A 144,179-nucleotide genomic window follows, 5' to 3' on the forward strand; every position below is an offset into this window, starting at 1 on the left:
AGACCTTTAACAAGCCCACCGCCCCCGCCCCCACCTGGTGCACGTGACTAGAGTTAACTGAAAACACTAGTTTTGCAGTCCAGGTGCTACTCTAGGCACCCAGGGACCTCCCTCCCTCTGGATGTCCTCCCCCACCCCACAGGGGCTTCCTCTCTGCCCTACCACCCATCCCTCTCCCCGAAGCCCCCAGCAAACTCAGCCTTGTAAACAGGCACCATGCATGCTTGGCGCGTGCCTGACAAGTTGCTTCAGTCGTGTCCGACTCTGTGACCCCATGGACTGTAGCCCGCCAGGCTCCTCTGTCCACGGGATTCTCCAGGCAAGAAGACTGGAGTGGGTTGCCATTTCCTTCTCCAGGGGGTCTTCCCAACCCAGGGATCAAACCTGCATCTCCTGCTTTGCAGGCAGATTCTTTACCAGTGAAACACCTGGGAAGACCAAAGGAGCTATACTCCTTTGGTTAAGTTAAAAAAAAAAAAAAAAAACTGCCAAACTCCTCATTAGGTAATTGCTTTAGTTCTGGAACAGGTGACAAATGCTGAGGAATCTCACACAGTACAGAAATAAGCTTCAGAAAAGCTTATTTCACTGTACCCAGCCCTTCTGTTTGTGTGAAGATGGTTTCTTCCATCTCTCAGACTAGGTTTCTCCTCTAGTTACCAGCAGGCTCCTACTGATTTCCTCCAGGAAGCTCCCCTGGGTTGCAGAGGTTTGGGAAAGAAAACCTACCACTCAGGGTGCCCGCCTCTACCTGCAGACCTGCCAGAGTGACAGGGCTTGAGTCGGCAACACTGATCATAGATGTTGTTTCTATTGGAGTAAAAATAGGTGTATGATTGTAAGAGGGAAAGATGTCAATCAATGGTTATGTAGTCTTCCTGAATAAAATGATTGGGAACACGGGCTCTGAACACACGCCACCTGGGTTCACGTCACTTCCGATTACTGGCTTTGGGGTGTGTTGCTTAACCTCCCTGAACCTCCATCTCCTGGTTTTATGAAATGAGCATGACCCAAGGACCCACCACGCAGCGCTACGGGAGATGGGACACTGGAAGGGTCTAGCATACAGCGCTTTGCACAGACCTACTTGGGTGTTACTTTGCCTTAGTGTTTTTATTAGCACTGCTGCTAATAAAATGAGACTCACTCATTTTTCATCCCTTGAAGGTAGTATTTGAAAACTAGCCTAAAGCGGGGGTGGGGGGCTCTTTGCACCGGCAGATTCAGAGCCAATCCTACAAGCCTCCTTCTTCCATAGCCCCCGGTGCTCTACTCTGCACGTCTGGGAGTTCAACACACTTCTGAACTCAAATCGTCTGATGATTTACTGGCTTAATAAGCAACATTGCATTTCAGAAGTCATTGTGTTTTCAACACAGGTTATATGATGTTTGCATGCCCCAGATATGAGCACAAAACAACTGGGCAATGCAATGTTTTGTCACAGCAGGGCCGGCAAGCTCAGAAGAAGGATTTGCAAATTGGAAATTGCAGAAATACAGTTAAATTGAAGAAACCTTCAAAATAAGCTAGCCAATAAAAACAGGATTTTTTTTTTTTTTTTTAAACTGGGACAGCTGCTTTCTTAGTTCTCCTGAGGGAGAAAAGCACAGACTGGCTATTTTCCAGTCTGCGAAGTTTACAGGCTTTCTAAGAAGATGGTCTATATATTGGATAAGAGATTTCACTGAAAATGATGGATTTGGCAGTTCATTTCAGGATAGCAATCAGCTGCCTCACAGAACTTGAGACCCAAGAATAATAATCTTTGCCTCAACCAACATTGGGCTTCCTGGTGGCTCAGGGGTAAATAATCTGCCTGCAATGCAAGAGATGTAGGAAATAGTCACTGGGTTGGGAAGATCCCATGGAGGAGGAAATGGCAACCCACTCCAGTATTCTTCCCGGGATAATCCCATGGACAGAGGAGCCTGACGGGCTACAGTCCATAGAGACACAAAGAATCGGACTCAACTGAGCACACCCCAGCAAGCAACATCTAATAGAAGTATATTCAGTGGAGTGTGTGTTTGTGCATTAGGATGGACTGTAACCTATGTATTCTCATTTTAGGTTTTGAAACAGTTTGAAAAACAGTTGAGGATATATAAAACCAAGCTTGATTTTTCTGCATGAAATATGAAATAAAAAGGGATAGGACAAAGCTGAAGCCTTCAACACATACTCAGTTTTTCCAAACATGTTTTTATATACTTTTAAAAGCATACAATTCAGGCATTAGTGAGTTATTCTTAATGTTTAATGTCAGTGGTATGTATTTTGGATTGTATAATTTTGTTTGGTAAATATTTAGTATGAAACTATCAAATCTAAACAGTTACTATTAAAAGCTGTGTCAATGGTTACTTAAGAAAAGTAAAATAAGATAACCACCAGCTCTACTCATGTTTATTTCTATGTGAATCTATTTTGATAGAAAAACTCTGGAGCAGGGCTGTCTGAGGGAAGTTTCTGTGATGATGGGAAAGTTGTGTGTGTGCTATTATTCGATACAGGAACTTGCAGCCTTGTGTGGCAACTGGGATTGGAAATGTGGCTAGTGAGACTGAGGAACTGATTTTTTTTTTTTCATTTCATTTCAACTGATTTAAATTTTAAAAGCCATTTATTGCTGCTAGCTACTGCACTGCACAGCAAATATATAGGTATGCACTGCTTTTGTCATGGAGACAACTACAATAAAGACTGGCTCCTGTGGGTCTGTGTGATTAAGGACTCAGGGTAGGAGATGCCCTGGATCCCAGGATGGAAGTGGAGAAGAGTCACCTGGAAAGCTTCCTAGAGCAGTTGGTATTGGGGGCATGGGGTCGGCTTTACTGAGAACCATTTCCTATGGGTCAGTCCCAAGGAGACTGATCGCATCTCACAGAGCCCAGACACACACCCCACACCAGCCCCAGACCACCAAGCCCAGCTTCCTGTCCCGTGTGATCCAGTTGCTGTACACAGCAGCATTGCAGACCCTCCGTGTGGGGCCATCCTCCCACCTCACCCCTTTGCAGGTGTGGATGCTGTGGTCTGGGTCAGAACTGAGCCCCCAGGTTTGCCGGCTGCCACCCTGTCTCAGGCCACAGCCCGGGTCCACCACCCCGCCCCATCCTCAGCTTTCTCTTTAGACCGTGGTGGTGGATGTCAGGACCTTGAGCTAGTTGCTGGAAACACCACCCAGGGCCAGGGGTCCTGTACGAAGGTGGTGGGCTGGTGCCTGCAGTTGGGGACGTGTGACCGTGTCCTGGGGCTCCCACCTTGGGTGAGTCACTTCACTTCTCTAAGCCCAAATGTCCTCTGTGAGAAGCTGTCCATGAGACCATGGGTGTAGAGCCATGTCCCTATGGACTCACAAAGGGAGCTGTCTTTATTATTCTGCATGAAAATTCTGCTGAGCATCCGCATAAGCAAGTACCCTCTAACCTAATAAAAGTCAGATATTATTTCCCAAACAGGTAAACCAAGTCTAGCGAGGGGAGGGGAGGGGTCCATGATCACAGGACATGGAGTGGGCTGGTCCAGTCCTGCTTTATTTTCCTCCATTATTCATGAATGCTTGTCTAAGGCCCCGCTCATATTGCTAACGGTGATGGTTGCCAACACTTACAGACCCAGCATGGTGCTAAGAGCTTCGCCTGCATTCTGTCTGACACCATGATTTTTTAATGTGCTGTTTTGTCACTTCATGTATGGCAAACACATTTCCTCAGGCAGGGCCTGGTCTATGACCATGTACATACTCTTTAATGACTATAGGTTTATATCAGATGAAAATACAGTTGTTATTTAAGCAATCCTCTTTATATTGATTATCTGGCCAATTTCCAATTTTGTTACCGGAAACATGCTGCAAGGATTAGCCCTGAATGCACATTTGCCCACACCTACGATTTTTCTCTAAAATTCCTAGAAGATAAGTGTTCCCTCCTGGCCCAGTGGTTAGGCCTTGGTGCTTTCACTACCATGACCCGGGTTCAATCCCTGGCTGGGAAGCTGAGATCCCACAGCCACATGGCACGGCCAGAAATAAATAAATGAATAAAAATAACCACTGCCTGGACTGGGAGAAACACAAGTTGGAATCAAGATTGCCGGGAGAAATATCAATAACCTCAGATATGCAGATGACACCACCCTTATGACAGAAAGTGAAGAGGAACTCAAAAGCCTCTTGATGAAAGTGAAAGTGGAGAGTGAAAAAGTTGGCTTAAAGCTCAACATTCAGAAAACGAAGATCATGGCATCCGGTCCCACCACTTCATGGGAAATAGATGGGGAAACAGTGGAAACAGTGTCAGACTTTATTTTTCTGGGCTCCCAAATCACTGCAGATGGTGACTGCAGCCATGAAATTAAAAGACGCTTATTCCTTGGAAGGAAAGTTATGACCAACCTAGATAGCATATTCAAAAGCAGAGACATTACTTTGCCAACAAAGATTCGTCTAGTCAAGGCTATGGTTTTTCCTGTGGTCATATATGGATGTGCGAGTTGGACTGTGAAGAAGGCTGAGCACTGAAGAATTGATGCTTTTGAACTGTGGTGTTGGAGAAGACTCTTGAGAGTCCCTTGCACTGCAAGGAGATCCAACCAGTCCATTCTGAAGGAGATCAGCCCTGGGATTTCTTTGGAAGGACTGATGCTAAAGCTGAAACTCCAGTACTTTGGCCACCTCTTGTGAAGAGTTGGCTCATTGGAAAAGACTCTGATGCTGGGAGGGATTGGGGCAGGAGGAGAAGGGGACGACAGAGGATGAGATGGCTGGATGGCATCACTGACTCGATGGACGTGAGTCTGGGTGAACTCCGGGAGTTGGTGATGGACAGGGAGGCCTGGTGTGCTGCAATTCATGGAGTCGCAAAGAGTCGGACACGACTGAGCGACTGATCTGATCTGATCTGAACTTAGTATTGTTTTCCTTTCATTTGTATAAAATATGGTATGATGCTATTTGCATCCTTAAATTAAAAATAAAAACTCTAGAAAAGGAATTACCGCATCAAAGTTCCAAACTGCCCTCCAGGTGAAAGTGTTAGCTGTTTAGTCGTGTCCGACTCTTTGCAACCCCATAGATAGTAGCCCGCCAGGCTCCTCTGTCCTTGGGATCCTCCAGGCAAGAATACTGGAGTGGATAGCCATTCTCTTCTCTGGGGGACCTTCCTGACCCAGGGATCGAATCCAGGTCTCCTTGATTGCAGGCAGATTCTTTACTGTCTGAGCCACCAGGGAAGCCCTCAGTAGTGATTCGCAATCCAGCCAGCATCGCATGCAAACATCCTCAGTAGACGTGGTTCTATCCTAGGTGTGTCTGTGCGGACGAGGGAGGGCAGGATGCCTGGATGATTCTGCCCCGTGAGTGACGGCCTTGCAGGTGTGCCCTGATGGCACGATGGGCTCCATCTCAACTCAGAGGCACAGAGAGGAGAGACGTGAGGGAGCAGGCTCCACGCGGCAGGAGGGCTGGGACCACCTCCTCTCCCTTCTGTGCTGGTTGCACTTCTATTAGTCCGTGCTCCCATCCAGGGGCATCATCTTTGGAAATGGTTACAGATACAGTGAAATAAATTCAGTTTACAATGTGATTAAAGGGTCAGGAAATGGAGTCAATGAGGAAAGAAGAAAAGAACTGGATTCTCTGTCCTGGAGGAAAGGAGGCCAGTTCATGACCTAATTACTACCTTGAGGTTATAAAGAACTTGAAAGAGAGTGTTTTGTTTTGTTTTTTTTTTTTCAGTATGGGTGGAGTATTGAATAAGGAGAATAGATCACATTGGAGTGGGATATTTTCCAGTTGGATACAACAGAAATGCTTTCCATGCATCATCTCACTGAATCTGATGATGACCTTTTGCTGAGGGCAAATCTCTACAGGTATCGTTGGTGCCTCAAGTCTACATTAAGGTGCTTGAAGAAATCACAAAACTTGCTAAAGGCCCACAGGTGCTCTTCCACTCTCCGGTGGATGCCCAAGCCCCTGGCACTATGCCTGGAAAGGGGTTTGTATTTACTGACCGTTGACTTGAGTGCTTGAACGCACTCCTACTGGATTCCTTGTCTGTAACCACTGGGATACAAGGTCCCCGATGCATAGTCAACAGGTGATGCTCTCTAAAGAATCTCTGTAGCGCAGATATCTTGGTCCTGTCATCAGCTCTCTTCTAAGCATTCGCTTTCCCCATCATAAAGAGTGGCATCTCACTGCCAAGTCCCCCTGGGCAGGCCTCTTCTCCAAATCTAAGATCTGTCCTCCCCTGTCCCAACAGAGAGGGCTTCCCTGACTCCTTCCTCCAGAGACGGCCTGCTCTCATCCTCTGTCTTGGCAGCTCTCAGCTCTGCCAGTGTGTCTCTGTCACAGGCAGTAGCTGGCACACAGGCCCGGGAGCCCGGTCTGTATCCCAAATCCTGATGAGCTTAAGGAAACTTCCACCCTCCCGCATGCAGGTCTCAGGCAGGGTAAAGTCTCCCAGCGACTGCTGAGACAATGATGTTTACTCCCAGTCATCTCATTTAATCACAGATACTACTTGGTATGAGGCTTCCCAGGCCTAGTGGTAAAGAACCCACCTGGCAATGCAGGAGACATAATAGACACGGATTCGATCCCTGGGTCAGGAAGATCCCCTGGAGGAGGGCATGGCAACCCACTCCAGCATTCTGGCCTGGAAAATCCCATGGACAGAGGAGCCTGGCAGGCTACAGTCGATGGGGTCACAGAGAGTCTGACACGGCTAACGTGACTTAGCACGCATGCATGCACCTGGTATGAAGGTATAAGAACATTTCCTTCCCATGAGCCCACACCAACCTCCTGGCAAAGCTCCTCTGGCCTCCCACAGTTGCGAGGACCCTAGCTCCACACCCCCACCCAGCACAGCTCTAACCACCAGCCCAGCACTGGCCAGTAGGCGCCCTGGACCTCTAGCCTCTGATGATCTGCCAGTTTGTCCAAGAAGCACACATGGCCTGCCTGGAGCTGGGAGACCCTCCAAGCTCAGGAACCACCTCCTTGGCTAGAAACAGGCCAACGAGCTACAAACAGTTTTGGGAGGAAGCGAAGGACTGGTGGGCAAGCAGCTGTCACATCACAACTTGCCTCTTCATCGGCGAGGACCAGCAGTTCTATGTTCTAAGGCATCTGCTTTGGCTGAAATTCAGGTGCGGGTGCGGGCTAGAACGTGGGCGCACAATAGTGCACGTGGGTGAGTAGTACACAGCATGTCCGCCGCCCTCACATCTCCCGGTGGAGATTTCCCTTGGGAGGACACACACTCGGGGAGCTCCCTGCCACCAAATCACACAGGACATGGTTGCACAGGTCCCCAGAGGCCCTCAGCCCACACTTGTTACTGCTTTTCCTTTCTTTAATTTCTCTGGCAAAACCAAGGTTACCTGGGCTGAAGAGTTATATATTTTCTATGGTTTCTACGAAGCGCCATATGAGATATGTCTTGAGATAACAATGGAATAGGGGTGGCTGATACTTGGGGTAGGACGTACTCTGGAGCCCTGCCACCCACAGGGAGGCTGTGACTCCTTCCGTGTCCATTTCACTCCAGGAAACACACCAGGATGCAAAGGAGGATGATAGCCACCCTGGAGATAACCTTGACTCTGTTTTAAAAGGGTTTGAAAGAGTAAATAATTCCAGCTGTAGCTCTTTCTTGTCAGTAACACTTGGCTGAGGACACACGGTGGGATGTTATGCTGTGACTAAGGATGTCTGAAAGATTCTCGGCTACTCAGAGGGACAGAATCCACACATCAGTGGGAACGAGACCATTTCAGGATGAAACGTGGGTGGGTGGTAGGCTGAGGCCAGAGGGGTGGGCATCTGCGGGTCAGACCCAGAGGCGGAAAAGCGAGCGGAATTTCGGGAAAGGTGTGGGCTCATCGTGGTGGATGTCGACCCCTGTGCTGTCTCAAGCCCCACGTCCAGGAGGATGGGAGATGACGCTTTGCACTGAGGCGCTGTCGGTGAGAATCTGTGTGTGTGAAAGTAAAACTGCTCGGGATGCTGTGACAAGGTTTATCCTCCAGTATCAGTTTTCTCCTTCTCTTAGTATTACACCCAAATTTTGTCTGTGATACAAGCCTGCCCAGAAGAAAAACTATACCTACTTTCCTTGCACCTGGGGTGGCCCCTGGGATAGAAGCAGGATTCGGGTCCACAACTACCTAGAAATGTCCTTAAAAGTAAGAAATACACCTTCCCCACCTTCTCTCTTCTAGCCAGCTGAATGCATATACGATGGCTGGAGCTACAACAGTTATCTTAGCTGAAATAGGAAATCTTTGTGCTGAGGATCAAGGTGGAAGGATCTGGATCTGCAACATGTGACATCCTATTCCAGTCTGTGCCAACTATACCCATTATACAGATTCCCCAGTTTACTGACAAACCACCCTCTGTTGATGGAGGAGGTGTTCAGGGGCAAGAGGATACACAAAGCCAGATATTTGGAGATGACTTCCAAATAGGAGGTCCTCAATATGGTGCTGCGTTATGTGAATTGGAGGAAAAAAGAACACTGCATAGAATGAGCATTTGGGAAACAGCAAATATCCCTGACTCTTGGACAGACGAAAATAAAAGCTCAGGGCTGTGCAGCCAGACCAACTGTAGCCAAGGTAGGCTGGATGGTCTATTTAGGGGAAAATAAAGCAGAGTCAAAAATAGTCTCCTCCATCAGCAGGTCCCTGGCAGCGCAATCAGCCACCCACCCTTCCTTGACAGCCAGCTCCCCATAGCCCCAGGCGAGTGGTCCCTTGTTCAATCGTAATCGCTCACTGTCCCTTGGAGCTGGGACTGCTTTGAGGTTTGTTTTTGCACAACAGGGAGCAGTCGCTGCCCTGCACATGCCCTCTGGGGAAACACTCTGCAATGCCTTCACTCTGCCAGCCAGCCTTGCTTGGGGGCCAATAGCCAGTCCCTGGAGCCTTCTGAAGCACCACGAGGGGCCCTGGCGGGGGCTGTGTGCAGTCAGCACACAGTCTGGAGGCGCGCAGAGCCCTCAGACAGCTGAAGGGACCAAAGCCAGCGGGTGCCTCCCGGGCAGGCCTTCCCAGTAGCTCAGCCGAGGTGGCTGGCCTGGCCGGGTAAACTGAGGCAGAAGCTGGTGTGGGCAGGATGCATGCAGAGGGACCATGCTCCAGAGCCCCCTTTTGACCACTCAGGAGTGAGGATGCTCCTCCAGCCTTCCAGACTCCCAGGACCCTGTCAGACCGCATCCCTCCAGCCAGCTGGATTTGGTACAAAGACTGACGTCTCTAAAGCACTTGGGTCTGGAGTGTAGCCGCAGACCAGCGACCCTCATGGGCAGCACGTCATGGTCTTGGGCTTTAGTAAAGACTGCAAGGCCCATGGCCTGGCTTCAGGACTTGGTCCATTTCACCTGCATTTTCAAATGTGTTGGTGTAATTGCTTATTACCTTTTTGATGATTGGTGGGACTTTTAGAAAAATCCCCTTTGTACATCTTGACGTTGATTTTGTTACTTCCTTTTTCTTTAAACTGGGGTTGTAATTTTTGCCTTCTCAAAGAACCAACCTTTGGCTTTCTTAGTCCTCTTTTGTATGCTTATTTTTCGAAGTCTTTTCCTTGGCCTTTATCCTTATTATAAATGATACTTTCTTTGGCTTTATTTTCCTGTTCGTATTCAAACTTGTTGAGATAGACTCTTGGTGCTTTAATTTTTAGCATTTATTCTTGTCTAATAAATTCATTTGGGCTTCGCAGGTATCTCAGTGGTAAAGAATCTGCCTGCCAACTAGGAGATGGGGGTTTGATCCCTGGGTCAGGAAGATCCCCTGGAGGAGGAAGTGGCAATCCACTCCAGTATTCTTGCCTGGAGAATCTCATGGACAGAGGAGCCTGGCCGGCCACAGTCCATGGGGTCGCAAAGAACTGGACACAGCTGAGGGACTAAACTGCAGCAACAGCAACAGAGTCGTTGAAGGCCATAAATTTTCCTTCAGCCATGGCTTTAGCTGCATCCAAAATATTTTGATATGTAGTGTTTAAGAATAATTTAATTCAAAAATATTTTCTAATTTTTATTATGATTTCTTCTTTGTCCCATGTAGTTCCTTAGAAAAAATACTGCTTAATTACCCATCAAATCCACTTATCTTTTTGTTATTGATTTTTAACCTAGTTGCATTGAAGTGAAAAAATATTCTCATCTTCCTTCTATTTTAGATGTGTCTCTTGTAAACGGCATATCGCTGGGGTGTGTTTATCCCATCTGGCAAACTTTGTATTAATTAGAACATTTATCATGTTTACCATGAATGATGTTGTGTATTATAGATTACTTTTATAATTTCATTCTATTATCTCATTATACAGTTTTTCATATTCTAGTGGTTACCATGGAGATTACAACAACACTCCAGACATGCCAAAGTCCAGCATGAATTGGTCGTCTGCTTCTTTCTGCTGTGTCCTGCTTTCTGTCCCTTCTTCTGCCTTGGATTGTTGAATGCATTTTTAAAATTAATTTTCATTAGAGTACAGTTGCTTTACAATGTTGAGTCAGTTTCTTCTGTACAGCAAAGTGAATCAGCTATACATGTACATATAATGCCTTTTTCATGGATTTCCTTCCCATTTAGGTCACCACAGAGCACTGAGCAGAGTTCCCTGTGCTCTATGTCAGTTCTCAACAGTTAGCTAATTTATACATAGTATCAATAGAGTATATATGTCCCTCCCAACCTCCCAACCCATCCCACCGCCCTTCCCCCTTGGTGTCCATATGTTTGTTCTCTACGTCTGCACCGGTGTCCTGGCTGGGCCAGAGCTCAGGCTCAAAACACAGACTCCACTTGTCCAGAAGATGGAGTCTGTGTTTCCTCAAGACTGTATTTGTTTACAATGACACCCGGACGTCTGCAGGCCCATGTGACATGCGTGGTGGGGGTGGCAAGTGGAGGTCAAGGTTCACTGAGCGATATCAAGCCTCCAGAGAGGAAATACACCCCGGGGAGGAGGAGATGGGGCAGAACACAGAGCCCCACTCCAGGTCAGGCCTCTCTAGGGAGCTGACACTTAGACCCCTGTCCTCTGCAAGACACCGGGCCACATGCCTGGCCCCACCTGGGTGGGTGCGGGCTGAAGAGCTGGACTACTGGACTCTCGGATGGGGGTCCCCTCCCCGAGGTGCCACCAGGGTGGTGGGGTCTCTTCTATTTGGATGTCACTGACTGGGGGGAAATTGTAGGACCTGACATGCAGACAGAAGAGAGTCTGACCCACCGGGTGGAACACTGGAGACCCTGCCAGTGCTCCACGGAAGGGGAGCAGCCCCCCGCCTCCTGTGTGCGGTACCAGAATCACCCAGGGCTGCGGCCCGAGGCCTGGAGTCAGCGTTTGTGTGATCGCTTTCCTACTCCCCAGAAGAGACTCCAGATCCCTGGGCAGTCTGTTAAAAAAAAAAAAAAGATCATCATCTAAACTAAAAGAAAAACCCACGTGGGGAGAGCTTGTCCTCTAAGTTTGCAAGATAAGGGCATGGAAACTGCCAAGTCTAAGCTCCTCCGCTTGATGCCACAGACATGCGGCGAGGTTCCAGCCAGACCTTCTGGGGAATCTGATCACGACCACGCTGAACACCCTTCGGTTATTTTTCTGAAAGTCTCTGCCTCTTGCTCAGCTGCGACGGCTCTCAATGCGCCTGTGCAGCGGTCGCCCTGGTGAAGCTCGTTTCTGGAGAAGATCCCCCTACGCTGCCCCTAGGTCATCTGCTCCCAGACTCCCCCACAGCTGTCCCTGGAATCTCACTGAGGGACCTGGGGACCCAGGATACGTGTCTGCGGCACCTCAGAGACGCCAGCTCCTCCCAGAGGCCACACCAGCCTGGGATGAGGGGACAAAGAAGCCTGTGGGTCTGAGCCTAGGTGCTGGGAGGAGAGACCTTCCCCCTGGGGGAGGGGGTGAACGGACCCCAGATGTGGGGCTCACAGGCTGACCTGGGGCCTCCCCCCAGGCCTCTGTCCAGGGCCGTCTCACCTCTGCTGCCTCTAGGCCTTCAGATCACAGGACCCTCGTCCTGGCCCCCTTCCTGCCCCACTCACCAGCCTCTAGAAGCTCAGGACACTGGTGGGCCTGCCTGCGAAGCCTGCCCACTCTCCCCAGGATGCCGGCTCGTGTGCCTGAAGAACCTTCCCCACTCCCTTGGCCTGTGGGCCCATCGCAGACACCGGAGCTGGGCTTCAGACAAGAAACGTCCAGCAGCTCGTGATTGTTACCTAAATGAAACACAACTGCAACGGGCGCGGAGCTGGGGGGCGCAGGGAGGCCCTCATGGAGTGTGCGTCCCCTGCTCCACGGAGTGAAGAGTTTGCAGCCAGGCCACCCCGTGCTCTGCAGGGTGTCCATCCTTATCTCTGAGGAGGTCTGACGGGAAGGCCTGCCCTTGGCACTCCCCGGCTCTGCTGGGCACCAGGGGCTCCAGGACGGAGAGAAGACCCCCAGGACCCTCCAAGGAAGCTGCCAGTGTGCAGGCTTCTCCACTGAATCTGACCCCGGCTTTAGGGAACAGCACAGTGGAACCCCAGCTCTGGTCCCGCATGCCTGGCAACTCGGGGCCGGTGGGACCCTAAGGACCTGGAATCCTCCTCCTGCATCTCAGCAGCGACGAGAGCGAGGCTTCCACAGGCTTCTGAACACGACTACGGTAGGAAACGTGACACGCCCCCACCCTCCACATGCTAGTTATTCCATTTCTTTTTGCCAGTGCTGTTTATGACCCAGAAAATTGATTTCATGTCTTCGAATTGATTTCCAACGCACATTTTGAAAAGACTAGATTAAGGAACCCATACATCAGGAACCTGTTCATTCTTTCAGTGAATAATTTTGAGTCCCTCCCCGGTGGCGTGTGGGCTGGACACCTAATACATAGTGCTAAGCTAAGGAGATAATGCCTGGCCCGGGGAAGTACACATGTTACAAGACTATGGGTGCTCGGTGCACAAGTACATTTATAACTGTGAATCGTATCAAGGGCTGTAAAAGGAAAGAGCAGGAGGACGGAATGACTTGGATGAAGTGGGCGGTGGGCGTGCTCTCCGGGCAGAGGGAGCTCTGTGCACAAAGACCCTAAGAGAGAACTCCAGGAGCTCAAGGCTGAAAACCAAATGCCAGTGGGCCCGAGGGCAGGGAGCCTGGCGGACACTGCAGGTGACCAGTGACCATGGGCAGCAGGGGCACCCCGTCCCCTGAGGGAGCCACAGTCACGGGTGCCCTCAAGTGCTGGAACGTGTACTGAGATGTGTCCCACATGGAAAATATACTAGGATTTCTAAGACTTAGGGGGAAATAACCATGTCAACTAACTCAGCAACTTTTTAATTTCATTTTGAAATGATATTATGTTGAATATTCTGTATTGGGTTAACTAAAGTATATTATTCCTGGAGAAGGGAAACGCTACCTACTCCAGTATTCTTGCCTGGAAAATCCCCATGGACAGAGGAGTTTGGCAGACTTTGGTCTATGGGGTCACAAACAGTCGGACACCACTGAGCAACTAGGCTCGAAATATATTATTAAAATTAATTTCAGTTTTTCAAAATTTGCAGTATGGCTATGAGAAACAGAAAGTTATACCTGTGGTTCACATCTGTGGTTTGCATTAGAATCTGCTGGAAGGTGCTGCAAATCACAGAGGTTTAATCAGGGCAGTTAGGAAGTTACTTGGTTGCTCTGCGAGAGGCAGATACAGGGCACAGGTGACAAGGAGAGTTGGTGGGAAGCGGTTGTCTCACCTGAGAAAGAAGGAGGGAGAGCATTGACCTGGATAAGGGGGGCGGTCCTGAGGGTGGGCAGATGGAGATGATGTCAGATGTGTTCGCAGGGCCCCCCACCAACCCACATACTCCTGAGCATCGAGAAAGGAGCCTTGGCCCTTTCCTTCATCTTATGTGAAAATAGAGTGAAAGAGTTAGTCCCTCAGGGGTACCCGACTCTTTGTGACCCCATGGACTGAAGCCTGCCAGGCTCCCCTGTCCATGGGATTCTCCAGGCAAGGATACTGGAATGGGTTGCCATGCCCTCCCCCAGGGGATCTTCCCAACCCAGGGATGGAACCCAGGTCTCCTGCATTGCAGGCGGATTCTTTACCATCCGAGCCACCACGTGTGTTGCACATAAATATTTGCCTACGCCCCTTAGTGGCATTATTAGCAGCTTCATTGTGTGTGTGTTTAGTTGCTTAGTTACGTCCGATTCTTTGCAAACCCATGAACTCTGACCCCCCAGGCTCCTCTGTCCAGGGGATTCTCCAGGCAAGAATACTGGAGTGGATTACCACTTCCTCCTCCAGGGGATCTGTCTGACCCAGGGATTGAACCTAAATTCAAGCCACCTGTATTGCAGGCAGATTTTTTACCCCACTGAGCCATAGGGGAAGCCCAGCATTATTAGTAGTATTATTTGTGTGTGTGTGATTAAAAGGCTACTTTATTTTCTTTCCCATCACCTCTTTGTGACTTATTTGGTGAACACAAACTTCCTGCCCTTGATAAAAACATTGAAGGCCCATGACTTTTTTGCAAGTACATGGCTGAAATCAAAAGCTGCCACCAATATTATGAGAGGAATACTGTACCAATTTCATTATTTTTTAAAAAAGATTTAAAAATCCAGTAAAACATTTTAAAGGGGTCCTTAAGGGCTTCCCTGTGGCTCAGCTGGTAAAGAATCTGCCTGTAATGTGGGAGACCTGGGTTCAGTCTCTGGGTTGGGAAGATCCCCTGGAGAAGGGAAAGGCTACCCACTCCAGTATTCTGGCCTGGAAAATTCCATGGGGTCGCCAAGAGTCAGACATGACTGAGCGACTTTCACTAACTGTCCACAAGTTGGTATCATATTAGCAATATGAAGTGGTTTAACACTAGGACATCAAAAGATGTAATTCACCGCACTGATAGAATATGGAGAAAAATGAATGATCAGCCGAACACATGCAGAAAAAGCACTTTTAAGAATTCAGTATTCATTCTTGATAAAACATTTAGGAAACAGGACTACAAGGGATCGTCCTAATCTCACAGGATTTCTTAGCAGCACTCTTAGAGGCATCATTACCATGTCCCTTTTGGCCCCCGTGCCAACTAGAGCCAGTGCCTGTAAGATGTGGACAAATCCCTCATTCTAGCGTTTTTATCAATAATGGGAACATTTATATTTTGAGCCCGAGGGCCAGGGAATCTAATATCCGATATCTTGATCATTCCTTCCAGAGTTGAGTTCATTGCACATGATCAATATCTAACAAAACTTCGTCGGTTATTAAAGCTCTGCTTCTTTAAAAGCAACAATTGACCCTCTCCTGCAATGGATTCATGACGCCGGGGCCCTGGGAGCCCTGGGATGCTGGTCATTCTCTGACGATGATGGATTCCCTTCCCCTGCAGGTATATTCTTCTCTCTATAAAATTGCGATTCTTCTCTTTATAAAATGTGATTGGGACAAACACACGGATAATGTTTTGAAAAATGACCAAAGTTCAGCTTTCACAAGAGAATAGATCTCAGTTTAGCCAGTCTTTGTAAAGAAGAGACACAGACAGTGGTGTGGCTCAAAAGAACACCAGGGGTTAGGGCCAAGGAGGGGCCAGGCTCCCCGAAGACGAGTCTTGTTCCGCTGACAGTGCTGTTGAGGGGGCCACCTTTTCACATGGCCCCAGGAGTCACAACGCTGAGCTTCTCATCCACCTCCCACCCTGTGACACAGGCAGGTGAACTCAGGCCTCAAAACAACGTCCTCTGCCCCGTGCTACAGATGGGAAAACCAAGTCCCCAAGAAGTGGACTCACGCAGAGAACTTAGAAGACGGTTCCATATGCAGAGTCCAGTATAAACGGTAGTTATTCGAAAACTGGCAGCTGTCTAAGGGTGACACTTGAAATTAATTGGGCTGACTTCCGAAACTGTCAGCAACGGTAGCAGGATACAAGGTTAACAGACAAAGTCAACCACCTTCCTATTTACCAGCACAATCTGGACACTGGGACTTTCAAAATCGCCTCCAGATGGCTCTTACATGCAGCCAGTGTTGGGAAGCCCGGCCCCAGGCCACTGAGGCACCCCCGAGCCACCGACCGAGGCCTGATGAGCAGGCGGCTTTAAATGATCATAGTATCAACTTTGCATGATGCTAAGAACAGTCAGCTCCCTTGCCACGCTGCCATCCTAATCATCATAAAATTGTAGTGCATTGGCATAATTTGGAATCTTAATGAGAACCGCTTTCTTCATCTTAATTGGATTCCAAGTTACATTAATTCTTCATAAAAATCTCTCAATATATTATGCTTACTAAGTCAGAAATATTTTGTTAGCGCTGCATTTTAAGCATGAGAGAAAGAGAGGGGGGAAAAAAAAAAGAACAGAGCAGATAGCTCATTTTAAAATACTCTAAAAGGCGAAAGCAGTCCTGGCACACACCAGCACTGCAGACGTGAATTCAGCCCCAGCTCGTGTTGTAGAACAGAAACAAGACTTCCACCTGCAGGACACAGCACAGCCACCCAGGAAGCAGCGTGAGTCGGACCACGACCTGCCCCATCAGGAGACTCGCTCCTGCCCCGGCCACCTGAGCCCTTTGAGCCTGTGTCCTTGGATTTGAAAGAGAAGAAACCATTCTCACTACCTGTGTGTGGCAAGGAACTGGGTCAGGCGCCTGTGCTTGCAACTTGATGAGATAAATGATGAGACTTTCTTAACTCAGGCAAAACAGAGACCCAAGCACACGCATTGTCCAAAATTACACAACCAGGAGAGGCAGAGACAGGATTCAAAACACTGGGTACCTCTGTGTCCAAAGTCTTCTTTTTTTTTTTTTTTAATGTATAGAAACACACAATATTTGGGCTTCCCAGGTGATGCTTAGTAAGCAGTGGTAAAGAACCTATCTGTCAATGCAGAAGACAGGTTCGATCCCTGGGTTGGGAAGATCCCCTGGAGGAGGGCACAGCAACCCATTTCAGTATTCTTGCCTGGAGAATCCCATGGACAGAGGAGACTGGCGGGTTACAGTCCATGGGGTAGTAAAGAGTCGGACACGACTGAGCGACTGAGCACGCACACACAAGCTAATGTAAGCAAAAAAAAAAAAAAAATTGCATTCTCTAACACTGTAAAACTATCTCGGAATGAAAGAAATGTAGAAACAGACTACATTTGCTTTATATAATTATCATAAAGATGAGATAAATAACAGTAAAATTTTTAAGTGTATAATACACTATTGACTCTAGGCACAAAGTCTTTCTGTCTACGCCACTCTGGTCTAATAATTCTGACTGAGATAAAAAGCCAGTTTAGACTCGAAGGCATCATGCCAGTTGAAATAGACCTGCCCATAGATTCCACTGATGTGAGGCTCAGGAAGATTATGGTGAATGAAGAGGCTTCTTAGACCTAAATCCATAACACGTGAGGGTGGGAACCAATTTCTTATTTTACTCGAACTGCCTTGGGTCACTCAACAGTAGGAGTCTAGGAGAGCCCAGGGGTGCCCTGCTTAGAGTGCCCTCTCTTCCACAGTGTAACCTATCCCCCTGTGCCCCTTCCAGCTCTTCCTCCCACCCTCTCCGGCTCCCAGGAGGGCCTTCAGGGTCTCAGAGCACAAATGCAGTGAAGTGATTTCCATCTCTTGCACCCAGCCTCCAACCCAGCCTGGTCCATGAGCCAAGGCAGCCTGAGCAGGCTGATCCAGCCTCCTCTGGCCTTGGTTTCTCTGTTACAACCGCCTGGCAGCTCCAAACATGGAACTTAGTGTACTTTTTGCAACTTCTTTTTCTGAGTCAGTGGCTCTCCCCCAGCTCCCTGGAGCAGAGAGGGTGCTGAGGAGAAAGCTTCCAGGCCAGAGAGGTGCTCCCCCCAACCCCTGCCCCAGCTGTCTGGTTTGATGTGACAGCCACCTCCACTTACCATGAAGCTAGGTCCAAACCCCACTCCCCACCAGGTCTCCTGAAGGATCCTTCACGCCCATCAGAGAGCAGACAGGGCCACCTCTTGACTCAGCATCCCGCCTCTGGGGTCCCGCCCACGTCCAGGACTGACAGGAGGGGGCAACTCAACCCCGGCTTCTTCCAGGAGGAGTGAGGACCTGGACAGGACGCCCGCACCACCCTCCTCTCCCCGGCTCCATCCAGGGCACTTCCCACGTGGAAGGAAAAACCCCTTTCCAGGCAGAAATAGCCTGGGGAAAGCAACCGTTTTAGGCCGGGTCACCCTGACTACCTGCTCTTAGAAGCTGGGCTGAGGGGCTGGGAAGCCCTGAGCTCTGGGTCCGGGGGTAAGGGGGACCAGCTCTGCAGCAGTGCCCTCCTGGACTGGGCAGCGGATCACCTGAGGGCAAGGGGTGACTAGGCAGGTGGGAGGACTCCCCAGTGCCGAGGGACCCTGCGCCCGGTGACGCCTCATCCTGGTCCCGGAGCCGAGGCAGCACTGCCCCCCTGTGGACGTTCCCTGCACTGCAGCCACCTGGCTGCCCAAGGCCCGCGGGGCAGCCGCCTTGGACCCGGCCGCACGGTCGCTGGATTCAGGTCCACCGATGCCCCCACTCAGGGCCAGGCACCATTCTCACCACGTTCCGGGCGAGGAATCCAACACTCAGAAGCCACCCGCGACCTAGCCGTGCAGCCCGTGACGGGCCGACAGGGGCCTGGGAGCCCTGTGCCCTGTGGGCTTGCTCCTCCCCGGCCCCACACAGGACTGACCGCTGCAGCTCAAGCAGGATCCTTCAACCTCTGACTCTGCTCCCTCCTTCATCAGTGTGCGGGCGGCTGTCTCTCGCCTCTCAGATCGCCTCTCGGGCCACTGGCCCATCCACACCCTCCCCCAGACCAGCCCCACCTGTGTCCCAGACTCGGACAGGCCAGGCCCCCAGCCGCTTCCTCCCGGAGCAGTGGTCGCTGTGTAGGCCAGCGCCAGCGCACACTTTGGCGAGGTTTGGTTTTGGTTTTCTTCTGTTTTGGTTTAGTCCGCGGGGGCGGACCTCGGGGAGGGGTCCCTGTCCTAGACCTGCGCTCCTTCACTGCCCTCTCTCGCCCACCAAGAAGCAGAGGCTGTTTTTTCATACCTCCTCCCTCTTCATTCCCCGGGGTCCTCTGAACCTATGCTAGGAGTAATTATTTTTATCAAAATGCCCTTGTTCAGGGGAAAGTGAAATTGAAGTGGTTCAGTCGTGTCCGACTTTTTGCGACCCCATGTACTGTAGCCTACCATGCTCCTCCGTCCATGGGATTTTCCAGGCAAGAGTACTGGAGTGGGTTGCCATTTCCTTCTCCAGAGGATCTTCCTGATCCAGGGATCGAACCCAGGTCTCCCTCACTGTAGGCAGACGCTTTACTGTCTGAGCCACCAGGGAGGTCACCTGTTCAGGGGAAGGCGGGGTCAATTGAGAAGGCGGGGTCAATTGAGAAGGCGGGGTCAACTGAGAGAGTAGCACTGACGTATATACGCTACGATGTGTGAGAACGCTAGCTTTGGGGAAGCCGCTGTGTAACACGGGGAGCCCGGGCGGGCTCTCTGATGACCTAGAGGGGTGGGGTGTGGGAGGAAGGGAGGGAGGCTCAAGAGGGAGGCCATATATGTATAATTATTTGTTATAATTACTGATTAGTGTTGTTGTATGCCAGAAACCAATTTAGTAAAATATGTAAACAGAGTACAATGCAACCAATACAAAAAGTTAAAAAAAAAAATCGTTAGTCGCTCAGTCATGTCTGACTCTTTGCAACCCCAAGGACTGTAGCCTGCCAGGCTCCTCTGTCCATGGGATTCTGCAGGCAAGAATCCTGGAGTGGGTTGCCATTTCCTCCTCCAGGGGATCTTCTGGAACCAGGGATCAAACCCAGGTCTCCTGCTTTGCAGGCAGATTCTTTGCTGCCTAAGCCACCAAATATCCCTGTTCAAATAACCAGTGTAGTTACTGTTTCCAGTTGAACCCTGATAGCCTGCTGGCAGAGCTCAAGACTCAAGACTGGAGGCAGATCTCTGGCAGAGCTCCCCCCATCCCAGGCCACAAAGGGGAGTGGGAGGAGAGGGGTGCAGTTTGGGGATGCTTGTGAAGATAAGAGTCAATCACTCAACAACTAAACCAAGGGTGAAATAAAGATAATTTCAGATGAAAATAATGAGTTTTTCCATCAGCAAACCCTCACTGAAGAACATTTTTAAGTAATGTACTTCAGGAAAGAATGAAGTGATCCTAAAGGGAAGGTCTGAAATACAGGAAGAAAGGAGGAGCAAAAATAATGATGACTTTTGGGGTAGATCTAAAAAGACATGAAACAATGCTATCTTATGAGGTTGAAAAAAGAATCCATAAGTCAGATGGGGATGCTATGGACTGAATTGTGTCCCCAAAATTCACACGGAGAAGCCCTAATCCCACTGTGATGGTGTTCAGATGTGATTAAGTTATAAGAGGAGACCTTCGGGATGGGATGGGTGCTCTTATAAGAAGAGACCCTGGAGAGTTCTCCTCCACCCTGCCCCGTGAGGGCACAGGAGGAAGGCGGCCATCTGCAAGCCGGGAGGAGGTGCCCCTCGCCCCCCGGCCAGAATCTAGACATACTGGTACCCTGATGTTGGACTTCGAGCCTTTAGAACCGTGAGAAAATACATTTCTGCTGTCTAAACCACCCAGGCTGCAGTACTTCGTTATGGCAGCTGAGCTACACCAGGGAAGTTGTTTTACACTGGAGGTGCAGCAAAGCCCTCATCTTGTCCTGAAGGAGTGAGCAGACAGGGCTGGCCGCCAGGCAGCTTGAACTTGCACATCTTCCTGAGTGGACTGGCCACTAGGGTTCTGATTGGCCTGTGTGTGTCATAAAACAAATAAGTTCATTACCTCTGGGAAATTATTGACCATTTTTAGACTTTGATAAATTAAGCTTTCATATTACAATGCTGAGAGTAATGACCCATTAAAAATTTTCCAATTAAAACACAAAAATTGTCAGAAGGAGGGAAAAAAATTCCAAATATTTGCTAACAAGAAGCATATCTAAAACATAAGAATACACAAGATTGAAAGTCAAAGGACAGAAAAAGATACACCAAGAAGATGTTCATTTTAAAAAATGCTACTGGAGCATTATAAATATTAGAACAGATTTAAAGTAAAGACAATCATCAGAAAGAAGCTCGTGTCATAATGACAAAGCTCACTCACTAGAACGATGTATGATCTGGTTAAAAGAACAGATTCCAGGGACAGTCTGTTCAAATCCCAGCATGGCTACTTACGATATGTGGAGTCTACAGCAAATTACTTAGTCTCTGTATTTTTCAGTTTCCATACGTAAGTGGGCTACTAATAGTAACTACCTCATAGGACTGTTGGGCTTCTCTGGTGGCTCAGTGCTATAAAGAATCTGCCTAATAATGTAGGAGACTCAGGTTCTATCCCTGGGTCAGGAAGATCCTTGGAGAAGGAAATGGCACCCCATTCAGTATTCCTGCCTGGGAAATTCCATGTACAGAGGAGCCTGGCAAGCTGCAGTCCATGGGGTCATGGAGTCAGATGCAACTTAGTGGCTAAGCAACACAGAATGGTTAAGAGGATAAACAAGTTAGCATGTATGTAAAGCAATTAGAACAATGCCTGGCATGTATGTATATGGTATGCATTCCATCCATAGGACTTGAAATTACAAACCCTAACAACACGAATCAACATATGTGAAGATAAGTTTACTAGAACTACAAAATGTAAGAGACACCAGTCCAGATTCTCAGTGGGCTACTCCAGACACATCCTCTCAGTGATTTAAAAAATTCAGTAACAATATGGAAAAGTTGACAGTACAAAAACCTTAAATCAATGAACACATATAAAACACTGCATCCAATAACCTCCTATAAGTTATTTTCCAAAATTTGACATATACTGTGTCATAAAGTAAATGTTAGCAAGTTTCATACAAAGCCTGCATGAAATCATGAAAAACATATTCTAGAACTAGACGCAACAAAGCTAGAAATAAAAAACCAAAAAACCCTAGAAAGTCTTTATGTTTGGAAATTAACATTTCTAAATATTGGATTAGCCAAAAGCTATTTGAGTAACTTGCCCAAGGTCACGGGGCAGAGGCAGGATTGGAGTTCCAGAAGCCCAATTCTAGGGCCCCATTCTTTGCTGTTTGCCGTACTTGTAGAAAAATAAGGTGAATTTTATTAGTAACAGGAGTCTTTCATCTCGATATCACATGTGCGGCATATCGAAAGGACTTTATATATTTAAAAAATAATTGGTCAATGTTTTTAGGCTGGTGAACATTTGTTGTTGTTCAGTTGGCAAGTTGTGTCCAGCTCTTTTGCCACGCCACGGACTGTGTAGCCCACCAGCCTCCTCTGTCCATGGGATTTCCCAGGCAAGAATACTGGAGTGGGTTGCCATTTCCTTCTCCAGGGGATCTTCCTGACCCAGGGATCGAATCGTTTCACATTAATGATTTATCTTGAAAATCATATTAATTCATTTAAAACACCCTCATATTTTGTACAGTGGCAGAGTATTCCACTGTGTATACATTAAATTCTACAATTTAATTTGTATTCTGTCGATAGAACAGGAGGCTGTCTCCAATGTTCTGTTATTTCAAACCATGCTGTGGGGAAAGATGTCATTTTGCAGTGTGCAAATAAGCTGGAAACACCTCTCTGTGCCAGCGACTGGAGTATGTTTCAGTTCCTAAAGGTGTGTAACAAATTACCCCAAATCTGAGTAACCTAAGGGGACATTTATTTTTGCTCACAAATCTGCAGTTTCAGCTGGCAGAACTCAGTGGGAACGGATGTCATTGCCCCAGCAATGGTGGGCCGTGGGGAGGACCCCAGTCCTCACCAGGGGTCTCTCCCACTCCAGGGCCTGCAGGCGGTGCTGGGTGCCAGCTGGGACCAGACCTTAATGTGGCCCCTCTAGTGGGCTTCCTCACAACATGGAGGCTGACCCCAGAGGTGGGTTCTGAGCCAGGCTTCCTTGTCTTTGTGACCTCGGCTGGGAAGTCTGGCCTGCAGAGAAGCAGCCTCCAAAACCCCACCCGGCTCCGAGGGGAGGGAAATAGAATCCGCTCCTGACACTGGAAGGGAACGTGGGCCCAGAAATACTACTTCTGGAAAAGTCCTGCACAGAGACGGACTTGCTGGATCACAGGCATGTGCAGTCTTGATAGATGTTTGCTAATCGCCCTTGGGGGAATATGTCCCAGTTTCCTCCCAACGGTGGTGAGTGAGAAACACACCAGTTTGATGGAGGAATGAGAGATGGAAGCAAAGAAGGGGTGCGGGGAGGGGCCGCAGGAGCGCAGCTGTCCCACCACACAGCCGCTAGGGGGCGGCGCTTCCCCGGAGAAGCGCAGGGCGGTGCCCTCCGAGGCCCGGAGGCCCCTGGTGACCGCAACGCGCTCTAAGAGCGAGGCCAGACGCTCTCTGCATCCTGTCCGCCCTGCGGGCTCACACCGCGTGGGTGCCTCGGTGGACGGAAGAGGGGAGGTGGGTCAGAGCCGTCCGTCTCCCGAGCTCGTTCAGTACAGCGCTGTCTGGTCTCCCTGGAGACCCCATCCAGGGACTCCAGCCCGACCATCCTCCACAGGACTCTGGGGTGATGCAGTTCCATTCAAGGCAGGTTTCCAGATGGCCTCAGGGTTAAGTGCCAGCGCCCGGCTCACTCAGTCCCCAGAGGAACAGGAGATGCTGCTGCGGTCAGAGGTCGTGCTGATGCTGAGCCCCAAGCAGTGCTCCTGCCCAGATGACTCCAGGGGTGATTGTCTCTGATTCCACCTTGCTGAACCCTCAGTCACTTCCAGGGACCCCAAGACCACAGCCCCTGGGACTGAGGCTCCTCCATGGCGCTGTGAGGCCCCGGGTATGGCATGGGCGGGGGGTGCTGGTGGCAGCACCCGCTCAGCAGCTCTCTGTGCACGAGGTCTGAGATGCAGGTCCGCCTTGGGGTCATCATTCACACAGACCCACTCCCACCTCCAGCTCCCATGGGTCTGCCCCGAAAATGCCCACCTTCCCATCTTCCTGCCTGGCCTAGAGCACCAAGGGGGCCTGTCCACTGGCTGTGAGCATCTCTCACCAGCCGAAGGCCACCCGTGGGAGGGAGGGGTCAGTCCAGGCACCCGCACCAATCCCCAGGGAGGTCCAGGCCAGCTCCCTGCCTACACACCGCTCCTCAGACATCAGCGGGGCCCAAAGCAGGATGTCTTGACCATGAACCTTTGATGCCAGGATGGTTCCATTGTGCATAAACCTTCCAAACACCAGTGAAATGGGTGCGTGGACCCCCTACTCATCACCCTCCCCTCCACATACCATGTCCCTCTCCACCAGGGCTCTGGGGCTGGTGGAGTCGATTTGCTTGCAGTCCAAGCAGGCGACCAGCAGGTGGACCAGCAGGGCTTCCCAGGTGGTGCTAGTAAAAATCTGCCTGCAAATGCAGGAGACGCAAGAGACGCGGGTTCAATCCCTGGGTCAGGAAGATCCCCTGGAGAAGGGCATGGCAACCCACTCCAGCACCATCGCCTGGACAATCCCATGGACAGAGGAGCCTGGTGGGCCACAGTCCACGGGGTCACAAAGAGTTGGACACAACTGAGCGACTAAGCAACAAGGGGACCAGCTGGCCTGCCACCCACCATGACGAGGCCGTGTTGTCATTTTGCCTGGGTGGACTCATCTACCTCTGGGGTGCATTGGGGCCCCGACTTTCACTTTCCACCTTGAAGTCCTGCCTCAGCTTTCTGGCAGAGCAGCGGCAGCAGTGGGGTCTACCAGCTGCCCACCGAGTCCTCTTGCAAATTCCTGCTAGCTCTCCTGGCCAAGAGAGCAGAGTCCCACTGGGACGCCTGGTTTGAACCGCCGTCCTGGGACCCCTGGGGAAAACAGGTGGCCTCACTTTTCTCACCTGTGAAATGGTCACACCCCACTGCAGAGAATCGCCGTGTTCAACCTGACAGCTCACGCAGCTGTCCTAGTGTGGGGCCGGGCACGGGGAAGCTGGGGGTGGGGGTGGAGCCTGTTCCCATCACCCTGATTCTGTCCTGCTCTTACAGCTCCGGGCCCAGCACCTTCATCCCAGTGGGAGAGGCAGGTGTTCTGGCCACAGTCAGAGCAGAAAGGGGTCAGGCAGAGACTCAGGCCACGTGGACCGGGGGTCACAGGTGTCCCTTTAGCCACCCCCTCCACATGCTTTCTCCATCTGAAGTGGACAGGCCCTCGGGGACACTCGATTGCTTCCCCTGTATCACCCTGCAGTGGGGGAGAGGAGCAGTCTGCTTGCCAGGCCCTGAGTGCCCCCCCCCCCCAGGGCCCTGCCCCGCTGACTCTCTGCTGGACTACAGGGGACGCTTGACCTCATCCCAACTCCCGTGCCAGTGGCCCCAGGCCATGGTGTGGGGTGGGGGCGTCCTCCTTATCACACCCTAGCAGGCCTCTCACTGCCCTCTGTTAGCATCCACTAAGGAGCCAGAATACAGGAAGCCCCGCCTCCAGTCTCTCTGCTCCGAGGAGGCCTCTATCCAACCTGCTTTTAGGATGGCTTCCTAGCCGTGGCCTTAGGATAGATGGTGTTGCTCCCTCCTTCCGGGCGAGGCTGGAGTGAGTTCCACGGCAGGGCCCTGCAGGGGTGGGCAGGCTCCAGCTGGCTCAGCCCCTGGCTCCCTGGGCCCCCAGGCTGAACACAGTATTCCTGATGAGCTGAGAGCCCACCAGTATGTAGATGAGTCTCTTTGGCCACTCATCTTAGCAGAGGGCAGATAACCATGTTATCAGGTGTGGGATCCAGCCGAGAATCTTTATTGTTCCCCATCTAAAGTGTTAGTTGCTCACTCGTCTGACTCTTTGCAATCCCATGGACTGTGTACTCCACCAGGCTCCGCTTGTCTATGAGCTTCTCCAGGCAAGAATACTGGAGCGGGTAACCATTCCCTTCTCCAGGGGAACTTCCCGACCCAAGGATTGAACCTGGGTCTCCTGCATCACAGGCAGATTCTTTACCATTGCAGCCACCAGGGAAGCTCTTTCCCATTTAAAGTCAGTTACCAAATGGGAAGGGACACCCTAGGGCACCCCCCACCCTGGGACCAGCTAGGGGACCCACCTGCTTGGGTCAGTCCTGCACCTGCAGACCGACTGGACTTAGGGAGACGAAGCTGCTTACCCCACTTCCCACCCCACATGACAGACCTCCACCAGCCCCGACAGAAGCATCTTTTGTAAAACATGTGACTCTAGAAAACCAAGGCAATGCTTGGCTTCCATTCCTGTTGCCGTCCCCCCAGGGCTGGGGGTTAGGGCCCCGTGCCTCTCATCATAAACTTGCCTCACATACCAGTTCTAAGGGCCGTGAAAGGGGGTGGGGCAACTTTTTAAAAATATATATATATTTTTAATACACCTTTATTTTTTGTCTCCACCATGCAGGGTTTTAGTTCCCTGACGATTTGAACCCATGACCCCTGTGGTGGAAGTGTGGCGTTCTAACCACTGGACCACCAGGGAAGTCAAAAGGGGACTTTTAAGAGCAGGGTGCTCACACCTCCAGGAGAGAAGTCCTGGGAGCTTGGGGCCAATTCACACCCCTAAGCGTATCACACCAGCCCTGTCCCCACCCCAAGGACCCTACAGTGGTAGAACTGGAGCAGAGAATCAGACTCATCTCCCAGTCTAGCCAGGGCAGGACGAAGCTCTGTCCAATGAGTGGTGTCAACGGGGACAGCCCCTGGACAAGAGTCAGGTCCTGGGATTTTGTCCTCCAAGGTATTAAAGCCAAGAGTTCAGAGGGGCTCCTAAATTACCTGCTCTGCCCAGAACCATAAACTCTCCCAGGTGCTGTGTGCAGCCAAGACCCATCAGTACAAACAAACAAGGAGCTTGGGGGTGGGGGGGCGGTGATCAGCAGGCAGGTTTGGAGATTAGGGGACAGCCATCCTGCAGGAACATGTGAAGTTAGGATGGCCACTCTGCACCCCAGCCCTGGGGGTCCAAGATGAAGTTGCTTGGTGGGGGACTCTGCTTCTCCATGCACACCAGGGCTGCACACTTCCCTCCATCGGGCACTAGTGGCAGACAGCCCTGGACTGTGGGAGGGTCTGAGCTCCACGTTGAATCCACTTGGTGCCTCAGTGGGCTGGCCTGGGTCACTGTCAGAATGGTTGGGTTCTGATCAGTCCTGTAAGGGCAGGTGCTGAGCTCGTGTTTCTTGAACTCTGGTGTCCCCAAGCATCACTCACCTGGTGGGGTGAACTGCGATTCCAGGGTCGCCTGCACGAGGTTTGGGATGGAGCCCAGAAACCTGCATTTTTAACAAGCATCCCCAGGTAACTGTGGTGCAGGTGGAGTGGGAACAACGCTGGGAGAAAACTCAGACTCTTGGCTGGTAAGACCCTGAAGGGGACATGAAGGGCTCCTCCGGCAGCATCCAGGGACATCCTGGCTCAGACGCACTGGCTCCTTTATTAACTGCCTTGGGCCTCAGCGCCCCCAGTATTGCCTCAAGACCCGGTGGTGTGGCAGGGTCTGGACACAGAGGGGAGCAGAGCAGGGAGCTGCAAGCCAGCCACTGGAGGTTGGGGCAGTGCTCTGGAGGAATCCAGGGGCTCAGTAGTGACTCATTGCTCAGCTCGGCCTCAATGTAGCTGCCATTGAAAGTCTCTAACTTGCAAGTCAAACGAATGCCTAGGTTCCTGAAATGTTCAAAGACGTTTCAAAGCAGCTGAGAGGTAGCACCCTAACTTAAATCAAGATCGCAGTCTTGATTCCAAGAGGGTCCATTTCAAGCCACGATCACCTGCGCCCACAAAAGGCAACGCATGATCCACATAAATGCTGAGTTACAACTCCCATCTGCAGGACGGGAAGGCTGCATCCTCTCAAATTGCCTGACTTCGATTTAAACCGGTTTGGAGCCAGAACTGCCAGATCGCAGCCTAGAATGCTAAATGCTTTGAAATGTCATTTCATGGAAAGTACCACCGCTTGGTAGTTTTAAATTACTCTCAGGGGGCCTATTTTCTTCACGGTGAATCATCCACCAGTTCACCACCTCTAATCACGGTGCTGTGTTTGAAGCTAATTACTCAAATCACAAGCACGCAGATGAATATAGTGGGGACTTAGAAAGATGACATATGCAAATATTCACCACAGAGCTGCTGTGTTTTGCACATACACGTCCAGCAGGTGTCAGCTCTGTGAAGAAAGTGTACTTTGAGAGCAAATCTTTCTCATCTAAGTCCTTGTCAAGACACCACTACAAGTTACTCGCACCTGCAAATACGTTAGTCTGCTCAGGCTTTGACGAATCGGTGTTGGCACTGCCTTTGCTGAATATACAATGAGAGCACAGGGCAAAGCGGAGTAACAGTGTGAAACCTTCTTGGTCTAAAGGTAAGAAAATCAGAGAGTGATGATGTCACGCAGTGGTTCTCCAGCTTCTGAGTAGTAAAACCAGTGTTTCAAATGAACCCCTAATAACAGAATTTACATTTCTAACAGTGAAAACATTAAAGTGCTTTGGGGAACATAAAAATTTGAGACTGGGGTTAGGGCTGTGCAATTTATTAAAGTAATCTCAATTTCCACATTATTTATGTGCTGTGTTTTGCTTACAGCTTAGAGACTATCCTGATTCATAGACAGAAGGAGATGCGAACAGCGAGTGTTTCAGAGCACGTTGTTCCTTAGTCACAGCCACGTCTGACTCTCTGTGACCCCATGGACTGTAGTAGCCCGCCAGGCTTCTCTGTCCATGGGATTCTCCAGGCAAGAACACTGGAGTGGGTTGCCATTTTCATCTCCAGGGGATCTTCCTTACCCAGGGATCAAACTTGCGTCTTCTGCATTGGCAGGTGGATTCTTTACCGCTGAGCCACCAGGGAAGCACAGCATGCATGCAATTCCTCTACACCGTGTACATATAAAGAGACCACACGCCTCACCACAGGGTCCTTGCAAAAACAAGTTTGCTTGGTAGAAAAATTGAACCACTGATCTTCTGTTATATTTTGGTATTTTAAAATGGTCTGCATTTTTTTAAATTACACTTAAAAATATTTTTTAAATAAACATTGCATCAGATATTTACAGAATGAGGCTCCTGGGAATGGAGGATGAACCCATGCCAGGCCAGTTCTTTACAGAAAACAATTATAAGCTGGACAAACTACACCACACAACTATTCCAGGCACTGGAGAGCAGTCAGAAAGACACTAGAGAAAGCTGGTGCTTGAAAGGAGAGAAGTTTGGTGCATTTCCTGTTTTTTAACTGCCTTTTTTTTTTTTTTTTGGCATGAGGACAGACTTCATCCTATCAGGCAGGGCAACTAAATTTGAATAGAAACCCTGCAGGGACTTTCCTAGCGGTTCAATGGCTAAGATTCCAAGATGCTCTCAATGCAGGGGGCCTGGTTTGATCCCTAGTCAGGGAACTATATCCTACATGCATCAACTAAGATCTGATAAAACCAAACTTAAAAAAAGAAAAGGAACCCTGCAGCCTTGCTGGCTCACTCCAAAGTCTATTGGCTTAAAGAATAAGAGAACCAAATTCAGAGTGACCAGAGTAGACAGAAAGTGAGGGGGGATCCAAGAAAGAAGAACTGGAGAGGGGGCCCAAACGTTGTGTGTAAAACTGCACATCTGTGGTTGAGCCTGCAACCAGGCATGCACCAGGAAAGCTCCAGGCAGCCTGGCTAAGCTGAAAGAACCGAAAAGATTTCTGCTGCTACCCATTGTAAGGCCATTGAGGAAGCATTGGCAGTTTAATTCTAGCCACATAAACTCTCTTTTTAAAAAATTAGCACTTTTCAGAGGGACATAACAGAATCCAGAGTCTCTAAAATGTGTTATTCACCAAGTTTACGATATAATCCAATGCTGAGTAGTTTACGATCCAAAACTACTAGGCATCATGCACTCATCAGTATCAATAGAGACTGATCCTGGGAATAGCCCGATGTTGGGGATTAGCAGGCAAGGGTTTTTTAAGAGGTAGTGTACATACAAAGATATGAAGGAAAATGAGCTTTTAGTACATGAGCAAGTAGGAAATCTCAGGAAAGAAACTATTTTTTAAAAAAGAACAGCAAATTCTAGAATGGAAAAAAATGAATAAAAGATTAGATGAGCTTAAGAGCAAATTATCGGAGAAGGCGATGGCACTCCACTCCAGTACTCTTGCCTGGAAAATCCCATGGACGGAGGAGCCTGGAAGGCTGCAGTCCATGGGGTCACAAAGAGTCGGACATGACTGAGCGACTTCACTTTCACTTTTCACTTTCATGCGTTGAAGAAGGAAATGGCAACCCACTCCAGTGTTCTTGCCTGGAGAATCCCAGGGACGGGGGAGCCTGTTGGGCTGCCGTCTATGGGGTCACAGAGAGTCGGACACGACTGAGGTGACTTAGCAGCAGTAGCAGCAGCAGCAAGAGCAAATTATAGATGACCGATAAAGACTCAGTGAAACTGAAGATGGATACATAAAAATTATCCAACCTGCAAAACAGAGAGAAAGAAACTTTTAAAATTGAAACAGTCCCAGGCAACTGTGGGCCAGCACTAAAAGGTCTAACATATGTAGACAGGCAGACCTCAGAGACACTGCAGGTTTGGCCTCACATCCCTTGTAAGACAGTAAATCATATGAATTTTCCCAGTGTGTTCCCAGTGTTTATGAAAGTCATGTTTACACATGCTGTAGTCTATTAAAGTGTGCAATAGAATTATGTCCACAAAAACAATGTACTTACCTTAATTTAAAAATATTTTATTGCTAAAAAAAGCCAGAACAATTACAACAGTAACAACAAAGATCACTGATCACACACCACTGTAACGCACCATGAAAAAGTCTAAAATATTGAGAGAATTACCCAAGAGTGACACAGAACATGAAGTGACCAAACGCTGCTGGAAAAATGGCATCAGCAGGCACGCTTGAGGCAGGGGTGCCGCAGAGCCTCAACTTGAAACAAAACGCATCATCTGTAAAGAGCGATAAAGCAAAGCATAAAACAAGGTCTGCCTGTAACAGAGGGGTAAGAAGGTAAGTGTGGAAAGGGGCAGAAAATGTATTTAAAAAATTATGCCCAAATAGTCCCCAAATTTCATGAAAGACATACCTTTACAGATTCAAGATCGGTGAACCCCAAGCAGGATAAATACAAAGAAAATCCCAGCTAAGGATGTGACAGCATTTACCGTCGTCTCTTTAGATGAGACGCTCCCTGAGGGCAGAGACTGCCCTGTTTCTGTCTCTAGCAAGTAAGTGGCCTGCAGATGCCGATGGCTAACAGTCCCCTCTGTCAGCTAGGCGTCTGGCACAGTTCTGTGTTTCACACGGGTTATTGCATTTACCTTCTTCTTAAGCCTTCAAATATGTGTTGATGAAGACTCCCTTTCTGACGAAGCTCTGTAAATAAATTAGTCAATAAATATGTACAGACCCCTATGAAGCGCCAGGCGCTGTTGCTTGACAAACAGGCTGTAACAGTAAACATGATGCCCCTGCCTGCCCTGCTGAGGCCCAGCTGCTGGAGGACGCAACGTAGAGTGGGAGCCAGGCATCTAGGGACAAGTGCTGGAAATACGGAGTACCTGGCAAAATGCTTCATATTTAAAAAATTGCACACAGCTAACTTTTGGTAACAAAGTAACTCGGAAATCCACCATCTATCCAATCACTCCACGAGGAGCTGTGGAGGAGTCAGGGCCGACCTGGGGCTCAGACACACAAATGACCAGAGTCCTCGAAGAACACAGCACGTGGATAGCCAGCTTGGAGCAGCGGCCGCAGGAGCCTGGATGCCAGCCTGCTCCCCCTGAGGTGGCTGCTCTTGCCCCCTGACCTCAGCTGCCACAATCCCCTGCAGTGCTGACCCCATGTGCGGTGCAGGTCCATCAGAAACCTTCCCCGGCCAGCAGCTGAGCTTCACTCTGTTCTCTCCCACAGGAAACAGGGAGAACGCCCCCTTTCAAAGGATCATTTTAAGGAGTAGACGGAAGCATCTCAGAAGCTATCAATGCTCCAGAATATCAGTCACTACAATTGAGACTAGATGTGGTTAAGATGCCAGAGCATGCCAACCATGCCTGGGCAGGTTGCTTCCTGCTCCGGGAATGGCGCTTTCAAACTATACCAGTCCTTTCTCAAGTTACTCACAGAACCAACCTCAACTCTTATCTACACAAAAATTGTGTAGAAATTTAAATGGCATCCGAGCAGTATCTTTTATTATCTAATAATGGAAAGTGAAAGTGAAGTTGCTCAGTTGTGTCCAACTCTTTGTGACCCCATGGACTGTACCAGGCTCCTCCATCCATGGAATTTTCCAGGCACGAGTACTAGAGTGGGTTGCCATTTCCTTCTCCAGGGGATCTTCCGGACCCAGAGATAGAACCTAGGTCTCCCGCATCACAGTCAGACACTTTACCATCTGAGCCACCAGGGAATAATGGAAAGGCTAATTAAAAACCACACCAAGCCCCAATTTCTATCCCCACCCCAAAAGGTTAACCATACAACACTGCAATAAGCAAAACTGTTTAGGGTTAAAAGTGTAATTTTATTTAGATGTTACTTGTACATAATCTATAGTAAGATATACAAACAGATAAAAATTGTTTACCAGGAGTTTTTTTTTTTTTTAATACCACTTTAAATTCAGTGTACAACAGCATTGGTAATACTGCAAGGTGACAGACTCTTGTTTAGAAAACAAAAATTACTTGCTACTCTGGCTGATACATTCCCATGAGTCTTCAATGGATGAAAATGTATCGTGAATTTCAGCTGCAAATTATTACAAAACTTTCACAATCTAGCCACGTGGTGCTCAGAAAAGATTTCGACATTCTAAAATTTTACTGAAAAGAAAATGCTAATTCTCCAACAGTATACTTTTACTGAAGAAAAACATAAGTGACCAAATCTTATGGTTTTAGGGCTAAACAACAGAAAACTGACTACATCATATGCGTGCAGTTAATGGGTGGTTCTGAGTCGTCTTCTCATCCCTCTACCTGATCCATAACATGAGAAAAAGCTTGTAAGAAATTAGACTAAACAAAAAAATAACCTTACAACATAGAGCTTACTTTAAAATGTAAAATCCATAGATAGGAAGTATGCATTTAAATGTTTTTCTCCATTTCTCTCGTAAATATTTCTTGAAAATGAAAATGGACAGTTCAAAATAGTCACTTTTTCCTTTTCGTGTGCTATCGTATTAGAAAAAGTCTGGATTTCATTTTTAGAATAAATCAGTGCTGAGAAAAATACTGCGAAAAATAATCTAAAATGGATTTTAGTCCTTTTCCATTCTCTTAGAGGCTACATAACACATCAGAGCAAAAGCGTTTTCACTGGTCAGAACATCAAGTTGAAAATAACTTGTTGATTAAACTACAGGAAGACAACCAATACTTAACAGGCTCATGAATATGTATAAAGTGCCACTAATTTTACTGTGATAAGATATAAATAGAAGAAATCCTGACACGGATAGTAGCTTTATGCATTCTCTCCATCCTGAGGACAGAAGGGACATTACAAAAAAAGAGACAAAGAAGATTTATCAAACATAGGTTCTAGAAGGACACAGGTGCTTCTGTATCCAAAAGTAACACTAAAGACAAAATACTGTAAAGAAAGACAAAATATGACCACAACTGGTAAAAGTCCCAAGAAAATGCCAACATAGCTGGCCTCTGCACTGGAGAAAAAGAGAAATTAAAAGAGAGGAACTGAGGCGTTCATTATAACTACTCAGAGGCAACACAACGTGGTGAGGAGCACCAACAAGCATGCGCCTGAACAGCTGGTTCTAGCTGAAAAGACTCAGACAACCTGGCCTGGGCGCTTGGAAACAAGGGTCATACAGATCTGAGGCTCTTCTCGAGTTCCAGCCCAGGGGACTCAAGGCCCATCAGGCAGCCCTTACAGGATGACCGGGACCTTCCACAGCCCGTGTGTGTGGAGCAGCAGCTTCCTGGGGAGAACTCAGCAACCACACCCCCCACCCCCAGCAGTCAGGGTCCTGCTGACACCCTACATCCACCCAAACATCTCTGTTTTAGCCACAGATTCCTTGGTCACAACTGAGCATCACTAGGACCCGAGTTGCACACAGCAGAGAAGTCAGAACTGCTCGGGGGTAAAGCGTCTTTGTACATCTGTGAAGTTACACCTGAGATTAAAGCCTGGGGTGTTTTTTTCTTTCAAACAAACAGTTCACCTCCACCCAGCATTACAGAATCTAAGTTCTCATTCACAAGTTTCCTAGCAGTTTGTCTGGAACAGGAAGGCCCGCTCGGGGCTCACCTGTCACCACGTGGGAAGGGACAAGGAAGGGTCGACCCTCCCCTGGGGTACTTGGTCAAGGGTGGTGTGCCGACCACCAAGTGGAAGAGGAACCCGTGTGCTTCGAGGGCTGGGTCCCTAACTGGCCACAGCACCAGGGAAGGCGAAAAAGATGCGACAGTCTCCTCTCACCTAAATGAAGCTCTCAGAACTCAAGATCAGTTGGGGCCAGGTGCCACCTGGAGCCTTCTCTGTGGCTCCAAGGCCTCCACGTGGGCCCACCTGGGACGTGGTTCTGGGAGAGAGGTTGTACGGGCTCTGCTCCCAGGTCCGTGTGGGCTGGTTCCCCAGCTCCAGAGGCCGCCAAGGGTGCTGAGTGCAACCCCCGTCCCGACGACACCAAAGGAAAAAGGGCCGTTCTCCACTTTCCTTCCTACTGTGCTGCTGAAACCTCCTACAGAAACCACCAGCAAGCACTGACTCCATGAACGCCCGTGAGGGATCCTGCCTGAGAAGGGCCAAGTTCACATTTCACAAGGTCAGCAGAGAAAATGAGGTTCTTCAGCAGAGCCTCCAGAGAGACAGAGGCCACCAGCCATGACAGTGCAAGCTCAGACAGCTGAGTCTCCTACTTGTCAAATCTTTCTCTTGAGAACCAACTTCTTCTGAACACATTAAAAAAAAAAAAAAAGTGGAAAACAGTATCGCTTACTGATCGGAAGACACTGGTCTGTCGCACAGTCCTGAATCTTGCAGAGACCTGACAACAGGCAGCTTCACAAACACACAGCAAGTCTGCAGGATTTTCAAGATTAAGGAGCGTAAACCCAAACAGCACTAAACGCGTTTGTGGCCGAGAGAAAGAAGCAAGAGGCTGTTTTCAGGACGATGCAATAGTTACAGCATTATTTCCTCGTGTGCAGCATGGTTTGCTATGTTTAGTGGCACTTAAGTATTACACAGTAAATACTGAAAAAACCCAGAAGTTTTGGATGTGCAAAAGCAATCTCACATTATTGATACAAAAGTGGCTAAGCTACGGGATTATAATACCACTATCTGGGTGCTGGGACCACTGACATTGTCGACACGCTCCCCCCGGCCCGGCCCGGCCTGCTGGGCGCCCGTCTCAGTCGGACCAGTCGTTCTCATCGAACTCCGAGTCGTCGTCCGAGTCGCTGTACTCGACGGCGATGCGCCGGGACAGGATGGTGGCCACGTCGTTGCCCACCGGCTCGCGCTTGGCCTCCTGCTCCCGCTGTTCTTGCACCTTCTTCAGCTGAATCCCTAGAGACACGAGACGCGGCTCAGAATGCAATCCCTCCGCTCGCTCCGATTTAAACAGAGATGGATCAACAAGCCTATTAGACTTTTTTTGGCCTACTGACGCTAGCATAAAACGTTTTAGAAACTGGATGGGAAATGCTTGGGAAATAGATGTTACAGGACCAAGAAAAAAAAAAAAGTGTATAGGAGTCGTGACATTCCTTAAGTGATGTGTTGAAATGTAAGATAGTTACGATTCCAGCACACATCAGCACCGAGAAAGAACATTCTAGAGCAGCACAGCCCAACCAGGGAGCCACCGGCCACCAGAGGCTGTTTCAAGGTTTCCAGTGGCCCCCTGTACTGGGACAATTGTGCCAACACGAGTGTTTCCGTCATGAAGACCATACTCCTGGTCGGCCTGCAGCTCACTGGCACATCAAACTAAAAATACGAAAAGGCTAAGACGTATCCTAGATATGAAAAACTAGTCTGAAAAACTAGATCACTGACAGGAGCTCATTTTCTTTAATTTATACTTTTGACCTTAGAGTAAGATGCAGTGAAAAAAAGAAGATCCAATTAATTGATGATCGTTTTTATAATCTATTCCTAGTCAAGTAAAGCTTTCCTGAATTCTCAGTGCTTTATCACCGTGTTTACTTGGTGCTGAAAAAACACATCAGCTGTTTTTAAAAAAAAAAAAACCGAGGCTCCTGTCACCCTCTCCTAAACGCCATCTGGTGGAGGTTGGAGCTGCTGGAAACCGAGGAGGCCATGGCTGGTGGGCCGCTGTCCTGGGACGGGCACTCACCCATCCGGATGGCGGCGAGGAGGTCGCTGCGGGCGTCGCTGACGGGCGGCTGCACAGCCTCCTGCCTCTTGGCTTCAGCCCCCGGAGGGGCGTGCATTGGGGAGGAGGAGAGCGAGGAGCCGGCACCTGGAGGGCCGGGCGGGGGCGGTGGGGGGCCTGGGGGCGGCGGGGCTGTGACCACAAGCCCACCGGAGGGAGGGTGGGGAGGGCCAGCGTAGGCGGATCCGGCGGAGGCCGGGAAGGGGGGCTGCAGGGGCACCTGGAGGGGGCAGACGAAAGCAGTTTGTGCGGAGGGGATCACGGGTGGGGGCGGGGGCGGTGGGGGTCCTGAGGGGCTGTAATACTCCGTGATCTGAGCCGGCAGCATCCTGTCAGAGACAGGAAGCAAAGAATCACTAGAGAGCAATGGCTGGTCCCATCCTCAGAGGGTATCCCCCACCTCGGAGACAGCAGCCCCACCCCCCAAGACACTGCCCACGCTGTCATGTGAAACACTGCAGGACGCAAACAACCATGCTTTGGACCACAGGTCATCACAAGTCACTGTGATGGGATTCAAGATGGTCTGCTGACGTGCACCAAATGATAACCACTGGAAAAGGTGACGTCTGCAGAGCGCTGGACAGCTGACTGCAGCACAAAGAAGGCAGGACAAGGCATTGTTACACGGGGGCATCTCAGAAAAGGTGCTTGGAAATCTGTCTTATAAGGGTTCTGAGGCCAATCAGATTGGCAAATTCTGTATTTTACATCCCGTCCCCATAGAAATTCCCCAAAGCCCACAAAGCCCATCAGAACATCCAAAGCTTCGAAAACCCCTCCAGCCAAGAACCTGCAGAGTTCTATTTAGCTGAGGGTTTTCCAAACCAACTGGACCACAAACTCTCTCTGCCTGACACTCAGAGCCTCAGAACACTCTGTGGGAACCCTGAGTTACAGATAACCAAATTGCAGGGACCGTCTAAGACCCTGCGGTCGGAGAGAAAACCTCTGGGGGCTGAGGGATGTACGTTTAGAGCGCCACCCTCGCTGCTCCAGAGTGGAGAAAACCCTGTCCGTGGAAACACGTGTTCAATCCCCTGGGTGCCAACTGGGAGGGACTAAACTCTTGAAAGACTGAGCTTAAGCCAAAAAGACTGCTTACCAAAATACAGGCAGTGCTTAACTTAATAAGCCCTTAACATGAGGATCTTTTTTTAGGAGATGTTTGAACCTTTCCCAAAAGACACAGAACAACAGGACCTGGAGGCAGAATGACATTTGGGTGCCCAGAGGCCAGGGCTACGTGCATCCACGTCTAAGAAGTCCTGTGTTGCTTATTATCGTTGTCTCCTTTGAGATTCGGATTCTCTGGAGCATTTGGGACCCGCTCACAAAACTGGCACGTTGTCCTTTGCCAAGGCCCTGGCTTGGTCATTCAAACACAAAGATAATGTGTGTTCACGAACATAGACACAAACCTGAGGCTTATGTGTAATAAAAGGGGAGCGGCGTGACCCTGCCTTTCCTAACAGAGTTTCTCATAACGGATGGTATCTGCACCCGCTCATTCCTGGCTGCATCCTAGCCTCCAGAGTTTGGCTCAGTGTTCAGTGTTAGTCCCTCAGTCATGTCCGACTCTTTGTGACCCCATGGACTGTAGCCCACCAGGCTCCTCTGTCTATAGACTTCCCCAGGCAAGAATACTGGAGGGGGCTGCCATTTCCTTCTCCAGGTTATTCAGTGACAATTCCTCATCACCCACCCGCAAGACCCCCATGCAATGGTGAGCCCCAGAGTGAGCCCAAGATGGGGTATTTACCCGTAGTCGGCTGGGGCCATGGGTGCGGGGGCCTGGGGGCCCTCCGTGGCCTGCGGTGGGGGTGGTGGGGGCTGCTGGGGCCTGTTCAGGGCCAGGTGCCGGGCCGAGGCCGACGGGGGCCGGAACTCGTGCTCGGGGGCCTGGGCTGCCGGCCCGTGAGACGGGCCGTCACCTGCTCCGTAGGAAGGGGTCCCAGGCTGCGGGTGCAGAGAGTGATTGGGGGTGGCCGGGTACGAGTAATCCGTGACATCCGATGCATGGGACCTGCGGGCCAGAGCCAGGGGTGGGAGAAAGTGGCGTCAGTTAAGAAGACTTCCCCCACCCCGGCCACCAGGCATCAGCGTACATTTAAATCAGAACACGGCAAGGCACAGAAATCACACGCTTATTCCCTGTACTATCGACAAGGTCGAGGCCCACAAGAGCTTCCAAGCACAATGCAATCATGACTTTAGCGGCAAAGCTCCAGGGTTACGAGGTTTCAGAGCCACAGCTGTGAAGTGCGTGGTCAGACAGACGGACAAGCGACAGACAGCACAGCCCCCTTCACAGCATCGCAGCGGACACGTTTGTAAGACAGGAGCCTCCAAGACAGGGCGCTGAACTTGAAAACGGCATCCAAGGTGGAAGATTTCAGCGGCGATTAAACTGAGAGCATATAACTAGACCTTAACAAATGGCAGATGAATCGGGGGGAAAAAAATGAACGGTAAGAACAGAGAAAGAAGTCAAGAATGAGGTGAGTGGTAGTTTTCTTGAACAGGAGAGATGTATTTATGGCCAAAAGAGAGAGAAGGAACACAGTGCCGCAGGCAGAAGCCCTCTTGCTGCCTCCAAGGCTTGCGGGAGAGAGAAACTCTGAAAGGGTGCACGCGTCTCCGTGTTAGTTGGCAGAGTTCAGAAGAATGCTGGGACCCTGGGGGTACCGCTGGGGGCGGGAAGGGCTGGGCAGCGCCGCAGGGCGTTAGTCACCCGGGTTATGGGACGTGTGGTCAGTACAGGGCAGAGCATCCTCTCGTGACGCCGAAGCAGGGGGCCGTGAGGGCGGGGACCGGAGCAAGCGGAAGCACAAACCCGGCGGGCGTCCTGTGCTCTGCCGCGCCCCCCGCCTGCTGCAGCTTCCTCGCGTCACTCATGAACTCAATGCCCATCTTCCTTCTCTCCCACTCTTCTCTTCTGGTCCTGACTTTTCTCACACTTATTTGCTGGCTTCTGTTGGGATTCAGCTTGTGTCTCTCTCTCTGAAGGGAAGAGGCAAACACACGTCGGGTCTTTGGAATTCAGACAGCAGCTTCCCCAGGACATCACTGCATAGAAAAGTTCTCTAAATGGCAGAAGACTACTGTTTTTGGTTTTTCTTTCCTTTTTTCTTCCCTAATTTCAATATAAACATAATTTGTAACTCACTTCCTTTTTCCCTCATGTACAGTATGAACTGTACATTATGGTGTGCATATGACTGTCTTTTGAACTATGCCAACTGTTGGCAAGGGAGTTAAAAATATTTTCAGTGGGGGAAGAATCTGACCTGTTCTTAGTTTTAGCGTATTTTAAAAATGTAGATACCTGAAACTCTGGATTCCCTGATGATGGGAGCGTGGCCCCGTGTGGGTAACTGTGTCATAGCCGGGGTACAACTTTCAAATGGAAACAAACTTATCTACAGGCTACAGAGTGCTTCTGATGGGGTGAGGAGCCGGGGCTGGAAATATCATGGCACGATTCAGAGCTCTGTTCTGTAAGGTTCGGGGTGATGGAGGGCCGAATGGAGGCAATGGAGGACAAAACTGGATGGAGGACAGATGCGAGCAGGGCATGCCCAATGTCGGGAATTACAGCAGGAGAGCCTGGGGGGCAGGGCTCTGTGACGGTGGTGGGGTGGAGTGGAGAGGGGGCTGACTGGTCACTCGAGGTGTCACTGCCCCTGTTCAGGGGACACTGGTAGGCTGGACAAGAGATGAGGAGGAGGGTGACTGCTGAGCGAAAAGGACCCCCCAACAGGAAGGCAGAATCAGCCCCAGGGGACATGGCACTCGTGTGAGCCCGGGCGGGTGGTCCTGAAGCTGCAGGGGCACCAGGAGTTATCTGTTAGGGGAAAGAGAATGTGGAAGAGTGAAGAAAAGATGGGACAGGAGGAAGTGTCAGCAGTGGAGACTCAGTGGGAGAAGCAAATGAAGCCCTCGGGGTTCTGCGGGAGGGCAGGGTCGAGTGGCTGCGACCCAGGGTCAGGCAGCTGCAACACCCAGAACAGGGCGAGGAAGGGGGAAGCACAGGGGCCGGGGGGCACCCTGCTTCCCGACTGATGTGGGGAGCCAGGGACAAGCATTTGATCAAGGCCCATCCTAAACGTATGCTTAGAATCAAACCATTCCTGATGATCTACAGAGTGAAAACTTATCATTAGTTTGTGTGATGAGCTGAAAATGTATTACTTACAAGAATAAATTATATACATACCATCAAACTTAATGCTCAAATTTCCCTCAGTTACCCTGAGTACATCCATTAAAAACCACGTTTCTAAATAACACTTAAAACAGGAACGTGCGAAAGTCGCTCAGTTGCGTTTGAGTGTTTGCAATCCTATGGACTGTAGCCCACCAGGCTCCTCTGTCCAAGGGATTCTCCAGCAAGAATACTGGAGTGGGTAGCCATTCCCTTCTCCAGGGGCTCTTCCCAACCCAGGGATTGGCCCAGGTCTCCCACACTGCAGGCGATTCTTTGTTCTCTGAGCTACCAGAGAAGCCCAGGAATATGAGACATTATAAAATCAAAAGGTAAATAACACAGGGCAGACTTCAATTTCATTAAGTAAAAAATATACACACGTACAGAAAAAAGACCAAAAAGAGAAATACACTAAAATACAAAAACAGTGGTTTCTCTGGTAATAAGATTATGAATAATTTTTTCCAAATATAAAAATTTAATCTTATTTTATAATAAGAAAACTGTTATACTTTCATAAAATAAAAAGTATCCAAAATAATTTAAGGGCTATAATCCATCAATTTTATACCCAGCATGGCACGTCTAATCTCAGATTCCAGAATGAATATCGATTAATTCAACTGAAAGATTTTTAAAAACTCATTTTTCCATCTGTACCTATGGAAAGACTTATGTATGGATTATTACAAAGTGTACGTTTTGCACGAATAAACAGTCAGAGCTTAGCTGGAGAAAACCGAGCAGCAGATATGACATCCTGGGAGCTGTCAAGTTCACGTACTTCTCACCCAAAGAACTATGAGCGGAAGTGTATCTTCAGTCTTACTTTCTACAGAGATAAACTGACACAAAGACTAAAACTTGAGGCTACAGCTCAGTTAAAGCTCCAGGAATTGTCAGATCATTACCTGATAACAGCTTGTACAGAAAAATCTAGACCCTGCGTCAGTCAGTGACCGGCAGCCCTTGTGGGGAAGTGTATTTATGGGAACTGTACCCACCGAGCACTAAGCATCTTCTGTACATTAGTCTGAGCTAAACACGGAGGTTAATACGCATTTTTTAAAACACAGATTTACTGCAAGGTCCAGGTTACTGCTGATGTAAGAATCCTCTATTCACGTTTTTAAATGCTGATGGAAGAGCCCACCTTTACAGAAGCAGAAATACGAAATTAACTGTAAATTACAATTACTGGTCAGTTCTTCCTGTCCAGTGAAGCCCTTTTGGGATAGATGCTGCTTAGTGACCATGTCTTTCACATCTGCAAGAAAACAGTTTTACTGAATTGCTAACAATTCTTAAATTCCTAAGAGAATTCTCCTCCTGCAATTAGAATACGTAAGATTAGCAAACTGAAAGGGACGGGGGGAAACTTTGTTCATCCCTTTTGGAAAGGTTATCAAGAAGAACAATGAAGTTATTCCTTGATCACATCAATCGCTACCAATCATTTCAGATACCAAGTGGCAAAGGAAAAGCAAAATTCTAAGCAAAAGAGGCAGAGAAAGAATGAAATGATTATCAAAATGAAAATGCCAGTTATGGGCAGGTACTAAGCCCAAATTCAGAATCAAGGTTAAAATAGTACATCTTGATTAGTAGAATGATTAAGTGAAGTCACAGATGGAAAATGATGCAAAGTAACCCAACACCAAACAAAACTAAAGTATTATTTCAAACTCAAAACATATGCAACACTCATCTTTAGGGAAAGTTTGGAAACACACTGTGGTCCATATAAACACAAAGCCGTGCTACGCTTCCACTTACAGGGAAGCCAAGCCCCGCTCACCCTCACAACGCATGCATGCACACGCGCGCGCGCACACACACACACACACACACACATACACACACCTAGTGTCTGGGGACAAGGATCCTTCAGAAGACGCTCCGTGGTGTGCGCTCTGTGATAACCTGGTGTCAGGTCTAAGCTCTTTGTCATACGCCATCATATTCCATTCTTGGCGCCTGTTTCTGGCTTTTCTAACCTTTTTCACCTCCCGGGTTGTGCCATCTATACGCTTTTGCTCCTGACGTCCAAGGAGGAAGGCAAGCGTGCCGAGACAGAGGGAAGGAAAAGAGCAGGTTAGTGCGGTTGCCACGGCAGCAGTGAGCCTGGGGTGCAGACAGGGCGGGCCCCTTTCCATCACTCCCGGGTCGAGAACCTAACGCCCTCACCCAACTCAGACCCAACCAAGAGAACAGACACTGATTTAACACCAACAAGTAAAAGTTACTGTGCTGCAGTTTCAAGAGTTGCTTACCATCATTTTTGGTCAAGAATTCTCACCTCACTAAGATTTAGCTTCTTTTCAGTGTACGATACTTCTAGATCTATTTTATACACATGAAATACCTGCCTGCTCCAGAGACATCGTTTCCCACCCTTATACTGCTCTGACTTGTTAATGTGTAATTATCTGTCACAAAATAATTTTAAGTGTTCAGTTTCAAAAGGATTATTTCAGAATATTTGAGTGAACCCTGCAACTAGCTTAACACAAACTAAAAACAAGGTTAAGAACTTACCTTCCCTCTCACTCCTGCTCCAGATCTACTTTGCCAGTAAAAATGTCTTCAATAAATAACTTGGGTTCTATGCAGGTGCTTTTTTAAAGGTGAGGACCCTACTTCCATATGTGTTTATATGTCCTTCCTGCTCCCCTCGTGAAATCTGATGATCTTCGGGAAACCGATCTATGAGCCTTTAAGTCCTACGCCCCCCTTACAGCCCCTCCACACGTGGCTCTGCAATGAACAAATCCAGGTAACAAGATGTTCACTATGGCTGGGGCACCTGCCAAGCCCGGAAGGTATGAATGGAAACCAAGAGAGGACAGGTGTCTGCCCTCATGGGGATTGCGATCTCACCCAAGCTGAACTCCCAACTGTCAATGGAAAGGAACCATTAAAAACTACATTTTAAAATTTTAAATAAATGAAGATAATGCCTAATAACAATAGCGATAATCTTCACAACTGGAGGAGTCCTGTTAGGGGCATAAACTGGTCCAGTCCTGAGAGGGTCAAGAGCAAGAGGGTGGCACCTTTCAAAATTTTAAGTCCACACTGCACTGCTGGGAACTGACCCTGAAGAAATACCTGTACCTGAGTACAGGTACCCCTCCAGTGCTGTATCAGGGACAGTTTGGAAGCAACCTAAATACTCATTAATTCATTAACTGGTAAATAGCTCATGAAGTATCCAAACTTTGGAATATAATACAACTATTAAGAAGAACAAAGTACATCTTTATTATATCATGATATGGATATGTCTGTATCTATTGTACACCTGTATTATGAATGCACAGCTGTTACCAGAGGGCAGTTATGCCTGGGAAAGGGAGACACTCACCTCCAAATTTTCTAAACACATGTGTTTACTTCAGGATGGGTTGGGCATTTTACAACTGGTGTGTACTGTCTGAATGCTTTTAAAATCAAGAGAAAGAAAAGGAGGGAGATTTCTCCGGATTCCAACATACCTCCTGCTTGAGAGTCACTGTCTTCGACTAATTAATAGCTATCACCCTTACTTTTAAGAGATGAATGCTGAGCAGGTAGGGACAAGTGTGGTGGTATCTGCCACTCTCTTTACAATGGCTCAGCCTCCAATCTACCCATCAATGCACGGCCGACACACACACACACACAAGCTGACTATGATGTAACACTGACCCTGACACATCTGCACCTGGCTACGCCACCTACATGAAGACCCCAAGGCTGTCCCCAGCTCCTTTTTACACCTGGATGATCTCAGCTGCTGCTATTTAGAACGCTGCTCCATCCTGAAGCCCCACCACCTCCACGCACACACTCCGCTCAGCCAGCCTCTTCTATCTGCATCTCAGGGACAGACCTCCTCCCCTCTCCACATCCTCCCCCACGGTCACCTCGCCTCCTGCTGCCCACCCCCAACAAAGCCACCCGATCCCTCACTTTCCAGCTCTGCAACTTCAGCCTGACACCAACGTCGTTATTTGCATGACTTAAAAAAATGTTTTTACACCAGCAAACGAAGGAAATTTCATGTTCAGAAACAACGGATGTCTTCTCCCCAAATTTTCTAAACTAATTCTTCCTTCCCATGGGCTTGTCTGTTCCAAATAAGAGTGTGACTCCTGGGGTTTCTAGAATCCGGGGAAATGAAGGCTACCTTGCCTCGTTTTCTGTTCCTATAGAAAGCAGATTTTGTATTAAAAATGTCAAATTTCTTTCCCTCCTTATGAGTTCCAGAGGATGGCATGACTTTTTTTAATGTTTGTTTCCCCCACTCAACTCTCATCTCCATGAGGGTGACAGTCCTTTCTTTTACATCACAGCCTTTAGAAGGCATTCAAAAAAGAACCACTATACAAATGAATGAAGGAGAAATTCTCATCAGAATTTTATGTGTTTGAGGCACACAGGATGAGACAAAACCACCAAGGAAATGACAAATAATTCTGTACAGAGGGTAATCACACACAGTCGACAAGACTGCTTTCCCCTGAAGAACAGTGGTGGAAAAGTTAAATATTTTTGCCAAAATGAACACTGCTGCTTCGAGGGAATTCTGGGAGGCCATCTGAAAGGAGGCATGCTTTAAAGGAGAGAACTTGTAAAGTCTTGGGATTCTGCCCTGGTGCCATGAAGAGGTTTGGGGATTCAGAGCCATGGGCCTTCAAATCTCCGTTCTTCTTTGGAGAGATCAGCATCTTCCCATTCTGCACTTCAGTCCTTAGCAGTGTCTTTGCTTGAATATTGCTCCACTTGAACACCCAGCAACCCTTCCAAGATTCCCCATTAAATCGCTCCAACGGGATTCTCCAGGCAAGAATACCGGAGCAGGTTGCCATGCTGTTCTCCAGGGGATCTTCCCGACCTAGGGATCGAACCTGGGTCTCCTGCATTGCAGGCGGATTCTTTACCATCTGAGCCCCCTGGGAAGCCCCGAGAAGACCACACAGATGACAATCTGAGATATTCCCTCCCAGGATTTGAGGTACGTTTCACACCTGCAGTCTGCGACTGCCGCGCTCCCTTTCTGAAATCCTGTCTTCCAGTCTCCAGTCCTCTTCCATCCTGAACTGTCACTCCTGCGGCGCCAGCACCTCCTAGTTGTCTCAAGCCTCCAGGGAGCCGGCCCACAAAATGCTAATGAGCTCTTAACTCACACACTAAATGGTCATTTTTTAAAACATCATTCATATATAAAAGGCTTGGCAACTAATTGCCTTTGGAGAATTAACTGATTTTCAGTCATTTAAGTCTAATTTCTGGGCCCCAAAGAGACAATTTTCAAAATAGAAGTTCCTGAACCCGAGGGTGGGTTTGTCCCTCTAAGAGTGTTTGCAAGGCAGGCACCTCAGTTCTCCTGCCTACGACCACCCCACCAAAGGGAAGCAGCTCATTTTCAGGAAATACTATCCTCTCAGTGTGCTGACCACACATGCTTTTCCATCCGATACGAACCTCTCTCACCAAGGTCTTAATTACAGTTAGGTGGCAGCCCAACAATTAATAATGTTAAAAATGCCAAAAGCAGATAATTCTAACTGATATGGAAGGTTGACTGCTTTATGAAATTTGAAAGTGCAAGAGAAAAGTTATAAAATGCAGTGACAAAACTGAAATTTTTGCCACTACTTTTATGAAAGCAAAGCAAGTTTTAGAGAATAAATCAATAGAATTTATTGCCAGTAGTACTGTATTACTGTGTTAGATTGAATGGTATCTTCATGTGAAGAATGCAACCTCTAGAAAAACTTCAGCACAAAACCCAGCATCTCAACTGTTTAAAAAAATGTACGGATCTTTAAATCTCTAATTTCTAAGTCAGCATCTCAATTACACATTTATATGAACATTTCCCATACTTGAATTCTTTACCTTTTGACGTCTTTTCTCTTTCCTTTTGTCTTCCGTGTCCTGTAGCATTTTTTCTTTCCAGAGGTCAAAGAAATAGGAAGGATCAGTATAGAACTTCAGCCCATCCTTCTTATCATCTCTGTAAATCAATGTGTTACAAGTCAGGTGGGAAAAAAAGGTTGTATATTTTCATATCAGAGAAGGCAGTGGCACCCCACTCTAGTACTCTTGCCTGGAAAATCCCATGGACGGAGGAGCCTGGAAGGCTGCAGTCCATGGGGTCGCTGAGGGTCGGATGAGACTGAGCGACTTTACTTTCACTTTTCACTTTCATGTGTTGGAAAAGGAAATGGCAACCCACTCCAGTGTTCTTGCCTGGAGAATCCCAGGGATGGGGGAGCCTGGTGGGCTGCCGTCTATGGGGTCGCACATATGGGGTGATTATTAATGTTCATTTAAACTCACAAGATAACATCTGCATGAGGAATCTGAACTATCCTATACTCTCTGAAGTCTCCCAATTTTTCTTATTTGAAAAAAATGTGTGAACATGCAGTAACAGCAGTTTTTTCTAGAATAATTAAGTAAAAACTACTCTTGCATATTTAGATTTAGAAAACTGCTACCCCAAAATCACAATATGGCTCATAAACAGCAATATTTAATACCACAATTATTTCAAGGTATGTTCTGTTTATTCTAATGGGGGCTACATATAGAGATGGATGGATCTCTTAGCACATATATGTTCACTTCTATTCTGGAGCAACAAGGCTATTTGGATAAAAATTAGCAAGCACTCTGCCTTTTTTTAAAAATCAGGTTTGCCCAACATCTATAATTCAATTAGGAAAGGAGCAGAATATTCATGGTGCATACACGTAACTCGGATAGAAAGTGATGACCTAAATACTTTCCAAATGGAAAGTCTTAGTCACTCAGTCATGTCATGTTGTGACCCCTGGGGCTGTAACCCACCAGGCTCCTCTGTCCATGGAACTCTGCAGGCAAGAATACCGGAGTGGGTTGCCATTCCCTTCTCCAGGGTTCTAAATGGAAGTAACTCACAAAGAAAATTCACTTGCAGCTATTTAGTTTTCAAGAACTGCTATAATTACTATATATTAAAAAATATTTCAAGTCTTTATATGCTACTCATTCATCACAAAGTCAATAAAATGCAGCCAACATGGACGTGGACCCAAAGTTGTAATATACATCAATAGACAGCAAAGCTCAAAATAATCATGTTAAGAAGTGAACACTCTATCTGCTAATGCTTTAAAAACAGTATGTGACCTATATATTACCTTCAAGAGGAAGCAAAACATTTTCACTTAAAGACAGCATTTCAATTAGTCATTTGAGGCATACAGAGAAAGAAAAAAAAAATCAGAGAAATAAGTAAAGAGTTTGTGGCCCAGTAGTCAAACAAAGTGACATGAATTACTCGAGGGAAACTAGTCTTGAAGTCCCTGCTATGCCGGGTTCTCTAAGCTTCTCAGCATCAAATGATAAGCCAGGCTCTCAGGAGGGTGATCTGGCAATTCTCTGCCTGGAAGTCGCTAACAAACCAGCACAATCCACTCTGTACTTCAATTCTTTAGTTATTTAAAATCCTCTCTCTTCCCAATTTCCTAGTGACAAGCAACCTGCATTATTGGGATTTTACTGAAAACACTGTTGTGAAAAATATAAACTATTGCCCTAAGATACTACTAGGTTGTCAATATATTTGAGGACATAGAAAAACTGAGCAGCAACTTGCTGCAATTTTAAAATGTATAAAATGCATCTTCTTTTTTCAAAAGTGGAGCTAATACTTTGATGAGGAGTTACTACTTAATGGAACAAATATGTATAATAACTTAAGCAAACGTTAACCTTGACACCAGGATACAAGCAGAAATATTCTATGTTTATTGCAACTAAACACTTGACTTTTCAGTCACACTGTACTTATTTAAAACTGTGTTGTCACTGTCATATGTAAATCCAACTGCAAAAGTTTGTGTTTTTTCCTACCAAAATATTTCTGCATTAATAAAAAGTAGATTTGAGTTGGCATGACTATTTTTAAACACACTATTAAAAGATATTTTTCTTTTCTATAAAACTGAATATACACAATATATATGAGCATCAATTTATTTTATGCAATTAAAAATTTTAACCACCACAAATATTTAATCATGATCTTGATTAGTCAAATATGAGTGGTTCATTGAGTTTTCTGGGTTTCTTTTTTCCTTTATAACAAAATATTTAGTGAGGTTTCTTAGGAAAATTTTAGTAAGTTCTCTGGCTCTGGAATAAATAAAGCTGAAATTGCCCCCAGAAAAATGTCTGCTGAACAAAAGCAAATTCACAAGTTAAAGCATTAGGCTTCCCATCCCATCTCACCTCTAGCTTGTCACAGAGCCACGGTTTGAGTTCCCGGAGTCACATGACAAATTCCCACTGGCTATCTATTTTACATACAGCAGAGCGGGAGGCAGGACGGAGGTACAAGAGGGAGGGGAAATGTGTACACCTATGACAGATTCATGTTGATGTACGGCAGAAACCAACACAGTATTATAAAGCAATTATCCTTCAATTAAAAATAAATTTTAAAAAGGTAAAAAAAAAATTAGGTTTACAATACTACTATTAATCTTTAAGTTGAGTATCTAAAGACTCCAGAAACATACATTTGTTTCATAGAAAAATGTGGTATCCTGATCCTCTCCCATCACAGCTTCCATGGAATCCCTATTTCATTTCCTGGAGCATCTTTCTGTCCATGCTGAAGAAAGGGATGCAGTCTGAACGACTACTTTCCCAGTAGAGCTGCAATAAAGGATGGATCCAAACATCTCCTTTTGGACCCCGAGAAAGGACAGGAATTCAGACCAAGAGAACCCCTGGGCACTGCCTGAGAAGGGCTACCAGACCCAGGAGAGCAGTAACGGACGTGGAGGACTCAGTGAATTCAGGAAGGTGGGGGCACCACCCAGTGGAGCTAATCCTGGGGGGCTGCGAGGATCACCCCCACCAGTCTAAGCTCATCAGAGGCTGAGGAGCGAGCTCTACAGGGGGTGAGAGATGGGGACGAACAGAGAATTACTGGGTAGGCCAAAAAGTTCGTTTGGGTTTTCCTGTAGCTGTTCCAAAAAACCCAAATGAACCTGTTAGCCAACCCAATACATGGAAACAGGAAAGAACTCAGTGACGCGGCAGCAGGTCGGAGAGGAGTTCTAAAGAGCGTTTTTAGTGTCTTCATAATAATTTTTGTACAGTTTATTTTTCGTTCTTTTTCTAGGAAGTTTGGTCCTGATAGAGTGTCCTACCAATTCAAATGAAAGGATACCTTCTTGATTCTATATTCACTCTTAGAAAACCCAACACTGCAGAACACACGTTTCTGAATTAAATAACACATGTCTGCGGGGCTGAAATGCTGAGACAGGTACTTGGCTGCATTAGAGATGAATTATGCAACTCCTTTAAACTTGACTTTGAACGTGAGGATCAACACAATCACACACCATTACTATGTAATGTGCCATCTTCTACTCACGATATCTGCATCTGAAAGCTAACATCAGAGCTCACACTTCCCTTGGTAAGCTTATCTGTATTTTGAAATACTCAAACTTTAGAAATTCTGTAAATCACTAATGTCATCGTGGTTGTTTTTGTTGTTGAGCTGCTAAGAGTCGACTCTTTTGTGACCCCAAGGACTGTAGCCTGCCAGGCTCCTCTGTCCATGTAATTCTCCAGGCAAGAACCCACTGGAGTGGGTTGTCTTTTCCTATTCCAGGGCATCTTCCTGACCCAGGGATCGAACCTGTGTCTCCTGCCTCTCCTGCATTGGCAGGAGGGTTCTTTACCATCTGTGCCACCTGGGAAGCCCAATTTCATCCTGGATAACACTGCAGTAATTATTCTCAAAGTCTGAAAAGATCTTTTCACCACACTGCCCACCTCTCTCAACTTACTTACCTGAGAGGCTCTGGGGACGCACCTGCACACAGAAGACCTACCTGTACGGTGTAAGGATGTTCAGAGGAGGCGGTTTATCGCTCTGGTTGTAAATGTCAGCAACAGGATTAGGAATGCTGTTCTTTGAAACCACCTGCTGGTCTTGGACTGTGGAACTTTTGAAAGCCTTTTTCATGTTGATATCCTGTAGTGACACTGTTTAGAGAAAAGTCCCCCAAGTCGGGTTATGTGGAAATATTTTGAACCGTTTAGAAACAAGTATAATTTGATTCACAATCATAAACATCTCCTAGAATAGCCGAATACATAACATCTATTCTAGCAGAATAATAGTACCTACTATTGTTCATTTAAAATCATGTTTACTAGTATGCACAACCCCTCCCTCTGATAAACAACAGTAATCTCTATAAATCATGTCTTTCCTTCTTTTGTGGCAATATAATGATTTCATTGAGCCTAATTATGAGTGCATCATTCTTTACTTAAATAGCATTTCTCAGAAACCACACAGGGATAAAGTTATGAGTGTAATAGGTATCGGGTATCCAGGGGGAGGGGAACCATTCAAACAGTTAATACGTCTGCAAAAAATACACCAATGTAGAAAGTGTATTAAGTTTTTCTGACAGTAATATTAAGGAGAAATGGTAAAGCTTTTCAGCACACCTAGAGTTCTGAAAATTAAGCAGCATGATACAAATCTGCACTAAGGAGTCTGAGAGAAGCAGGCTATTTACACTCATTTCTTGAGTCTGAACGGCATACTGCATCTCAGGTATCAACTCATCTGACCTTGACATGACTTTCTGAGGTGGGTGTACAGGCACATTCACCCATTGGACCAATGAGGCTGACGGTCAGGGGTGTTAAATGACCTTTCCAAGACTGCCCAACGGAGTGGCAGGATCACATAGAGCACAGATTTCCTGACTTGGTCAAGGATTCTTCTATAGGAATATCCACCAAGGAAAGTCTTAAGGGAGAATACTGATTGGGAAGGGAATGTAAGGCTATATAAAATGTGCTGTAGAATCTCACGATGCTAACCTTTTCCAGGGTCAAGTTTATCACAAGCATCACAACTGCAAGAGTCAACAAAAAGCTGAATAAAGACAAATATTTTTAAAATCATTTTTTATACCATTTGAAAAGTATATGATTGATTTAAAATATTAAAACTCCTTGTCTGAATAGACCCAGTAGCTATTCAAACTTTTCCTTTTAAATAAAAGACACATTTTAAAATTAAATTAAAAAGAGCACATCTCTAACTTCCTACTTTCTGTTGGAAAAGTAAGAATGTTCATAACAAATATTAAAGTCTCAATGTTCTACACTTGTTAAATTTTTAGTTCACTAATCTAATTTTGACCTTTGAAACAGATCTGAAGATAAGAAAACATGTTTTTTTGAGTGATGAGGGATGAATTTCATAAATAACTACATTAAAAAAAACTTTCAGTTTTTATTAATACTGCTATTGAAGGCCTAGTAGAAAAATAAGATGCTAGGATCATTTTAATGCCAGGAGGGAAACTGTAACTGCCTATATAAAGGGAAAAATAATTTTTAATTTGAGTGTTTTCTTCAAAGTAAATATAAAATGGCACATCTTGATTTGGGGGGATAGTTTTTTTCCCCCCAAAATAGTCTTTTATTTGAAAGAGACAAAAAGCGAAAAATTTTTTAAGGGATTGTTGAATTTTAATTTTTTTTGAAACTATCCCAATTTCAGGGAACGTCATCAAAATGACCATCAGTTAACTTCACAGCACCTGTGGATATTAACTTTGTTTCAGAGGCCTGAAGCCCTTCATTTCTGGGCAATTAAGTCAGCAGGATCGGCTCAATTACTTATAATCGGTCCTAAGCGGGGCAGAGGGTACAGGGCTCTCTTAGCTGGACAGTATCTTTGGAGTGAGTCTGTGATTTTTCCGGTAAGAAAGTATCTTTCCAATAACTACCAGTAACCTCCATTAGGACTTCTAACACTGAATGCATTCAGAGAGTCCTTTAAAACAAATACTGCGTGTGTCGTTTATTTACAAATTGAGTGTGGTTCACAAGGTAGACCAGATGTGACTCTTAATTACTAAGTAACCCTGCGCTGTGGGTTTTTCCCCTTGCTTTTCTTCTAGGAAAAGACGAGATGAAGGATGAGCGCACGACCTCAAGGAAGCAGCAGGGTGACTCCCTGCCCTCCTTCAGCATCACTCTCCAGGGATGACCTACCCTCTTCCACCGTGGAATCCAGCTGGGTGACCTTGACAGCGAGGCGATCAATCCTGTCCTGCAGAGAGTTTGCGCGGATGTAGAAGTTGTTGGCCTCGTTGAACAGCTCTCCGAATATGTCCTCAGCATGTTTGCCTGCAGAAGGCACCAACAGAAGGCCGCCTGTCAGAGGCCACACTCTCACCCAAGCCCAGCGCCAACCTCCGCACATGTGGTTTTGTGCAAATCATCACAAAATGCATCACTATCAAAGGCCTGTAGGATTTTTCAAAATTTATTAGGAATACTCACATGTATCTGAAAGTGACCCCAAGTTGTAGGATTTTTAAATGACCCAGATAATACAGAATTTTTACTATGAGCTTTCCGACCCCACCAAGTTGCTTCCCACTAAATTAAGCTTCTTTGGGAAAAAACTAGCTCTCATTTTGCATGCTTTACGCATATACAGTTCAGGACCTGAACTTTCCTTTTACTTCCCAAGTAAACAAATTTGATTCAACAAATCATGTTGGCTTCTAAATTCAGGGTTTTAACCTCATTCACAATCAGCAACGTCAGATATCTTATACAGTGCCTCACACTTCCAATGGCATTAAATTCTTCTAATTCATATTTCAAAATCTAGGTATACAATGCTAACTCTGGCCCTCCCTAAAAATCAGTATGTTGAATTCTGAGTTAAACTTTTCTGTACAGATCTCTTCTTTCCCATGAGTGCGAGACATACCTCCCATCTTCCTTAAAGTGTAATTAATAACATTTCTGAAAATTTCACAAGATCGGAATCAGTATCTGCTTTCACTCAATTTCCAAATCCTAACACCATTCCTTTACTCACTCAACAAACATTTAATAACTGCCTACTAAGCATGCAAGGTGCATTGGAGAAGGAAATGGCAACCCACTCCAGTGTTCTTGCCTGGAGAATCCCAGGGACGGGGGAGCCTGGTGGGCTGCCGTCTCTGGGGTCGCATAGAGTTGGAAACAACTGAAGCGACTTAGCAGCAGCAGCAGCAAGCATGCAAGGAGCATGAGTGCTAGATGCTACGGCATGAGTACGTTTAGTTCTTTAAGAAACGGCTAAACCGTCCTCCAGAGTGGCTGGACCATCCTGCGTTCCCACCAGCAATGAACGAGAGCTCCTGTTGCTCTCCACCCTCGTCCGCGCCTGGTGCTGTCAGTGTTTTATGTTTCGGCCGTTCTGATAGGTGTGTTTTATCTTGTTTTAAGCTGCGTTCCCCTGAAGACTGTGATGTGGAGCATCTTTTCATGGGCTTGTTTGCCATCTGCGCATCTTCTCCAGTGAGAGGTCTGTTCGGATCTTTCGCCCATTTTTCAAACAAGTTGTTTATGTTTTTTATTGCTGAGTTTTAAGAGTTCTTTGGATATATTTTGGATAATGGTCCTTTATCAGATTACGTCTTTTGGAAACATCTTCTCCCAGTTGTTGGCCTTCTCCACAATATCTTTTATAGAACATAAGTTTTTAATTTGGATAAAGTCCAGCTTATCAATTATTTCTTTCACTGTCATGCCTTTTTAGTACCGTATCTAAAAAGTCACAGTCATATCCGAGGTCATCTAGATTTTCTCCTTTGCTATCTTTGAGGAATTTCATTGTTTTACATCTAGGTCTACGATCCATTTTGACTTAATTTTTGTGACGGGTATAAGATGCATTGGTTTTATCTGCATATTCTATCAACTTATTACTCAAAAGAGAAGAGAGCCTGAACCTTCCCCGAAGAAGAGTCACCTGGAGCGAGAATAACTGTAACGCTTTCACCGCGCTTTACAGTTTACACGGTGCTCTCACACTCACTCTCCTTAGTCTTTGCTGTGAACCCCGAGACTATCACCTCCACGGGAGTTAAGAACCACCTGTGCCCACTGGGCGTCCCCAGCTGTCCCCACCTGGGACAGAGCCTTCTGGCACCACCTGTATGATGACTGAGAACTCATGAGCCAAACACGGAGCCACTGCTCCCGCCTTCTAGGTGACTAAGCTGAGCACCAGGTGGTCCGTCCAGACACCGTGCCGAGAAAGTGGGAGGAACAGATGAAACGACAACGTGGGTCTCCTATCTTCTGATTCCCTGCCTTAGCACGTACTTCCCTCAGCTTTCTTGGCTAGAGATCAGCCACTTCCCATGAATTATCTCAGGTCATGAGACACTTGGAAATGTCCTGCTTACTTAATAAAATGGACTGAAATATTCTGCTGCTTCAGTGGTTACTCCTAGATACTGGATAAGCATCTCTTAAGAATTGAAAATCTGTATAATTTCATGAATTCTAACAGTGTAACTGTCTTAATAACAGGAATGCTGTCTGAGGAAGTAAGATTAAGAAAGGAATCAATGAACACCACTAAAAATGGGAGTGGGGACTTTGACTTCTTATCTCAGTTAAGCAGTAGCTCGTTTCTCCTGAAGCTGAAAACCTGCGATGCAGCTCTCTGGAGTCACCTGAAATACTGCCGACAGTCCCCACTCACGCGATATACAAAATGGTTCCAAAAGGCAAACCAATTTAAAAAAAAAAAGAGTCTTCAGATGAATTATGCATGCTTTTAAACACTGTAACTAGATGCGGCGTCCAATGGTAATGGATGTTTGCTGCCTTTATTATGAACTTCCCGAGCAAGCCTTGTGTGTCTAATTACCTAATAGACATCTCCATGCTGGTGTCCTGTAAGAATCGCAATCCCTGGACAAGTTCTCATAGGAGCTCATGTTCCCATTAACTCAAACCCACACCTCTACATGCAAAGGCATGGTCCACCCGAGATGAAGCCGCAGAAAGAACAGAGTCACCGTGACTGCTCCCTCCCTCCACTGGCAGACACCAAACCTCTCCTGCGCCCCACCCGCTGAGCTTCGGCCCTTCCTGTTTCTCTCCTGAATTACATCAACAGCTTTGTTTTCCTGGGTCCAGATTCACCTTCCATCCTTAAATCTGCACATCAGGATGCTGCTATTCCAACCCTTCACTGCTCCCGTCATCTCAAGACCAAACCCAAGGCTCTGAGCAGGCATGGGGACCCCGTGCACTTTCGCTCTGTCCTTTTTCTGGGCTCCAGCAGAACACACTGCCTAAACCCTCCCCACTTGCTCATAGATGCTGTTAGTCCTCTGCGTGTTCAAACCCCTTCATGCTGTCACCTCACTCAGAAGAAGAGATGAAGGCGGGCAGTGACTCAGAAGGTTCTGCGGGTCCAGTTCAGTGAACTTCCGGGCCCATCCCCTGCTGCCATCTCCCTCGCACGTTCCTGCCAACCAAACAGCCCTGCGGATGCTCAGACACGCCCGCTCCTGCCCAGGCTTTCACATCTCCTGTACCTCCCGCCTGGACCACTTCTGTCACCCAGGTCTAGACCTAAATGTCATCTTCCAAGGGAGATGTTCTCTAGCTAAATGGCAATCACCTCTCTGTATACACACTCACAGATGTAAACAAACCCCCACACACCCCCCACCCCATCCCCTCCCTGCTATGTTGTTCTCTGAGCACTCACCGCCACATAAGTTATACACTTGTATTTAGTGATCCTGTTTCCAGCCTGCCTCCTTCCACAAGAACACACGATCCAGGACAGGGGGACTCTATGCATTGCTACATCAATCGCCAAGGTCTAGGGCGTGTCTGGCTTATTGTAGGTGCTCAAAAAGAGATTTGAAGAAACGAACAAAAATGCACACACTTAAAACTCATCCTTCGGGAAGCAGACTGGGGTCTGTGAGATCAGAGGCCCCTCCCTGTGTCCTCAGATACCCAGAGGACATCTTAGTCACAGGACATATCCTACACCCCTCCTCTTGGCTCTTTTATACAAGTCCTGTAAGGGCGTGGGCCACGCCTGTGGTCTCTGCACTGATTGTGCTAGCCAGTGCTCAGCATCTCTTGAATAAAAACACATAACCTGTACCAGTGTTTTCTCATCCACAAGGACACAGCCAACAAAGGCTCCCAGCTCAGGTACATTTGGAAAATGCTGGACTAGAAAGATGAAACATGTATACGCCTCAGGCGTCTCAAAATCTTTAACATGCCCGCGTGTGTTGGGGTTCCGCAGGGCAAGCACTGTGGACATCACATTTTCAAACTGACTGGTTTTGAAACACCAGTAACGCCTTTCAGACCGTTTTCTGAAGCCCGTGTGGGAAGACGCCTGCCCATTCAGCTGCACGACCTGGAGACAAAGCGCCGTGTTCCAAATGGTTTGGATTCAAGTCTAGCAGCTGTTTTTTTGGAATGTCAGATGTAATCAAAATGGAACCAACTAATTTTTTTCTACTTGACCATTCATGGTTTAAAAAAAAAATTCCAGTGCAACTCCAAGAAAACCCCTTTCCCTTCAGCGCTGCAGAAATCTAATTAATAGCAACAGTGTGTACCACTGACAACTCAGGCATGGACAGCACAGCCTCTTCCTGAAGCGACTTGAATGTTCTCAAAACACACTCTGCAGATGCTAAACAGGCCAAAAAGGATCAATATCACGGACCCTCCACCTTCACTGCTTAATCCTATTTGAAAAAACACAACAGACACTCTACTCCCTTTGGAAGTTCTCGATTTATAAAAACAAACAGAAATTAAAGACTTGCAAACTTAATCTTCTACTAGCTGCTGGAAGCTGACAAGTGACTAAAGAGAAGAAAATAGGAGGAACTATATTTTCTGATGAACGAGAATAAAGCGTTGCAACCACAGCACTCAGTTCTACGAACAGTAACTCGTTCGAAGAGCTTAATTTGACTCACTCTTCCAATGGCAAGTCCGATAATAGCTGAACCGAACTAATTCTGAATTAAAGACCACGAAGAGGTAAGTGCCACTGATTCATTCTTAACTGACAAAGAACCAATTAGGGATTTATCTGTACCACACGAGTTTGAGTCCAAGCTCAAAAAATCTTGTTGGGAAGGAAGGGAGCAAGGAACGGGGCAACGGGCAGAGGGTGATCTCTCAATAAATGAGTATTTGGTAGGAAGGATGCAGACAGGTGTCAGGGGTGTGTGAAGCAGGCAAGAAGCGGGTAAACCCAGTCCTGGAATCACCACCGTAGGCAGATGGGGCAGGACGTGCCAGTGCAGAGGCAAAGCAGAGGGCTGAGATGGCAGAAGGGGGATGTCTGGTTCTCCCGGAATAGCTTTTATTTTCCCAGTGAAATAAGCAAATCATTCGCTCACAATCTGGGATGGGGGGCTGCAGGGAGAAAAGATGTGAAACAGGCAGGAAACTAATTAGTGTAGGAATTACAGCGTGACTGCCGAGCAGCCCTGAACGCCCACCTGAGGAAGGCTGCTGATTTCATGTCCCTCTCCTTTTCTGACACAAGCACTTAAAGATACAAACTTCCCTCTGAGCACCTCTTTACATAAATCCCACAAATACACTGGTGATTCTGTGTGTTCGTTACCGGTGCAGTGAGAGTTTGCAATTTCCTTTTTGGGTTCTTCTTTGACCCAAGGATTAATTTAGAAGCTGCCGTTTGATTTTCCAATATGTGAGAACTATCTAGAAAGATTATTAGAATTATTTTCTCATTAACATCATGGTCTTGGTGGTATAAGTCTCTTCAAATTATTATTTTATGGCCAAGCGCATGCCCCATCTTAGAGAGGGAGCGTTAAAAGAACGTATATTCTGCAGGTGGGAGTTTTGTGTTCTACAAACATGGATGAAGTCAGCCTAGCTGGCAGTGTCGTTCAAACCTCCCATATCCTGGTAAGTTGTGATCCTTGGAATCTGTCTTTCCCAGTTCTGGGGCAGTGGTTTGTCCTGTGACCTCAGTTCTCTGATGATCTAAGAGAAGCTGCTGAGATCTTTTCTTGTGCAGGTGGGTGGGAGTTCCACGTCTGGAATGCCAGGCTGGGGTCATCTGTGGTTCCTGCTTCTTTCTGTAACTTCTCTTTTTCTTAATCGAGTGTCACGCTTTTCTCCCTTCCCATGAGTCTCCTATTTTTGGCTGGATCACGTGTGTAAAAGGCTGGTAGAGGATGAAGCAGACATAGTAGACCTACCCTTATGAAAGGCCCTGTGTCAAGGAGGAACACAGCTGAGACTGCTGATTATCACAGTCATGGACTGATAGAAGAGTGGTGTCATGGTTTGGACAATCTTAGAAAAAAACATTAAAAACCTTGAAAATCTTCCCTCAGTGTTTTTAGGTGATAATAACAGTGCAGATCACAATGATCAGAGAGACACCTGTAAGTCACTTATGATACATTACCATAGGCCTATGAACTCATGAGATGGGAAGAACACAGCTGATAAAGGCAGAGAGGTTTGATGGCTGGCTCTCCACGTGAGCTAGGAAGAATTAGTCTGCATTTAAATCTTGCCACACTGCAGTCGGCCCGGGGCAGGGAGAGGTGAGAAACAACCCTGGTGTCATTACTTCTGTTGAGGAAACACTTCTGATGCTCTAGGTGAGTGATGGGTTAGGGAAAACACTTCAGTTTCCAACAGCCCTGTCTTTGTGAGGAGGGGATTCTTCTACTTGCCTCCAATTCTGTGGCCAACAGAGCCTTACTTTACATATACAGGTACACAGGAATGCTTACCTCCTTCACTGGCTTTCTATTTTTATCCACAAGAAATGCAAACATGTATCTCAGTTTGAGGCAGTAAATTTTAAAAAATTCATGCTGTTTCTTCTAGTCAACTCTGTCTAGTACATAAACACCTCTTCTCTTAAAGCACCCTTAACCTAGCCTGAACCTGCCTGGTGATGAACTTGTGATCTATCTCTTGAATATATTATGTTTAATCTTCCCTTTTTCCCCTCAAATATTCCATTTGGCTAAAGACATCCAAGAAATCTATTCAGTGCATGCCTTCAAAACACTTAAAATCTCTCTTCTGACTAGAACTGCACTTGGTATAATCAATTAACACAACCCTGAACTTCAGATCCAATTACATAAAGCAAATGTGTTATGCTGCAAGCCATCAAGGGAGTATTTTCATTCAATTTAGCATTTGCTTTGATATGAGACATAATACATAAAGAGTATTAATAAAAATACTAATCACTAATTTAAAAACTGAGAAGAAAACAGACTTCCCTTCTCATTTATACAAGTACTCAATGTAGAAATTAAATGGAAAATAGGTTTTGTAATAGTTTTTTTTTAAGAGACTCATGTTTAAAACTGATACAGTCTCAAAATTTTTATACCATTGGTAAGGATGATCTTATCTCTGTGGGAGGAAGCTTGATGACATATAAGATGAAAGAAATCTTTTTAAAAAAAGAGAGAGATGCCAAAAAAGATTTGAGATGTCAGTACTAGTTTTATACAAGAATTATGACAGTGTCTCCCCAAACAAACAAACATATGTATGCCCAACAGCAAGATAATGGTTATTCATGGTATATCAATATAATACAGTAATCTCTAGCTATTAAAAATGTATCTTAGATGCTGAATATATACTGAGTATAGGCTACAAAACCAGATGTATGAGAAATCACTTTTAGAATGATATATATGAACCATTATCAATGACTTCCTGTGATTAATAAAAAAATTATAATTTTTTCCTTTCATGTTATCCTGTGCTAAGTTCTCTATACTATCTTATTAGTACCATCAAATATAACCAAAAACTCTGGGCAGGGGGTACCTAAGGTCTAATTCCTTTCCTTGTGCCATCTTGGAGGCCTTCGTAAGAAAGGAAAAGAAAGCTATTACTGCAAGAACGTAGAGAGAGAAGTGGAAACTGGCTTGGGAGGCACAGAAATGGATTTGACACAAATGCTCTGTCTCCTTTTTAAAGCAAATTCTATTAGAATTACATTATAATGTCAGAAGGAATTTGATTGCAAGACACTAATTTTAATTGAGCAACTAGGTGATAAGAACAAGAGCACTCAGATCATTAATCAAGGAAAATGATGAAAAAGCACTCTCGATTCAATGTTAATTGCTACACTAAACTGCCATTATTTGAAGGGAAAAAAATCAATACTCCATTGCTGGAAAACCAAGTAACACACTAATTTTTTTCCCCCCTCACTGAAGTAAAGTTGATTTACATATTATTTTCATTTCAGTTATATTACACAGTGATTCAATATTTTTACAGGCTATATACTGCATTAAAAGCTGTTACAAGATAATGGCTATAATTCCCTGTGCTGTATTAGAAGATTCTTGTTGCTTATCTGCTTTATACACAGTAGTTTGTATCTCTTAATGCCACGCCTCTATCTTGCCCCTCCCTCTGCCCACTGGTAACCACTAGCTTGTTTTCTGTGTCTGTGAGTCTGTTTCTGGTTTGCAATATACATTCATTTATTTTCTAGATTCCACATATAAGGGATGCACAGTATGTCCTTCTCTGACACTTATTTCACCAAGTATAATACTCTCTCGGTCCATCCACATCGCTGCAAATGGCAGACTTCCATTCTTTTTGTGGCAGAGCAACATTCTACTGTGTGTATGTGTGCGTCTGTAGCCCACTGTCTCTATCCATCGGTCGTCAATGGACAGTCAGGCTGCTTCCATGCTCAGTGCTTGTAAACAGTGCTGCTATGAACACTGGGGTTGTTGAAAAACGTTTTCAAGTTAGTATTTACATTTTCTTCTGGATATAAATCCAGGAGTGGAATCGCTGGGTCACACGGTAGTTCTGTTTGCATTCTGAGGGACTATTTGGTATCTATTATCCCCTCATGACACTGAACTGTCCCCCCACAGATGTGAAGAGAACCAGAGAGACACCAGAGGTGCACCAGACCCGAAAAGACCAAAGAGACGCCTTCTGGCCCTGGCTCTGTTCTTTCTCCCCTAGACCCACGAGACCAGTGCTTCCTAGCCTTTTTGACACCAGGGGACCGATTTTGTGGCAGGCAGTTTTTCCACGGATCAGGGGCAGGGGGCTGGTTTCCGGATGATCCGACACACTACAGTTTCTCTGCTCTTTATCTCTAATTTAACATCACCACTGACCTGACGGGAGGTAGTGGTCTGCGGCCCAGGGGTTGGGGACCGTTGCACTAGAGAACTAGTGACTCCAGATTAGAGGACACCCTGGTTTCACCCTGGTTTTCACTGGGCCCACCTGGATAGCCCAGGGTAACCTGCTTCTTGTGAGGTGAGTTGACAAGCAGCCTCAACCCTCTGCCTGCCAAGTGACACAGCACACCCGTGGGTCCCAAGGGTGAAGATTCGGATACCCTCGGAGGGGCTGCCCTCAGTCTGCCCAAAGGGGACTCCACGGAACAGACAAGACCGTGTGGGCAGCTCCACTTACAAACAGGCCCCACAGACGCGACTGACACAACACTGTACACGGAACACGGCACGATGATTAAAAACCGTAATGGTTTATGTTGGTTTTCCTCACTTAGACCCCATGCCCACAGACGTTTCAGGCATACAAACAAGAGACTGAAAAGCATTCTTACAGAAACACATGAAGGCACACAGAAACACGTTCACCCTTCAATAATCTACGTGGTATCCTCCTGTAACATGAATCTACACATTTTATCAACTGCTGCTAAGTCGCTTCAGTTGTGTCCGACTCTGTGCGACCCCATAGACGGCAGCCCACCAGGCTCTGCCGTCCCTGGGATTCTCCAGGCAAGAACACTGGAGTGGGTTGTCATTTCCTTCTCCAATGCATGAAAGTGAAAAGTAAAAGTGAAGTCGCTCAGTCGTGTCTGACTCTTCGAGACCCCATGGACTGCAGTCTACCAGGCTCCTCCGACCATGGGATTTTCCAGGCAAGAGTACTGGAGTGGGGTGCCATTGCCTTTTCCAATTTTATCAACAACCCCTACCAAAAATCAATTATAATTAGTTCAAACTCCAGAAGAAATCTATTTTGAAACACATTTTAAGTAATTTCCAGGTTACTCTGGCCTCAGCCAATGATTATAGGCATCATATATCAAAAATATATCCATAACAACACAGTACAATTCTTTTAAAGAAAAAGAAAAATACTCATCTGTTGTGTTTCTTCTTCAAAACAAATAAAAGCACTTGAGTTGTTGTTTTTTTTTTTTTTTAAACCACTCTCCTGTGCTTGAGGCGACCAGGATGTGAAATTTCATGGAGGATTTTCTCATTATTAACAGAGGTTCTGAAAATTTAACTGTGAAAACCTGTCACCCAAAATGCAGTGTGAACCATCTAAACCGAAAAGGAGTGGGATGAAGTGAGAAAATAAGATCACGATGTGAATGTAAAAGTTAGGCAGAAAGACTGCAACTTCAAAAAGCTTTGGAGGAAAAGCATTTTCATGCACATATGAGTCGTAAGAAATGGAGTACTTCTTGTGTATCTCATACTAATGTTCAAAATTGGAAAAAAAGGGAGCCCACTCCTTATGCTTGTGTTTGCTTACATGTCTGTAACCCATGCATGTGACGAGTACATGGCACTGAATATGTGTCACCAGCAGCTCACTGCTGACCTCCATTCGGAATCAGTACCTGCACTTTAACCTTTAGAAGGTTAAAATCAGCAAGTCTCACTGGATCCTCAGGCTGGATCCTCTGATTCATTTGAAATCTTATTCAATCAACAAACACGTATCGAGCCTCCACTCTATGACAGTCACAGCACAGTTCTCAATTCACTACATTAAAAAAAAAACGATTAGTCCTGTGCAAGTGTAATAAATAACTCACTTTAAAAAAACAACTACCAATTATTTTATCCTTATGTATAACAAGCTTTTAAAAATAAACACTACTTTAAACTACACATTTGGTCTTATTTGCTGCTACTGCTAAGTTGCTTCAGTTGTGGCCGACTCTGTGCGACCCCATGGACTGCAGCCTACTGGGTTTCTCCGTCCATGGGATTCTCCAGCAAGAGTACTGGAGTGGGTTGCCATTGTCTTCTTGGTCTTATCTGCTGCTGCTGCTAAGTCGCTTCAGTTGTGTCCGACTCTGTGCGACCCCAGAGACGGCCGCCCATGAGGCTCCCTGGGATTCTCCAGTCAAGGACACTGGAGTAGGTTGCCATTTCCTTCTCCAATGAGTGAAAGTGAAAAATGAAAGTGAAGTCACTCAGTCATGTCCGACCCTTAGCGACCCCATGGACTACAGCCTACTAGGCTCCTCCATCCATGGGATTTTCCAGGCAAGAGTACTGGAGTGGGGTGCCATTGCCTTCTCCGTTGGTCTTATCTAATCATCTGTAAATCAGTCAATTCCAACTTGATCACACCAAGCCAGTGTCAGCAGACCAGAGAGGGCAGATAGCTCATTTCATGCTGGGAAATTTTCAGGAGGGAGGAAGGCTCTTTCCTCCAAAGCCTCTTCTTTGGACAATCCCAGAACTACTGAACCGAAATCACTTGGCTAAAGTCATTAAAATTAATACGTCACTGGTAATCAGAAAGGAGGGAGCCCGAGGCGAGGGGACTCACTCAGACTGCTCAGCTGGCGGATGATGGCAGCCAGGGTGCTGTTGGTCACACACTCGAGCTCGCTGGTGATGCCCTCCGGCAGGGCCCCCCGGCACAGGTGCCGGGGCTCGATGTTCCTCTTCACTAAGGGCATGGCTCACGATCTGAAAATGAAAAAGATGGTTTCAGAAGCTCACAGTCCCAGTGTAACACGCCTGGAACTTCGACTCCCTGGAAAGTCGACTCTTGCCCAGGAATCCGCCTTATCCTATTGCTTCTGTGTGAGCAAACCGGCTAAACATGCAACAGATGTCGAACTACTTACATAAACGTTACAGATTTCAAAGATGTACGGACAGCACATCCTACTTTTATAGAAAAATGATGTATGCACAATTTCTAGTTAAGCATGACAAAAATAAAATCCTTAAAATTATTTCCCATCTAATTTTGCTTACTGTACAATTAATCTAAACCCAAATTTTTCCTGTGATTTTACTCATTATGCAAGAAGATGCCTGCACATTGGCATTTAACTCCAGTAGTACTCTTCATTACAATTCAAGTCAAATGATTAAAGAATTTCAGAATCATATCAATATGCTTTCTACTTTCAGGCAACTTTCCTATCTTCCAATAACTCATCTAATCTCTTTTTAAAATTCCATACAAAAAATAAAATAAAATTCCATACAATGAAGCTCTTCAGTTATCCTATAGCATGATTAACTGGAATACCTTTTTTCTTAAAAAAAAAAAAAAAGAGAAAGAAATTATGGAAGCAACTCCACAGATGTTTAAAACAGTATGAAGTTCTCAGAACATCTCTTTCTGTGACCATCCCTGTCCATGTGAACCATCTGGAAGATGTCTTTTGGGTGAGCAGCCAACTAAGTGAGACAAACACAATTAGTCAGTTTTTCCAGATATCTTACTGCTGGTGGTTTTCAGTTGAATTTTGTTGTGATCAGAGGGCATGCTTTGTCTGATTTTAATTCTTTTAAATCTGTTTTGTTTTATAGCCCAGAAAACGGTGTGTCTTGGTGAATGCCTCACACATGCTTCAAAAGATTGTGTATCAGCTGCAATGACTGACGTGGCTGCTGAGATGTTCTGTATCCTTAGCTGATTTTTAATACACTCGTTTCATGAATTACTGAGAGGGGTGTTGAAGTTGTCAGTGATCACTGTGGATCTGTCAATTTCTCTCTTGAGCTCCATCAGTTTGTGTTTATGTATTTTGAAGGTCTGCTATTGAACATATACACAACATTTAAGATTCCTGTGTCTTCTTTTTTAATTTATTACCTTTGGTTGCCCTGGGTCTACACTGCTGCTCGTGGGCTTTCTCTAGTTGTGGCAAATGGGGGCTCCTCTATAGCTGTGGTGTGTGGGCTTCTCATTGCAGCAGCTTTTCTTGTTGCAGAGCATGGGCTCCAGGTGCACGGGCTTCAGCAGTTGCAGCTCTCAGGCTCAGGAGTTGCAGTGCCTGGGCTCAGTGGCTCTGCGGCATGTGGGGTCTTAGTTCCTCAACCAGGGATTGGACCTGCGTCCCCTGCACTGGCAAGAGATTCTTACCCCCTGGACCATCAGGGAAGTCCCCACTGTATATTCTCAGTGAAATGACCTCATTATCTTTCGGTGATACTCCACTTTTTCTGGGAGATCGCAGTGCTGACTTCCCGTGTTTGGATCTGTGATCACGTTGACAGGTATGTAGGAATTCTGTCCTCAGAATAAACATGATCCCAGCAGAAGTGGCCACACAGAGCCCGTGCTCTGACTCTGCCATACTGTCCACTGTGAAGGGCAAGGTTGTGGCTGGTCCCCGGTTTTACAGCACTCCACTTGCCAGCTGATGTCCCCAGGAGGTCACATGTCCGCAGTCAGAGGGGAAACCTGGGCTTCCCCAAGGCCCAGCCCGTTCCATGACCTTCTACACTGACACCGCCTGGCCTCTTCCTAGTTAAGTTTCAGATGAAAGTCATGATGAAGTGAGGGGCGAAGCAGGGGAAGGACCGTGGATGGTTCATCAGTCATGGTTCATTGGGATCAACGTCCAGGCTTTGCTACTAGAACATGGTCCGTCCACTTCTGCAGGATGAGAGACAGAAAGGCACCAGGGTCCTGCCACTAATACCACATAGTCTTAACCGAGATGGGCCTCAGGTTCCTCTTCTGATTGACAGAGCTACTGTTCTTGCAGGGTCCCAAGCTCTCATAGGCTTTCCTTCCTCCCAGTGAGATACACTTAGCTGGCCTCCAGAAATATCCACATTGGATTCGCCTGCATGCCAAACATCTGCGTTTTGATTATACTTCAGCCAGTGGAAATGCAGAGAATAAACATCAAAAAATAAGACAAAAATCCCTTTCCTCAAGGAATTAAAAGGTTCAGTGAGAGAGACAGGCATATAAATGAAGTTACAATCCAGGGTGACAAGCGCTAGTTTAAGGTATTTCTCATTTCCTGGGAAGTGAAAACACTGGAAAGACTTCACTGGTTGGGGAAGAAGGGGTAGGGGCAGGGTTACACTGCATCGCCAACCCCATGCGTGGCACACGGAGGCCACTCAGTAAACATCAGGGGGGTGGAGGAGTGCAGTTCACAGCCATGGCTTAGAAGCAGATCAGAGGTATAGTGGTGAGCAGAGCTGCCTTCAAGACTTAGAAGCAGCATCACATTATTTATAAAAAATCATCCAGTCTTTCCTCAAAACCCTCTACAACTAAATAATAAGTATCTCTGGGTGGGGAAAGCAGAGTTCTGTCTATGGACTAACACAGTGATACATATGAAATGGTTGTTCACCTTTCCTTGACACGTGGACCCTTCAGGTGGATGCTAACACCCAGTTCTAACTGAAAAGGCAGAGAACGGAGGTCAAGGATGACATCTCTGCCCCTACGCGTTCACCACTGGCTCCTGTCTCATTGCTTGTCTGCTATAAGAAGAAGCCCCAGAGCCATTAGTCATTAATCATGAAGGAGACGCAAGCTGGAACCACTAGGAGGTGGCGGGCACACCTGTTAGAATGGACGAAGGCAAAACCACTGGCCACACCGAAGGTTTGGTAAGGATGTAGGCAGAGCACAGTTCTCTGCTGAAGGGAATGGAAAACGACCCAGTCACTATGGCAGTCTGGCAGGTTCTTAAAAGATTAAACACACACTTCTCAGGATGACCCTAGGATCTACTCCATGCCTGGGAACTCATGCAAAAGTAAAAGCACACGCCCCAAAAAAGACCTGTACACGAACGATCATACACCTTCATCTGTAAAAGCCAAAAACAACCCCAGAATAGAAACAAGCCCAAATTCATCAACAGGCGAGCAGATAAACAAACAGCACTTCTCAGCAACAGCAAGGAATGAATCACTGATCCGGGAAACAACGTGAACGAGTCTGGGATGATCATGCTGAACCAAAGTCAGACCAAAAACAGCACAGCCAGAAGGACTCCATCTATGTAACTATGATACTGTGATTTACAGTAACAAATATATATATTTGGTCTTCCTCTCCATCGATGGCACAGAGCTCCAAAAACTCTCAGAATTCCTAAGTGACAAGAACTATAAAGGTGTCTTTTGCCACAAACAAGCCAACCCTGCTGAACTACACCTGTGGATGTTAGTGAAGTGACTCCGGACCCTCCCTAAGGATGGGGGGCTGGTTACCAGGGGAACCAACCCAGTGAGTAGGAGGCTGGAAGCTTCAGTCCCACCCCCGAATCCCCAAAGAGAGGACAGGGGCTGGAGGCTGAATTCCATCACCCATGGCTGATGTCCTAATGCACCATGTTTGTCCTGAAGCCTCCATACTCCCAAAAGGATGGGGTTCAAGGGCTCCCAGCTTCATGCACCAGATGCATTTACATGCCAGGAGGGTGGTGTGCCCCACGCTCACAGGGACAGAAGCTCCAGGGGCTCAGGACCCGCAAGACTTCGCCCTTTGTTCTCATCATCAAACTGCTCATCATATCCTTGAAGGTCCTCCTAACAACCCTGCCGTGAGTCTGGTGGGAAAACTGGCTTCCTGGGCTCTGGGCACCATGAAGCTCAGATGGGGCTGTGGGAACCTTAAAGTTACAGCTAGTCGGCCAGAGCGCAGGTGACAAAGGAAGCTGGTGGGGCGTGGGCAGGGGGTCGTGGAGGGTGGACCCTTCACCTGTGGGGTGACTGCCCTCCACCAGACACATGTCGGAACTGAGGTCAACTGCATGCCCGGAGGCTGGTGTCACCTCCATTGGAAACTGCCTGCCATTGGAAAGCCCACATGTCTGGTGTCAGACGAGGAAGCGCAGACACACACGAGAGTGCTTCCCTGTACAGTCACGTTCTGGAAAACAAACCCATCTAAAGAGACGGAGGGAAGATCGGAGGCTGCCTGGGGAGGGTTGACCGAGGCCAGAGGAGCCGTCCATGGTGACGGTGTGCGAGCTCACGTCTGGTCTGTGCTGGTGGTTTCGTGGCCATGTGTACGGGTCAGAGTTCGTCAGATGGGACATCTCAAACACGCATCCCTTACTGTTGGTCAGTTACGCCCAATAAAACTGCTTAAAACTGGATCCATGGGGGTGGATGAGAGATGCAGAGCAGAATACAAATTGGGAGATGCCTGGAAATGTATTCCCTATTTAGATTCTGACATGATGGTCAGGTAGAAAGAATTACTGTCAGCCACAGACAAGAGACAAAAGACTACAACAGACCAAAAAAAACCACACACACAGAAAAAAGATAAATTTAGCAACTCATTGGGCATGGCTCCAGAAAAGTAACACAAACGGCCACGGTTAATGGCTCGGTGAATCCGGCAGACAGAAACGCTAGCTCGGTTCCGAGGAAAAGTTTCCTCCTGCAGAGCTCCCTCCTCCTCAGGGGATGCGTTCCCCTCTCACCGGGCCCCAAGTCAGTACTGCAAAGAGGGTGAGCACCGAGCAGAGGCAGCTGCTCTGCCGGGCCCCACCTCCCTCCCGCACTGCAGCCGGACAAGCCGGACCACTGAGCCGAATCCGAGTTCTTCCACTAAACCCCAGTCCTCACCTACAACACAGAAGCAACAACCCCTGCTGCTCACCTGCAAGGGCTGTGATGAGACTGCACACCAGCAAGGCCAGGAATGCCGAAAAGTGGACCCCAAACCCCCAGACACTACTCCTGTGAAGGAATCGAGGCTTACTTGACACACTAAAGAACTAGCCCCATCCCTCCCTCTCCTATTTAATTGGACAGGAATGGGGGGACGGTTTATCAGCACCACGACCGGGCTGTGACTGTGATGAGCAGGCCAGGCTCACGAGCTGCCTTCTGCCGTATTATTACTGCAGTATTCATTAGGATCCACAGTAAGCGTCTGTTACGTGAATGCTCTTTTAAATAAAACTAAAATAGTAAATTTCTGATTCGAAGTACAATAAACATGTGACCTACAGACACTTGACAAACACAAGATTAAGCTGAGTGGCCACTGCATTATTTTCCTAGGAACACATGAAGAAGCTGAAACCATCGAGAAACCTCACACTTTAAGACGTGTGAGGGAGACAGGGCTTTCTGAAAAACATGAATCTCCAAGAATTCCCAGGGACTCAGACTCTACTATATGACCTATGACCTCAAGGTTTAATTCTCAAAAGGCTCTAGTTTTTGTTTCTGTTCACTCACTTGACCATAAATTGAGAGTCTTCCTGGAGATAAGTCAGCATCTCCTCTTCTTGTTAAGAAAGATGCAGCTCTCCTTTTTCTCCACCCTACTCCTTTACAGCAACCATCTGAGAATGACATTCGCCAAAGAAATTAACAAAAGTCCAAAATGCATTAAAAATAAATTTAAGGTCCTGGAGGAAATGAACTATAAGATACAAAAGCAGATCATTTGCCAATCGTGTAAAGAAAACACTATCGGCATAGCCTGAAATATCAACTTGTACCATATAAAATTACCATTTTTGTTGGTCAAAAATAGCCAAATGTTGGTGATTCATATGAATGACATAAAATAAGGTCAAAATAGCAGTAAATCTGTAGAACCTATCAACTGTTCCCCAGCACACATGCTACGAATCTGTAGAGTCTCTGTATTTTTAGAAACCAAAAGCATCCTGATGGCAGTATTTTTGGCAACTAGAAGCTGTGCTCGTGAAAGAAAGTTAAGATAAACTGAATGGCTATTTTAGTTAACTACACTCAGTTGTTTGCACTATGAAAGCAGGAAGAGATGTACTAGTGAAATATCTAAAATTTGCAACACTCGGTCTCAAATAGCACACCTGGCATCTTGTTGGTTCCAACACAGTACGAAAGGTGGATTATGATCATCTCCAAAAGGATCATTCGGGTTTCCAGGTGATGCAGAGTCCTGCCCCAAGGCCACAGAAGCTGAGGCCAGTACTAAGGTCATCTCCAGAACTGACTGGGCCCCTTGTAACTGTTGCCAAATAGCCCCCCTGATCCTTACCAGACAGTTTTCCTGACTCCAAATTAGGCAAAAATGCCCATCCCAGTACTGTCCCTATAGCACCCTAACCAATCACCTAATGCCACCCTTTCAGCAGGAATTTTCTTTGTCTTTAAGCTATACAAATTGGCTCAGTTCAGTCGCTCAGTCGTGTCCGACTCTTTGCAATCCCATGGAATGTAGCACGCCAGACTTCTCTGTCCACCACCAACTCCCAGAGCCTACTCAAACTCATGTCCATTGCATCGGTGATGCCACCCAACCATCTCATCCTCTGTCATCCCCTTCTCCTCCCGCCTTCAATCTTTCCCAGCATCAGGGTCTTTTTCCAATGAGTCATTTTTTTGCATCAGGTGGCTAAAGTATTGGAGTTTCAGCTTCAACATCAGTCCTTATCCTTTAGGATGGACTGGTTGGATCTCCTTGCAGTCCAAGGGACTCTTAAGAGTTCTCCAACACCACAGTTCAAAAGCATTCCATTAACACCCAAAAAGCACTGATTTTCCCTGGTCGGTCAGGAGGTCAGCCCACTGCACTCGTGGTGCCCACATGATCTCTGCTCTTTGTTCTCAATAAACTCACTCCTTTCTGAAATGATCTGTGCCTGGAACTTCTTTTCCAACCCGAGTTCGGACAGGTCATTTTACAAAAAATCAACCAAAGAAACAAAATCATAAAACTGATGATGGTAAACTGGTTACACATGATAAATGGGAACATGTTATCAATACATATATAAGCATTTTATATGTCATTGACACCCACTACAACTTTATAGGCTGGCAGATAAAGATAAACTTAACAGATTAAGAACTCAGGGCTCAAAAAAGTAACTTATCCAGAGTGACATGACTAGTAAGTGCAAGAACTTCAACTCCAAACCAGCTGTGGCAGGTGCCAAAGTCTTAGTATGTTTCTGCAACTAACCTCCTCTGTCAGCATCACCAAGTGAGGGTCCATGGTCTCTGAGGTGCTCTGAGGAAGGTTTTCCAATGTTTTCAGCAGCTTATCAAGATGGTGTGTGTGTGCTAAATTGCTTCAGTTGTGTCCCACTCTTTGCAACCCCATGGATTGTAGCCTGCCAGGCTCCTCTGTCCATGGGATTCTCCAGGCAAGAATACTGGAGTGGGTTGCTGTGCCCTCCTCCAGTGTATCCTATATTATTACACAAAACATGTCGGTATATTCTAACAGGACAGCAAGCATACAAAACAACTGTTAACTCCACCAAAGCTAAGTGACAGTTATAACAGAGTTAACAAATAACACTGTTATAGTCTCACAGAATTTGAGAGGACATCTAAACATTGTTTCAGATAGCCTTTTTCTTTAAAAAGCAAAGGCTATTTAATGAAATTGAAACCAATGCGTAACTTTTAAGTACTATACGCAGCTTTCCAGTTACATTAACAGAAAGAAGAAAAATGCCGAAATAAGACCTCCCAATAGATGATGCTGACTTTTAACTTTAAACTTAAAAGAAAATAGTAATTTAAACCCACAAGTGATATAAATGTGTTGCCTTGCTTTTGTGAGTTTTAGATCACAACCACAGAAACCAAAATGTAGTAGATAGTACGGGCTGGTATTCAACAGCGACTCTCAGCCCCTACCCTCCCTGCTGTATCAGAGGCTAGCAGGCGAACCCACATTTCTGAGGCCCCTGGCGAGGGGAACCCTGAATTTGCTTTCGACTCTTTCCCTATCCATATACCTTATATTTATTTTTCTTGCTTAGTTTCACTGACTAGGACGATTCTGAAATAAATGCAAAATATACAGGGGAGAAAATGAGACTCAGTTTAATGAGTCAGCAACTGCATAGCCACATTTATGGTTCACATAAAAATTAACAGGAAATGAATATATCAAACTTCAGTTTTCCTCTTTCAAATTCTTACTGTTGACTAGGAACAAAAGCTTGATATATTGCCTGGCTGTTAATATTTATATATTAAACTGTATTAATATTTAATATTTAGAAACATTAACATACTTTATCCTATTCTATTTCAAATTAACATTTTGAACTACAATGTTATAGAAATTAAATGGCTTTAATGATGAAATGCACACACTCTTACCGTGTAGCTGTTGACTTATGGGTTGCAGAAATGTCCCCTAGGTAGCATCACCACTGGCTCAGGTATCAGTAGTAACAGCAATCAAAATTAAAGCTAAAAAGGAAAAAATAAAATTAAATACCGGCAAGCAAAATGCATTCGAGTCTTCAAGAAAGTTTAAAATTCAAATTTCACATTTTGATTATTTCATCAAGGGAGCTCTAGTCCCAGAACTAGTTCTTTTTTAATTAGCAGGGAGCTAATAAGGAATGTGCATTCTGGTATGACTCCCACTCCTTTTCTTGGAATAAGCTCTGCAAGTAACTTCAAGGACTTGAGTAAATAACAGCCAAAGGGAAGAAACACAAAAGCCCAGTAAATCACAGGTCTGTTCAGTGGAACTGCTCACACACACTGCAGGCTTGTGACCGCCCTCAATTAATGGAATACCAACCCTTTGCACAAGAACTCTTATTTCAAGTCCATAAAAATCTTGGTGATTACTTCAAAAATATTTCAATAGTACATATGGGGATAAAACAGTGACAAAGACTCCATGTGGGCCGAACTAACCCTAATGTTTCCAGGATGACTGAGAGTAACAGCAAGTCTGCAAAGTCACCTGAAATTAAACACTGTTCACCAAATGCAGTACCAAAAACAGTATAGCTTCCCACCAGAGTTACGGTTCACTGTGAAGAATACAGTTAAGAAAGGTATAGTGAACAAGCATTAATTCATCCAACAAAACTTTTCCAAGTACCTGGCGTAAGTTGGCCCCCCCCTCTTTTCAACACTGCGGACACAAAAATCACTGAGAAGACACCTGCTCAACCCTGTGAGGGCGGCCGATGCTGGCAGATACAACACAGCACAGTAGATGCAGGAAAGGGCAGAGCGGCCCGGAAGTGGGTGGAGTGGAGCAAAAGCTTCCCAGGAGATCAGGGGCGGGTGGGGAGGGGTGAAGCTAGGAAAGGAGGCCCAGGAAAGGACAGGATGCAATGTCCTTAGGGAAGGCGAGCAGCCCGAAGTCTAGAAAGGGCTGTGTTGTGAGCTGTATGTGGGCCGGCAGATAATGCACACCCAGAGTTAGGATCATCACCACCCTTTTGAGAGTGTGGAAAAAAAAAAAAATAGATCGTTTAATGACACTCTGATCCACACATGTCCTCCTAGTTTGCTCACTTAAAATTAACAGCAGCACATGACTTTCTTCCCCTTTCTCAGGAGCAGCTGTACGGCGGATGCTTGATTATGCAAAATTAAAAATGACTTTTCCCTAAGTCATTTGCATAAGTGATCATCCTATTTTCAAAGACAGAGAAGTATCTCTGGGTTTTAGATGATCCGGGCCAAACTTCCCCTGAACCAGATCACCTCCCAGCATGTATGTTTCACTTTGGATAAGGTTATTTCATGTATCTGCTAGCCGTGCATAAGGGCAAGGCCAGTGTCCACACACGTGTGTCTTGGGTGACGCTTTGTATTTACAGCCCTCAGTTACCTTTTCCTTCGGGAAACACAAGTGTGGATTTCCCCATTCGTGTGAAAGGCTATGCAACTAATATTCTGTTATTAGTTATCTAGTGGTAAATGTCTCACTGAAGACTAAGCAGAATGCTAACATGTCACTCACATTTAACTCAACCTTCGCGAGGCAGGACAGAATCATGCTCCGTGCCGTTTCAATAAACAAAGAACGCTACCCACCATCCAACCAGCAGCCACGGCAGCTGCCCTGACAAGTCAGCCCTGAGGGGATTCAGAATGGAGAAAAACAGGAGACCGGCCCTAAGCAGTTAAGACAGAGGATGAAGGACTACGTTCCATGAGCCCAGATCCCTGCATCTTCCCACACACAAAAAAGCACTAAAATCATTATCTTGAGACGTCTGTCTTTTATGATTGCTAGTGACCTTCTGATGTTCAACTACATGTTTGTTCATTTGGAGCAGTTCCTCAGAGAAACTTCGAGGCTATCTCGAAGGTTCTAGTCCTCAGTAGGGCACACCCCCCCACTAAATGAAACATAACTCCCAACTTTCAGGCTACGTGGTTTTCTTTGGTTGACACAGGTAAACACCCTCATTAAAAAAAAGAGGAAACTGGGGATAGGAAGGTGTCTTGTCCAGACGACACGGCTTTGGAGAGGGAGAGTCCGGACAGGCGGTCTGGCCACCACCATCGCTCTTAGTTACCACATCACACAACGTGCATCACAGGACCTCCTCAGGACGTGCACACATGCATTCTTCTTTCCTACTGAGTGGCCAACACTTCTAAGCTAAGTTAGGAGCTGTGAAGGGCTTGAAGAATTAACTCGGCTCTGTGAATGTGCTGCCTCACTTTACAGGGGAATGTGAATCTTTAACTCCTTGGAAGTTACAGGTGAAGACTGTGAAGTGTGAAATGTAGCGCCTCTACAGAGAGATGTCACACTAGCTCAGGGAAACACAGTTATATGCTGCACCATCAACGCGGTAGCTCAAAGGTCTATGTCCCTCGGTGAAGCCCTGGCCATGGTGCTGAACACGCCGCTCTGCAGCTACTCCTGGGAGCACAGTGCCCTTCACCTCCTGCCAACAGGCGTGGGTCTGTGATGGTCCCCACCATGAATGCCTCTTTTCTTCTGGTTTCCGTGCATCCAAATTTGCTCCAGCCTTCACAGTGCAACCTAGAGTGGCCTCCTTCACCCACCCATTCCTCCCTCTGTCTGCTCAATGAACATTTACCTGCTGGGGTGATGTGTCAGGCTTCATGTGTGTGTCCCCACCCTGTCAAGTCAAAGCCCATACTGCACCCACAAGAACCTCTTGGTACCCCAGAAGAAAAGTCCTATTGATGAGGAATCAGCATTCAATGTGACAACGGTATGTGTGTGACATAGAGAGCACGAGGGGGGAGTGACAGCCATGGGGAATGTGGGAGGAATTCACAACCTTGGTAACACCACAGCCTTAATTCAGATGACAGATAACCAAGACCTACAATGAGACAGGGGAGAAGTTTTTAATGGGAGTGAACTTGAGAGGCGTGGGTGCTGGGTGATGGAGCAGATGGGCACTGGGGTGTCCCAGGGGTAGGGGTGGGCCTGGGGCAGAGGCAGCACTGCCTGGCTCAGCTCCTCCATACACACCCCCGCCCCACAGCAATGGACGCGCTCCACAGATGGACACTGGTCCATGCATAGCCTGAGCCACAGACAGCACTTGAGTGATTGCTTGACCTTGACAAGTGTTACAGAGGAGCTGAGTTTTCCATTTTATTTCTTAATTAACATTAAACAGCAATACATGGGGCTTTCCAGGAGGTGCCAGTGATAAAGAATCCGCCTGCCAATGCAGGAGACACAAGAGATGAGGGTTCAATCCCTGGGTCAGGAAGATCCCCTGCAGGAGGGCATGGCAACCCACTGCAGTATTCTTGCCTGGAGAATCCCATGGACAGAGGGGCTATAGTCCATGGGGTCACAAAGAGTCAGACACAACTGAAGTGACTTAGCACGCACACACTCAAGTGCACAGCAATGCGTGGCTAGTGGCCAAGAGATGGAACAGTGCAGCTCTTAACGCTGCAGGCTTGTGATTCTGAGCTGAGGGGTGGTCACCAGATCTGGGAAAGGGAACACCAAGAGAAAGGCACGCAGACATGCAATTTTTTGTTGAAAAGATGGATGAAGAAGTCAAAGGACAGAGGAACAAACTGAGTGAGCTTAAGGACTCCTCCCTGTAAAATCCCACCAAGCTGTGGCTGTCCTTGACCGGTCAGGCCTCCAGCAAAGTTCCTCAACATGGGGGCATCAGAGTGCACTCATGTTGGCACCAGATCACAGCCTAATCCTTAAAACACTGCTATTAACTTAAAATCCCTTATCCTGTGAAGTACAAAAAAAGAAAAGGAGGGGGGAGAAAAAATAAAGAATAAGGAAAAACTATTATTTTGAAACTACAGCAAGTCATAATGTAGATCAAGGATAATCAACGGAGCCAGGGTAAATATCTGTCTAGAAAGATATGTCTTTTTCTAAAAAAAGGAGGCAGAGAAGAGAGAGGAGAGTGGCTTGATCCTCAGTTCAGGCCATTTCAGATACATTACAGGCCACTCAGCTTCTAAGCGGTTCAGCTGAACTTGGTCTACACTCTTCTGTGAAAGACATGATTGAATTTACTTACAAAATAACGCATTTTGTTCTAAACAGCACTTTAAAAGGTCAATGATAATAAAGCTGTCCCTGGGATTTTGCCCTTTCCTCTTAGTTCCTACAACATCCAAAGTCAACACAAAAAAAGGAACTCTGTGATGTGAAAACATCTAACCTGAGAACAGGTTGTGTCTAAATAACTCACTGGTAATCTGCCAATAATTAACCTAATCTGATTGTATCAGGATTTGTTTACTATTTCGGTCCCTGCCATCCCGCCTAAGCTTCTGAATTCCAGTTTTCTGGAAATGGGGAGCTGAGTACATATGACACGCACACGTGGTCCAGGATGGTGGTTTCTGCACTGCATTCCGGGGCCACCTTCCTCCTCAGACTCAGAGTCTAAGTTCCTCTCCCTCTAGGAGATCACAGCATCAACCATCTTCACTCTGCACACAGCAAGCTCTACTTACAAGATGGTGAGCACCCTGGAACATGCAGACTCTATCATCTTCAGAGAAACGTCTCATCAGCATGTCTAACAGGAATGGTTTTAGCTAGAAGTGTGTGTCTAACAATATGATAAAACAGCAACCTCTGTGTTGCTCCGCCTGGCCTCTCAGGTTGGTTATCTGAGCTTCAGCTCCCGTGGCTGGAGTCATTTCACACCTCTCAGGTCAGGGCCGCTAGGGACACACTTAGCTGGCCCCACAGCCCAGCTCAACACGTAGGGAGCTCCTGTGTAGAAGTGCCGAGGGGTACACATGGTCCTGGTGCCCTGTGTGTGTGTGACACAGTCCTCATGCCCTGAAAGCTTCCCCTGAGGAGGAACAGGTGTGTGTGAGAGAGAGAGAGAGAGAGAGAGAGAGAGAGAGAGAGAGAGAGAGAGAGAGACACGGTCCTGGTGCCCTGAGAGCTTCCCCTGGGGAGGAACAGGGTGGGGTGTGTGTGTGTGTGAGAGAGAGAGAGAGAGACACACGGTCCTGGTGCCCTGAGAGCTTCCCCTGGGGAGAAACAGGGTGTGTGTGTGTGTGTGTGTGTGTGTGTGTGTGTGTGTGTGAGAGAGAGAGAGACAGTCCTGGTGCCCTGAGAGCTTCCCCTGGGGAGAAACAGGGGTGTGTGTGTGTGTGTGAGAGAGAGAGAAAGAGAGAGATACAGTCCTGGTGCCCTAAGAGCTTCCCCTGGGGAGGAACAGGTGTGTGTGTGTGTGTGTGTGTGTGAGAAAAAGAGAGAGACACAGTCCTGGTGCCCTGAGAGCTTCCCCTGGGGAGGAACAGGGTGTGTGTGTGTGTGTGTGTGTGTGTGTGTGAGAGAGAGAGAGAGAGAGAGAGAGAGAGAGAGAGAGAGACACGGTCCTGGTGCCCTGAGAGCTTCCCCTGGGGAGAAACAGGGTGTGTGTGTGTGTGTGTGTGTGTGTGTGAGAGAGAGAGAAAGAGAGAGACACAGTCCTGGTGCCCTGAGAGCTTCCCCGGGGGAGAAACAGGGGTGTGTGTGTGTGTACATGTAAGACATGGTCCTGGTGCTCTGAGAGCTTCCCCTCGGGAGGAATGGGGGGTGTGTGTGTGTGTACACATAAAACTAGCAGCATGAGAGGCACTGCTGTATAAAACACAAAAATAATATTGGCTGACATTCAGAGCCCACTCCCAAATAGGCACACTCATTTAACAATTAACAAACCCACATTAATTATATTATGAGGATGCAGATGAAGAAAAATTGTCCCAGTTTTAAGTATTTGTTCATTTAAAAAGTATGTATCACAGATTTATATGCTAGGATCATAAAAACAATAGTTTCTCCCCCTTCATTTCATGATCAATGCTGCTGGTGCTACTGCTAAGTCACTTCAGTCATGTCCGACTCTGTGCGACCCCAGAGACGGCAGCCCACCAGGCTCCCCCATCCCTGGGATTCTCCAGGCAAGAACACTGGAGTGGGTTGCCATTTCCTTCTCCAATGCATGAAAGTGAAAAGTGAAAGTGAAGTCGCTCAGTCGTGTCCGACTCCTAGCGACCCCATGGACTGCAGCCTACCAGGCTCCTCTGTCCATGGGATTTGCCAGGCAAGAGTACATAATCAATAACTACCCAGTATAACAGGAAGACAAAATGATCAATTCTTGATACAACGCGGCTGGCTGTGCAGAGAGCCACGGCTGGCCCATACCTCTGGGCTAACAATCCCCAGCCGGAGACTCAAATAACCCAGATGGAGATCTGGGCCACATCAACGCCTCACAATCCATTCGATCACTGAGCGTCTTCCTACGACATATAAGAAACACAGTCACGAATCAGGTGGAAACGAGGCCTGAAAGCGCTATGTGGCCAGAGCGACCCGCACAGTGTCCTGGGAGGATAGGACCAGCTGCCGCAAACAAGACAAGACTTAGATGTGTGTGCGGAATAAAGTGACACCACAAGACTGATTCCTGTCCTCAGAGGTACAGGGACGATGCCAGGTCAATATAGACAAGTGCTCTGCCACCACCTAAATATGAAGGCATCATGAGAGGGTCAGAAAGTTCCCAGGTCCAGAGCCTGCTCATAAAACAAAGCGTCTGTCCTCTCTGCCGAGGTCTGGGCAGCTACTGGAAATGCAGTGGCTGGAGCAGGAAGGGCCAGAGAGCCACTCACTGCTCAGTGCAGGCTCCCCTCTGGGTCGCCTCACCCCTGGGTGCTTCTCCTGAACACTGCCCAGGCAGGGGACACTGTAACCTCTCGTTGTGAACACCTGTATTCAGTTCAAGCCTGCATCTTTATCACTTCAAACCCGTGCTCTCTGTCTGCCCTTGGAAACCAAAGAATCCACCTCAGCCACCCCTCACCTCTGCAAGCTTCCAAGGATCTGAAGGCAGGGGAGGGCTCCCAGCCCCTCTGGCCTTCCCCAGGTGCTCCAGTTTGCCCTTCACAGATGCACGTGCGTCAGAGGCACTGGGGGCCGCAGTGCACCCTCCCATTAACGAGGCCAGCCTGCCTGCTCCGTTGGCTTTTCCTTGGGGTCCCCGCACGATGAGCACCACACCACACCACCCCACCCCACAGGGTGGCACAGCCAATTCCTGGGCAGGCTCCACAGGTTTCCCCACCTGCCCCTCCTCCCCACCTGCATCTCCCACACCTGCCCTCCCACCTGTACACCCTCGGCCCCCCTCTGACCAGAGTGATCACTTACATTGCTAGCTGCAGGTGGAGCCTGCCCCCTCCTCTGTGCCCACCAAACCAGCTGGGCAATGCAAGATGGCATGGTGTGGTGGGCTCTGGAGCCAGAATCCAGCTCAGACTGGGCTCCCACTTACACCCTCTAGGGCAGGTTATTTAAGCTTAAATTCCCTGGAATACAAAAATGAGACCAAGAATCAAAGGAATGATCCCTGGGACAAGCTGGCCTCCCACAAGGTAACATCGCCCCGAGAGCCTCCATCACTGACCCGGTGCTGGCCCTGCCTGGTCCCTGGGCACTGTGACTACCCCCCGGGCTGCGGGAGGGTCACCTCATCCTTATACCCCCAGGGTTTTACACAGAAAGGAGCTCAGAGACCTCCTGAACCATCCTGGGTCCAGAACAAAACAAACAGTGAACCAGTAAATGAGCACACAAGAGTCTAAAACCATGACGATCGAAGAAGCCCGGATTTAGGTCTGGTCTTACGTCTGCCTGGTTATTCATTACCACAGCACAAGATACCCGAGCTGCTACTGCGAGACCAAAGAACTCAGGCTGAAAAAGTTTGGAAATTCACAGTAAACAATGAGTTTTCAAAGGAAAAGTGGATTTTCTAATTATTTGTTGCTTCTGCCAACTATGACTGTTAAGCATTTATAAATATATATATAATGTTTTTAGGGCTTCCCAGGTGGCACTAGTGGTAAAGAATCTGCCTGCCAATGCAGGAGCCGTAAAAGACACGGGTCTGATCCCTAGGTCGGGCAGATCCCCTGGAGGAGGGCACGGCAACCCACTCGAGTATTGGAGAATCCAATGGACAGAGGAGCCTGGCAGGCTACAGTCCATAGGGTTGCACAGAGTCAGACACGACTGAAGCGACTTAGCACATACATATATAACCTTTTTAACACTCACGGCAGAGAGGTCTGGCTGTGGGCAGCCACCTAAGTCCTAAAACCACTCTTCACTCCCAAAGGTCTTTTAATTCCTGGTACCTGGCTCAATGCTTGGCACACAAGCAATGATCAAAAGGCATTTGTCAAATAAGTGAACTTTCCCAAATGCCTTGGTTAAAAAAAAAAATCATACTGCATCTTCATGACCTACTTCAGCCAGGTGCCTCGTGCCCTGGTGTCAGTCCCGTGGTCACCACCCCAAGGGCTGGGCTCCGCCCAGGGGAGTGGCAGGAGAATCTGGGTCAACAGAACCCCCGATTCAATGCAGCCCAACAGTTAATGAGCTTTTGCAGAAGGGGCATAAAAGACAAAGTAATAATAACTTGCACAGGATAAAATAAGGCTCCCAGCTCGAGCAGAGATTGCTGACTGGGAGCAAGTTTTCAGAGAGCTGTTTAGCAACGTTATGGAACAATCCACAACCATTAGATACAAATGTGGACCGGGACCAACTGGCAGCTGTGCGCCCTGTGCTTTCACAATATTCACAGGCAGCCGGAGAACGGAAAAAACAACCAAGCCGCAGGACCGAGGCAGGAGACAGAGGGACGGGCCTGACCATCGTGGAGGGCCCGAGGACAGGCAAACAGGGGGACGCCCGGGACCCCTGAGCGCTTCTTCCAGAGCCCTGCAGATGACACAGTTACCACAAGCTTACCCATTAAAGACATCCCAAGCATTTTTTTTAAACGTCCCTTCTTAAAAAGGGGACACTGTGTCCTTGGCTGAGGTCCTGGCTCTCTCTTCTTGTTTGTGACCCCCTCGGGGATGACAGACCGACAGTTCTGGGCAGACCCTGAGGATAGCAGTCTGAACCCTGAGACAGAGTCAACTCAAGTAAAAAGATTTTCTTGCCTACACAATGTTATATTTTTCTCTGCTTTAATTACTGAATCCTGTAACTGGGATTCATCACTGATTCAAACAGATGCTAAAAATAGTCTGTTCTAGAATGTGGAATGAGAAGCATCGTGTGATTTTGCTACTAAATGGACTCTGTTTTTTTCACAGCTCAGTAACTTACTCTTCAGATATATTTCCTCTTTTTATTAACCAAAAATGTAAAACCCTCCAGATTCACATTAAACATTAATTTTCAGTACTAATTATGTATTTGTAAGTTTGTAAGATCTCAGACATACACTAACCTTACTAAAAAGCAGTCTCTGACTCCTTCCCTCAATGTCTAATCATGACCTTCATCAAACACCTCTGATTGCAAGAATACAACCTCATTTACATATGATGAATGAATTAAAACAGAGCTGTGATCCAACAGGCTCCTGCTGCAAATGGCAAATTATTAATAACACCTTACATCTGAATCCATGGTGCCATTTACAAAGGGCTCTCACATAAATCGTCCCGTTTAATCTCTACAACGAGCATGATGCCAACAAGCAAGGCAGAAATTAACAAGCTTACCCATGAGGAAATGGGCTACAGGGGTGCACAGCATGGAAAGGTGGGAGGGGGAAGGGCCCTCCCGACATCCTCCTCACTGAAGTCCCACCTAGTATAACATTTCCTAAGCACCCCCAGGCCAGCCCGCTCACCCCCTCCTCCGGCTTCAACAGAACTCAGGACAAGCACCCAGGTAAACACCCAACGCCTCTTCTTCCCACTGAGGTTTCCCTCTGGACGCAGAGGCTCTGTCTTCTCACCTCAATGAGAAGCTCTGGAGGGTAAAAACAGAAGCTTACATTTCATGCTGTCTAGAGTAACACCATGCACACCACAGAGGACACTGGACCAGTGTTACGACATCTCCTATAAAGAAACCGTCGTGGAGACCAAGGTCCGAGTTCACATCCCAACCCTGGTGTGACTCTTGGCTTTGGCCTCGCCTTCCTCACTGCAGCTATGTTAGAAAGTCCATCCCAGGCCATCATTAGTAAATATAAAGGAGGTTTCCTTAGCAATGATTCAAGTTGCTTTCACCCTTATAAATGGTCCCTGGCTTTTGACTGTGTGTTGGTTCTTGAGAACCTGGAAACCTGACCATGGTGTCTATTTCCTTGCTATGACCCACCTGGATTCCCATATGCCCCTGGCTTCTGTCCATTCCTTTAACTTCCAGCCCCACCTGTTCTCTCAACCCTGACTTTCTCTCAACCCTGACCCTCACATGGACCACAGTCGGCCCCTACAGGGACCCACAGAGTTTCTACAATTGCTGGAAAGCGTGGGTACTTCTTCACTTACACCTTGAGTCCTGCAGGTCCAAGCTCCTTCAGGAGAAGGACAGATGTAACTCAGATATGAGGGCAGTCACTCTGGCCTCCTCACAACAATATCCTTCCTCTTCAAACTCGGACTGAACAATATTACAGCCTCCCAAATTACCACACAGTCAGCAATCAGCATACTGCCAGACACCAAACAGGCCATAACCAAATTAGGACTACTGTTTAGTTTCATTCAATATGCTGAATCTTAAATTTGGATCAAAAATATCACATAAATGCACAAAAATACTTAAGAAATCTGCACCTTATCAGATGGAAATAGTGGATATAAATGCACAGCAGAGGGCTGGGTTTTTCCCATCACCATGACAATTTTTATGTATTCCAGAATGAAAATCTATTTCAAAGCTTTCTGTCTACCACTAAACCTGACATAAAGATTTCACGAGCAATTCAACAAGTAACGTCAGTTCTTTTTCTCCCTGGGGACAGAGTATAGTCACAGCCGCTATAAAAAAGGGGTCCATAAACGCCGCCCCCCTCTCCCAAAGGGGACCTGTTCATGCAAACAAGACAGATACACGCAGCTATCACAGTTTACGATGCGTCCACATGCAAGTCTCCCGAGCCCCTGGTCACACCCTGCAGTAGCCACATCTGAAACACACTGAGGAGGAAAAACACAGCCCATGGGAGGAGACAGAAATAGGGGGGAATGATAACCACCCAGAAAGACAGGTGAAATTTCAGTCACCTGGAAAGTAGCTCATCACTAAAGAGGAAATGGGAAAGAACTAAGAGTGGCTCCCACACCCCCAACCTTCACTTGTCTCCACAGGGAACAGGGCAGGAGGAGCAGGTCGTGATGGAAAGGGAACACTTACCAGCCTGGAGGAGGAGACCCCCAGAGCCCCAGTGAACAGAGCTGAGCCCAGAGTAAGAATGTCAGGGTCTGAAAGCACAGCCGTAACTGGGTGGGCGGAACAGAGACCTTGCAGGTGGGAGGCCAAGGGGATGAACTTGGATGAGAAGAGACAGCCTCTGAGAGCAAGCGCCAGCAGAAAGGGGCTCCCCCAAAATGCCACTGGGGGTAGAAACTGTTATACTTCTGTTGTCAGTATATGTTAAGAGCCTTAAATTATTTAAATGATTTCAACTAGCAATTCTTTATATATATGGAAGTGAAAGTGAAAGTCGCTCAGCCGTGTCCGACTCTTTGTGACCCCATGGACTGTACAGCCCACCAGGCTCCTCTGTCCATGAGATTCTCCAGGGAAGAATACTGGAGTGGGTTGCCATGCCCTCCTCCAGGGGATCTTCCCGACTCAGGGAACGAAACCAGGTCTCCTGCAGTGGAGGCGGATTCTTTCCCATCTGAGTTACAACGTGTCACTATATATATGCTGCTGCTGCTGCTAAGTCACTTCAGTCGTGTCCGACTCTGTGTGACCCCATAGACGGAAGCCCACCAGGCTCCCCCGTCCCTGGGATTCTCCAGGCAAGAACACTGGAGTGGGTTGCCATTTCCTTCTCCAATGCATGAAAGTGAAAAGGGAAAGTGAAGTCGCTCAGTCGTATCCAACTCCTAGCAACGCCATGAACTGCAGCCCACCAGGCTTCTCTGTCCGTGGGATTTTCCAGGCAAGAGTACTGGAGTGGGGTGCCATCGCCTTCTCTGCACTATATATATAAATATATTCTAAAGGAGTAAACACAAATGTGGGCAAAGATTCGTGTGGGCAAAGATTCGTATACTAAGATGTTCCCCTTAGTGTTATTTAAAATAATAAAAACAGAAGAAATAGGACAAACAATTTAAAGCAAATTATGTAAGATTTGTAAAATAAATTATTAGGCAACCACCTATGTTGCATTTTAGAAGACTTCCAAATTACATGGTCAAAGTTTTATGACACGAGATTACATGGAAAACATACAAAATAGTATCTACAGTATTAACTTATGAAAAAATTATTTGTTGGGTATCTACTATGTACCAGTGCCTAGGTCCTAGGGACCTAGTAAAAAATGCAGTAAAAGATATAATTCCTTGTTTTTGTGGAGCATGGATTCTACTGGTAAGCATCCCAGAAAGGGTAAATAAATAAATCTGCAAGAGAATCTCATGTGAAATTAATGCTAACGAGGCAAACGTTAAACAGATGATATAAGAGTATCAGCTATAAAAAAAAATCTGAAGTTGACTTAAAATGTAAAGCAAAAGCCAAAATGTAAAATAAAAACCAAGAGCGAATTTCAGGTGACTTAATTTCAGGTCTAGAAAAATAAAGGTGGCATTAAGACAACTGAAAAAGCGTCTGGGTCCTTTATGGTTTACCCTTCAGTATCCCCAGCAGGCGAACTTACAGGCTCTGACCTCTCTCAGCCTCAAACATAAAACTCAGGAAGTGCAGGAAGGCAACCTGCCCACGGAGGCCTGGGCTTTGCCTGTGGCTCCCAACAGCCTGCTCTCCACTCAGAAGGTAGAGCAATTCTGTCAGCAGGGGAGCTGGATCTCGGTCTTTCCTGATCGGAAGCTCTCTAAGGGCTGGTCACCTCACCCAGGTAAAAGCCACAAGCCTTACGATGACCTGGGAGAGGCGCCTGGCCCGTGTCCTCTCCCCCCTCCACCACGCTGTCCTCGTCTCTCCCGTCTGACTCTGGCCACCTCCCTGTCCTTCAGGGACTCCTCTTCCCTCAGACCCCCTGCCCCCTTCCAGTGTGCACCTGTGTGTAACTGACTAAGTTTCCTCCTCCACTGCCCGCTTCTCCCATTAGTGTCAGCTCAGCAGGGGTGGGGCAAAGATTGTTTTCACTGTCTGGTTCACTGATGAATCCCCAGTGCCCAGACAGCACACAACACATAACACGGGAGTCAATGGCCAGCCTGCTTTAAGTCTGTGTGGCATTTCATCCCTACTTTTTATACAGAAGAAACTAGAGAATTATGAGACTATCAGATTTTAGATGTATTTATTTGGAACTTTTCCTCAGTGATCTCATCTAGATCTGCCTTGTACTTAGGTCTCAGCCAGATTACTTTCTACAAGTAGATTTTCAGGGGATATTTATGGTTTAAGATCTACATTTAAAGATGAGATCTGTAGGAAGAAAGACATTTTATAAGAATCATCAACTTATGGCTTTTAGTTTCCCCCTCAAATAAGAAAGGTCAAAATTTTTCTAAAAAATGACTGAAGTGAAAGTAAATGTTATGTTACATCTTTTTACAGAGAGTGAGAGATGGCAATCTTACAATTAAAAACAGTAGTCAGAAGATGCACCCTTTTTTTTTCTGAGTCTGATTAAATGAGGAAGAGAGATCTCAGCAGAGGATCACAGATAAGAAAAGAGCAGGGTAGAAACCCAAGCGTTCCAGCCTCCAGCCAAGAACATCCGGACGGTGTCTTGCTGGCGAGGACGGACAAAGCATATTAATGAGAAATCCTGTTGTTAACGCTATTCAGATGTGGGCTCAGCACCAGTTTCCCCAAACGGAATGGGTTTCATTCACAGGGGAGGGAAAGTTACACACACGAGAACAAAGGCGTGTTTACATTCCCCATTCACTGCTGTAACCTGAGCTTATGAGGCCACTTTCACCCGCACTGGCAGAAATCCAGGAAGAGGTGGTGGTGGTCAGTCAAGGAACCAACTTGGGGACAGGACGCTGCCCTGCTCCAGTTCAGTGTGAGAGGCATGACAAGGGTGTTCACCAAGGCTAAAGTCTAAAGAATCATCTAGCCAAGCAGTGCGAGTCTAACCGCGTCCAAGATCACACAGAGCACGAGGTCTAACACTGAGAGGAAGACGGTGCACTCCACCCCAACCTTCCCCAACGAGACTGTTTTTAATATAACTGCAAGAGAAATGCATATACACGTCTGCCCAGCTCCGTGGTGCTTTGGAGAAATAACCAAAGGGGAGATTTAAATACCAGATATATGCAAAATCATTCCCAAAGGATTTTTACTCTCGGCATTCAACCAATGTTGAATCAGCAAGACGCCTCCTACACAGGCATCTGTGGACACCACCACACCAGGTCAACGTCTCTAACTTTCATGGAATTTTGTCACTTGCGACACAGGTAACTGGCCAGACCATACAGTCCCTGCTGCCTGCTGCGTGGTCATGGCTATAGTCCTACTGATCACAATTGACCTGTCGGTCCCGGGGGTTCCCACCAGGCGCGCTCACTTCCTTCTGTGCTCTGCTGGCACCTGCCCGCTCCCTCTGCCCAAGCTGGTCCCGAGATGAACCACTCCTAGTGCTGTATCTGATGCCTGACAGAACAAGCTGAAACTCTTCCCAAACGAATCCTCTCACAAAACAGAAGACTCCCTGCAGCCCAGGGATTCGTCCGAACAAAAACAGGGAACTAAGGGAACTAAGTCACGCTCCATCCAGTGATTAACAGAAGAGCAGGTGTGAAGAGGACTTGCCTGTGGCTCAGACAATAAAGAATCTGCCTGCAATGCAGGAGATCCGGGTTCAATCCCTGGGTCAGGAAGACCCTCTGGAGAAGGGAATGGCAATCCACTCCAGTATTCTTGCCTGGAGAATTCCACGGACAGAGGAACTATGTCCATGGGGCTACAGTCCATAGGGTTGCAAAGAGTCAGACAAGACGAGCAATGAACACTAGGCATGAAGTGCCTAACCTCACGTGACATCCATAACTGCAGAGAAGAGTCGCCGTGCCATACGCTATTTTCACTTCTTATATTAGCAAAGGTTAAGACACAAAAATCTACATGCTGGCCAGGGTGGGGGAACAGACACCCTGACACTTTACTGGCACACATATAAGCTATAAAGGAAGCTTTTTCAGATGGCAAAGGGTGCCCAAGATCATATTAGAATCTAAGGAAAAAATATGTATTTCCCGGGTTTCCCTGGTGGTTCGGTGATTAAGAATCAGCTTTGCAATGCAGGGAACCTGTTCGACCCCTTGTCCGGGAAGATCCCACATGCCCTGGGGCCACTAAGCCCATGTACCACAACTCCTGAGCCAGGGCCGCAACTAAGGCAGCCCACAACTGCTGAAACTCCCACACCTAGAACCCGTGCTCCAAACCAAGAGAAGCCTCCGCAAGGAAAGCCGGCACACCCCAACAATAGTAGCGCCACTCACTGCAACTAGAGAAAGCCTTCATACAACAATGAAGACTGAGCACAGCCAAATATGAATGAATAAACAATTATTTAAAAATTATTTCCCAAAAGGCAATCTGTGATTGACAAAAGACACAGAAGTCAGTTTGGATAGAAACACGGAGAGTTAATTTGACACCCTCACACACACACACACACACACACACACACACACACGCTCCCCGGCCGCAGTGTGACCAGGACGGACATGACCCACAGTGGGCTGGTTGGCTTCCCTCCCAGGACCTGGGATCTGAGACTCTGATTCTGGCTGACCCCCGTCATGTGTGCTCCAATGAAGGAAACACATCAAGGGCTTTACCGACTGAAGTCCCACGTTCCTGGCATTTCCTCTTCCTACTTAGCACACAAACAGCATCTGGATCCAGTCAACTGACTCCCAGTTTGAATTTTCCAAATGTAGGATTGTTGCTGCTGTTTTTCAGTTGCCCTGTCTTGCCTGACTCTTTGCAACCTCATGGACTGTAGCCTGCCAGGCTCCTCTGTCCATGGGATTCTCCAGGCAAGAATCCTGGAGTGGGTTGCCATTTCTTTCTCCAGGGCATTTTCCTGACCCAGGGACTGAACCCTCAGTCTCTGCAATGGCAGGCGGATTCTTTATCACTGAGGCCCCAGGGAAGCCATACTAAGATTATTTTCTTATGTTCTTGTTTTTGGTAAACTCCCTTCTTTAACCTTTCTAATTTCATGGTGGTGATTTAACAAGTTTATCTGATGACTATATTGACCCCTATGATTCCTGTTTCTTAAAGAGACTGTGTCTGCTGTAACTAGATTCAACTCATCCCAAACCTCATCCTCCACTTCAGAATACCATTCTGATAGAATTATAGGCTTTTTTGTGGCTCTTTTTTTTAGGTTTTTTTCTTTAAGTCCCATAACAATTTTAAAATCAATGAAGCCCGAAAGTAATTTTCCAAAGGGGGCAAAAAAAAGAAATTGTCGTCTCCTCACTTTTAAAACTCACTTTAATGGTAACTGCTATTCACCGATAAATGAAGGCCAATCTTCTCCCATCATTTGTTCCATTATTTTCCAATCTGTTACAGAATCCTACAGAGTATAGATGTGATGTGCCCTTCAAAATGTAAACTCTGGCTCATCTGAGAATTAACACAGCCTTGATTGTCTCCTCCCATAATCATTCCATCCAAGGCTTTCTCCGGCCCTAACAACGAACGCTCAGAAAGGGAAGAACACATATACATACTTATTTCAATCATAATAGTCAACTATGACAACATAAAGAATGCAAGCTTTCAAAGCACTTAATTCTGCTGAAGATGCAATTGCGTTACATGCTTCGAAAATAACGCACTCCCCCATCCTGTTTTTAGAGAACTTTGAAAATCTAGACAATATGCTTCCTTTCAAAACACCAACTGCTTACAGAGGAAAAGAAAGAAACAGACAAATGATCTTGCCAAGAACCACTTCTGCAGTTTCTTTTGCTGGAGTAGCCCTTTCAGCGACGACAATGATGTAAATTCAATCCTTGATGGGGTTGATGATATACTACCTCTCGTTTATCTAGAACTGAATTTTAGAACAAAAAAGAGCTTACAGGACTCTAATTCAGTTGTTTCCAACCTTTGCAAGGACGAGCACCCCACTTCGATGCTAAAAAATGTTAAGGGTTCTTACAATAGTTGTGTCTAGTGATTGAGAAAGTTAAAAAAAAAAAGTGAGTACACAGCCAATTCTTTAAAAGCACCTGCAAACAGTTGTAAAATAGTAAAACGTGAATCCGATTTTTTTTAATTACAAAGCCACTTAATGTCAGAACTAGATTTAAAATCAAGTCTCTAGGCTAACAACACAGATGGGGCCCTAAGAATCCAGAGTGTCACTCATCACTGAGGAAGGTTTTCGGTAAGCATGCCCAACAATCCTCTTAGGAACAAGACAAGCCGATTTTAAAGTTCTTACGGGAATACAAGCAGAGATGTGAAATTCTGAAAAAGAAGACTAAAGAGCTGATAGCATCCCCATCAGACACAAAGACACTAAAGCTACAGTGATTAATCGTGTGGTGCTGACTTCTGAGTAAACACACCTATGACAGAGCAGATTAGAAAACGCAGAAAATGACAAATACATACACATCTAGGAACTCAGTCTAAAATGGGTGAGGCATTTCAAACCACTGGAGTAAAGATTATTATTAAATGCTACTGTAACAACCCATTAGGGGGTTAAAAATCCACTGAGTCTGAACCCATCCTTTATAGCAAAAGAAATTTCAAATAAAGCCAACAAAGGACTGAAACAGAAGATTTTTTTTAATATGTATCTTGCAGTGGAGAAGGTCTTTCAAAAAAATGATTGAACAAGAAGCCAAATGTTAAATTACTTGAAAAAATCAAATATTACATCATTACTGAAAATCCTATGCATGCACTGTCAGTCATGTCCAACTCTTTGCTACCCCATGGACTGCAGCCCACCAGGTTCCTCTATCCGAGGGATTCTCCAGGGAAGAATACTGGAGAGGGCTGCTGTTTCCTTCTCCAGGGGATCTTCCTGACCCAGGGTCAAACCCCAGGTCTCCTGCATCTCCTTCGCTGGCAGGCAGATTTTTTACCACTGAGCCACAATCATTTGAAACATGATTGAACAACAGAAGTCAAATGTTAAACTACTTGGAGAAATCAAATATTACTTCATTATTAAAAATTCTATAAACAAAGTCAGAATTATGCACTAGACGAGGCCTCCTTCAGAACACGATTCCAACCAGCGAACACACCCAGGTTCTCTGCCACTGGTGCACAGCACTCCTGTCTGCTATACAAGCCCAGATCACTCAGAAGATAGACAGGCTTAAAACAATAAAAAAAATAAAAAAATAAAAAAAAAACCTAAATTTCACACAATCCATGGGAACAACATCAAAACCTTCTCTCTTGCCTGGGCCTGGGAAGTGAGGTTTCTAGAGCACCGTCCCCAGCTACAACCTCCACTCGCACTGGAAACCATCAGCCACACAGTAAATCTTTCATTTGGCATCTGGGGCCACAGTTGGACTTAACAAAACATACACATGGCAAAGCAACAAGCATTGTTGTTTTTTTCAGAATAAGCCTGCTCTGGGGTGTACAGTCTGACGGTCCACATGCAGACTCAGCAGTGAACACTTCCTGATTTATGATGTCCACAGACTCGACTCGGTACCTGCTGTAAGTTGTGACACCAAACTCTAAGATGGAGAAGAACCAGTCCTCTGCCTTTGAGAAGCTTACCATCTAACTTATTAGCCAAACAAACCATACGCATCAACAGGAGCAACATGTGTCATGTTTCAATCTTCTCACTTCCCCATATGACCAAATAAAGCAAAACAACTGTTATCTAATGTATTAGTTATAAGCAAATCACTTCTAACCATGTGTTTCTTTTAAACCAGTTCATGGCTTACCTAAGTGCCTCGGCCCCAAACTAGAAGGCACCACAGAATAGCCTCTTAGCTGAGTGGGGGCTCCACTGGCATGGTAAACAGCTGGTGTGTGTGTGTGTGTGTGTGTGTGTGTGTGTGTGTGTGTGTCTCAGTTGTGTCTGACTCTTTGTGACATTGGCAGGGTAATGTAAACAGCTGTTTTGTGTGTGTGTGTATGTGTCAGTCACTCAGTCGTGTCCCACTCTTTGTGACCCCATGGACTGTGACCCACCAGGCTCCTCTGTCCACTGGATTCTCCAGGCAAGAATACTGCAGTGGGTTACCATTCCCTTCTCTAGGGGATCTTCCCGACTCAGATTGAACCCAGGTCTCCTGCATTGCAGCTGCTATTAGTATTTAAACTCAACCGTTATTCAGTATCACATAGGTCCTGAAACCATGGAATTTTTACTTCTTGTGAATTCTTTCCCCTTTATCCATATCCTGTTTTCCTCCAAGTTTTCATCCATTCATTCTCTTTGACATGAAAATAGCATTTGCTACAATTATGTATTTGCTCACTTCTGTCGATTTTTGCCAAGTTTTTTTCCTTTTGTGCTTCCCATGCTATCACTTTGGAGGATATTAATGTATTTCATGATGGAAGCTCTGATTCAGAGGGAATTTGCTTCCCCCCACCCCACCATCACTCCCCAGAGAATGGGAGACATTTCTCCTTCGAGACATTTCTCCTTCGTGTCCTTGGCCAAACGCACCAGGCACCAGCGGTTGGAACTATCAAAGGAGAAACTCTTTTCATCTTTTTCGTTTACAAAGTCTTTGAAACAGTTCTGACTTTCTGTAAGGTCATCTGCAGGGCAATTCTGACTTTGCAAGAGATTCCCAAACCTCTTCTCCTATGTGTCCCTTCAGCAATCAGAGTCTAAAAAGATTCCTGAATGACTATTTCATGTGCTTCTTCGCTGCCCATGAACACTCCCCATAAAGCTGAAAAAGATTTTATAAGTTCCTTATTTTAATTTGAGGAAATGACTGAACTCAAGACAAAGCATCCTTTAATCTGGTAGTTATGAAGAGATGAATGAAATTATAAGTCAATTCCATTAAGCTGTCCTTAATAATTTCTGCAATAAATAATTCTTTGGTTAACAACCAGGACTCTCAATATACTGCAGTGAATATATTAAATGTAGATTAGGTTAACAGAGGCCATATAGTCTTAATTTCAGACCCCATGACTAGTTTCATAAAAATTATGTTCACTTTCTAGTACTGGAAATTAAAGTCACACTTCCACTCCAAAAATAAGTGCTCCAGAGAAGCACTCTTAGCAAATATTTCTTGTGAATTATAAGACAACTTCATTTGCCACAGTCAGGGATTTTCATAGTAAATATCTTTAAAATCCTGAGTGTTTCATTTGTATTCCAGCAGAAACCATCCAGCCCTCAAGAAAAAGGACTAAGAGAAGGCTTCCCATGGCAAATAGATGGGGAAACAGTGGAAACAGTGGCTGACTTTATTTTTCTGGGCTCCAAAATCACTGCAGATGGTGACTGCAGCAATGAAATTAAAAGACACTTACTCCTTGGAAGGAAAGTTATGACCAACCTAGACAGCATATTCAAAAGCAGAGACATTACTTTGCCAACAAAGGTCCGTCTAGTCAAGGCTACGGTTTTTCCAGTGGTCATGTATGGATGTGAGAGTTGGACTGTGAAGAAGGCTGAGCGCCAAAGAATTGATGCTTTTGAACTGTGGTGTTGGAGAAGACTCTTGAAAGTTCCTTGGACTGCAAGGAGGTCCAACCAGTCCATCCTAAAGGAGATCAGTCCTGGGTGTTCATTGAAAGGACTGATGTTGAAGCTGAAACTCCAATACTTTGGCCACCTGATGCGAAGAGCTGACTCATTTGAAAAGACCCTGATGCTGGGAAAGATTGAGGGCAAGAGGAGAAGGGGACGACAGAGGATAAGATGGTTGGATGGCATCACTGACTCAATGGACATGGGTTTGGGTGGACTCCGGGAGTTGGTGATGGACAGGGAGGCCTGGCGTGCTGTGGTTCATGAGGTCGCAGAGAGTCGGACACGACTGAGTGACTGAACTGAACTGAACTCCCAGTCTGTTAATGTATGGGTCCCCTGTCATTCAGCCATGATAAAGTGCCTTTGTTATCATGCTCACTGGACCTCCATAATCCTGCAAAACCAAGGGTGTCTTTGCTTTGCTTTTCTGGAAGGGAGGGGAATGATAGGAGAGCACCAGAGGTATCATTTAAAAGTCAGAGATGTAAGGAAACAGGAGGCAAAAATGCATTATCTTACAGGAGGTCAGGGGCTTCCCTGGTGGTTCATCAGTAAAGAATCTGCCTGCCAGTGCAGGAGACAAGGTTCAATCCCTGTGTGGGGAAGATCCCCTGGGGAAGGGAATGGCAACCCACTCCAGTATTCTTGCCTGGAAAATCCCATGAACAGAGAAGCCTGGTGGGCTACAGTCCACGGGATTGCAAAGAGTCAGACATGACTGAGCACATGGACCAGGAGGTCAGAGATTCACTGTGCTGAGCCCAAAATGAACTGCACTGAACTGAGTTCTCAGGACCTTTCTGAGATCTCTTTCTGGTGAGCCGTGGCTTCTGCACACCCAACCTTTCCCAGCCACTGAGGGGACAGCCATCCTCCTGATGCCTGTTACTACCTGTGGAAACTGAAATGGTCCTGACGCAGCCGCCCAACCACAAAGGCAAACTTGAAGCAAGCAAGAGAGACTCCGATAGACGGTCATGGCTCTAAGAAGGGACATCCTACTGATGTGATACAGATGAGGAATGGAGAGGCGGCCCAAAGCCACAGGACAGTGTGTTCTGGGCCATTTCCCCGAAAAACTGCTCAAAGAAACAACAAAAGCAGGAAATAACAAATTCACAATTTAAAAAGCAAATACAAATACTTTTTAATAGAATGGGCTTCTCTGGTGGCTCAGACTATAAAGAATCTGCCTGCAATGCAAGAGATACGGGTTGTATCCTTGGGTCAAGAAGATCCCCTAAGGAAGGGCATGGCAACCCACTCCAGAATTCTTGCCTGGAGAATCCCATGGACAGAGGAGCTTCACATGCTGCTGTCCATGGGGTCGCAGTGTCGGACACAACTTAGCAGCTGAACAACACAACAACAACAGGGAGAGGGTTAAAACAGCCTTGGTGGTGGTGGTGGTTTAGTTGCTAAGTCGTGTCCGACTCTTGCAACCCCATGGACTGCAGCCCGCCAGGTTCCTCTGTCCATGGGATTTTCCAGGCAAGAATACTGGAGTGGATTGCCATTTCCTTCTCCAGGGTATCTTCCCGACCCAGGAATTGAACCCAGGTCTCCTGCATTGCAGGCAGATTCTTTACTGACTGGGCTACAAACTAGCCTTAGGATGTAGCATTTACTGTTTCTGCATGGGGGAGAAGGAAGGACATTAGATCAAAAAGTTTTGGTCAACTCAAACCTCTCTGGGTTTACATGTATTCAACTTTCCTAAAATGTGGCTTAACTCACTACTGTTCATATCCCCAGCACTTCAGAACTTCTGGAAACTTAAATTTAAATGAAACTTGCTGAATCTTATATATTTCAGTACTTGAGATAAATCAAATTTCACTCAATTCAGGAAAATAAATCATATTCCATCCATCTAGATAAGGAAGGGTTTCTCATTTCACCAACAAACCAATGCTTGTAAAACAAACAGAATCTTTAAAAAAAAAAAAAATCTGAAATTACCAGAAATAATTTGAGGCTGACACTAGAATTACGGGGCAGAAAAAAGACGACAAGGTGCCAAAATCCAACACTTCAGAAATAATATTTCAAAGCTAACTAAACCTACAAAAGCATATGAATCTAATGCTTGGCTGCTTTTATACAAAGCCCATTGAAAGGGATTCCATTCACTGAGGTTCTTTGAGATGTTCCTGATAGAAACAGAAACTGCACATATTTTAAAAATACATTATGCTATAGCACTTCTGAGGGGGGAAAAAAACATGAAAGCCAACTTTTGGACACATTCATATTAACAAGAACCTATCCTAATAACTGCTCTAAAAGGATAAACTGAAGAGGTTATTTTCAAGTGCCTTTCATACTGGAAACCCAAAAATACAGATAAGAAGTGACTGGAAATACATGCATCTCTAATTTTCAACAGCTAAGCTTCCGAAAGGCAGTCAATCCAGAAATCATGTGTTTTTCAGGCAAGTTTCAGTTTCATTTTTCTCTGGGCTCATTCATTTGCTTCTGATGACCATGCATAATCAGTGGGCATGCTAACTGTTAGGAACGGCATCTCCTGCTGGAAAGGGTCATCACAAGAATATGTGCTCAGTTGCGTCCAACTCTGTACGACCCCATGGACTGCAGCCCGCCAGGCTCCTCTGTCCATGGGATTTTCCAGGCAAGAATACTGGAGTGGGTTGCTATGCCCTCCTCCAGGGGATTTTCCCCACCCAGGGACTGAACCCAAGTCTCCTGCATTGCAGGCAGATTCTTTACCACTGAGCCACTGGCGAAGCCCCTCACAAGGGTACATACCATCTCTAAAGATCATAGTGAGGGATGGATGCAGGGTGACGAGGATGCAGAGAGAGTCACCTTTTTCTTTTTTTTTTTTCATCCCCCCCCCAAAAGTTCAGAGACAAAAGAAAAATGGTAAAATAGGCAAGGTGATAATATATATGAGATTTTGTTATATCTGGAAAACAAACCAAAATACAAATGTTCCCTCATAAAGAACTATTATTTTCAACCTATTTCCTATCTTTTGTACTTCGATTTAATGTTTGTCTGGAATCCATGAAACATTAAAATACTTGAATTTTATTTGATTATATCAAAAATTATTCAATAAAAAGGAAGCAAAAAATTATAGTTAAATAATTTGCTTATAATGGATCATCACCATCTTCCCCCTTCTCTAGCTTGGGTATTTTATTTACTTTTGTGTTTTAATCTAGTTTCTCTCTTCTTGCTATACAACAGTTTCACAGTAAAAAGACAGTTCCAGACAACTGTCATTCTAAAATTCTATAGTCTAAAACACATTTATAGATCGTTTTTCAACAGTAAGTTAAGTTCTTCCTAGCTGGTAGAAGATTAACAAAACTGACACACCTTAGACTGACCATGAAACAAGGAGAGGAATCACAAATCGGTAGAGTCAGGAATGAAAGAACAGACATTGATCACTACTAAGGATTACAAGGGAATACTCTGAAGAAGGTTACACCGCTAGACAATTTAAGATGAAAAGGGAAATTCCTAGAAACATATAAATTAACAAAAGTGACTTAGAGAAAACCTGAATAAATGGACAGCAAGTTAAGAGACTGAATTAGTAATTAAAAATCTTCCCACAGAGAAAAGCTCAGGTCCAAATGACTTCACAGGTGAATATCTAAAAAGAAATATCAATCTTTCACAAATTCTGCTACAAGAGGAAACACTTCCTAACTCATTCTATGAACCAGTTTTACTTGAAAACTGACACCAAAGCCTGACAAAATACCACAAGGAAACTATACATCAATATCCCTTGTGATTAGATGCAAAAACCCTCAACAAAATATTAACAAATCAAATTAGAAACATACAGAGTTACATATCATGAACAAATTGGATTTATCCCAGGAATGTAAAGTTAGCTTAACCCCGCCAAATCAATTAGCACAGCATGTCATATTAATAAAGGACAAAACTACATGACTGTCTCAAAAGACATAGAAAAAGTCTTTCACAAAATCTAATACCTATTTGTGATTAAAAGCTTCCAAACTAAGAACTGAAAAAATGTCTTCAACCTGATAAAGGGGATCTATGAAAACAACTAACATCTTACTGAATGACAATGCTTTCCCCTTAAAATCAGGAAAAAGGCAAAAATGCCCACTCTTACCACTTCTATTCAATATTGGAATGCAAGTTCCACCAGGTACAGAAAGGCAAAAAAGAAAAAAGAGGAGATCATCCAGATGGGAAGAAGAAAACTGTCAGTCAATTTCATGACTAGAGCATGTCATGATCCCATATGTAGAAAGTCCTAGGGAATCCAAAGTGACATGCTAAAACCGAAAGACAGGTTCTCCAAGGTCACAGGACACAAACCAGCACAAAGCAACTGTGGTGCCATGAAACCAGAAGACGACTGCTTCCTGGCAGGAAAGCAACGACAAACCTAGACAGCGTGTTGAAAAGCAGAGACATTACTCTGCCAACAAAGGTCCATATAGTCAAGGCTGTGGTCTTCCCAGTGGTTGTGAGAGTTGGACCGTATAGAAGGCAGAACGCCAAAGAATTGATGCCTTTGAACTGTGGTGCTGGAGAAGATTCCTGAAAGTCCCTGGGACTGCAAGATCAAACCTGTTAATCTTAAGGGAGATCAACCCTGAATATTCACTGAAAGGACTAACGCTGAAGCTGAAGTTTCAGTATTTTGGTCATCTGAGGCGAACAGACGACTCATTGGAAAAGTCCCTGATGCTGGGAAAGATTGAGGGCAGAAGGAGAAGAGGGTGTCAGAGGATGAGATGGCTGGAAGGCATCACCCATGCAATGAACATGAACTTGGGCAAACTTCAGGAGATGGTGACGGACAGGGAGGCCTGGTGTGCTGCAGTCCATGGGGTTGCAAAGAGTCGGACACAACTGAGTGACTGAACAACAACAACAGGTGAAAACAAAGGTTTTTCTTTGTAATTACATTAAAAACATTTAAAACAGATTCAAATGGCCTCTTCCTTTTCTTTTTCTACTTAAATGTTTAAAACTTTTTTTCTTGGAAATATTTCACATCTACAAAAAGGTCCACAGCCCCCTAACAACTTTTAGAGAATTACCATGAAGTGGACAAACCCAGGTAATTCACAGAGATCATGAAGCAGGGCACTGCCAGCACCCTCAGATGTGCCCCCCATGCCCGCTCAGGTGTTAATCCTTTCTCATTCCCAAAGGAAATCACTTCCCTCACTAACACCTCTTTTTAATTTTATTTAAGGGAAATTTTGCAGTTATGAATTCTGTTGTTTAGCATCTTCTGCCCAACATTAAATGTATGAGATTATCATTGTTATTGCATGGAACATAAAGTTTTCCATTTCTATCTCTGAATAATACATGAATTCACCACAATTTACTCAGTCACTCTACTGCTGATGAACATCTAGGCTGTTTCCAAAGGGCTATTACAGCAATGCTGTTGCGAACACCACCATACCTGCATCCTGGTAGGGTCGTGCATTTCTGCTGGATCTATGTACACACAGAACAGAGACTCTGGCTCACGTGGTACGTGGATAGTCAGCTTTAGTAAATAACGCCTGACAATTCTCCATGTTTGTGACAGTTTGCACACCCATGGGTCAGGGATACAAGTGCCCACTGCCCCACTGCTCTGCATGCTAAATGCCTCTGTCTGGCCTTTTCCACTTTAGCCAATCTGATGACTCTACGGTGGCATCTCAGGATTACTTCTATCTGTGCTTCCTGATTCCTAATGAATTTAAGCTTTTCATGTGTTCACTGGCCATCTGTATGGCAATACCTGTACATTTGTAAAATACTTATTCAAATCTCTTATCCATTTTTCTTTTGGATCACACATCAATTCTCAAAAAGACCATACTTTCCAAACTTTCTGTATGTAATACAATCAAATGTCTACACATTTTTGGTTCTGTTTCAGGGCTTTCTATACAGTTTCATTAATTTGTTTGCCTACACTTGTGCCAATATTGCACTGTCTAGAATATATGACTTTATAAACTCTTGATATCTGATAAGTCCTGCCATCTGTTATTCTTCAAGGGTGTCTTGAAATTCTTTGCTCTCTACATTCATATAAATCCTAGAAACACATAAACATAGCCAATTTCCACACCCCAAATTTTTTCAGGCTATGGACTAGAGTTGAAAGGAATCTATATCAATTTAGGGAGAATGGACATCTCTGTAATATTAGTCTTTCATTCCATGAACATGGTATATTCCTTCTTTACTTACCTGTTCCTTGAATTTTCTAAATAATTTATAGTTTTCTATGTAAAGTTATTGCAAATTACTTGCAAGTTCTACTCCTGTATATTCAGATACTTACTGTTGTTATAAATAGGACCTTTATTAACTTCATTTTCTAATTGTTTATGGCTACAGAGAATCTAGCAAGCAGGCTAAACACACATCTTAAGTCTAATAACTTACACGTAATTTTTTGGATGTTTATACATACAAAATAGTTTTGTCTGCATGTACTAAATTTTCTCCTCTTCCAACTCTTGTATCTTTTATTTCTTTTTCTTATCTTACTTCACTGGCAAGAACCCACAACATAATGCTGAATAAATGTGATAATAACAAGCATCCATATCTCATTTCCAATTTCAGAAGGTCACTTTTTATTATTTCGCCACCAATATGACATCTGCTGCACATTTTCTTACAGATACTCTTCCTAGTTTGCTTGAAAGTTTTTCATCACAAATAGATATTAAATTTAGTGTTTCCTGCATCTAATGGTGATTGTCTAGCTTTTCTTCCTTCATTAACATGGTGATATACACTGGATTTTGAATGCTAAACCAACACTGCATTCTAGAATAAACATAAATAGCACATAATATATTATACTTTTATATTAACAGATCTATTAATTTTTAGGATTTAGCAAGCATGTTCATGAATGAGACTGCCCTTTTATTTTTTTCCTTGTAATATCCTTGACAATATTAGATATTAAAATTATGCTGGCCTGGCAGGACTTCCAGGCTCAGAGGATTTTTGTCTACCTAATTCCAAATCTCCCCATTCTCCCTCCAAACCATCCACAAGAAAAGTGAAAAATCCACCTATGACCATGCCTTCCAGCATTAATAGAGAAGGCAGAACACAACGACCTTCAAATTACTTGTTAAGTAGAGGAATAAACTGAATTCCAACAGCGCTTCCAACACACAGCACCTCAAGCCAAGGTGCTTCTCGTGTTGTCACTGACACCTTGCATTATTCAAATAAGTCCCTCGCATCTAAAACAACGACCTGGGAGGGGAGGCTCAAGTGCCGCTGACAGTACAGGTATTGTTGTTTTAATTCCCAGTCCTCATGGAGTTTTGATTCTCATTATTTATGACAGCTTTATTATTATGAGTATCTCCTATAAGTTAATTCAAACCCTTATGTAATGGGGGAACAAGAGAGATAAGCCCCCACTGTTTCTGTCCAATAAAATCATCAAGTATCCCAATAAATATTTGGAGAGAGTACATATTCCATTTAAACAAAACTGTACTTGGAACTTTCACTTATACACAGTGGATCTAAGTTATTTTGGTGTCCAAAAAAGAAGAAAAAAAATGCTGAGTAAATATTAAAATACAGGGCAATATCATTTGTTTCAAATGAAATTTGACAATCATTAGCAACCAAATAGCTGAAGAAATAAAGCCACAAACTTCCAAACTGTGTAGCAGGAAATAGTAGCCACAGATGTGGCTTAAAAGAAATTATCTTCTAAACCCTTTAATGCCTAATCGCTAATACAATTCTTTCAAATGATGCCCTAAGGTTTTGTCATGTCCATAATTTTTTTTTTTTTTGGAGAAGTAGAATGTCCAGGATGTTCCTGGACATCCTGGAGATGGAAGAAGTTTTTAACTAACCTATGTGATTGCAATGGACAAACAGTGCAGAAGATATGCATTTTTAATTAGGCTCAGGTAGGGACTTCACTAAGGTTGACAAGCCTGTTACCATTCAAAATTACAATGCCAATTTGTATAAAGAAGTAATGTTTTAATAATCTTCCTCCCTGGGATATCTCAAAGAACAATTTCCACTTCAGTCAAGGCTTTGGAAACAAAACTGTTTGCCGTGTGTAACTGAAATCCGAAGACAGGTGACTGGGGAGTTTGGGGGATTCTGTGTATTGCCGTTTTTTAAATCAATAATCAAGGTCGTTAACTCTAAAGGGTGTACAAAAATGAGAGACAAATCCTATGGAAAACCAAGAACGAAGGTATGTTCTAAATCTACAGGGTCGGTTATAAAATAAATTAGTTTTCTACTGTTGAAATAGATGAATGTCTTGTATTAGAAAATTACAATCATGGTACCAAAATTAAGAATATATTTGAATCAGTTCTAATGAGGTGGATGAAACTGGAGCCTATTATACAGAGTGAAGTAAGCCAGAAAGAAAAACACCAATACAGTATACTAACGCATATATATGGAATTTAGAAAGATGGTAACAATAACCCTGTGTACGAGACAGCAAAAGAGACACTGATGTATAGAACAGTCTTATGGACTCTGTGGGAGAGGGAGAGGGTGGGAAGATTTGGGAGAATGGCATTGAAACATGTAAAATATCATGTATGAAACGAGTTGCCAGTCCAGGTTCGATGCACGATACTGGATGCTTGGGGCTAGTGCACTGGGACGACCCAGAGGGATGGTATGGGGAGGGAGGAGGGTTCAGGATGGGGAACACATGTATACCTGTGGCGGATTCATTTTGATATTTGACAAAACTAATACAATTATGTAAAGTTTAAAAATAAAATAAAATTTAAAATTAAAAAAAAAAAGATATTACTTTGCAGAAATGGAAGGTGACTCTGTGGCTCCCTTTTCCAGGCTACGGACAGCCACTCTACAGGATGAGACCAACAGGAGCACACGCTGCTTTGTCTCTCTCCCTGCAACTTTCTGGTTAATGCCACCCCACTTTGGACTGGACGCTTGGCTCTCTGTTTAGGTACTATTCCTTCCAGGCACCACAAGGAGTAATTTAAATCCCTGAGCCTCTCCAGAAGCATTCATTCTAGCCTGAGGAAAGAGTTACAATGTCAGGCCAAAGTGGAAATCTGCCCAGGTAATTCCCTAACCCAGCACTACATAAAGGAACAGGTGAAAACCAAAAAACAAGGTGTCATATACTATTTTGAGACGCTGAAAGAAAATAAGTGTGATGCTAGCAGGACAAAATGACTCCAATTAAGTTTTTAAAATTACACAGTAGGGGTAGTGTTCTGCTTAAGTCATGAATCAAAACTGATGACATTCAGTCAATGAAAATATATTTTTTGAGGCTCTTCTATGTGCAAGGCATACACTATTTCATTCATTTAGTGGACAAAATATGGCCACATGGGCTCTGGTTCACAGTCAATCACATCCATACCTTTACACTGCCAACAGAATTTCACTGAACTGTTGACAAGCACAAAACGGGGACCGGCACTCAGGGAGAGGATGGTAGGAGATGAACTAAAATGGAACTGTTGCCGTAGATAATAAAGTCTTTGGATTGGGACTCCCGTGGTGGTCCAGTGGCAAGGACTCCGTGCTCCCAATGCAGCAGGCCGAGGTTCAAGCCCTGGTCAGGGAACTAGGTCCCACATGCCACAACTAAAGACTCCACCTGCCGCAACAAATATCAAAGACCCTACATGCTGCAACGAAGACCCGGGACAGCCAAAATAATACAAATAAATATTAAAAAAAATAAAAAACTTTGGATTGTACTGGAACACAACTTTTAAGGTCCAACACTGTCAGAAGTACTCAGAGATCAAAGGTCAAGTTGGCTGGTGGAAGACAATGAGTGTTACCCCTTTGAGCTAAGGCTATGCGCTATCGTGGTCTTTGCCTGAGGTCATCTGACAAAGCCAGACACATCTACCAAGACAGGCACCACCTGTCCGGTTCCTGCCCATCAGGAGTTTATAGATGATGAATGAGACAATTAAACCCTCTGCCTCACCTCTCTGGCTTTAGAGAACAGGAGTTTGGCTGTATCAATCCTGTCACCACCAGTAACTATCATGATACATGGTAGGCATCCAAACACGAGGGGACCTTCTGAATAGAACCAGAAAGCAAAAACTAAAAGAAAGAAATTAAAATAAATAAAACATTGAAAAAGTTCAAGAATATGTAAATACAACTGAAAACATCTCTACATCAATTTCAAGACCGTTGTTCCGGAAGGTCAGAGGGCACCCCAACAACAGGCATAAGAGGGAAAAAAATCTCATTTGTAAAGTCTTGAGAAATGATCCCAGATGCTGAGCTCAGAGTCAAGGCTCAGAGGCTCTGCTGCTACTGCTGCTGCTGCTGCTAAGTCACTTCAGTCGTGTCCGACTCTGTGCGACCCCAGAGACGGCAGCCCACCAGGCTCCCCTGTCCCTGGGATTTTCCAGGCAAGAACACTGGAGTGGGTTCCATTTCCTTCTCCAATGCATGAAAGTGAAAGTGATGTCGCTCAGTCGTGTCCGATTCCTAGCGACCCCATGGATTGCAGCCTATCAGGCTCCTCCGTCCATGGGATTTTCCAGGCAAGAGTACTGGAGTGGGGTGCCATTGCCTTCTCCATCAGAGACTCTAACAGACTTGAAAAAGTGAGAAAATACCCTGGGGTGTTTGGGATATTTAAAATTTTTTTAAAAATAAAAAGTCAACAGAGGTGAAGAAGAGCTAACCTCAGAGACAGGAGGCATGGTCCAGGGGAAAAACAGATCAGGGTGATTCCAAAGATCCAGAGTGAAATCTGAGTATGGAGAATATTCTAATTGAAGGATATCTATTAAGTTAAGGGGGAGGGGCTCTGATTGGAAAAAAACAAGACTGGCCTTGAGGTCAGTGGCCAAGAAAGCACCGCCAGGAAGGGGCAGCCAGAGAGTGGACGTCACAGATAATGTGACCCTCCAAGGACACCAGGACCCGGGAAAATGACAAGGCTGTGCACACAAATACCCACCCTTAGAAGAACCACCTGCTGCAGGAAAAGCGTGCCTTAAGAGGAAAACAGCATCTTAAGAAGACTGCTTTTAGCAAGAGAAACTTCTGACAGTATTGGACCTTAAAAGTTGTGCTCCAGTGCAATTCAAAGTTGGTTTTTTTTTAATGTTTATTTTTATTTATTTATTTTGGCTTCGTCGGGTCTTAGCTGCAGCATGTAGGGTCTTTGATCTCTGTTGTGGCAGGCGGAGTCTTTAATTGCGGCATGTGAGTTCTAGTTCCTTGACCAGGGATTGAACCTGAGGCCCTGCACTGGGAGCAGGGAGTCTTAGCCACTGACCAGCACGGAAGTCCCAATCCAAAGATTTGACTACCTACTGCAACAGCTCCATTTTAGTTCATCTCATAACAATCCTCTCACTGAGTGCCGGTCCCCGTTTTGTGCTTGTCACAAAACACAAAACTCACCCTGGACTAAGGTTCCTCTCTAAGCGAAGGCCCTTCTCTCATCTTCAAAATCTAGCCTTCCCTGACTGGCTTCACCCCCTTAGCTCCATCACCCCTCAATCCACAGCAGTAAGGCTCCCTTGAGATGCCTCCTGCCAAAATCAGTAATTACATCCTAGGGCTAAATCCAACAGAAACCTCGAAACCATCTTCCAACGGCATGTCTGTCTAGCACCCTCTGCCCCTTGGTCCTTTAATATGCTCAAACCCCTCCAGTAAAAAAGAAGAAAATGCCCAGCTTCGCCTACCCTCCTCCATCACCCTTCAGCACCACACTTCTGGCCCCCGCTTACAAGGAAGCCCCTCACAAACCGGCTGCCTTGCTCCTATTCCCGTCACCGTGTCACCACTGCCATTGCCTCTGTGATAATGACCTGGCTGCTATCATCCCCCTTGAACGATGTTTCACTGGATCATGGTTTCCCAGACACCACCCATGTCCCCAACTCCCATTCTTTCAGTCTCGACGTGGCAGCCTGCCTTTTAAATACGAGGACCCCGCAGAGTCCATTCTCCTCACTTCTCTTCTCGCTCTACACATGCTTCCTGAATAACCCAATCTACTCCACAGCCTCCGCTGTTAACAAAGGCAGAGGTTCCAGAACTTTCTCTGCTCACTGCACCCTCTTGACTGCAACCAGAAAATACCCAGCGAATAATGAAACCCTTAGCTACATGCAAGTAACAAGTATCTACTAGCACTTCCATTTGAAAACAGTGCACTTCTATTGAGAGAAAACGGGTATTTTACTTCACTGTTAAATAAACCATGAACAGCCCACATGCCTGTGTGGAACAGCTCACAATTTCTCACACCTGCAGTCGGATTGGATACCTCTCCCCCAACCCCTTTCCTAGCAAGCAGGGAAGTCCCAGCTTTGCAAAGACAACATCATCAGAAGGAATTTGGTAGAAACTCTGGTGGAAGCAGTCCTTGGGTGCTAAGGGCGGACAGATGTTTGCACCGCTGAGGGTCCTTCAACAATTTAATCCCCACAGTCTCCCTGCGAGTTCACTGTGGCAAGTAGTTTGGGAGCCAGTGCTGAGAACTCTCAAGTGCGTGTCTCCTAGTCCAGACACCTCTCAATATCAGGATCCCAGTGCAGCCACTGACCGATGCGCCCTGCAGGCACCTTGAACTTGACAAGGTCAGCATCTTCCCCAAGGGAATGGTTGCTACTTCCTGATCTGGTATCTAGGGACAGCAGAGCCATCCACCAACCAACACCCTGCATGGCCCTGTCCCTCCCTCTCCTGACACACACACAACCCTGTCCTACTCCTCAACCTCCCCTCCCTCCAGCCTTGCCCCACTGCCCGTTCTCCAAGGACACACCTGACCATGGAGAAACAGGACAGGACTAGGGCGCCAGTAAGAGGAGGAGAGGAGACTGCAGGCTTTCTACTCCACTGATCTCTAGAGTGATGTTAAATTTATTATACAATATGCATTATTTATGCAGTGCTGGTCTAGGATATTCCAGTATTACCTACCTAAAATGAGTTGGGGATAAAGAACCAGCCCTGAAGAGGAATGCAAAGGTCCAAATGCCAAGAGCATTTGGAAAAACCATGTGCTGAGAAACAAGGATGGAAAAGAGAAGTTGAGCATTTGCAGTCTGTCCAGCCATGTGGAGGCGCTCCCAAGAAAATATAAGGAATGACAGTCACCTATGCCTGGAAAACACAATCTCGAATAGCTATCCTTCAGAGAAAGTTCTGGGCACTCTGAAGGACCATCAGCAATGGCCCAGGAGCTCAGATAACTCTGAACACTTGAAACAGGCAACTGTTTCAATCAAAATGTTCCAATAACCAAAACGTTTCTTGCCACATGCAGATCTCCACAGGAAGAAGGGTAAAGCCCACCTACAAGGACACACTGGGAAGAGGAGGGATGCGCTAATGCTGGCAGGACTACTCAGCAAAGTGTGTTTTTCCACCTTTATTTTCAGAATTTCGGAGAAGGCAACAGCAACCCACTCCATTACTCTTGCCTGGAAAATCCCATGGACAGAGGAGCCTGGTAGGCTGCAGTCCATGGGATCACTAAGAGTGAGACACGACTGAGCGACTTCACTTTCACTTTTCACTTTCATGCATTGGAGAAGGAAATGGCAACCCACTCCAGTGTTCTTGCCTGGAGAATCCCAGAGACAGCAGAGCCTGGTGGGCTGCCGTCTCTGGGGTTGCACAGAGTCGGACACGACTGAAGCGACTTAGCAGCAGCAGCATCGTTCAGAATTTGTAAAAATGGTGTAGAACATCAATGACTATTCGGTCAATAAATCTGAGACAGACAGAGAAAACGATGCTATAATGCAACTTCAGGTCAGCAACCAGAAGGGCAGGAACAATTTTTTATAAGTAGATAGTTCTAGAACAAGCTTTTCACTGTGGTAAGAAAACAGAGACTACAGGTCAGATGGTAACTACATAAAGCCAACCAAACTTTCCAACCTAGTGAGCTCGAAACGTCTGAAAAGACACAACTCTCATGAATATAAATTAAGAAGGTCTTTAAAAATGAAGAAAAATGAGTCTGACTGCGGCTGTTCTTAGAAAGGAGCCCAGACACACAATGAGAACTGCCTATGGGAAAGACCAGGCCAGCTTCCTTTTGTTTAACCTCTCAAGCAGATAAAAAGAACTAGCTTTCAAGAATCTCCGCATTGTTTCACGGCTAGAAAAGGAAAGTTGGGTGAAGCAGATACAAAAAGAAGCAACCAACCTTCAACGGAATTTGCCCTAGAGGCAAAAGAAATGTAAGTCAATTATAACACTTTGAACCTAATTTTGATAGAGAAGCAGACATTTTAAACTTTTGGCAAACCTCATTTTTTTAAAGATGCAAAACATTTCTAATGGCTGGCTCCTCCCCTTAAAAAAATGTGGATTCCAGTTCTTAAGTATCTCCTGCCCCACGAGACACTTGATTTGAAGCGCTTCAAAAGCTAAAGCAGACCTTTTAAAGTGTCAGCTTTTAAAAACTTAGTAATTATTGCTAGTAGTGACTGAGTATTTAAAATTCACCCCCAAATGAGAAAGAATTCCTATTCCGCCCAATAGCAGCTAAGAAATGAGATGTTCCATTCATCCCTTAAGCCCACGGCTGAGTTTCTTAATAATTAAGAACTCTGCTCTCCACCAGGGAACTCTCCCTTGCAGAGACTGAACCAAGAAGAAATCGCCATTGCCCGTGAGCCGGCACACCGAGAGGGGCAAAGGCTTTCCCCCCGTGCCGAAGCCCCGGGCCCAGCCGGCCCCGCGGGGAGAGTCTCCCCGGAGGACGCATCCTTGCCCAGCGACCCCGCAGCCCCGCGGCCCCGCAGCGCGCCACTCCCGGGCTGCCGACCCCTTCCCGGAGCCCAGCCCGAAGGCCAAGGCCAGGACCGTGACCTCGGGTTCCCGCAGCACCCGGGGAGGGCCGAGCCGAGCGGAGAGGGCCGGACCCCGGGCGGCGGGCACGCGGGGACCGGGCCAAGGTGCGGTGAGGGCGCGCGCAGCCCGGAGGGACGCGAGGTTACCGGGCGCCGGGCAGCCCCGCGCTCGTGTGTGCGGCGCGGGCCGAGGCCCGGGCGCCAGCCCTGCGGCCGGGAGGCGCGTACGGGGGCCAAGGGCCGCGGAGCGACCGCGGGAAGCCGGCGGGGAGGATGCGCCGGGCCGCACTGGGCCCCGCCGACCGCCCAGGCGCCCGGGCGATGCAGCAAGTTCACTTGGCCGCGGGGCTGCGGGGGCCCGCCTCCGCCCGGCCCGGAGCCGGCAGGGATCGAGGCCGGGGACAGAGAGCTGGCCGGCCGCAGCGCGCACTCACCGGTCCGCGCCCCCAGCTCCATGGTCCCGCCGCTGCCGCCCCGCACCTCCCGCACCGCCCCGCACCGCCCCGCGCGCAGAGGCGCCGGCGACGCCGCCTCCGGCCCGGCCACGGCCGCGGCCACGCCCCCTCCCGGTGGGGGGCCCGGCGGAGCGGGGTGGGGCCCAGCGCCGGCTTCACCAACCAGGGCCCGCTCGTCGGCCGCGGCTCTTGGATTGGCGGGCACCTCGGCCAATGGGAGCGCGGCAGGAGCGCGGCGTGTCTGCGCCGAGGGGCGGGGCATTGCGGAGGAGGCGGCTCTCAGCCCTGGTCCTCCGACCCGAGCTTGGGGATGAGGCTCTGACCAGAGTCCCTCCCCCGGGGGGATGGACAGGTGAGGACGCTTTGGGCAGAGTTTAGTGTGGGGGCCGCGCATCCTTTCCACTTATGATGGGCGCACTGCAGTCCCTTCGGATGTCCTCCCCTAACCGAACCTTGTCGGGCTTGGAGGGATCTTGCAGACAGAGATGCATTTACCTGCGTGCTGCAGAGTTGAGGGCTGGCCGCCCTGAGAGGATTAGAGCCGTGCCCGCGGTTGGTCTTATGCCCTTCTCAAATCCTTTACCGGCCTCCCTGCAGAGCCTTCTCATCTTCCTTTGCAAATGTTTTCCCTTATTCCCCCAACTCCAGTCTCCCTCTTTCCAAATGTGAGAGAATCCACAGTATCTATTAAACGCAGGGTACGCCTGAAACTACTCAGCCAAGCCCCGTGGCAGTGGGACTTGATGACTTAGGGATAAACTTAAGGAAAGAAAAGAAGGGGGGAGGAGAAGGGAGGAAAGGAAGACAAAAAAAGAGAGAGAGAGAAAGCCAATTATGTTCTCCCAGGTCTTGAAGGATGTGTGGATCATAACAAACAGTGGAAAACTCTTAAAGAGATGGGAATATCAGACCATCTTAGCTGCCTTCTGAGAAACCTGTATGCCGGTCAAGAAGCAATAGTTAAAACCTTGTATGGAACAACTGACTGATTCAGGACTCAGAAAGGAGTATGATAGACTGTTTATTGTCACCCTGTTTTTTTTAACTTGTGCAGAGCACATCATGAGAAATGTAGGGCTGGATGAGTTAAAAGATGGAATCAAGCTTGCAAGGAGAGACAACAACAATTTCAGATATGCGGACGATACCACTCTAATGGCAGAAAACGAAAGGAACTAAAGAACCTCTTGATGAGGGTGAAGGAGACTGAAAAAGCAGGCTTAAAACTAAATATTAAAAAAACTAAGATCATGGCATTTGGCCCCATCATTTCATGGCAAATAAAAGGGGGAAAGGTGGAAGCAGTGACATATTTCCTCTGCTTGGGCTCTAAAATCACTGCGGATGGTGACTGCAGCCATGAAATTAGAAGACAATTGCTGCTTGGCAGGACATCTACGACAAACCTAGACAGTGTGTTAAAAAGCAAAGACATCACTTTGCCGACAAAGGCCCCTGTAGTCAAGGCTATGGTCTTTCCAGTAGTCACATACAGTTGTGAGAGCTGGACTGTAAAGAAGGCAGAGCGCCAAAAAATTGATGCTTTTGAACTGTGGTGCTGGAGAAGACTCTTGAGAATCCCTGGACAGCAAAGAGATCAAACCAGTCAATTTTAAAAGAAATCAACCCTGAATACTCATTGTTAAGGGGAACTTCAGCTGAAGCTGAAGCTCCAATACTTTGGCCACCTGATGCAAAGAGCTGACTCATTGGAAAAGACCCTGATGCTGGGAAAGATTGAAGGCAGGAGGAGAACAGGGTGACAGAGGATGAGATGGTTGGATGGCAGCACCAATGCAATGGACATGAACTTGGGCAAAATCCAGGAGATGGTAGGGGACAGGGAAGTCTGGGAGAAGGAAATGGAAACTCACTCCAGTATTCTTGCCTGGAGAATCCTGTGGACGGAAGAGCCTGGTGGGCTGCTGTCCATGAAGTCTCAGAATCAGATACAACTGAAGCAACTTGGCATGCATGCATTGGAGAAGGAAATGGCGACCCACTCCAGTATTCTTGCCTGGAGAATACCAGGGACAGAGGAGCCTGGTGGGCTGCTGTCTATGGGGTCGCACAGAGTCGGACACGACTTAGCAGCAACCTAGCAGCAGCAGCAGCAGGGAAGCCTGGGGTGCTACAGCCCATGGGGTTGCAAAGAGCCAGACATTACCTGGCGACTGAACAACAACAGCTTTATTCTTTTGATTTACCAGTAAGATCACTAAATCCCAAGCTCAAATCCCAATAAGGAGTTCTAGAAAAACTAACTTAGGTTGTCTTTACAGACATGTGATAACTATCCACATCTCATCTTGCTGGTAACAGCAACTACATGCTAGGAAAAATACATAATAGTTGATAACAATTTTAGCAATGTTTGCAGCACTGGAAATGCAGAAGAAAAAGCATGCACCCCTCTTTATGTGTAATCTATTAACCTACATTACTTCCAAAGGAAGGGTTTTTGAAGCTCAATTTAAGGTGACATATATTTAGTTTCCATATCATGGCAACATGAAATATTCTGGTCATTCATAAAGTAAACAGGATATTAGTGAGTTATCATAGTGCTCTGTATTTGAAGTATTAATACCCAAGTGATAAATTTCTGCTCAATTCAAAGCTGAATTGGCATTCAAGTGAAAATGTTTTTTCTTCATTCTGTCTTCTCTTACCCAGGGGAGTAACTTCCATGTCTATATTTAGGTCATTGATTTAGAATTCAAAAACATGAAGGCATAGATTACCCAGAGTGTATTTTCAGGACTGTTAATCATATTTGCCTTGCTCCTCCTGGCTTCAGTGACCACCCCCCACCACCGTATATAAAGTGCTGCTACACTTAATTTACACCTTCTATTAGCTCTTAATTGTACTATCCTTATGTGTGCAGAGTTGTCTCCTAGAAGTTGGTCTGATCTCAAATTAGATGGTAAATCCCATGAGGGTAAGGCACTTACTTTCTACTCCTGTTTCCTCACTGCATAATGTCTAGAGCAGTGCTGGAACATCCAGTAAATATAAGCCTACCCTAGTGCTGTGTCCATAATGTAGAAAATTTTCTTCAAATATAGTACTTCTGTGATCCAGTCCTTCAGATAAAATTGCTCAGGGCATTTTCATTAAGGGGCTAATGCCTCACACTTAACAGAGCTTGAAAAATGTTGCCAAATCAGGAGTCAATTGGTTGCCTGTAACAGAAACTTGAGTCAAGTGTATAAGAGTGAGGAGGGGTGAGAGGGGGTGTTTCTTAACCATATAGTAGCAAGTCTGGAGTCAGCCTGGGGCTTCTGCCTCAGCTCCAGGGTGTCAGTGGGTGTCAGCCTCCTTTTCCCCATAGTCTCTGCTGTCCTTGAACGTGACTCTGTCTTCGTCTCACATGTGCCTGCTCCCCTCTGGACATTGTCTCGTACTCTGGAAAATGGTAGGGGGATGGGTAAAGGATGCAAGAGCAAAGAGATGACTACCAACTGAATCTTCCCCTTAACAATCTTTCTGGGAGGTCCCAACCACCACCTTCTGCCTGCTTCTGATTGGCCAGACATGTGTCACACTGACCACCCCTAGATGCCAAAGAACCTAAAATGCTAAGTAATGCAAGCCCCGGACCTTGTCGGCACCGGTGTTAGGGCTCTAATAGTGAGGGAAAAGGCGAACATAGTTTCTGCCATGGTTACCCAGTCTCTTCCCTCACTCTTCTTTATTTATTCATGAGATGACCCACTTTTTAAAAAAAGTCATTCAAGTCTCAGTAAGAACACAAACAGCCCAGTGTAAAACTGAGCAAAAGGTCTGAAGAGACTCCTCATCAAAACAGAGAGGGCAATATTCATGACATGTCAGAGACCTGTAAGTTAAACAATGAAATACTACAGCATACCTTCTAGAATGGCTAAAATCCAAAAAACTAATAATAGCAAACCTGGAAAGGATGCAGAGCACCTGGAGCGCTCATCCCCTGCTGGTGGGAATGCAGAATGGTCCAGCCATCTTGGAAGGCAGCATGGTAATTTTCCACAAAGCTAAGCAGAGTCTGACCACGTGATCCAGCATGTGAACCCCTTGGTATTTACCTAGACGAGTTGAAACAAAGGTCCCCATGAGAACCTGCATCCATGCGTTTGTTTACATTCGCCAAACACTGGAAGCAACCAAGATGTCCTTCTGTAGGTTAATGGCTAAACAAACTGGTATATCCAGACAATGGGATGTTATTCAATGATAAAAAAGAAATGAGCTATCAAGCCATGAAAAGATGGAGACAAATCTGAAACATATACAGTATTGCTAAATGAGAGAAGCCAGGCTATATACTGTATGATTCCAACTATATGACATTCTAGGAAAGGCAAAACTATGGAGACAGTAAAAAGGTCAGTCATTGCCAGGGATTAGGAGGAGGATGGGGTGTATAGGCAGAACATGGAATTTTTAGGGTAGTGAGACTGCTCTGTATACTATAGTGGTAGACACATCATTATATATATATATGTCAAAAGTCCATAGAATGTAGAACCCAATGTATAACACAAAAGTGAAATATCCTGTAAACCACAGACTTTAATTAATAAAAATGTATCAGTATTGGTTCATTCATTGTAACCATACTAAAAGATATTATTAGTAGTAGAAATCATGTGAGGGGGTTGGTTGGGGAGGGGTGCGGGTGATGGATGTCTGGCCATCTATCTACAGCCCTCTATGAACTATCTGCCCAATTATCATGTGAGTCTAAAACTGTGCTAAAGAATAAAGTCTATTAATCATTAAAAAAATAGGAACCATAGTTAACATAATGATGTCAACATAATGAAGCTATCATAATAAAAAGAAAAAATTTACTTTGAAGGAGTCACCTTTGTTTTATTTATGGACTTTGAATGCATTCACAGACAAATTCTATTACCCTTCTGCTGCTGCTGCTGCTAAGTCGCTTCAGTCGTGTCCGAGTCTGTGTGACCCCAGAGACGGCAGCCCACTAGGCTCCTCCGTCCCTGGGATTCTCCAGGCAAGAGTACTGGAGTGGGGTGCCATTGCCTTCTCCTACTGCTAAATCTTAAAAAATTCTTCACATATACTTTTTTGTTATTTTAGATTTAGTTCTGGGTAAAAGATTCACCAATTGTCTGCCCAGTGCTGCTTTTTTTCCCAATCTTTATCAGTCTCTCTCTCCCTCGCTGAATCCCCTCCTATTTTATCTATCTCTGTCTATCTCATCTCTCTGTCAGCATGCATGACTTTTTTTCCATTCAACCACTGAAAGTGAATTGCAGACACCCAGACACTCTACCCTTAATACTTCAGCATGTGTCTCCAGGAACAAAAACATCTTGATTGTTCTACAAGATGGGCTCATGGAGACTAGGCACCACTAACTACTCAAGACTTCATCATTTCCTTTTTTTCCCCTATAAATATTTGTCCAACCTGATATACAGTGCCCTTATCCCCAGGAACTGAAATCCTGCTGAAGCAGTAAAGTTAAGTTTGGGAGCACCGGAGGTGATGATAAAGCATCGTGCTGAAGAGAATCCTGGTGATGCGAAGTGATCAGTCATTCGTGTTCCATGAAATGATGTGTGTGGAGCACGTGGTGCAGCCAGGGCTGTGCCCACCAGTGAGCTGAATGCACGCTGCCCGGTGTTATTATCAGGACAGCTGAACAAGCTCTCAAGTATATTCCTAATGAGATCCTCACAGCTATATTCTTCAAAGTTTTTGAAATGTGCCATCTTTGTTCCTCTTTACCCTTGCTGGTCAAATTCTTGGATAAATTCCCAAAGTTAAAGTGTAGGCAGTTTTAGTGTCCTCTTTACTTTGAATCAGATGAATCTGAGAGTGATAACACCCTGATTTTGTGAGACTCTTTATAAATGAGATACTTGCTTGGTGATGTGCTTAAGTTCTCTTTATCATTATTAAGTCCTTAGTGAAAAAACAATTGTCATTCTTTTTACTTAATAGCATGTCATCTTACATAAAAATTATAAACTGTTTTGCATTAGGAAGTGAGTTCAGTCCCACTTTGTGCAAAGCCAAGGAATGAGAGTGGTTACTAATTAAAAGAACATGATTAGAATATGTAAGAAATCAAATTAGAAGAGCACAATAATTGTCAACACTTTTGACATGTTCATCTGTCCTTGTTCTCAGGATGAAGTGTAATAATGACTATAAATACCTCAGTTCTCAAGAGTTAACGTAGCTCCATACATAAATCTTTATAAACATGCTTCACTTACGCTAGCTTTCTGTTGAAGGATAGTATCTATTTTTGTCTTGACACTACAGTGAGATAAATATACACATCTACGTGCCCACATCTCACAAGGATAAAATCTACCCCAGAAAAATGAAGCGCTTTATCTTACAGTGGAATATTAGCTCAATTATCTTGTGAGAGCAGGGTGGTATATAATATCAACCTTATTTTCAAGTGAGGGGAATTACATATGGTGATAATAACTAACATGTATTGACAATTCATTATTTGCAGTGAGATGTGCTTGTTATCCTTAACATTTATAACATCTTGTTCAGTACGTGGAATTATGCCCATTTTACAGCTGGACATGGAGAAATGATGTTATTTACCTGGGGTGATATTTTAGTGCTAAAGCTGTTTTTCCAGTGAACCAGGACAATGGTGAAAATTGCCATGTGCACACACTCTTCCGAGACCACATCCAGTGCTTCTGCCATCTGTCCCCTGCCCTTCTTTCCAAGTGCCACTATGCAAGCTGAGGTCACTGCCACCACCTTCTGTACTGTGACAGAAGTATTTCTAATACTGGTCCCCTGGCTCCAGTCCCTTTCTGTCTTCACACAATTTTGTGGGTGGTTTTTAAAATTCCTATGAATCTGATTGTATCTCTTCACTGCTCACAAACCTTCCAAGGCTCCTATCATCTACAAGATTAAGTCAAATCATTTTCTGGCTCCAACCGGTTTTCCTAAAGCATCCTGCACTCGCCCGCATGCCTGGGCTGTCTGATACCTGTGGTGTCCCCTTCTGCCCCTGGGAAGCTCGCCTTTCGCAGGCAGCTCGATGTCACCCTCTCTGGAGCCTTCTGGCGCTTATTCACCTCCGCCTCTGTGCTCACCTGTGTACCTTCCTTTCCTCCCACAGCTACTTCACTGGCCCCCACCAGACAGGGAATCCTTAGAGGGCAGCAGCTCATTCTTATCTGTCTTGAATCCCAGGCCCCTCCACATGCTAGGCATTGAACTAATGCATGTTGAATGGATTTCATGACAGCAGAGGAGTAACTCACATCCGAGAGATCCACAGAGCACTGAAGGACAGAGGGCTCCGAGGCACAGGGCTTAGATATTTTCATGGTGAGTGGGTGGAAAGTAGGCTTCCATCCCCCATGAAGGCCATGAAGCTGACGGCAGTGGGAGCAGGAAGGGTGAAGGTGTCAGGATGGTGGGCAGCCTGGCCACGCGTGGCCTGGGGCTCCCACCTGCTCCAGCGCTGCCCCAGCCCCACGGCCCTGGTCACCTTCTCCTGACCCTCATCTGCTAGCCTCGCAGTCTGACCTTGCTGCAGGGAAAGCACGTGGATCTGAAGTTACCTGGCTGCCAAATCTGTTCCTGAAAGAGAAGCACGGGCCATAACTAAACGCCATTTGTTGTCTGCTCACTCTGGGCCCTGAAGCCTGCAAGGGCAGCAGGGATGGGCTGCGAAGGATGTGAGTTCTGGAATTAAACACTTGGGACCTGCACTCCTGAACCCCACTCACTCAGGGCAGTAACCATGTTTCTGAGGCCCAGTTGCCTCATATAAAATGTGCATAAAAGTGGTTGTACTGGCTTCCCTGGTGGTCCAGTGGTTAAGAATCTGCCTTGCAAGGCAAGGGACTCTGGTTTGATCCCTGGTCCAGGAAGATCCCACGAGCCAAGGGACAACTGAGCCTATGCACCATGATTACTGAGCCTGTGCTGTACTCTGGAGCCCGGGAGCCCCAACTGGTGAAGCCCACGCACATTAGAGCCCATGCTCTGCACCGAGAGAAGCCCGTGCAATGAGAAGCCTGCACACCTCAACTAAAAAGTAACCCCAGATCTCTGCAACTAGAGAAAGCCGACAGCGCAACCAAAAATAAATAACTTAAAAAATATATATACCCTAAAAAATGTACCCTAAGTATGCATATGTCCCCTCCCTCTTGAACCTGCCTCCCCTATGTATACTCACAGCTGACTCAAGAAAACTTAAAACATAAAATAAAAATAAATTTTTTAAAAGTGGTTGAACCCTTGCCAGTGTTCAGGAAATGTTAATTATTCCTCTTCTCCACCCTCTCTATGTCCAGAGGACACTCGATTTATCAGCCCTATTCCCTTTGCCACCTGAAGGAATCCGGTCTTAAGTCAGTATTTTATAAACAATACAGAAGAGTTACTTGGAAATGCCTGAACCAAACCTATGACATGGACTCAAGTTAATGGTAAGTATTTAAACAAGCAGTAAATAGGGTACAGGATGGACCTGGGTGTTGCAATGAGGAGGTTTTTTGTTTTTTGTTTTTTTCTTTTATCAACCCTGTAGTTGATATTGCTGAGGGTACAGGCTGGTCCAATTAGACTCATAGGGAGTGTGTTAATCCCTAGCTGGGATGGGTGCTTCTTTTATTAATAGATCCACATGCACCGTATTTTCGTATCATCACAAAAACTGAAGAGCGCTTGATTCTTTCTTTCTTTTTTTTTAAATTTTATTTTATTTTTAAACTTCACAATATTGATTGGTTCTGCCATATATAGAAATGAATCTGCCACAGGCATACACGGGTTCCCCATCCTGAATCCTCCTCCCTCCTCCCTCCCCATACCATCCCTCTGGGTCGCCCCAGTGCATTCAGTTATTAAACGACAGTCTTCATTTTACTGCTCGGGTTATTACTGTGACTAATTTGCTCCTGAAACATGTTTACAGATCTCTCGTGCACTGAAGACTGCACAGTGACCGGCTAGAGCTGCCGGGGCCATTTTCAAATCTGTGAGGTTGAGTTAAATAAGACATTGGGTCCTTAACAGGAAGTAACTGGCTCCCAGGTGGATGCTACCTGAGGGACGTGCCTTCATTTCCAGATGGTCCCTCTGACCATCAGAGCTGGGAGTTTTCCCAGTTAACCATTGCAAACCCATTTATATGTGGGTTATGATGCAATGGCTTTTCCTATAAAATTTAAGGGCTTCCCTGGTGGCTCAGACAGTAAAGAATCTGCCTGCCATGCAGGAGACCCAAAAGATCTTAACAGATTTGGGAGTTTAAAAAAAAATTATTTTTCCTTAGAAAAGCCCTTGAAAGTAAGATATTTGACAGATGAGGCATGGGAGGCTCAAGGAAGTTAAATATCTTGCCTGGGGTTACAGAGGACTTTTAATAAACCTCAGAAGATGTCCTAATTGCCTTAGCTGCCAGTCTGAGTCATCCTAGGTGGAAAGGCTGTTTTTCCCCTCTCTTTGTGATTCCCACATCACGTTCACTAGCCCTCACTACTCATAAACAATCATCAAGTCTTCCGAGTTACTGCAAAGCACTAATGATATTCAACAACTTTTCTAAAAGGAGACGTAAGTTGCAAGGTGTTCTGAAGGATGCCAAGCCAAGAGCGGTGTTCCTTCCTGCCCACGAGTGGCATCTCGGGAGGGAAACCCAGGCGTGTTATCAAATTCAAACCTTGTAAGTCAAGGAAGAAAGGTAGTTAGTTCTAGGGGAGAAGTCAGTTATAAATTAAATTCCATTGGAACATCGTAGAGGGGGATATAGATTCATTCGAGCAGAAGCATGGAAGAGATAACCTTTAAGTTGAACCTTCAAGGGTAGATGTCATTTTGGAAACAGCAGAGTTGGGAAGAAATGGGAAGAAGTGGTGGAGAAGCCAGAGGAAGAGATTAGGACTTATCTCCATTGGGTCATTAAGGTCTTGCTAAGAAATTCAGACATCACTGCATAGATGGCGAGGACCCAGTAGAGGCGGTTGATCCATCCAGCCACATGTGCGAGCGAGCAAACTGGCCAGCGACCCGGGGAAGGGTTGAAAGGACTTGCACTTGTGCTTCGGGTGGACTTCTGCCTTGTGGAGTGGAGGTGGGTTGAAGAGGAGGGGTTGGAGGTGAGTTACTGAGTTCTCACAGCTGTGACAGGTAACAAGGATTCAGAGGTTACACAGCAGAGGGAACAGAGAGGAATGGCGGGTGTGGGGCGTGGACAGTGGTCTGGCCCTCGGCGTTTAGCCCTGGTCTGGAAGGAGGAAGAGAGGAGGTTAAGATGTCAGGGACTGAGTCAAGGTTTCAAGTTTCTGGCTAAGCCAGGAGGATGTTATTATAAACAGAGGAGGCTGGAGAAAAGGCAGGCTGGAAGACATATCTGGAGTTTCACGGTGAACACTAAGGAAATTCACTGGGTCCTGTATAGATGGAAAAGATAGACATCTACAATCAAAAATACACTGGTGTAAGGACTCCCTGGAGGCCCCCTGCAGGGGCCGCAGGTTGGGTCCCTGGTTGGGGAATAAGGAAACTGCATGCCTTGTGGTGAGACCAAAAAAATAAATAACAAATAAAATCTATCTATACTATTTACTCAGTAGTTCCTTTCTGCAAGAGGAAAAACAGAAATAAAGGCAATTTTTAAAAAATACATTGGTGCATAGATGAACAATGAAGTCCTACTATATAGCACAGGGAACTTGTATATGTGTAACTGAATGACTTTGCTGTACACCAGAAACTAACACAGCACTGTAAATCAACTGTACTTCAGTTAAACATATATATATGTATGTATATATTTTATACAGGCACAGAGGTTGACTTTTTAGACTCTGAAAACCTGAACCATCTCTCTGAAAAGCTGAATATGAGGTCAGTGTGTGTTAAACCAAGTGATCTATTATGACAGCTATTAATAGAGTGAAACCTTACTCTCCAGGGAAAATCAAGCAATTTTAGATAGCGTCATTGATTGACACTGACGGAAGACTGAATGACTACACCAAGCCTACGCAGACTATCTTAATTCACCCAAACAAAGGCCCGTTCTCTGAGGTGTCCTTGCTGGTTTCTATTTTGTCACTTGTTCCAATGTGGACAAGAGTCAGGAGCGTTTTACTTGCACTTAATGAAAATGTTCAAAAATTAAAAGTCTCGGCTGCTGAGGAATTTGCAGTTTAGTCGAGAATATCAGGAGAAGCAAGCGGACTATGGCAGTCAGTGTGCACACACTTCCAGAAGTTTCTATGAGAAGCATCTTAAGCAGAGAAGCTGAAAAAGGGAAAATGATGCCAGAAGCCTTCTTGAGGAGGAAACTCAGGATGAGCAGGAATCAGTAAGCTCAAGCAAAGAGCCACCTGTAGGCAAAGTTGAACCAAAAGCAAAGGTACCAGGGTGCATGGTGAATTCAGGTAAATATCACTGTTAACTCCGGACAGACCCAGAAAGCTAATGTACATAAAGTGTGTGTATGTGTGCACACCCGTGTCAGTGTAGGCATAGGAGAGAGGTGTGGAAAGGTTATACAGAAATGAGGCAGGAGGCAAACTGAGGCAGGTCCTATTCATGTAGCCAAATTATTTACTTACACATTATATGATTACAAAGAAGGTTTAAAGGATGTCATAGCATATATTCCACAAAACAAGGTAAAAAGACTAATGAGGAGGGCTTCCCTGGTGGTTCAGCGGTTAAGAATCTGCTTTGCAATGCAAGGGACACTGCTTTGTTCTTTGATCTGAGAAGATTCTGCATGCCTTGGAGCAACTAAGCCCTTGGAGCAACTAAGCCTGTGCCCTAGAGCCCAGGAGCTGCAACTACTGAGACCACGTGCCACAGCTACTGAAACCCGAGTGCCTGGAGCCCGTTCTCCGCACCAAGAGAAGCCACCACAACGAGAAGCCCGCACACCGCAACGAAGAGTAGTCTCTGCTAGCCGCAGCCAGAGAAAAAACACGTGCAGCAACAAAGAGCCAGTGCAACCAGAAACAAATAAATAAATAAATCTTTAAAAAAAAAAAAAACTAACGAGGAAATTGAAGAAGAAACATGAGGTCTGGACATGGTGAGATGAGGGTGAAATCACAAGGAGTAGTTAAAGGTGGACCGTTTATTTGGTTCTGAGTTTCCTAGCTGCCAACCTAAAGAAGAATGACTCACAAAGCTGATTACATAAAAAGAATTCAGTGGCTCAGAAGAAACAGTGGCGCCTGGAATGTAGAAAGGGTTCCTGAAGGTTCGCAGGGTAGATGTTTTGCTGATAGGAACATGGAGCTAGATAAGTAAAGACCTGAGGACAACCATCTTTGTAAGGCACCAAGTGGGATGAGAGGCTGAGGGTGCGGCTGCGTCAGGAGCCAGGCCTCCCGCCCCCTCTTTGCCATCCGGGCTCCTCTCCTGCCATCTGGGATTAAATCAGCATGGGAGCCAGACACCCACATACACCCAGCAGAGGTGTTCTGGCTGGCCAGCATTGTGTTTTCATTATCGTTGCCTTTTGTTTTAACTCTTCTCCCACTATTACCAAACCATTTGTAAAATTTTAAGATATAGAAATATATTTTCTATATAAAATACCGGAAAAAAAAAAAACTACAATCCTGATCAGAAATGAGCACTATTCATACCTGCTTTTTATCCTGGATACTAGCTCCAGTGACAAATACACCAGCCCCCTCATGTTTCATCCTCTTCTTACAAAGACATGGGTCATCTTGGATTAGGGTCCCACCCCAACGGGCTCATTCAACTTAACCCTCTCTTTAGTGACTGCATCTTCCAATACAGACACATTTTGAAGTACTGGGGTTTGGGACTTCAGTACATGAAACTGGGGGGGACACAGTTTAGCACATGACAGCATCATTCATAAAGTCTAACTGGAAAACATTGGCTTCAGCTTATACTGTATTCAGCAGTTCCTAATCTCATATCTGCCCAAGTATATACGAAAGATCTAAGATCTACCGCAGGCCTGCTTGTAACACCCTCCAATGGCAGAGTCTTTTAAGAAGGATATGATGGGGGTGGGGGGTTTACATCCAGCCCCAGGAAACAAAGTAGAATTGGAGGGTGAGGGCAGTGCCAATCCCCAGCCCCAGATCTAGAATGCTTGTTTTTTAAGGATTTGTTGCAGAACTAGCCTTTATGTCAATAACAATTGCTGGGATCTTAGAGATTGATTCTGGCAGGCTTAAATATAGCTACAGTTAATGACTTATAGATTATTGCAGTATAACTGCCCTGTAAAAGCCGTTTCCCACTCAATTGTCAGTGGCAACCAGGAGAAGAGGTCAGGCTCAGCCAGGCTGGGCAAACCAACAGTACCACAGTCTTTCTGTAATTCCAGGTGTTTTGAAAGAGAGAGAATTGTCAGGCAGGGGCCATTAAACATGGTTCTGATATCAGGACAGAGGACTTGAGGCCCCGAGGCTCTGGGACCGGGGGGCTCTCTTTGTTTAGTGCTTCCCCATCATTCCACCTGGGGTCCACACACCGCCTCTCCTCCTTGTCCTAGAATTGGGTGTTTAGATCTGACATTTACAACTGCATGAATCTATTACTCCCCCCACGTCAGCCCCCATGCAACAGTGGTAGTTTTTTGTTGCTGTTCAGTCACTCAGTTGTGTCCAGCTCTTTGCGACGCCATGAACTGCAGCAAGCCAGGTTTCCCGGTCCTTCACCATCTCCTGGAGCTTGCTCAAACTCATGTCCATTGAGTCAATGATGCCATCCAACCATCTCATCCTCTGTCATCCCCTTCTCCTCCTGCCTTCCATCTTTCCCAGCATCAGGGTCTTTTCTAAGGAGTCAGCTCTTTGCATCAGGTGGCCAAAGTATTGGAACTTCAGCTTCAGCATCAGTCCTTCCAATGAATATTCAGGACTGATTTCCTTTAGGATTGATTGGTTGGATCTCCTTGCAGTCCAAGGGACCCTCAAGAGTCTTCTCCAACACCACAGTTCAAAAGCATCAATTTTTTGGTGCTCAGTTTTCTTTATGGACCAACTCTGTACCAGATTCAAAATGAAGTCATTGTCTCTTTGAATGATCTCTATTGTAATTTTTCAATTCTAACTGGAAGCTAAAGGTCTTCTGAATCAGTAAATAATCCACCTTCATTTCCAACAACTTTTCCCATTTGACCCACATAGTTTTCCAGATTTGCTTTCAAACTAAGCAAACATCCATCCATCCATCCACTCATCCATGCTTTACTTCCTCCCATATGCACAGAAGGGTCCCAAGAGCCCAGGTGAAATGCTTCCAGAAAAACAAAGACCCAGGTCAAAGTCAGGGCAGATCCCTTCCCACCACCTCTGTATCACCCCAGCATGCCACTGCCTGGACGTGACTCAGAGAAGTGGGGCTCAGGCCGCAACACAGGGACCCATGAGCCATGACGCCCCAAAGCCCTGTGCTACTCCCCTTCATGTCTTCATTTTCTTTGCCTACTTTACAGACTCCAACATTTTAGCCCAATTCAGAAATTCTTCATCCTGTTAAATCTGTAGGCTCCTCATGCTGTACTCTACTTGTTGCCTTCCCAAAAAGTGACACTAAATAAATGTCACAGGCCACCAATCTATAAGCATTTGCTGAGCACCTGGTCTACGCCCAGGGCAACAACAGCCCTTGCTGTTGGGTTTTAGCTTTCAATGGGCTTTGGGCAGGAGGAGGTGGGGAGGGCTGGTTACCCCAGATGAAACACACTCGATATGTGGACTTGAACCCTCCTCCTCACATCAGTGTGTGAGGTTGACACAGCTTCAGGCAAAGAGGTACCCACCTCGACAACTACTTCTCACTGGCAGGTTTCGTTTTTGTTTTGTTTTTTATTTTATTGAAGTATAGTTGATGTATAGTAATGTGTTAGCTTCTACTGTACAGCAAAGTGAGAAGTCGTTCATGCATATAGCTTCTTGTTCTGTCCTTTTCCATTACGGTGCATCACTATATTCAGGACACTGAATAGAGGTCCCTGTGCTCTACAGCAGGACCTCGTTGTTTACTCGTCCTACATGTAACAGCTTGTATCTGCTAATCCCAAACTCCCCATCCACCCCTCCCCTTGGCAACCACAAGTCTCTATACCTATCTGTTTCTGTTTCGTAGATCGGTGCATTTGTTCCACATTGTAGATTTCACCTGTAAGTGATATCACACGGTCTTTCTCTTTCTGACCTCACTTAGTATGATAATCCCGAGATCCACCCGTGTTGCTGCGAATGGCATTACTGCATTCTTTTCTATGGTTGAGTAGTATTCCACTGTAATGGCAACCCACTCCAGTGTTCTTGCCTGGAGAATCCCAGCGACCGGGGAGCCTGGTGGGCTGCCGTCTCTGGGGTCGCACAGAGTCGGACACGACTGAAGCGACTTAGCAGCAGCAGCAGCAGCATTCCACTGTATATGTGTTCCACATTTTCTTCATTCGTCTGTCAATGGACATTTAGGTTGCTACCATGTCTTGGTTACTGTGAATACTGCTGCTGTGGACATAGGGGTGCATGTATCTTTTCAAATCATAGTTTTGTATGGATATATGCCCAGAAGTGGGATTGCTGGATCATACAATAGTTCTATTTTTAGCTTGTTGAGGGTCCTCCCTACTGTTCTCCATAGTGGTTGCACCAATTTGCATTCCCACCAGCTTGCTGGCAGGTTTCCATGCCGTCCTCCAGTTAAGATTCTGTGACTCCCCAGCAAACAGAAGACAAAAACATTTGAGAAGCAAGTATGGTCTAGATGGAGATGATTTACAGTTTATTTGCCAAGATGTGTAGAGGTAAATCTAAAACAAAACCCTAACAAGTTTAGCATTTTCCTTCTCCAAATATAATGTGGCTGACTCCAGGCCAACAATATAGCCTCACGCTGATCAGCACACTTCCTCGTGTTCAAATGTGCCCAGAACGGCTACCATCACTGCTCAGCAATGAGACGTCATCCCAGTCTTTTGTGAGTTTGTGGCCAGATACTGGCTTCTTCAGACAACCTGCAATCTTACTTACAACTGACCTTGCAGAGAACAAAGTTAATGGTGGAACTTGTCGAAATGGTGAACCTTTACACATAACCAAAGGTCATATTTTTTTCCCCCAAAGATCATGTTTTGAATGTGCAATTAATCTTCCTCATAGGTGTGAAGCAACAAGTGAAGGACAGTTGCCATGAAGCAGTGAAGGTGAGCATCTCACAGGTGCCCAGCCGGGAGATTCCAGGTAGCATTTTTGTAGGGCAAACTGACTGTCTTCAAAACGTGCGATGCAACTCAGATAATTCATGGAAGGCACGGCATAGTTTCATGGCATGTGGTTCCCAAAAGGAGCAAAACAAGTGCCCAATTAACTGACAGAAGGGAGGCACATTCAGGGAACCTGGTTCAGAGCGACAGACGGACGCAGGGGAGAGTGGAGCCACTGCAGGTCAGAGGCTCAGAAAAGGAAATCTTGAGTAAAGTATGTGAGGTTTGAGATGGAGTTGAAAGGCTAGATGGAGGACTTTCCGGGCAGTCCTGTATGGTTAGGGCACCGGTTCAATCCCTGGTCAGGGAACTAAGATCCTGCATGCAGGGCAGCTTGGCCAAAAAAAAATAAAATGAACTAAATTTCTTTTTTAAAAAAGAAAGAAAGGCTAGGCGGGACTTTGGAGATATAAAAAGGAGGAACCCAAATGGTGTTGGAGTGCCAGGTGAGACACACACCCCCATCCAATCCTGTCAGCCTTCTCCCTGTAGGATTTAACATTGATTGCATACTTACTACATACCAGACACCATGCAAAGTACTTGTTACATAAATAATTCATTTAATCCTCAAAATACTCCTCAGATTATCCATAAAATAATCTGATCCCATTTTTTCCATCAGACAAACAAGGCAGAGAGAGGTTAAGCAGTTGGCCCAGGATTGCACAGCTGTCAGATGACGGGCTGGATGAAAACCAGGCTAGCTGTTAACAGTCACAGTCTTAAGAACCCCTTCCCCTGCCCTAGGGAGCTTGGGCCCCACACTTGGGGACTTGGCTTGACTCTGCTTGGGGCCAGGGCTCACAGCTGGCCTCACCCTTGCAGCAGAGAATCGGGACTCTTGGAAATACATTTTTAATTTATAAAAATACTGTCTTTTGGTTGTTTTTCTTACTAAAAACACAATACTTATCAGATGATAGAAAGAAGAAAAGTAAAAGACTTCCAGAATATCACCACCTCCCACCCCAAGACAGTTACTCATAACATATGGCTGAGTTTCCTGAAAGACTCTCTCTGTACATACATACCACACCCCTGGGGTTATTGCACAGATACAAACTCCCTTGCAATCTGCTTTTTATCACTTAGCACTGACACAAACATCTGTCTGGATCAATAAATATTTATCTATAGCCTGATTTATCATCTCCTAATAGGGAGTTGGGTGCAAAGCACATGGGTGGGGGAAGGGGTTGTTTGGGGTCTGAAGCAGGGAAGAAGGCCCTGGAATGGATGGAATGCAGGATGAAGAGGCAGCAGAGGTGGTCAGGGGCTCAGGACTATCAACCTCGTCCAGAGTGGGCAGAGGACATGGTAAATTCAGCCTGATTCAGAGCTGCCCTGGGAGCAGGTGCGGCTGGCAGACTTCTGAGTGCTGATTATGAAACACCGGGATGGAGCAGGACTGGGGCCAGGACCGACGTTCCACCTTATTCTCGGCACCCATCTGGGCTTGACAGGTAGTCCTGCCATGGCTGGAAGTCACAGATCCATGGTTGGGAGCCCCCTCTGGTCTGCAGACTTCCTGTCTGTTGCAACTTGAACATTTCCACACACCCTTTCACGGGACCCCCCCAAGCCTGCTCTGGGCGTCAGTGTTTTCACTCAGAAGGCCTCAGACACCATGCTCTGCCTGCCGGGCGGCTGTCCTTCCCACTCCTGTACCTTACCTGGACCCATCCATCCCTCCCAGGGCCTTTGCACAGCTGGAGTCAGCCAGGCTGACCCACCACATCCAAGGACATTGCAGGAGAATGCCAGAGTGCAGGCGGGCTAGGCAAGGGTGCCCCACCGTGTCTTGAACAGTGGGACAAGGAACCTGTTCACCTCAGAAGTAAAAGGAGAGCCACAGAAGGTTCCAGAGCATAGGCCCTGAAAGGTTCATCTGGAAGTCTCATGGAGGATGGATGATGGGGGAGATGACCAAGCAGTGCTTAATTTTGACTTCTCTAGCATCACCTGGGCAGTTACTGGGCTGCCCATCTTCAGAGACTCTAATGTAAGTGGTCCCAGGGAGGTATTTGTTAAATACCATGAGTGGTTTAACCGGGAATGGGGAGTCTTAAAGAAAGGACGTGATCCCCAAAACACTATTGAGTGGCCTACTCATTCTTTTCCAAAAGCAGCCAGCAGAAAGATATTTTCGGGAACGAGTTCCTCCCTGGGTCCCTGGCTCCTGGTCTCACTTTTGCATTAGTTCCTGAATCTGGTAGCCACTCTCAGGCCCTGCCACCCTCACCTCTGCTAACCAGTCCGCACTCACCTGATGCTCGGTCAGCCACCCTGAAACTCAGTAACTAGGCCCGGCTATGCCTCCAGATTCTGCATTTGCCTCCACAGTTGATATAATCAGCCGTTATTTTCCCAGCAAGCCCACACGCCCAGACCATGTAGAGCAGATAGGAGTGTGTGTGTGTGTAGGGGGGTGGTGTATGTGAGAGGCATTACAAAAGGAAACACTCAGGGCTCCGCAGCTGATTGAAGCTGACAGGCTACAATTGAAGAGAGAAGAGCAAGATTTCATTGAACAGCCATGAATTCCTGCAGCTGATTAACATTTGCTGAGAACACAGAGTTTAAAGTCTGTAGGAGGAAAAATATCTCCTATGTCACACGTCCTGGGCTGTGGGAGGGTGTGCGTTTCCGGCAGCAACACAGGCGTGGTGGTTGACAACAGGAGGTGGGTGAATTGACAGGTGTGGAGAGCTGAGCTGGAGCCCATCGGGAGGAAAGATGATAGAAGGAGATTAGTAAAGCCGCAGTGCGGGGATTAGAAGCAGGCGGGAGCTCCCACTCCTGAGATGGCAGAGCGAGGCTGAGGCTCTGCGTGGAGGAGGGTTTCAGGCTTTGACCTGAGCCATGATTTGAGCAGAAGGAGTCTATTGTAAGGATTTTCCCTCCCGGTATAAAATGAAATGATTAAGAGGGTGCATGCTTAATTTTTAGATGTCCTCCGTGAGTGTGGTGATCCAGAAGGACTCAGTTTGGAACTGGCTCATAAGACAAGGAAATTCTGGCCTGATTGGAACAGACCGGTGTATTCACTGGGGGAGAACTTGAAGTCAGCTCTGAGACATTCTGGCGGGGGTGGGGGGACTCCACGGGCCCACACAATCCCCACCCAGGGACCTCAGCCCTGAAACTCAGCAGTTTGATATTCATTTCCTCGTGTGCCTTCCCATTTAGTCCTCTTGTTAAAATTCAGACACTCGCTTTTAGAGGTAACACATTAAGTACATTTGCACCAAGGTGTTAATGATTTCTCAGATCTCCTTTCCTGATGACAGAGTGTAGAGTAAAGGGTAAAATCATCAGAAACTTGGATTACAAATCAGAAAGAAGGAGAGGGAGACAGAGGGAGGGAGAAGAGAAAAAAGAGAGTTATTTGTATACCAATGTCCAGAGCAGCATTATTCACTGCAACCAAAAAGTGGAAGCAACCCAAGTTTCCTGTAGGGAGTGAATGGATAAAGGAAAAGTGGTCCATCCATACAGTGGAATACCACTCGGCTTTTAAAAGGAAGGAAATCCTGACGCACCACACATAGATAAACCTGGAGGACATTGTGCTCAGTGAAATAAGCCAGTCACAGAAAGACAAACACTGCACGATTCCCCTTGCGTGAGGTACTGAGTGTGGTCAAGCTCTAGGGACAGAGAGTAGGATGGTGGTTACCAGGGGCTGGGGGCAGGGGGTGGAGCATGGGTGTTTAATTGATACGGAGTTGCCGTTTTGCGAGATGGAAAAGTACTGGAGATTGGTTCTACCACGGTGTGAAAGCACTTACTGCTACTGAGCTACACACTTTAAAATGGTTGCTGCTGCTGCTGCTGTGTCGCTTCAGTCGTGTCCGACTCTGTTAGGAAGGGAAATTTTATGCTATGGGTTTTGTTTTAAATAAGGGTAGTGAAAGACAAAAAGAAATGTCTGTTTTGAAATTTTGCACAGAGCAGGCTCTGAATGGAAATTTTTGGGTTTTATTTTTGGTTTTGTTTTGTTTTTTTTAAGAGACAGAAGGGAGAGATGTGCTGTAGTTGTTGCTTTTCTGTCTGGAGTGCCCACCTCTGAATTCCTATTGGTGGGTTAAGTCAGGGTCTCTTTCACCATCGATGTCAAGTTCAGTTCCCACAGACTGAGCACCTCCCACTAGGTCCGTGCTCCTGCAAGTCCTCATTTGTAGGGACCACTCTCCCTATTGTACAGAGGGAGAAACTGAGAAACCAGCAACTCCTCCAGGATCCAAGAGCTGGCCTTCGGTGAGCTCCCGCTTTGGAGAGGTTTCTGTGTTTGTTTCTTGGCCCTAGTCAGTATTTGTATTTCCCGCATGGTCTTTATTCTCCTGGATTACAGAAAACTTGGAAGTGGAAAAGAAGAGGCTTCATAGATCTCTTTGAGAACAAGTGCGGGACACAGTGTGAGCGGAGGAGGCCAGTCAAAGACAGGCCACTGTGTGCCTCCGCCGGCCGGCATCCTGCCGCTTCACCTCCACTCTGTGCACCCAGTTCAAGCCCAGCACAGGCAAACGCCCCTCCACGTGAAGACGCACACGGGCAAAGCTAGCAAACAGCCACGAGCTCTGGCGCCAGGGAGCGAGGACTTCTGAGCTGGTCGCCTTCCTTCTTGCAATCTCATGAGGGCCCCACAGCAAATAACCGTGCTTCCTTGTGTTTACGGGCTTCCCTGGTGACTCAGGGGTAAGAATACACCTGCCGACGTAGGACATGTGGGTTTGATCCCGGGGTCAGGTAGATCCCCCGGGCAGAGGACATGGCAACCCACTCCAGTATTCTTGCCTGGAGAATCGCATGGACAGCGGAGCTTGGCGGGCTACAGTCCATAGGGTCACAAGAGTCAGACAGAACTTAGTGACTAAAACACCACCACCACTTGTGTTTACACGTTAACACTTGCCAGTAGAGATGGATCCTTCCCTCCCCCTCCCCCCTACCTTCACTCCTACCCAGGCAGACCTCCCACTGGTTCTCTCTGGACTTAGGTCAGAGCCCAGACACTGCCCTACAAGGCTCTACTGAGGTGGTTTTGCCCCCTTCTAGCCTTCTTCCTCTTGGTAGACACACAAGTGGCCAGATCCATGTGTATATCAGTGCGGGAGACTGGGTTTGAGCCCCAGGTTGGGAAGACTGAAGGCCTCACATGTGTTATCTCCTCTGATTTGTAGAACAATCCTCCAAGGTTGGTACTATTGATCCCATTTTACAGATGAAGAAACAGGCTCAGAAATGCTTCAGAGTTTGCCCATGATCACAGAGTTGGCATGCAGTGGTCAGAAAATGAAACAGGCCTGCCTGACTCCAAAGCCAGGACTCTCAAACTTGATCTGTCCACTTGGCCAAGTGTGCATCCCCAAATACTGCAAACCCTTCTTTGCTTATTTTTTGGTCAGACTGCACATCATGTCAGATCTTAGCTCCCCAACAAGGTATCGAACCTGAGTCCCCTGCATTGGAAATAGCAAGTCTTAACCACTGGACCACCAGGAAGTTCCCACAGATGCTTCGTAAAACCCTCCTTGACCTTACCTCCCACTCCCCACCCCCGCAGGCATATCCTTTGACTTCTCCTTCCTGCCTACTTCGTTAAAACCTGTGTCCTCAGCGCCCACAGTGGGGCAGGCCTGTGAGGGGAACAAGCCCTCCGTCTGATAAGTTGGAACTGTCGCTCCCTCAAGGGCAGGGCCTGGGTTATGTTTTTGTTACTGGCCCTCCTACTTCACAGGTGACTAGATCGACCTGATTCTCAGCCTGGAGGCCAATGGTTAGGAGAAGGTTTATTTATCCTGGGGCCCTCTCCCCTTTTTACAAGGTTTACTGGAGGGGAGGTTCTTCTTTCTAAATCCTTCATGCCGCCCCCACAGAACAGGGCTGTCCAGGATCAAGCTCAGGGCTGCAGGTGTAGACCCATCCTCCTCCCACCAAGATCAATGTGATCCCCAGCTGGTCATTTCTGTGAACAAATCCTTTGATTTAAAATTGTGTTAGTCCAAGACCAATCTGGCCGCCAAATGACGTCTAAGAAGTATCTTGCTCAAACTTGCTGTGAACCGACTGCCTGAGCATCGGCAACAGAGAGAAAGCCTAGAGCGCTCCCTTCCAGCAGCCCTCGGCATTAGGAACGTGCAGGACACGTGGTGACTGGCTTGTCCAAGAGTCCTGCCAGGGGTGCTCAAGGTGCCCTTGTAAGAGAGGGGACAAGAGGGTAGCATTGACATAGATACACTACCATGTGTAAAACAGACAGACAGCGATGGGAAGCTGCTGTAGAGCACAGGGAGCTCAGCTTGGTGCTCTGTGATGACCTAGAGGGGTGACATGCGGGGTGGGGTAGGAGAGAGGTCCAAGAGGGAGGGCATATATGTATACATATAGCTGATTCACTTCATCGCACAGCAGAAACTAACACAACATTGTAAAGCAATTTGTTGTTGTTGTTCAGTCATTAAGTTGTGTTCAACTTTGTGCGACCCCACGGACTGCAGCACTCCAGGCTTCCCTGTCCTTCACCATCTCCCAGAGTTTGCTCAAACTCATGTCCATTGAGTCAGTGAAGCCATCCAACCATCTCATCCTTTGTCGTTCCCTTCTCCTCCCGCCTTCAATCTTTCCTAGCATCAGGGTCTTTTCCAGTGAGTCAGCTCTTTGCATCAGGTGGCCAAAGTATTGGAACTTCAGCTTCAGCATCAGTCCTTCCAATGAATATTCAGGACTGATTTCCTTTAGTATTGACTGGTTGGATCTCCTTGTAGTCCAAGGGACTCTCAAGAGTCTTCTCCAACACCACAGTTCAAAAGCATCAATTCTTCTGTGCTCAGCCTTCTTTATGGTCCAATTCTCACGAGTACTGGAAAAACCATAGCTTTGACTATACAGACCTTTGTTGGCAAAGTGATGTCTCTGCTTTTTAAATCGCTAAGTTTGTCATAGCTTTTCTTCCAAGGAGCAAGCATCTTTTAATTTCATGGCAATTATCCTCCAATTAAAAAAAAAAAGATGCAGTTTCAAAAAAGGGGGGAGGGGGGACAAATGGCCAAGAGTTTTCCCACAACATTTGCCTTTTACTCACCCCACACGCATGAAGAAGTCCAGCCCCTATCCTGACCCTCTAGAGACCTGCTCAGTCACCCAAGCTGAGTCCTGGGTCTTATCGATCTGGTCAAAAGAACAAAATGCCAGGTGCCAATGATTCTTCCCCTGGGCAGGAGCCACAGGGAAGCTGTGTGAACTCTTTGGGCCCTGAAAGTACCATTTACCAGATTATAGAACATTCAGAGCACCTGAGTGAGTCATGGAATTAGGTCCTGACAATCTGGTTCCATGGAAATGCATGAGGAAGGATTTAAGCAGCACATGGAGGCCTCGCTCTCTATTCTGTGCCCGAGGAATCATGTCTGCTTTGTGAAGTGCTGCAACCCAGGGGATTTAATCCTATTTTATAAAAATCTTCCAACACCATTCTCCTGATAAACTGTTAACAGGTCACCTGCAGTGAGTACCAGCTGTTTGGCTCTTGCCCACCTCAAGCCATTGGTGTGGAAGACTAACCAGCCCTTAGGGACGAGAGCTTAGACCTTGGCCGATACTTCCTTTGTAGACATAAGCTCAGGGCTGAGATGTTTCTGTCTGTCTGTAGGGAAACACCATGGAGCCACATCAATTAGTAATTTAGGTCCAAAGCTTTCATTCCATTTTCCTTCCACTGAGACATGTTGAATTTATGAGGCTGGGCTTACAGAATAAATGTTTCCAACATCTCAAGGGAAGCTCTTTCTTTCTTTCTTTCTTTTTTTTTTTGCTGTGGACTATTTTTAAATTCTTTATTGAATTTGTTATAATATTGCTTCTGTTTTCTGTTATGGTTTTTTGGCCAAGAGACATGTTGGGTATAGTTCCCTGACCAGGGATTGAACCTGCCTCCCTGCATTGGCAGGTAAACCAGTCTTAACCACTTGACCACCAGGGAAGTCCCCTGGAAGTTCTTCTTCTTTTCATTGGCCATTTTGTATTGCCTAAATTCTAGACACTTCAGATGTTTCTTTTACGTTTCTTTATTTTTAAGGCAATATTAAAACTTGTATTCTCATTGAGTTTCAGTCAATAATTCTTCCTCCGGAAAAAATGTTCCTCAGTATGCATGAACAAATGGTGGTTATTCCTGGAGAATGGAAGAGGGAACCAGGTTTGAGGGTGATGGAAAATGGCATTTTAGTCTTTCTCTGTTGAATATATTCTACTAACATACTTACAAATTAAAATTTTTTGTGTTGTTCAGTTGCTCAGTTGTGTCTGACTCTTTGCGACCCCATGGACTGTAGCACGCCAGGCTTCCCTGCCCTTCTCTGCCTCCCAGAGTTTGCTCAAATTCATGCCCATTGAGTCAATGATGCTATCTAACCATTTCATCCTCTGCCATCCCTTTCTCCTTTTGTCTTCAACCTTTCCCAGCTTCAGGGTCTGTAAGTAAACATAAACAATGTGAAAAAAGTAACTGATTTGGAGGCTGTCACTGCTTCCCCCAACACAGCTAAAATAAAGCTGTTCCATAGGTCCCCACAGCCTCCTGAGGAATTTATTCCGTCTGTACCAGCCATTCCCTGCTGCTGCTGCCCAGCCAGGCCTGGATACAGCTCCAGAACACTGGGAACCTCCATTTCCTGGCAGTTGTTTCTGCCACAACCTTCAGGGTGGTGCTGGCCCTTCCCAGGGGCTGCTGCCAACATTCCCAGCACTGCAAACTCTCTAGGAGCCCAAAGAGCTTTCTGTTGCCTTCATGCCGCCTCCCAGCCCTCGGTCCCTTTCTTTTGTGCGTGAACTGAGGACAGTATTCCTCTCCCCAAGGTCCACCTTAGCCCTTGGTACTGGGATGAGCACCAGATACTACATTTTCTGCTTCTTTTCCTTGACTTGACTTAGGAGGTCACCTGGTTCATTGTCTGCTCCAAGAATCTTCATAGTGTTTCCTTGGAAGACCTTCTTTCCCTTGCAAATCACTCAGGAAGAGAGTTTGGAGAACAGTGGATCATCCTTGGCCCCACATGCAAATAGCTTAGATTCAGTCATATATGCTTACTTACACATGCATGCAAGAAAAAAGGTATGTGTGTATTTGAAAGTGTAAAACCATATTTACGTACATAAGCAGATGTACTAGTGAATGCACAATTCAAGTAGAGATTCAGGCAACCACTAAGTGCAGTGCCCAGCTCATAATCTGACCACTTGTTGCTTTTAGAATTTTATATTCCTGGAGTCCAGTACATTCTCATTAACAGAGTTGTGAAGTGAGTGAGTGAAAGTCACTCAGTCTTGTCCGACTCTTTTCGACCCCATGGACTATACAGTCCATGGAATTCTCCAGGCTGGAATACTAGAGTGGGTAGCCATTCCCTTCTCCAGAGGATTTTCCCAACCCAGGGGTCAAACCCAGGTCTACCGCATTGCAGGCGGATTCTTTACCAACTGAGCTATGTGAGCTATTATAAGCTAACATAATTGTAGCTTATAATAATTCTCAATGGGAGACATTATTTCAATATGTTTGGAAAGATCTCCTCAGGCCTTTAAATATTGCTATTAAAAAAAAATCCTTGCAAATGTCATCAAGGAGTTAAAAGATTTCAAAGTACCAGGGGGTTATTATGAATGCCATTTTACAAGTTAAATTATACATCAGGGTTATATATAAGGTAAATAGTAAGAAATGATGGTACAAAATTCAGTAACCAGCCAAAGATTTATAGAGGAAAATATGGCTGAATGTTCATCTCATGTTTTCAACATTCCTGTATCCACTACTTATACAGTAAATATATATCCCTTTATAAAACGTATCTATGTGCATAAATGAGAAAAGCAATGAAAATGTGCTAAAACAAAGGACCTAATGGGACTTTCCTGGTGGCTCAAATGATTAAAAAACCCACCTGCAATGCAGAAGGCTCAGGTTCCATCCCTGGGTCAGGAAGATCCCCTGGGAGAAGAAAATGGCAACCCACTAGAGTATTCTTGCCTGGAGAATTCCATGGCCAGAGGAGCCTGGCAGGCTATAGTGCACGGGGTCCCATTACTGCTTATACAGTAAATATATTTCTTCTTATGAAACATATCTATGTGCATAAATGAGAAAAGCAATGAAAATGTGCTAAAACAAAGGAACTTATTTGATTTCTTCAAGAACTCATTAAATTAACTTCACTTGGTTCTTAGGGTGGCTAAGCTTGGAAAATCAGGTTCAAGAACATCTGCTTCCTCCCAGAAAAAGAATCTGTAATTCAAGGCAAAAGAATACAAAATAGAGACAAAATGTGCTGTGGATCATTTAGCTGGAACACACAGGCATATCAGGTTTGGGAGTGGGGGAAAGGAGTGTGTGTGTGTGTGTGTGCATGTCTACCTGCATCTTTAATTTGCAGAGGCTTGGCTCCCAGCATAATCTGGACACCCAGCAGCAGGAGATGGCATGCTTAATTACTTAAGAGACCCAGAGAATAACAGCAAGATCTTTATTAATGGAGGCGTTTCTTGCTTCTTGTGCTTCGTTCTCTGGTAAGCTGATTATCATTTATTGGTGCCAGTTTGTCAGGACCATGGACAGCTCCACCACAGCGGGGAGTCTCTTCTCTGTCTCCTCTCCCACTGGTAGAATTTCAGAGAAAAACAGACCTGAAAGCTTAACTATTTTCACACCTTCACTGTACAGATGACAAAATGGTTGCTCACAGAAGTTAAAGGACATGTTCAAGTCACACGTTTAAATCCAAAGAGCAGTCTCTCCCCTGACATAGCGGGGGATGAAAAAGTACGTGAATGGGTCTAAATGGACGTTCTGCCTCTTAGTAGCTCTGTGTAATTTGGGTTTCAGCTTCCTGATTCTGCAAAATGGGTGTCAGGATGCCTTCGGTATACAGAAGGGAGCTTCAGAGTGAAGCCTGTAAAATGCTGAGCTCAACCTGACAAAAAGCAAGGCCTCCATAAACAACAGCCGGGGATGAAATCAATACACCCCACATACCACACTGAGAAATAAGTGCAAGACATCACGCAAGGTGGGGTTGGCTTCCTGAAATGAGTGAGGCTGAATTCCAAAGAGCCTGGAGTTCTACCTGACTTGTTTCAAGTCATGTTGTTGTTGTTTAGTCACCGTGTCGTTCTGACTCTTTGTGACCTCATGGACTGTAGCCCACCAGGCTTCTCCATCCAGGCAAGAATACTGAAGTGGATTGACATCCTCTCCTCCTGGGGATCTTCCCAACTCAGGGATTGATCCTGCATCTATTACATCTCCTGCATTGACAGGCAGGTTCTTTACCACTAGCGCCACCTGGGAAGCCCTCTACAATGGAAACATAATGGCAAAATCCAGCATTTCAAATCTTATAACATGAAATATGTTTTTAGTGCTGTCAACTTTTTCCCTTCACTGGAAGAATACATCAGAATGAGGTCTTTTTAATGTAGCTAACAACAACAAAAAAAAGGGAAATCCTCTAGAAGTACATTAAAATATACATCACAAAGCCCTATGCTGGGCCAACAATCACATTGGAATGCTCATGAAAGATTAAGATACAGATGATCACCAAACCAGTCTGGAGTGTGCATTTGGGAGTTTTTGAATATGTGATTAATGTGGATGATGACTATGGACTTTGTACATGCTTGTCTACTTTTGAGCCATGTTACCTGATTTGTTGCATAAATTTCACATCTAAGGCTTATTATACAGAGCATAGCTAATACTAATAAGGATTTGTGTGTAAATTTTCATCCTCAAAGTACTCAGTAAGCATTAATTAATACATTAAGCCCCTTGTTGAAAGAGATGTGCTTTGTAGCCCTATTTTTAGAGACTCAGGACTCTACACTTCACCTCAAGGCAGTAAGGGAATTAGTGATGGAATGTGGTTATCTCAGTGTGTAAAATACTTATCCTCAAGGTGTGTGCAAGCACACACGTGTGTGTGTCTATGTCCTCCCTCACTCTCTTTAGCTTTATCTCTCTTTTCTTCCTCCCCTCCTTTTTTTTTTCTCCCCAGTCTTAAAGATCAGCAGTTTGGAAACAAGTTAGATTAGGAAGAAATCAGCGGAAAAGAAAAGAAGTGAAATGGAAAAGAAAAAGTATCCAGTCCATAAATAATTCATATTGGCTTGTATAACACTTCACTTTCCTGCCCATGATTTACTACTGTTTGATTTGAAATGATAACAGCTATCCTGCATTGAGTGACTTATATGTGAGGCATTGTGCCAGGCAGTGTTCCAGGCAAAGAAAGGTTTTTTTTTTTTAATGGGAGAGACAGGGACTTCCCTGGAGGTCCAGTGGTTAAGACTCTGCACTTTCACTGCAGGGGTGTGTGGATTTGATCCCTGGTTGGGGGAAAAAGATCCTGCATGCAAAAGGGCACGGCCAAACAATAAAAAAATTTTAAAAATAAAATGGAAGAGACAAGCCTTGGCTTTCCAGGGATGTATAGCATATTGAGGAGACAACCTCAGAAATAGCTGTGATGTCCTGTGGTAAATGATATGGCAGCTGTACCCAGAGCGTGTAAAGTCATCATAGAGAAGGAGAATTTGATCTAGTCCGAATCAGTCATGGGAGAATCCCTAGAGGAGATGCGAGCTGGGCAAAGTCTTATGAGATGAATGAGAGCTCCAGGGTGTAGAGGGGAGAGGCCTTCCAGGCAGGAGAGCAGCGTGCTGTGTGTGTGTGTGTGTGTGTGTGCGTGCACGCGCGCGTGTGTACGTGTGTGGTGGGCGGGAATGGCTGGGGCAGAGGCAGGTGGAGGAAGCCACAACACTCATCTTAGTTGCAGGGCGATGATCAAGGCACAGAGTAGGAGGCCTGGAATTGGGAGTGAAGACCGAAGCCTCCATAACTAAGGGGAAGCCATCGTCTCCCTCTGTCGGCTCTGTGTCGGCCACATTGTACAATCTGATGGAAAGAAGCTGCGTTCCTGAATATATTTTCATAAACAAAGCGTGGGGCATCCATGAGACAGAATACTACTCAGCACTAAAGAGGAAATGCTTCTGGTATACATATCATGCTTGAATCTTGTATGAATTATGCTAACAAGTCAGGTTGAAGTCAGTCAGTTGTGACAGTCCTACGAGATGAATAGACTTATTAATAGTCAATACATTTTGTTTAAAGATATCTATTCCTTTAGAGTCGGAGAAGGCAATGGCATCCCACTCCAGTACTCTTGCCTGGAAAATCCCATGGGCGGAGGAGCCTGGTAGGCTGCAGTCCATGGGGTCGTGAAGAGTTGGACATGACTGAGTGACTTCACTTTCACTTTTCACTTTCATGCATTGGAGAAGGAAATGGCAACCCACTCCAGTGTTCTTGCCTGGAGAATCCCAGGGACGGGGGAGCCTGGTGGGCTGCCATCTATGGGGTCGCATAGAGTCGGACACGACTGAAGCGACTTAGCAGTATTCCTTTAGAGTAAAAACTTTCAAAATGTCTAATCGCTTTGGAGGAATATATTTATCGGCTTTATGTATAAATGCAGTATAATGAGCATATTTTATCCCCTTGTTGCTTCCACCAGGCCTGCCCATATTCCTTTTGTATCAGGTTGGAATGGGGTATGGCTGGGCTCTTGGGGACTTGAGAAGACAGGGCTCTCTGTCTCTTCTGAGACTGGTCCCAGGATGCTCTGCTTGTTGAGGACTTTCATCTGCTTTTAGGCTTTGGTTTGGTTTTGTCTTTGTCTCCTCCTATTCTTTCAGGCTTTTTCATGTTCTTGTCTCTAGACTTCTGAGTTCTTCCTAAAGGTATTTCTTATGGGTTGTGAGCTGAACACCAGATAACCAAGTTTGTTGGAATTCTATCTAAAAATTCACGTCTTTGTCTCAGATTGTGTGACATCTTCTTTTAACTTTTCAGAAGTGGTCTAACGTCCTTCCTAGGTCTTGGCAGCGTCATGTGCACTTGAGCTGGCCATCTAACTGACTGCCAGAAGTGAGACGTCTCTGAGACGGTGGAGAGTTCTTCATGGGTATGACCAGCTGTCTCCCAGGGCTCCAGAGTGTGAGGTTCGTTTATACCTTTCGCTGTGTTCTGTCCGCCTTATCAGTGAGTCCCGGGGTCTCAGCCCATGCTGGCTGTCCCATGGAGCGGCTGTCAGGAATTCTTTCTTGTCTTCCCGGCCTGACGTTCTGCCGGATTTGTGACTCTCATGGAAGACAGCTACCATTTATCTTCCTACATCTCCATCTAGATCCAGAAAGATTCCCTAATTTGTCAGAACTCATTCACAGCCATCACAAAACTCAGGGCCCATAGACTGGCAAGGCAATTTTTTAAATGTCAAAAGAAAACTTGTCTTGAGGACCAAAATTAAACTTGAGCAAACTGGCCCGTGAGATGGAAGCCCTGGGCACTGGCTCTAGTTCGGTTGTGGCTCCTTGGGGGCTGGGGCCATGCTGGTACCTGAGGGGAAGATGCCCAGCCCTCTGTGCTTTAGTTTAATTGAAGTGACGATTCCTTCTTGTTTAACTCTGAGCTGAGCAGCACTGCGGGGACCCTGAGTACTTGCTAACCTCTGGCCTGTTCATTGCCCAAGCCTGCTTTATAGATTCCTGAGCACATCCCAGTGGACCAGGGAGGGAAGGCTGAAGTGGACAGGTCATCCTTGCAGCCACATCTACTGCTATGTCCACTGGAACCACAAATACTTCCACCCTCCATATCTTTCCCAGGGTACCTTCAATCTCACATCCTTATGCTGTCAGTAAATATGGAAAAAAGATATGTTTGCAGTTTACTTTATGCATATACTAGGGAAGCCCAGGTGGCTTAGTGGTAAAGAATCTGCCTGCAATGCAGGAGACGCAGGTTCAATCCCTGGGTTGGAAGATCTCCTGGAGAAGGGAATGGCAACCCACTGCAGCATTCTTGCCTGGGAAATCCCATGGACAGAGGAACCTCGCGGGGTACAGTCCGTGGGGTTGCAAAAGAGTTGGATACAACTGCGTGACTAAACAACATGGCCCAAATAAGTTCAAGGCAGGACTTTTATGCAAAGCTGCAGGCACCAGCTGGCCCTAGTGGTGAAGAATCTGCCTACTAATTCAAGAGACCTGGGTTTGATCCCAGGGTCAAGAAGATCCCCTGGAGAAGGAAATGTCTACCCACTCCAATATTCTTGCCTGGAGAATTCTGTGGACAGGGGAGCTTGGTGGGCTACAGCACACGGGGTCACAAAGAGCTGGACACGACTGAGAGACTAACCTTCACTTTCAACGCATGGATGGCAGTGGCCCAGAGAAGCCACTCAATCTTGCTGGGCTTCAGCTAAGAGAATGAAGACTCTTAAGTTCCGCCAGCCCTCTGGGTGACCCATCGTAAAAGCTGACACCCTTGCTGCTGGCTGACCTGGGTTGGGATGCCAGAGCGAGTGTTAACGTTTCATGTATGTTTGTCTTGGCTCCTCTGTTGGACGCTCCCCAACAGGGCCGGGACCAGGCTGCTGGCATTCACGCGTGTGAGCCATCATTTATTCACGTGTTCACTTAGTGTAAACCCAGCACTCAAGGGATGCCTCATCTGGTCATCAGCCTGGCTTGCCTCTCTCCTCTGAGCTAGAATAATATTACCCCAATGTCCTTGGGATGCTAACCATCATGCCCTAACTCGGGCTGGCAGCGTGGCCTCTGGGGGCAAGGCTGAGGGTATTTCAGACGCCTTCAGACCCCACCTCTCCCTTTTCAGCTGGGGGAACACTGACCTCATGTTTCTTTGCACCGCCAATGGTAGCACCATTCAACACTGTTGACTTAAGGGGAACCCCACGCTCATCCTCATGGCCCCCAATCCCTCAATGCCCAGCTGACTTTGAAGCCACCCTGTGCCCTGTGCTGTATCTTAATTCATGGTTAGGAGCGGGTGATATCACCAAATTTTTATTTGATGACTTCTGTAGGTCCCATTTCGTACAGTTTTCTCAGGAAGAAGCCTCTTGTGAGCCCCCTGTCCTGATCTGCACTTTCCTCTGTGACCTCCTTAATCTGGGATTTCTCAGCCTGTTTTCTCCGCAGCAGGGGCTTGTCTGGTGCCATCAGAGGGGACCTTAATTGGAACCTAGAGCTAAATTCCAATTAAGAATTGGAAAAAGACTGCTCTGCGGAAGCTGCTGGGGGTGTGAGGAAGGAAAGGAAAGGAAAGGCGACGCTCCCATGCTGGATGGAGGCTCAGAGTCAGGAGTCCCTTTACTTCCGAGTGGCTCCCGCATCCATGCCCCTCTCGTTCAGGCCACCTCCCTCCCCTGCTTGTCCTTTCCCAGCCCTCTCCCTCCACCTCTGACCATGGGAGACAGGACAGGCAAGAAAAAGAAAGAGGAGATTGGGGATGGGGTGGATGCAGAGGAGGAAACCTTACTTCTCCTCCCCCAGCCCACCCTTCAGCTGAAAAACAGCTCCTGTCACCTTAACTTAACTCTAACCTCCCCAGCAAGCCTTCTGCACAGCAAAGCTGCTTTTAGCATTTGCTCATTCCAAGCTGAGATGGGAATTACATGGGAAAGCACTCTTATTTCTTCCCTCCCATCCTGGAGGAGAGACTCATGCAAGTAAACAAGAAAACGTTAAGAAAACAAGAACAAGCCCTTCAGTAGACTGTACTCGTAGATGCCCTAAGAGATTCTGTAAAATACAGCCGATCAATGAATCAGAAAGAGAAAAGAACAGAAGGCAGAGAATACTGAAAATAGTACCTGCCTGTAAACCCCGGAATGCCACTCACCTGGGATGTGCCAGCTGGTGAGGTAGGAAGCCAGCTTTGAACAAGCACACCTACTGCCATTTACATTTTAATTATCACATTTTATGAGGCTGTTACATCTTAATGAAATACAAATTTGTTTACCCAAAGTTCTCTTTGCCATATGGCTCAATAATCGGGCCTGTCTCATAAGCTTCACAGGGTCAGGATGGAAAAGAATGATCTTTCATAATAACACAACCTTCCAGAAGGATGCTGTCCAGCCATCATCCCAGAGGTGGGGTCCAGCCAGCCTCGGGAGAAGGCCTGGAGGGCTTAATTGTCATTTGAAAAATGTCTCTTCAGAAGACCTGTCCTCCACTGCTGCTCTCAAAATGTGTGAGGGATCTGAATTGATTTACAGTGGACAGAAAATAATAGAAATCACCCTCCCATCTGTCAGCGAAGGGCCACATTTTCTGTGTGTGTGCTCAGTCATGTTTGACTCTTTGGACCCCATGGATTGTAGCCCACCAGGCTCCGCTGTCCTTGGAATTTTCCTGACAAGCAATACTGGAGTGCGTTGCCATTTCCAACCCCAGGGTATCTTCCCAACCCAGGGATCGAACCGGAGTCTCCTGAATTGGCAGGCAGATTCTTTACCACCGTGCCATCTAAGGTTTCCCATTCCTAACAAAGGAACATGTTATTTGTCATGATAAAAAAAGGCATTAGCTTTCTTCTGAACAGTCTTTTGGACTCTGTGGGAGAGGGAGAGGGTGGGATGATTTGGGAGAATGGCATTGAAATATGTATAATATCATATATGAAACGAGTCGCCAGTCCAGGTTCGATGCACGATACTGGATGCTTGGGGCTGGTGCACGGGACGACCCAGAAGGATGGTATGGGGAGGGAAGGGGGAGGAGGGTTCAGGATGGGGAACACATGTATACCTGTGGCGGATTCATTTCGATATATGGCAAAACCAATACAATATTGTAAAGTTAAAAAATAAAATTAAATTAAAAAAAAAAGAAAAAGGCATTAGCTTTCTTCTGAAATGGCGTATTTTGTGGGGAGACAGAAGGCTCCTTCTTTCTTTGAGGAGGAAGCTTTCTAATAAATCCAGCATTCCCTCCCTTCCTTTAGAAATTTTCACCTGGAACTATCACCAACATCCTATGATAAACTATAATGGAAAAGAATATTAAAAAAAGAATGAATGTATATGTATAATTGAATCACTGCTGCACAGCAAAAATTAACATTGCAAATCAACTATACTTCAATAAATTTAAAAAAATTTTTATTGGAGGATAATTGCTTTACACTATTGTGTTAGTTTCTGCCACACATCAAAATGAATCAGCCACAGGTATACATGTTTCCCCTCCCTCCTGAACCTCCCTCCCCGCTCCCACCCCATCCCACCCCTCTAGGTTGTCACAGACACTGGATTGAGCTCCCTGAGTCACACAGCAAATTCCCACTGGCTGCCCGTCTTGCTTGTGGTACTGTATGTTTCCCTGCTACTCTCCCCATTCGTCCCACGCTCTCCTTCCCCCACTGCGTCCACACGCCTGTTCCCTGTCTGCGTCTCCCCTGCTGCCCTGCAGATGGGTTCATCGGTACCATCTTTCTAGACTCCATACGCATGCGTTAATATACAATATTTGTCTTTCTTCAATAAAATTTTTAGAAAATTCTCTCCCAGTGATCTTCAGAATTAGTCTGAAGACTCAACAGGTGAGTAGACGTTACCAGCTTGAGTTCTCCACAGCTTTCTGGTTTCTTCCGTCTCGCCGTTTTCACATTGTCCCCTGCCTGTGTTAACAGGAACGGAAAGGCCACCTGCAGAGCTGGGGTGTCTCAGGACTCAAAACTGCGCCCAGGACAAATGGCAAAGGCCTCTCTGACTCACCCCAGAATTGGGCTGTAACTGCCATTCCTGTTGTCACCAAAGGCACACCCAAAATTAGTCCCAGCGGCTAGAAAAGAGACCAAGGGCCAAAGCATCATTGGACCAAGGGTTAAGGAGGTGGAAGGCAAGAAGGCACAGCCAAGCTGATTCTAACTCCGTTGTGGGAAGGTGACCCCGGGAGGCAGGCCGGCCCACAGGAGCAAAGGGGATGTTCCTGAAGGCCTGGGTCAGGCAGGGGCCCCAAGGGCCCGCCACTCCTTCTCTGCCCCTTGGCAGTGCTTCCAGGGACCCTGATGATGACAATGGGGACAAAAGGCGTTTTTTATCGTTCGGTCAACTTTGCAGTCACATCGCACACACGTTGCATCATCGTGAGGCAGGCTGGGTGGCTGATCACAACCAGCTAAGAGACAGAAACCAAAGCTCAGAAGTTTCAGTGATTTTTCCCAGT

The 144,179-nt window shown here is 46.1% G+C and overlaps 1 protein-coding gene across 3 annotated transcripts; it reads right to left on the reverse strand.

Moving 5' to 3' along the window:
• Positions 1-32,929: 32,929 nt before the first annotated feature.
• On the reverse strand, positions 32,930-108,944 carry WASF3 (WASP family member 3). Of its 3 annotated transcripts, none has more exons than XM_070380497.1 (10): positions 108,806-108,944; positions 72,695-72,787; positions 64,167-64,309; positions 52,755-52,889; positions 50,561-50,714; positions 46,554-46,671; positions 39,294-39,460; positions 38,220-38,483; positions 36,419-36,786; positions 32,930-35,625 (listed from the first exon to the last, which is right to left on the reverse strand). In XM_070380497.1, the coding sequence occupies exons 3-10, from the start codon at positions 64,297-64,299 to the stop codon at positions 35,468-35,470; spliced, it is 1,497 nt and encodes a 498-aa protein (XP_070236598.1). In that variant the 5' UTR covers positions 64,300-64,309; positions 72,695-72,787; positions 108,806-108,944; the 3' UTR covers positions 32,930-35,467. The 3 variants fall into 3 exon arrangements, with proteins under 3 accessions (XP_070236598.1, XP_070236596.1, XP_070236597.1); XM_070380495.1 differs by lacking the exon at positions 39,294-39,460 and adding an exon at positions 42,531-42,706; XM_070380496.1 differs by lacking the exons at positions 39,294-39,460; positions 108,806-108,944 and adding exons at positions 42,531-42,706; positions 79,992-80,120.
• Between the last annotated feature and the right edge of the window lie 35,235 nt (positions 108,945-144,179).

Source organism: Bos mutus, chromosome 12 (genome assembly GCF_027580195.1).
Source record: "Bos mutus isolate GX-2022 chromosome 12, NWIPB_WYAK_1.1, whole genome shotgun sequence".
NCBI classification, from domain to species: domain Eukaryota; kingdom Metazoa; phylum Chordata; class Mammalia; order Artiodactyla; family Bovidae; genus Bos; species Bos mutus.

Excerpts from the sequence above, each read along its gene's own strand:
- WASF3 (XM_070380495.1), bottom strand. The coding sequence starts at position 64,299 with ATGCCCTTAGTGAAGAGGAACATCGAGCCCCGGCACCTGTGCCGGGGG. Across the intron at positions 52,890-64,166 it reads CCGCCAGCTGAGCAGTCTGA|GCAAACATGCTGAGGACATA; the intron begins GTGAGTCCCCTC and ends TGCCTTCTGCAG. Across the intron at positions 38,484-42,530 it reads TCCTTGTCCCCAGACACTAG|GTCCCATGCATCGGATGTCA; the intron begins GTGTGTGTATGT and ends TCTGGCCCGCAG.